This window comes from Cyprinus carpio, chromosome B11 (genome assembly GCF_018340385.1).
Source record: "Cyprinus carpio isolate SPL01 chromosome B11, ASM1834038v1, whole genome shotgun sequence".
Lineage (NCBI taxonomy): Eukaryota > Metazoa > Chordata > Actinopteri > Cypriniformes > Cyprinidae > Cyprinus > Cyprinus carpio.
This window is the reverse complement of record NC_056607.1, coordinates 5,797,684-5,910,183: the sequence shown is the minus strand read 5'-3', so window position 1 is coordinate 5,910,183 and position 112,500 is coordinate 5,797,684. Positions and strand designations below refer to the sequence as shown.

At 40.4% G+C, this 112,500-nt stretch overlaps 4 protein-coding genes, 2 long non-coding RNA genes and 2 pseudogenes across 6 annotated transcripts; 6 read left to right on the top strand and 2 right to left on the bottom strand.

Moving 5' to 3' along the window:
- The first annotated feature begins 7,339 nt into the window (after nt 1-7,339).
- itih3a.2 (inter-alpha-trypsin inhibitor heavy chain 3a, tandem duplicate 2) lies at nt 7,340-13,758 on the top strand. The gene is given in 25 exon segments (XM_042733425.1): nt 7,340-7,590; nt 10,012-10,163; nt 10,279-10,383; nt 10,501-10,639; nt 10,641-10,664; nt 10,756-10,866; nt 11,568-11,681; nt 11,683-11,697; nt 11,782-11,829; nt 11,831-11,854; nt 11,856-11,899; nt 11,980-12,013; nt 12,015-12,150; nt 12,330-12,382; nt 12,384-12,447; nt 12,813-12,958; nt 12,961-12,993; nt 13,096-13,316; nt 13,378-13,420; nt 13,423-13,479; nt 13,482-13,522; nt 13,599-13,611; nt 13,613-13,669; nt 13,671-13,703; nt 13,705-13,758. Coding segments are annotated over 25 exon segments (1,875 nt in total). The 5' UTR covers nt 7,340-7,476.
- A 7,011-nt stretch (nt 13,759-20,769) lies between these two features.
- On the top strand, nt 20,770-23,632 carry LOC122138861 (inter-alpha-trypsin inhibitor heavy chain H3-like). Its single transcript, XM_042733664.1, has 3 exons — nt 20,770-20,876; nt 23,278-23,432; nt 23,547-23,632. Exons 1-3 carry the CDS (start codon nt 20,781-20,783, stop codon nt 23,611-23,613), a joined length of 318 nt encoding a protein of 105 aa, XP_042589598.1. The 5' UTR covers nt 20,770-20,780; the 3' UTR covers nt 23,614-23,632.
- A 5,426-nt stretch (nt 23,633-29,058) lies between these two features.
- LOC122138865 lies at nt 29,059-29,742 on the bottom strand. Its single transcript, XR_006155847.1, has 3 exons — nt 29,558-29,742; nt 29,333-29,409; nt 29,059-29,183 (listed from the first exon to the last, which is right to left on the bottom strand). It is a non-coding gene; the product is annotated as an uncharacterized LOC122138865 (long non-coding RNA).
- Nucleotides 29,743-31,470: 1,728 nt separating this feature from the next.
- LOC122138862 (inter-alpha-trypsin inhibitor heavy chain H3-like) lies at nt 31,471-47,839 on the top strand. Its single transcript, XM_042733665.1, is given in 24 exon segments — nt 31,471-31,624; nt 32,394-32,426; nt 32,570-32,593; nt 32,963-33,117; nt 33,212-33,226; nt 33,228-33,314; nt 33,406-33,568; nt 34,912-35,022; nt 35,173-35,283; nt 35,285-35,302; nt 35,501-35,617; nt 35,711-35,879; nt 36,207-36,332; nt 36,579-36,760; nt 37,655-37,843; nt 38,312-38,466; nt 38,661-38,821; nt 38,950-38,976; nt 39,468-39,518; nt 39,598-39,711; nt 44,667-44,868; nt 44,998-45,170; nt 47,108-47,219; nt 47,295-47,839. Coding segments are annotated over 24 exon segments (2,730 nt in total). The 5' UTR covers nt 31,471-31,528; the 3' UTR covers nt 47,434-47,839.
- A 14,808-nt stretch (nt 47,840-62,647) lies between these two features.
- On the top strand, nt 62,648-64,489 carry LOC122138863. The gene is made up of 3 exons (XR_006155845.1): nt 62,648-62,789; nt 63,152-63,350; nt 64,409-64,489. It is a non-coding gene; the product is annotated as an uncharacterized LOC122138863 (long non-coding RNA).
- A 2,314-nt stretch (nt 64,490-66,803) lies between these two features.
- Nucleotides 66,804-78,726, bottom strand: LOC122138803 (trypsin-3-like; the record flags this gene model as incomplete). The annotated part of the gene is made up of 6 exons (XM_042733424.1): nt 66,804-67,221; nt 67,319-67,585; nt 74,617-74,928; nt 75,042-75,119; nt 75,163-75,326; nt 78,645-78,726. Coding segments are annotated over 6 exons (1,098 nt in total), but the record flags the coding sequence as incomplete, so codon positions are not given.
- Nucleotides 78,727-89,757: 11,031 nt separating this feature from the next.
- LOC122134386 lies at nt 89,758-101,822 on the top strand (annotated as a pseudogene).
- A 712-nt stretch (nt 101,823-102,534) lies between these two features.
- LOC122138802 overlaps nt 102,535-112,500 on the top strand; it is a 14,591-nt pseudogene continuing 4,625 nt past the window's right edge.

Here is a 112,500-nt window from a genome sequence, read left to right as displayed (position 1 = left end):
GAGCCGAGCCGGAGACCCGGCGGCTCAGCGGTGGTACAGCAACCATGGCGATGGGACGACGAAAATGGGATCCCTACCAAAGCGCCATGGGTGCTGCCCCTTCCAGTGCCCTGTGCGAGCCGCCTGCGCCCCTATTAGGTGTAGGCCGGGGCTCGGAAACAAGAAGCTCCACTCACCATTGTCAAAGCACTACCTCACTGGGTGAGACTGGATAACACTGGGAAAACGTACCCGTTCCACTTGGAACAGGGACGCTGCGGAGGCTCCATCCTTCCCACAGGAGGTCTCGGGAGCAAATACAAATATAGCATCCGTTTAGTTGTATATGGAGAAATTTGAGGTGATTCAACCCCTCCTGGAAAGGCAGAAGTCTGCCGGGGAAACACACGGGCTCTAAGGCTATACCGTGGGACTATCCGCATACGAGTACCGCTTAGGTCTCAATATGGAACCCAGCCTTCCATGGTTCTCACGGATTCATCATGAAGGCCTGGCGCCGGACATTTCGCCGCGTCCAGCTGCCTAGGGTGATGGAGGATCTCAACAGGTTCTACAGTACGGACACTCTGGAGCAGTTTTAGCAAGCCGACACTAACCGGGGCCTCTCTGTGCCACTACCCGTTTGAGGTGAGAACACAGGAGGATATAGAACCCAGCAAACGTGTTAGGGGTCGCCCAGCCCACAGCTCTAAAAATATCTGTCAGCGAGGCACCACGAGCCAGCGCCGAGGAGGATGCAACACTTCTAGTTGAGTGAGCTCGCAACCTTAACGGGCAGGGCACACCCTGTGCCTGATAAGCCAGGGCAATGGCATCCACAATCCAGTGGGCCATCCTCTGCTTAGAGACGACATTCCCCTTCTGCCGGCCTCTGTAACAGACAAAGAGCTGGTCTGAGGTCCTGAAGCTTTGTGTCCGGTCTACGTAGCATCTTAATGCTCGGACGGGACAGAGCAAAGCTAGGGCTGGGTCTGCCTCCTCCAGGGGCAGCGCTTGCAGGTTCACCACTTGGTTTTTGAAGGGTGTAGTGGGAACCTGTGGGCACGTAGCTGGGCCGGGGCCTCAACATTACCTGGGAGTCCGCCGGCCCAAACTCTAGGCACGAATCGTCAACTGAAAATACATGCAGGTCCCCTACCCTCTTGATGGAGGCCAGTGCAAGCAGGAGCAGAGTTTTCAATGAAAGAAACTTTGGCTCGACTGAATGCAAAGGCTCGAATGGGCCCTGCTGTAGTGATTTCAGCACCAGAGTCAGGTCCCAAGACGGTATGGAGGGGGGCCCGGGAAGGATTTAACCTCCTGGCCCCTCTAAGGAACCTGATGACGAGGTCATGCTTACCTAAAGACTTCCCATTCACGGGGTCATGGTACGCAGCAATAGCGGCAACCTGGACTTTGAGGGTGGAGGGAGACAGCCTTCGCTCCAGCCCTTGCTGCAGAAGGAAAGCACAACCGCAATCGGGCATCTTCAGGGGTCTTCTCAGCGAGAAGAACACCACTCAACGAACAGGATCCACTTCAAGGCGTAAGCGTGTCTCGTAGACGGTGCTCTTGCCGAAGTGATGGTGTTTCACTACCTCCTGGGGCAGGTCACCTAGAACCTCCGCGTCCCGTCCAGGGACCAGAGACATGGAGTTTCCAAAGGTCTGGACGCAGGTGCCAAATGGTGCCCCGTCTCTGAGTCAGTAGATCCTCAGAGGAATCGGCCAAAGGAGGGGGCTGTTGCGAGGAGCACTAGTTCGGGGGGGACCCAGGTCCGCGTGGGCCAATACGGCGCCACTAGCAAGACTTGCTCCTCGTCCTCCCGGACTTTGCACCAGTGTCTGTGCAAGAAGGCTCACTGGGGGAAGCGCATACTTGCGTAGGCCCCGCGGCCAGCTGTGTGCCTGTGCGTCCGAGCCGAGAGTTCCCTCGGTCAGGGAGTAGAACAACTGGCAGTGAGCGGTCTCTGGAGAAGCAAACAGGTCTACCTGAGCGGCTCCGAAACCGTCTCCAAATCAGCTGGACCGTCAGGGGATGGAGTCGCCATTCTCCCGGGGAGCATTGCTCGAGACAGCTCGTCGGCTGTACGGTTTGAGCAGGCCTGGAAACGTGAACAGCACGAAGAGACCTCAGAACCTTCCGACTCCAAAGGAGGAGGTGGCGGGGGCGAGTTGTGACATGCGACGGGAGTGCAGACCACCTTGTCGGTTGATGTATGCTACAGTCGCCGTGTTGTCCGTTCGGACCAGCACATGCTTGCCTCGTAAGTGACCTTTGAGACGGTTCAAGCCAAGGTGCACTGCTAACAACTCTAGGCAATTGATGTGCCACTGCAGCTGCGGGCCCGTCCAAACCCCTGAAGACTGCATGCCCGTTGTACGTGGCCCCCCCAGCCCGTGGTGGAGGGCATCCGTGTAAACCACAGCATGCCTGAAGATCTGCTGTAGGGGCACCCCTGCCCTGAGAAATGCAAGATCTGACCACAGGGTGAAGGTTTGGCGACAGGCCGGTGTAACTTGGACCCGGTGAGTGCAGCGCTTCCACGGCCACCTTGGGACTCGGCCATAAAGCCAGTGCTGGAGCGGTCTCATATGTAACAGGCCGCGCGGTTGTAAGTGACGCTGGGGGCCGCCATATGCCCCAGGAGCCTCTGAAAGAGTTTCAGTGGGACCGCTGTCCTGCTCTTGAATGTATTCAAGGCAGGCTAGCACCGACCGCGGCACGTTCCTCTGTGAGGCGTGCTGTCTGTTCGACCGAATCCAACTCCATACCGAGAAAAGAGATCCTCTGCGTTGGCAAAAAGAGTTTGCTCTTTTTCCCAGTTGACCCGAAGGCCCAACAGGCTGAGGTGCCGGAGCACCAGGTCCCTGTGTGCTCGCACAACTGATCCCGAGATGGTGCTAGTATCAGCCAATTGTCTAGATAGTTGAGAATACGAACACCCTGCTCTCTGAGGGGAACAAGAGCCCCCTCCGTGACTTTCGTGAAGACACAGGGAGACAGGGACAGCCCGAAGGGCAGGACCTTGTACTGATATGCCCGTCCTTCGAACGCAAACCGCAGAAAAGGTCTGTGGCACGGAAGGATCAACACATGGAAGTACGCGTCCTTCAGGTCAATTGCTGCAAACCAATCTCGGGGACGGACGCACTCGAAGATGCATTTCTGCGTCAACATCTTGAACGGTAGCCGATGAAGGGCCCGGTTCAAAACTCGCAGATCCAAGATCGGTGTCCGTACCCCCACCGCCTTTCTTGGGTACAATGAAGTAGGGGCTGTAAAACCCCGTTCTCATATCGGCTGGAGGGACCGGCTCTATCGCGTATTTCGCCAGTAAGACTGCGATCTCTTCCCGCAGAACAGGGGCATCGGACGCTTTTCACTGTAGTGAAGCGGATACCGCTGAACTTCGGGGGGACGCCGGGCGAACTGAATCGTATAGCCGAGGCTGATGGTTCCGCAGGAGCCAGCGAGACGGGCTGGGTAGCGCTGACCAGGGCGCTTAGAAAACCGTACAAAAGCGGGACCAGCGGAACCACAGCGTACCGGCAGTGGGGCAGCGAGGTGGAACACAGGGACCCATCTCGGGCGGCTTTGTGAGCAGGCCTGAGTGTGGTGAAGAAGGAGGATGAGTGAGGTCCGGTGTTTGTCCGTCCACAACTCTCCGTGCCCTCCTGGGACCCAGAGACAAAGAAAACCCGCTCTCTCGTCGAGATTTCCAGATTCTCCCCTGGCCCTCCTCCAGGGGAGGGAGAGGTGCTTTCACCATCCCCCAGAAAGCGGGCTACCTCTCTCTGGGCCACCCGTCCCGGGGCCTCTTGCTCTTCCGCTCACCGCCAGGTTTGACGGGGGCCCAGGACGGGTGGGACAGGCAGCAGCTGCCCGCCGGGCAGAAAGGTTGGACGCCTCAGTCTGCTCCGTGCAGCCAAGAACTTGCTGGGCCAGGTTTCTCGACCAGCTTGACTCAGCCAGAGATGGCGCTCCTGGACCACAAGCGTGGACATTCACATCCACTGGGGGGAATCACCGAAATACCCCTTCGCTGCACTGCCATCGAGGGGTGGTGAGGGAGGAGGAGCCCACCACCAGTTTCTGGCAGTAAAGGTGCCATCCCACGACCATGGTGAGTATCTCGTCATGCCCTTCCGGGAAAGAAAGGCACCAGGGTGGGGCGCTGATGAAAACCAGCGCGCCACCTTGAGAAACCAATCATCCCTGCCTCGAGGGCTCGGGATGCGGTGGAGATTTCCACTGAAGCCCTACCCTCTCGGCGGCCCAGGAAAGCATAGCTGTCATCTCCGGATCCAATTCAGGCTCCGCCACCGTCCCAGAGGGGGCAGCAGCACAGCTGAATCTTCATCTGACAGCTCTCCCTCTGATGCTGAGATCGACATCTGGTCAGGGGCAGGCTCACTGGATACCACTGGTACGCTCTTTGAAGAGGGCCCAGCACGTTCCGTGGGTTACTCCTCTGGATCGGAGATGCAAGAGGAGTGATGGTCCCCAGAGGGTTGGTCCATGCGGGGGTTTGCCACCACTATAATCCTCAAACCGTCCCGTGCTACTGCTGGAAAATGGTTTTCGTCTGTCGGCCGCCAGAACGAGCCCCAAATTGCGGGCAGCGGCAACGGGAACGGGACTCCGCCCCCTTTTTTGAAGGAAGCAGAGCCTGGTTCGCAGCTCTGAGATGGTCATCTTCCCGCAGAGAGAAGATGACTCATCCACAAAAGCTACCTCAGCGTGTTTGCCCAGACACGTGAGGCAGCAATCGTGACCATCACCCGTTGCCAGGTAACGACCGCACACCCAGAAACGCCACGGGTGAAACGGCATCCTTATAAGGACGATCCGTCGCGTCTTTACAAAGAAAGCACCCCATGAAGCTCTTTTTAGAGAAATTTGCTCTTTAGGAAATGCTCTTTTAGTGCTGAGGCGCACATAGGTTAATCCAGAATTAATTGTGCAATCCACTCGACGCTGGAACGACCACCGCTGAAGCGCCGTCTCGCCAACACACGAAGCTTCCGAGAGCGTGCTGAACTCGTAGTTCATAGCAGACACAGTTGAGCAGAACGATACTAACGCTCGGCTCCGAAGTGAATAGCTGGTATGCATTGCACCTGCTGCCTTATTATACTCACGCTGTGATCAGCGGCAGCTGGATGCAATAATTGCATGCCAGTGTGCATTGGCTCGTTTAGTTTACACTCGAAGTAGATTGGTCTATCGAAGCGATATCCCATTTTCGTCGGTCACCGACGTGGCGTCGAGAGTGACCGACTGAAAGGGAACTAGAAGAATAACAAAGTGCAGTAAACAGTAAAATAATTAATTAATTACTAATTAACCAAAATGCCCAGGTGGGGGTGGGGGGGGGTAGTTTTTTCATATTTTTACCCAGTTGCTGGGTTATTATTGTTGTTGTTTTTAACCCAAATGTTGGGTTCAGCTTGTTGGGTCATTTTATTGGGTTGTTTTTATAATTTTTACCCAGGTGCTGGGTCATTTTTAATGCTGGGTTATTTTTTTCTACCCAACCGCTGAGTTGAGCTTGTATCTGAGAAAACAACCCAGCTGCTGAGTTACAGTCAGAGCGCAGGCTTTTTGACTCCACAGGAGAGAGCAGTTCTCATCGCAGTTCCCCCACGAACAGCAGTCCTTCACCGGCTCAGATTTCCTCCACACACCGGCACACAAATTAGCATTTCAATAAAAAGTGATTACAGAGAACGGTTGAATACACTTAAATTAAAATGCTATTTTTAAATGTAACATTTTTTTTTCTAAAATGCTTGTTGAACTAGTTTAAATGTATGTAATACCGTAAACTATGCTGTATTCACCCAAAGAAATCCAGTATGTATTTTTGTCCTTGTGTTCTTGATTGATAATAAATGTTCATCTTTTGATTATTGCTGTTGCCTTTAATAATTACGTTTTATTTTTTTTAATAGTTGACTTTGAATAAAACAACCCATCATGTTGGGTAAAAACATTAACCCAGCATGTGTTCTGTACAATATTTACCCACTGGGTTGCCAAATAACCCAAGTTGGGTTGTTTTTAACCCAGCATTTTTTAGAGTATGTATATATATATATATATATATATATAGGTAGATTCAGTTTTAAAAACTCTGACTTATATCCTGGTTGCTATATGAGAGGAATGAGATGAGAGCTATAGAGGTAGCCCTTGCAATCATTTTGGATCCACAGTGAGGGCATGTTTGCAGCCATCCCTGGGTTGTGTTGCTTCAGAGCTGACTGAATGTTTAACTTTTGAAGAATGACATCATATCTGACTTCAGCCTTGTTACGGAGGGAGTGGTGAGAAAACCAAAACACACGCAAACACTCTATTGCCTTAGCAATGCTAACCAAACATGACACACTGGAGTCCAGAAAACCATGAACAGACTCATTGATACACTTGATAACACTTGGTCTCTCTATTTCTCTCAGCAGCTTGATTGCTTGTCATTTGGCTGCTCTCGGGTACAACTTATGGCACATTAACTCTCTCTCTCAGTACATACAGTACAGAGGAGTTACCTCTGATAAATGAGAGGTTCTGTGTGAGTTATTCAAGTAAACAGAGGGTCTAAAGAGTTTCTCATCACGCCACAAGAAGCATCTGTACTTTCATGAAAAAGAGAGCACTTTAGAGGCAAAGCACATCAGCAGTCCAACATCAGAACTTGCAAAACTCTATGATGGTCAAATGCTTGTTTCAATTATGAAATATATAGTATAGTTGTATAAACTTTTTTTTTTAATGCATTAACAGACATTTTTAATGCTTTACTTTACATTTTTACTTAACACCCAACTGCTGGGAAACTAAAATATACAAAATGTATAAGTTAGAGTTTGAAAAAATCAAAGAATGTGCAGGACCTGGAGGATATTTCTGAAGACCAGTGGGCAGTTTAACTGCTCAGAACAAACAAGGGACTAAGGAAATAACTTAAAAAAAAAAAGAAAAAAGAAAAGTAATGTTGCTATCAATAACAAGTCCACTTAGTTTTTCCACAGCACTGTGAATGTTTAATGGGATGTGTTCTATAAAGAAAATTATAGTTGTTTGTGTGTGTGTTTTTTTTTTTTTTTAGCTTAAGTACATTTTGTTTATCTATACTTGTGATTTTTATGTAGATCAGATGCCATTTTATGACCAATTAACACAGAAAACCAATCAACTCTAATAGGTTCACATACTTTCTCTTGTCACTGTAGACTGACAGACATGAAACAGACAGACAGAGGATATATATACAGATGGACAGACGGATGGATGTCTGTTCTGGGTGGAGTGGGTAGGCAGTGGAGAATGTACTAGTTTATTGGGCACACTCACACACCCCTTTGGCAACCCTTATAGTGCCTGGACAACACACACAGGCATTCATTCATCCATCTCTCTCTCTTCATTTCACTCTCGTTTAAGAACATTTACACCCAGCGTTGAAGTCAAATCGAACCAGGCTTCACCATGTCTGCAGTTAAAGTCATGCTGTGGATATGTGTGTGCATTTGTGTGATTCTTACTGCTAAAGCTCAAGACATTACAACCATCAGAGATCAAAACAATAATTTAGCAAAGCAGGTAAGGTTTTTCAGTTTCTCAAGTCTATATCAAGAGCAGAACACTGGTGAGTGTCATTCGTTTTCTTTAATTCTTCCAATATCTATCTATCTATCTATCTATCTATCTATCTATCTATCTATCTATCTATCTATCTATCTATCTATCTATCTATCGTTACTGTTACTGTTACTGAGAAAAAAAATGTGTGTGTAATTAAATAACAGTTTCTACAAAGGGGGTCACATCTGAATATCTTCTGTAAAAAGCTGTTGAATAAGATTCGTTTGTTGCCTTGCCTGTTTCTAATCTGTAATCTGCACAATGCCTCCTGCCATTTAAAGGCAGTTTAGTAAAGCGATGCTATTGTGATGCTTTTGATTTGTTTGCTTGTTTGAATCTGCAGCGCACCACATCTGCCAGTTACATCAACCGCTTCATGATGTAGGCTACAATCTGTCTGAGAGTTGATTAACTGATTATGAGTTGAAAGCATTAGTTAGAAATTTAGAAAAGTAATCAAAAATGTAATCAAATGCAGTCAATTGCATTGATTTAATAAATTAATTAAAACATTTACACTAGTTATTACATTTTAAATAGAGTATGGAATCGGTAATCCATTGTAATCCATTGAAACAATAAAACAAAAAAATAAAAATAAAAAAAAAAAATATACACACACACACATATATATATATATATATATATATATATATATATATATATATACATACCCTCTGTTGGCTATACTTTACCAAGTTTCCATGGTCCCCAACAACTTTAAATGTTCCCTCATATAAAGTTACCATATAAGTATATTCTGAATATAGTGCACAATTTATTGACTACTTTACCAAGTTTTGATGGTGTTTTTAGAGTTTGATAGCCCGTGGTCCCCATCCACTTTCACTGTAGAGTAAATATAGAATGCCCTGAATGCCAAATTTCTTGGATAGTTTCTCCATTGTTGTTCCATGGAAGTTCCATGTCATTTGAAACACGCTAAAATCATGTGAAATTTCTAACCTGTTCTAACTGTTGATCTATATTGACTAGATAAAGTACTTCACATTAGTGACATTTAGGGTCATTTATCTGTTAAGCAAAATCTGATTAGAAAATTAAACATATCAACAATGTTATCAAAAGTTTTTCCCTCAAAAAAGTGACTGACATACTCCTTTGAACAAGACAACATTCCCAGTTGTCTTGGAACAGCACACTGAGGTCCACAATCGGATACATGTGGAAAAGGTGACCTAAAAAAAAAAGTCCTATTCACACCAATATGAATGCTGTATGAAAGAAAAAAAGGCACACAGGCTGAATGAAAAGGTAAATTCACTCTCTGACAGTAGGTGGCGTTTATCCACCTTATTTTTCAACGCAGAAGTAACAGGCTGTTTTTTGTACAGTTAAAATAACTGAAAGCAGCTGACTCCAGAAGACTTAAGAATGTTAAGAATGTCAAAAGTTAAGAATGGCAAAGTCTGTTTATGCATTAAAAATATGGTGGACAGATGTTTTCAAACAGCCATTCATATTTTTGTATTTGCTATGGTGTTGATCAAGAGTACAGAGACTAGAGAGCTGGTTCCAAATTCTTCCTATTTATCATCCCTTAGCAAAACAGTCTGTTCATGAATTCCACCAATATTAGTTTTATGTAACAGCTGCAGATCTGGGCACATGACAATACGTGTAAATTTTATGGCCAGCTTTTGCAGTGCAATGGAAAAGTACACATGTGAATAAGCATGTAAGCTTGTGAATTTTCATGTCAGTTTAAACAGTCACACCGAACATTCATCTTGGTATAAAAAGGCCTAATTACCTCTTGGTCTTAAATCACCTGCCTCTAGTAGACACTATTTTGAATTATACAAGCAAGAAGTGGCGAGCATAGCTTTGCAAAGTCATAAAAATACTACTACTTGCATTCTAACTGGTTCATTCAAATCAATGTTTCCAGCCAACTGGATTCATGTACTCATTACTGTTTACCTACAGTATATAACCAGGGCGTATTCAATGAATGCTATGTCTGTGCGCAATACATGTCCTCATCTTAGCCTCCTCCTCCCCAGCACCACCTGCCTAAATCTCATATGAGGAACTTCCTTTCTCTAGCAGCAGCAGCATGCTTCCTTTTAATTTTAAGATCCGACCATTTAGCAGAAACAAGTTTACTTGCTGTGCAGCAGCGGTTTAGCAGATATAGTCTGCCAAAACCAAACCTATGCACATTTTATTTACGTTAATAAAGATTTTAAAATCTATCCTGCTGAGAGTTGTTATATTTTTATAACTATATAACTATATAACTATATATATATATATATATATATAATATATATATATATATATATATATATATATGTTCAATATAACTATTACAGTAGATTCTAACTTCTCTTACTATCTATCATTCTCTCTTAGATAGAAGTGCAAAGTATGCGAGTGGACTGCAAAGTCGCATCTCGTTTTGCTCACACTGTCATGACCACCAAAGCCTTTAACACAGCCAATGCCACAGAAGTGTTCTTTGAGGTGGACTTACCCAAAACAGCCTTCATCACCAACTTTAGCATGTAAGTCCTCCTTTCTTTGCACAAGCTATAAATATATATTACACTCACAGTCTTTTTTTAGCATGCCCAAAACCAAACTAGTGCCTCATGAAATATTTTGTGTTTGTTTTTTTAGAGAGATTGAGGGCAGGATATATGTCAGCGAGGTGAAGGAAAAAGAGAAGGCCAGGCACCAGTATGAGAGTGCTGTGTCATCCGGACAAACTGCTGGCCTGGTTAAGTAAGTACAGGTCAATGGCAAAGCTCTGGAATTCTGACAGAGTACACATTTGCTTTTCAGTATTTGCTAATCTCACTTACCAGAAATGAGATTGTTTTTGTTGGTTTTGCTTTTCAGGGCTTCGGGAAGGAACATGGAGAAGTTTTCTGTGTCTGTGAACATCGCACCCCAGAGCCACGTCACATTCACTCTTACTTACGAAGAGCTTCTGCAACGGCGTCTTGGCAGCTATGAGATCATGATAGGTGTCCGACCAAAAGCAGCTGGTTCAGAATTTTGAGGTTCATCATTAGTTTCTCTTTCCAAACTCTTTCATTGCACATATTCAGTTGAAATATTTTATGTTATATCGGTCATGTCTCTCATCCACAGATTGTGGTAGACATCTATGAACCTAAAGGAATTGCGTTTGTGGATGTCAACGGTACATTCATCACCAATGAACTGCTCCCTCTAGTGAAGAAAACTGTCACTGATAAAAAGGTTCAAATGAAAGTTTCCAACAACATACTTTATATCTTGTAACTGTGACTTAATTTCTTGTAATTGCACATTTATATCTCAAACCTGAAACTTAATTTCTTGCAAAAAAGTATAGTTAAATCTCAATTACCCAATAATCCTCTAACACTGGTTAATTGATTAACTAAAAGGCTTGTTTATACCTTAAATACAAAACAAAACAAAAAGCCAATCCAAACTAAATAAAATACATACATACATACATAGATGATTTAAAGAAAAAGGCAGTGGCAACTTCACAATGGACTTTACTGTGACTGACAGTCATGGATTACTTCTCAAATTTTGACTTCATATCTAACCAATTAATTTTTATTTTTATTTTTATTTTTCATAATTGCAACTTTAGGTCACAATTGTAAGTATTTATTATAGCTTTATAACCGTGACTTAATTTATCATAATTTAGAATTTATATCTGAAACTTGAAACTTAAAAAAAAAGTTAGTTTATCTTACAAAAAAGGAAAATTAGTTAGTTTATTTTAAACTTATGTGCAATTAACTGGAAATTAGTTAAGATTCATTTTGATCTAGTGATAAAAGTTTAATCATTAAGTATCTCACTTTACCAATAAAGAGCCTAAAAATACAAATTTTTAACTACTAGAAGAAACACTTCCCGCTATGCTTGTAACATTGATATTTTATGATCCTCCTAAGGCACATGTGTACTTCTCTCCAACATTGGATCAGCAAAAGACATGCTCAGACTGTGAAGAAACATTAATTGACGGAGATTTATTCATCAGATATGATGTGACCCACCCACAGGAGTATAGGCGAAATTCAGGTACAGTATCAACAAAGCCTCTTCTCACAATTAATTTCTTACTAATCATGCCTTATTCGGATGTTCTCGTGTTTCTGTTTTCAGATAATAAATGGCTACTTTGTACACTTTTTTGCCCCAGATGATTTGCCAACAAATGCCTAAAAATGTGGTATTGTGATAGAGACCGAAGTGGCTCCATGGAGGGAGAGAAGATGAAACAGGCGAGTTCAGATGAACACTTTCCTATACTATCCTCCTAGTTTGTACATTTCAATCATCTGCTGATTATCTGTTGGGCAGGACTCGAGAAGCTCTGATGACTATATTAAGTGAAACTGCATGAAGATGATTACTTTGGGCTGGTCACGTTTGATGACATTATAGAGTTGTGGAGACCATTTCTTAGCAAAGCTACACCAGAGAATGTGACAGAAGCGAAAGGATTTGTCAAGACTATTAAAGCGAGACACAGTAAGTATGAAGGGAAATAAAAGGACCCTAAACCCTGCACAAGGTCAAACTCATAGCCTAGCTGTAAGTACTCTGACAGATTGATGACATGTTTCTCAAGTAACCCAGTACAAGAAGTCTTTATTCTGCAGTAAATTACTGATTCTGTATTAAACAAATCTCTCATATTTTTCCATTAGTGACTGATATAAACAAGGGCCTTTTGTCTGCGGTGGACATGCTTACCTCAGAAAAAAAGTCACTCTTTCCCAGACATGTCCATGATCATTTTACTCACTGATGGGCGACCCAGTTCTGGTGTGTATTGGGTTTGCAGAAGAAAACAAACTGTTTACATTATTTTTTTTTTGTTTGTTTTTTTTAATCATTTAATGTTGTCTTCATTGGGGCATTTAATATGCTTTAGAATTCACCTTTGCAAAAGAAATTTATATGATACTTGTGTGATGCAAAATTTCTTTACAATATCATGTTTAGTAACTTTTTTTAAACTGTTTAAGACAATTTATAATTGCCTTTTTTATTTTAAGAAAGGTATCCCTTATAAGGGGAATCATTATACTACAGGTCCATGGCAATAAAAACTTCTGCTTTATAAAATCCATTCCAAACCTTCATTTATACCAATTTAACAATCTGCAATGAATAATGTTGTTTTTAAGGCGAGCTAGATCTATCCAAAATCCAAGGGAAAATGTCCAGAATGCTATTAATTGGAAGCATGAGTCTCTTTGTTTTGGGCTTTGGATATGATGTGGACTACAGCCTTCTTGACACACTGGCCAAGCAGAACGATGGACTCGCTCGAAGAGAGTCTATGAGGCCTCCGATGCTGCCCTTCAAAACTACAGGTATTCTCAGACAATAAAAATATACTGTTATATATTTAATAAATCTAACCTGATCCAGATTGCATCCAGGGGCCTGACGAATGATTTTTTCTATCTACAGGGTTTTTTTAGATGAGGTGGCACTACCCCACTTCTCTTAGAGGTGAATCTCAATTATCCTGGCAACGCTGTGACTGACTTGACACAAAGTCACTTTAGACAGTTTTTCAAAGGCTCTGAGATTGTTGTAGCTGGACGTCTACAAGAACTTGAGACCAACACCTTTCAGACTGAAGTATCAGCAAATGGGGTAAGCAAAGCAATACTATACTGTAAGTTATTAAATAAAAATCAGTTTGATTGTATTGTTTCATTAGTGGCATACACATGATTTCAGTTGGGGAGACCAATTTCTGGTTGAGGGTCTAGTGATTGCTGAAAAGAGTGGGACAGTGTGTTTCCTGATCAGGAGTACATCTTTGGGGATTTCACAGAGCGACCGTGTGGGCATACCTGACCATCCAGCAGCTCTTGGATGAAAGGTCAAACATGCACTCCAATATTTTGAATATTACCAGAGAATGACAAAAATAATAGTTTCCAATAACGTGTTAACAGAGAGAAATGCTCCCGCAGAAGACAAGGAGGACATCACAGCTCAAGCTCTAGACCTTTCTCTAAAATATAACTTTTGTCACGCCGCTTACCTCAATGGTGGTCACCAAAACCAGAGACCGAAGATACAGATGAAAAACTCATTGCCGACAAAGTTGACTGAAGGTTACTTGCAGTTTTCCACATTTTTAAAGAGATGAAAATTCTGTTTACTTTTCATTTACTTAAACCTCATTTTGTCCCCAAACCTGTATGACTTTTTCTTCTGCTTTTTTATGTAAAGATATTAGCCTGATAGAGACTGACAAACCCAGACTGGAAAAATAAAATATACTAAAATGTATTCGAAATACATTTATTTAATGCTAAATCTATTACAAATACATTTACATATTTATGTAGGCTACTTAAAAAATACTTTTGGTATACTAAACTGGGATACTTAAATTCTTCTAAATTTGGAACAACTAATTTTCTGTTTAATCCAGTTTAATTGTGTGGAAGTAGTGCTGAAGTCCAACTAAAGATATACTGAAGTATATTGTGTAAAGTGGAAACTATTGGCAAGTACTTCAGGTACATTTTAAATGTCTTGCATTTAAGGACCGATATTATTCACAAGATCAAACAACTAGAAACTTTTTAAAAGTTCCCCTTTTCCCAGTAGTCCACTGACGGTGCTTCATGTCCTAGGCAAGCCCTTTTTTTTCTAACTCGGTAAATGGAGGTAGGATTCTAAACTTTAGACAAGTAGTGTATATGCAGCTCACAGGTTAGGTAAATAAAAATTTGATGAGGGGGCACAGTAATTTCCCCTGACACCAATCTCACCAACTTCAAACAAATCCAGAAACTAGTTCTTTCTAGAACCTATTCATTGTACCAGCTAGAAAACTAGTAAAAGCCTACATTTGTTTCTTGTAGGGGGCTGATAAAAACCCTTGTTACACCTCCAACTCCCAGAAGTTGAAACTGCGCATCCATTGTATTTTGTATGAAGCCAATGACAATATAATTCAATGTAAAAAGCAATATCAAATTATGAGTTCTTTGGGCTTGAATTTGATAATGATTATGCTGAATGGCCCAAAAAAAGTGACCGAACTGAAGAGTGAAGAGGGGCTCAATGTGAACATTAAAGGGATACTCCACCCCAAAATGATAATTTTGTCATTAATCACTTACCCCAGTGTTTGTTCCAAACCCGTAAAAGCTTTGTTCGTCTTCGGCGGAACACAATTTAAGATATTTTGGATGAAAACCGGGAGATTGTGAACTGTCCCATAGGCTTCCCAATAACTAACAGTGTCAAGGTCCAGAAAAGTATGGAAGCATCATCAGAATACTCCATCTGCCATCAGTTTGATTAACAACCGTAAGGTTAAGAAGTGACGAGAAATACTTGTTGTACATGAAGAAAAAAAAATAATGACTTTATCAACAAATTCCTCCTCTCTGTGTCTCTCCGTATCACTGTAGCGCCATTTTGGAGAATATGAGCGGAATGCAGGCCAGCGTACGCTCTTCTGTGTCAGCCGAGCCACACGGATGCGCTGTTTCTTTTTGCGAATCAAGCATAAAAAATACACGTAGAAAAATGTATGATTGTTGGCGTATCCTTGTGGCGCGCAATAAATACTATACAAAACGTATTTTCTTGTCGCTTCATAACATTATGTTGAATCACTGATGGTGGATGGACTATTCTGAACGATGCTTTTCAGACTTTTCCTGGACCTTGGACAGTGTTTATTTATTTCTGGCAGTTATGTATGGGACAGTCCACAAGTCTCCGATGTGTTCATCCAAAATATCTTAAATTGTGTTCCGAAGACGAACAAAGCTTTTACGGGGGTTTGGAACGACATGGGGGTAAGTGATTAATGACAAAATTTCATTTTGGGGGTGAGTATCCCTTTAAAACTGTTTTTCTTTTGATTCACAGCGTCAGCGAGAGGACACAAACAGAACCTGGTACGAGGAATTTGATGGTACTCATCAACTGTGAACATTAAGAAGTGTCTTAACTTACCTCGTGTTTACAAAATCTCTGGAATGTGAACACTCTATTTTTGCTATCTCACAACTATCTGAAGATATAAGTGCCCTCCATGGTCCAGCTCAAATGGGCTGGCAGTGCTCTCCAGGCCAAGCACTAAAAATCCCAAATTTACTCTCCTCCAATTTTGGGAGAAGAGATGTAATTTTTTTGTAATTGAATACATTTTAAAAATAACTTTTACAGTAAAGAAACAATATCTTACGTTACTACTCTGAGTTTGTCTCTTGTTGTCTTGGGAGTTGATGGAGATCCACACTTCATCATTGAGCTGCCAGATCAAAATGATGCTCTGTGCTTCAACATGGATCACCAAACCTGGTACCATCTTCAACCTGGTTAGAGACCCACTTACAGTGTGATCATTCTGTCAAAAAAACAAGAAAAAAGGTGTAGATGCAGGTAATTGTGACTAGGTTATTCTCTTTCTTCTCATATTTAATCATATTCAGGCATTGTAGTGAATGGCAGATCATTGGAGATAAGAAAGTCATTCCAGGGAGCAAGAATGCACACCTATTTTGGGCACTTGGGGATTGTTTCACGAGAAGTTTGGTAATCAGAGTGAACAGTGAGCACAAAGGAGATCTTAGTGTCTGAAAGGGGAAAAAAACAGGCAAAAATCACCATGGACTAACAACAAGACTTTAGAAGGACTGAAGTAAGTGAATAAATACATTATTTTTTCAACAGTGCTTAGTTTGGCATTTGGTTTAGAAAATAAATTAATGGCAGAATTTTCATCATTCACCTTCTTTGATTAGATTCGATTTTGAGCACATCCTCCTTCCTTTTGCTTTCTCCTAGCATGTGATCTGCACGTTGATCAAGAATCGCAGTTTACCGGTGACACCCTAAGAGCCAAACTCAGTCAAAGTTTCTGTATTATCCTGCCACCAAAATATGGAAGATGCAACCCGTATCATCAAGACTACATCGGTTTGCTACACCTGGAACAGTCACCTCTTTTTCAAGCAATGTCCACGGCCTCTGCCTTGGTAAAATTAGATGTTCTTAGCAGAAAAACAACACCAAAAAAAAAACTGTAATACAGAGACTATGTTATGCTTTTTAAATATCATTTGAATCTTTGATCATCCCCCCATTCAAGTTTTCTCTGTCTTTCCAAACATTTCGTACAAAGAAACCCCTGCTCTCTCGTCGAGATTTCCAGATTTCCCCTGGCCCTCCTCCAGGGGAGGGAGAGGTGATTCACCATACCCCAGAACGCGGCTTTTTTTTTTTGAAAACCCCCCCTCTCTCTGGGCCACCCGTCCGGGGCTCTTGCTCTTCGCTCACCGCCAGGTTGACTGGGGGCCAGGACGGGTGGAGGAAGCAGCTGCCCGCCTGGCAGAAGGTTGGACCGCCTCAGGTCTGCTCCCGGCAGCCAGAACTGCTGGGCCGGTTCTCGACCTGACTCAGCCAGAGATGGCCGCTCCTGGACCACAAAGCGTGGACCATCAATCACTGGGGGATGGGGGAATCACCGAATACCCCTTCGCTGCACTGCATCGAGGGTGGTGCGGGGGAGGACTCCCACAAGCCAGTTTCTGGCAGTAAAGTGGCCACGACCTGGTGAGCCGTCATGCACTCCGGGAAGAAAGGGCACCCAGGTGGGGCGACTGAAAACAGCGCGCCACCTTGAGAAACAATAATCCGCCTCGAGGGCTCGGGATGCGGTGGAGATTCCACTCCGAGCCCCTACCCTCTCGGCGGCCAGGAAAGCATAGCTGTCATCTCGGAATCCAATTGAGGCTCCGCCACCGTCCCAGAGGTGCGCGCCAGCTGAATCTTATCCTGGACAGCTCTCCCTTGATGCTGAGATCGACATCTGGTCAGGGGCAGGCTCACTGGATACCAATGGTACGCTCTTTGAAGAGGGCCCAGCACGTTCCGTGGGTTATCTCTGGATCGGGAAGATGCAAGAGGAGTGGATGGTCCCCAGAGGGTTGGTTCCCTGCGGGGTTTCCAACTAAATCCTCAAAAGTGGCAGTGTGCTCCTGCTGGAAATGGTTATTAGTCTTGTCGGCCGCCAGAACGAGCCCAAATCGCGTGCCGCGGCAACAGGGAAGGGGACTCCGCCCCTGTTGGAAGGAAGCAGCGCCTGGTTCGCAGCTCTGAGATGGTCATCTTCCCGCAGAGAGAAGAGACTCATCCCCCACAGCTACCTCAGCGGGTTTGCCCAGACGCGTGATGGCAGCATCGTGCCCATCACCTGCAGGTAACGACCGCCACCCAGAAACCGCACGGGTGAAACGGCATCCTTATAAGGAGAAATCCGTCGTCTTACAAAGAAGAACCCATGAAGCTCTTTAGAGAAAATTTGCTCTTTAGGAAATGCTCGTTTTAGTGGCTGAGGCGCACAGGGGGTAGTGCAGCCTTAAGTGTGCCATCCACTCTGCGCATGGACCGACCACCGCTGAAGCGCGCCGTCTCGCCCACACAACGAAGCTTCCGAACGCTGCTGAACTCTTCGTAGTCATATCGCAGACACAGTTGAGCAGCAACGATACTAACCTCTACTGCTCCGAAGTGAATCAGCTGGTATGCCTTGCACACCTTCGTTCCTTATTATTACTCACGCTGTGATCAGCGTCAGCTCTTCGCTATCAATAATTTCATCGCAGTCGTTGCATGTGGTCTCGTTTAGTGTTTACGCTCGCATATGTAGAGTGGTCTATCGGAAGCGGATATCCCATTTTCGTCGGTCACCGACGTGTGCTCCGAGAGTGTACCGAACCTGAAAAAGGGATACATAGAAGAAGAAATAACAAAGTGCAGTAAACCAGTAATATAAGTAATTAATTACTAAATTAACCCAAAATGCCCAGTGTGGGGTGGGGGGGGTATTTTTTCATATTTTTACCCAGTTGATGGAGTTATTATTGTTGTAGTTTTTAAAAAAACCCCCAAGTTGGGTTCAGCGTGTTGGGTCTTTATTTTTAATTGGGTTAGTTTTTAATTTTTTTTTTTGACCCAGATGCTGGTCATTTTTTAATGCTGGGGTTATTTTTTTTTTTTCTTTTTTTCGGTATTTTTTTCTACCAACCGGCGGAGTTGAGCTGTGTACTGAGGCAAACAACCCAGCCTGCTGAGTTTACGTCATAGCGTCAGCCTTTTTGAGTACCTCCACAGGAGAGAGCAGTTCTATAGCAGTTCCCCACCACGAACAGCAGTCCTTCACCGGCTCAGATTTTCCTCCCACCCAACCGGACACAAATTAGCATTTTCAATAAAAAAGTGATTACAGAGAACTTGAAATACACGTTAACTTAAAATGCTACTTTAAAAAATGTAACTTTTTTTTTTGCTAAAATGCTTGTTTGAACTAGTTTAAATGGTTGTAATACCGGAAACTATGCTGTATTTCACCCAAAGAAAATCCAGTATGTATTTTTGTCCCTGGTGTTTCTTTGATTGCTAATAAATGTTCATCTTTGATTATTGCTTGTATGCCTTTTAAGTTACGGTTATGTTTTTTTTAATAGTTGACTTTGAATAAAACAACCCATCAGTTGGGTGAAAACGTACCCAGCAGGTGTTCTGTACAATATTTACCCACTGGGTGGCCCAAAGACCCCAAGGTGGGTTTTTTTTTAACCCAGCATTTTATTAGAGTATGTATCTTATATATATAGTATATATATCAGGTAGTTCAGTTTAAAAAAACTCTGACGTACTATTCCTGGTTGCTATATGAGAGGAATGAGATGAAGAGAATAGCTATAGAGGTAGTCCGTTGCAACTCATTTTGGATCCACAGTGAGGGCATGTTTCAGCCATCCCGGGTTGTGGTTGGTGTTGCTTCAGCTGCTGACTGAATGTTTAACTTTTTAAGAAACTGACATCATATCTGACTTCAGCCCTTGTTAAGGAGGGAGTGGCTGAGGAAAACCAAAACACACGCAAACACTCTATTGCCTTAGCGATGCTAACAAAACATGACACACGGAGTCCAGAAAAACCAGGAACAGATCCCATTGACACACACACCTTGATCAGACTCATTGGATCACACTTGGGCTCTCTATTTCTCTCAGCAGCTTGATTGCTTGTCATTTGGCTGCTCTCAGGGTACAAACTTAATGGACACATTAACTCTCCCTCTCTCAGTACATACAGTACAGAGGAGTTACCTCTGATAAATTGCGAGGTTCTGTGTGAGTTATTCAAGTAAAACAGAGGGTCTAAAGAGTTTCTCATCACGCCACAAGAAGCATCTGTACTTTCATGAAAAAAGAGAGCACTTTAGAGCGCAATGCACATCAGCAGTCCAACATCAGACTTGCAAACCTCTCTGATGGTCAAAATGCTTGTTTCAATTATGAAATATATAGTATAAGTTGTATAAACTATTTTTTTTTAATGCATTTTTTTTTTTAATGCAATTAACAGACATTTGTTAATGCTTTACTTTACATTTTACTTAAACCCAACTGCTGGGAACTAAAATTATACAAATGTGTATAGTTTAGAGTTTGAAAAAATCAAAGAATGTGCAGGACCTGGAGGATATTTCTGAAGACCAGTGGGCAGTTTAACTGCTCAGAACAAACAAGGACTCAGGAAATAACTTTAAAAAAAAAGAAAAAAAGAAAAGTAATGTTGCTATCAATAACAAGTCCACTTAGGTTTTTCCACAGCACTGTGAATGTTTAATGGGATGTGTTCTATAAAGAAAAAATTATAGTTGTTTGTGTGTGTTTTTTTTTTTTTTTTAGCTTAAGTACATTTTGTTTATCTATACTTGTGATTTTTTATGTAGATCAGATGCCATTTTATGACCAATTAACACAGAAAAACCAATCAACTCTAATAGGTTCACATACTTTCTCTTGTCACTGTAGACTGACAGACATGTGAAACAGACAGACAGAGTATATATATACAGATGGACAGACGGATGGATGTCTGTTCTGGGTGGAGTGGGTTAGGCAGTGGAGAATGTACTAGATTATTGGGCACACTCACACACCCCTTTGGCAACCCTTATAGTGCCTGGACAAACACACACAGGCATTCATTCATCCATCTCTCTCTCTTCATTTCACTCTCGTTTAAGAACATTTACCCCCAGCGTTGAAGTCAAATCGAACCAGGCTTCACCATTGTCTGCAGTTAAAGTCATGCTGTGGATATGTGTGTGCATTTGTGTGATTCTTACTGCTAAAGCTCAAGACATTACAACCATCAGAGATCAAAACAATAATTTAGCAAAGCAGGTAAGGTTTTTCAGTTTCTCAAGTCTATATCAAGAGCAGAACACTGGTGAGTGTCATTCGTTTTCTTAATTCTTCCAATATCTATCTATCTATCTATCTATCTATCTATCTATCTATCTATCTATCTATCTATCTATCTATCTATCTATCTATCTATCGTTACTGTTACTGAGAAAAAAAATGTGTGTGTAATTAAATAACAGTTTCTTCTGAAAATGTGAATGATTACAAAGGGGGTCACATCTGAATATCTTCTGTAAAAAGCTGTTGAATAAGATTCGTTTGTTGCCTTGCCTGTTTCTAATCTGTAATCTGCACAATGCCTCCTGCCATTTAAAGGCAGTTTAGTAAAGCGATGCTATTGTGATGCTTTTGATTTGTTTGCTTGTTTGAATCTTGCAGCGCACCCACATCTGCCAGTTACATCAACCGCTTCATGATGTAGGCTACAATCTGTCTGAGAGTTGATTAACTGATTATGAGTTGCAAAGCATTAGTTAGAAATTTAGAAAAGTAATCAAAAATGTAATCAAATGCAGTCAATTGCATTGATTTAATAAATTAATTAAAACATTTACACTAGTTATTACATTTTAAATAGAGTATGGAATCGGTAATCCATTGTAATCCATTGAATCTGTAATCCACAGATGTGACAAGTAAATAACAGAATATACACACACACACATATATATATATATATATATATATATATATATTCTGTTATTTACTTGTCACATCTGTCATATAAAGTTACCATATAAGTATATTCTGAATATAGTGCACAATTTATTGGCTATACTTTACCAAGTTTTGATGGTGTTTTAGAGTTTGATAGCCCGTGGTCCCCATCCACTTTCACTGTAGAGTAAATATAGAATGCCTTGAATGCCCAAATTTCTTGGATCAGTTTTCTCCATTGTTGTTCCATGGAAGTTCCATGTCATTTGAAACACGCTAAAATCATGTGAAACTTTCTAACCTGTTCCTAACCTCTGTTGATCTATATTGACTAGATAAAGTACTTCACTCAGTGACATTTAGGGTCATTTATACTGTTAAGCAAAATCTGATTAGAAAATTAAACATATCAACAATTGTTGATCAAAACTTTTTCCCTCAAAAAAGTGACTGACATACTCCTTTGAACAAGACAAACATTCCCAGTTGTCTTGGAACAGCACACTGAGGATCCACATCGGATACATGTTGGAAAAGGTGACCTAAAAAAAAAAGTCCTATTCACACCAATATGAATGCTGTATGAAAGAAAAAAAGGCACACAGGCTGAATGAAAAGGTAAATTCACTCTCTGACAGTAGGTGGCGTTATCCACCTTATTTTCAACGCAGAACTAACAGGCTGTTTTTTGTACAGTTAAAATAACTGAAAGCAGCTGACTCCAGAAGACTTAAGAATGTTAAGAATGTCAAAAGTTAAGAATGGCAAAGTCTGTTTATGCATTAAAAATATGGTGGACAGATGTTTTCAAACAGCCATTCATATTTGTTGTATTGCTATGGTGTTGATCAGGGTTGTCAGAGACTAGAGAGCTGGTTTCCGAATTCTTCCTATTTATCATCGCTTAGCAAAACAGTCTGTTCATGAATTCCACCAATATTAGTTTTATGTAACAGCTGCAGATCTGGGCACATGACAATACGTGTAAATTTTATGGCCGCTTTTGCAGTGCAATGGAAAGTACACACATGTGAATAGCATGTAAGCTTGTGAATTTTCATGTCAGTTTAAACAGTCACACCGAACATTCATCTTGGTATAAAAAGGCCTAATTACCTCTTGGTCTTAAATCACATGCCTCTAGTAGACACTATTTTGAATTATACAAGCAAGAAGTGGCGAGCATAGCTTTGCAAAGTCATAAAAATACTACTACTTGCATTCTAACTGGTTCATTCAAATCAATGTTTCCAGCCAACTGGATTACCTACAGTATATAACCAGGGCGTATTCAATGAATGCTATGTCTGTGCGCAATACATGTCCTCATCTTAGCCTCCTCCTCCCCAGCACCACCTGCCTAAATCTCATATGAGAGGAAATTCCTTTCTCTAGCAGCAGCAGCATGGCTTCCTTTTAATTTTAAGATCCGACCATGTTAGCAGAAACAAGTTTACTTGCTGTGCAGCAGCGGTTTAGCAGATATAGTCTGCCAAAACCAAACCTATGCACATTTTATTTACGTTAATAAAGATTTTAAAATCTATCCTGCTGAGAGTTGTTATATTTTTATAACTATATAACTATATAACTATATATATATAGATATATATATATATATATATATAATATTTATATATATATATATATATATTATATGTTCAATATAACTATTACAGTACATTCTAACTTTCTCTTACTATCTATCATTCTCTCTTAGATAGAAGTGCAAAGTATGCGAGTGGACTGCAAAGTCGCATCTCGTTTTGCTCACACTGTCATGACCACCAAAGCCTTTAACACAGCCAATGCATCACAGGAAGTGTTCTTTGAGGTGGACTTACCCAAAACAGCCTTCATCACCAACTTTAGCATGTAAGTCCTCCTTTCTTTGCACAAGCTATAAATATATATTACACTCACAGTCTTTTTTTAGCATGCCCAAAACCAACTAGTGCCTCATGAAATATTTTGTGTTTGTTTTTTTAGAGAGATTGAGGGCAGGATAGATGTCAGCGAGGTGAAAGGAAAAAGAGAAGGCCAGGCACCAGTATGAGAGTGCTGTGTCCATCCGGACAAACTGCTGGGCCTGGTTAAGTAAGTATACAGGTCAATGGCAAAGCTCTGGAATTCTGACAGAGTACACATTTGCTTTTCAGTATTTGCTAATCTCACTTACCAGAAATGAGATTGTTTTTGTTGGTTTTGCTTTTTCAGGGCTTCGGGAAGGGAACATGGAGAAGTTTTCTGTGTCTTGTACAATCGCACCCCAGAGCCACGTCACATTCACTCTTACTTACGAAGAGCTTCTGCAACGGCGTCTTGGCAGCTATGAGATCATGATAGGTGTCCGACCAAAACAGCTGGTTCAGAATTTTGAGGTTCATCATTAGTTTCTCTTTCAAACTCTTTCATTGCACATATTCAGTTGAAATATTTTATGTTATATCGGTCATGTCTCTCATCCACAGATTGTGGTAGACATCTATGAACCTAAAGGAATTGCGTTTGTGGATGTCAACGGTACATTCATCACCAATGAACTGCTCCCTCTAGTGAAGAAAACTGTCACTGATAAAAAGGTTCAAATGAAAGTTTCCAACAACATACTTTATATCTTGTAACTATGACTTAATTTCTTGTAATTGCACATTTATATCTCAAACCTGAAACTTAATTTCTTGCAAAAAAGTATAGTTAAATCTCAATTACCCAATAATCCTCTAACACTGGTTAATTGATTAACTAAAGGCTTGTTTATACCTTAATAAAACAAAACAAAAAGCCAATCCAAACTAAATAAAATACATACATACATACATAGATGATTTAAAGAAAAAGGCAGTGGCAACTTCACAATGGACTTTACTGTGACTGACAGTCATGGATTACTTCTCAAATTTTGACTTCATATCTAACCAATTAATTTTTTTTTTTTTTTTTATTTTTCATAATTGCAACTTTAGGTCACAATTGTAAGTATTTATTATAGCTTTATAACCGTGACTTAATTTATCATAATTTAGAATTTATATCTGAAACTTGAAACTTAATTTCTTACAAAAAAGTATAGTTTATTTTAAACTATTGCAATTACCTGGAAATTAGTTAAGATTCATTGACTAGCTCCACCTTACACTGTGTTTCCTAACCAGGCAACAGTTTCCAGAAGTATTTTGATCTAGTGATAAAAGATCCTCCTAAGGCACACTTTACCAATAAAGACACTAAAAATAAAAAATTTTAACTACTAGAAGAAACACTTCCCACTGCGCTTGTAACATTGATATTTTATGATCCTCCTAGCACATGTGTACTTCTCTCCTACACTGGATCAGCAAAAGACATGCTCAGACTGTGAAGAAACATTAATTGACGGAGATTTATTCATCAGATATGATGTGACCCACCCACAGGATATAGGCGAAATTCAGGTACAGTATCAACAAAGCCTCTTCTCACAATTAATTTCTTACTAATCATGCCTTATTCGGATGTTCTCGTGTTTCTGTTTCAGATAATAAATGGCTACTTTGTACACTTTTTTGCCCCAGATGATTTGCCACAAATGCCTAAAAATGTGGTATTTGTGATAGACCGAAGTGGCTCCATGGAGGGAGAGAAGATGAAACAGGCGAGTCAGATGAACACTTTCCTATACTATCCTCCTAGTTTGTACATTTCAGTCATCTGCTGATTATCTGTTGGCAGACTCGAGAAGCTCTGATGACTATATTAAGTGAACTGCATGAAGATGATTACTTTGGGCTGGTCACGTTTGATGACATTATAGAGTTGTTGAGACCATTTCTTAGCAAAGCTACACCAGAGAATGTGACAGAAGCGAAAGGATTTGTCAAGACTATTAAAGCGAGACACAGTAAGTATGAAGGGAAATAAAAGGACCCTAAACCCTGCACAAGGTCAAACTCATAGCCTAGCTGTAAGTACTCTGACAGATTGATGACATGTTTCTCAAGTAACCCAGTACAAGAAGTCTTTATTCTGCAGTAAATTACTGATTCTGTATTAAACAATCTCTCATATTTTTCCATTAGTGACTGATATAAACAAGGGCCTTTTGTCTGCGGTGGACATGCTTACCTCAGAAAAAAGTCACTCTTTCCCAGACATGTCCATGATCATTTTACTCACTGATGGGCGACCCAGTTCTGGTGTGTATTGGGTTTGCAGAAAACAAAACTGTTTACATTATTTTTTTTTTGTTTGTTTTTTTTAATCATTTAATGTTGTCTTCATTGGGCATTTAATATGCTTTAGAATTCACCTTTGCAAAAGAAATTTATATGATACTTGTGTGATGCAAATTTCTTTACAATATCATGTTTAGTAACTTTTTTAAACCGTTTAAGACAATTTATAATTGCCTTTTTTATTTTAAGAAAGGTATCATTATACTACAGGTCCATGGCAATAAAAACTTCTGCTTTATAAAATCCATTCCAAACCTTCATTTATACCAATTTAACAATCTGCAATGAATAATGTGTTTTTAGGCGAGCTAGATCTATCCAAAATCCAAGAAAATGTCCAGAATGCTATTAATGGAAGCATGAGTCTCTTTTGTTTGGGCTTTGGATATGATGTGGACTACAGCCTTCTTGACACACTGGCCAAGCAGAACGATGGACTCGCTCGAAGAGTCTATGAGGCCTCCGATGCTGCCCTTCAACTACAGGTATTCTCAGACAATAAAATATACTGTTATATATTTAATAAATCTAACCTGATCCAGATTGCATCCAGGGCCTGAATGATTTTCTATCTACAGGGTTTTTATGATGAGGTGGCTACCCCACTTCTCTTAGAGGTGAATCTCAATTATCCTGGCAACGCTGTGACTGACTTGACACAAAGTCACTTTAGACAGTTTTTCAAAGGCTCTGAGATTGTTGTAGCTGGACGTCTACAAGAACTTGAGACCAACACCTTTCAGACTGAAGTATCAGCAAATGGGGTAAGCAAAGCATACTATACTGTAAGTTATTAAATAAAAATCAGTTTTGATTGTATTGTTTTCATTTAGTGGCATACACCTGATTTCAGTTGGGAGACCAATTTCTGGTTGAGGGTCTAGTGATTGCTGAAGAGTGGGACAGTGTGTTTCCTGATCAGGAGTACATCTTTGGGGATTTCACAGAGCGACTGTGGGCATACCTGACCATCCAGCAGCTCTTGGATGAAAGGTCAAACATGCACTCCAATATTTTGAATATTACCAGAGAATGACAAAAATAATAGTTTCCAATAACGTGTTAACAGAGAGAAATGCTCCGCAGAAGACAAGGAGGACATCACAGCTCAAGCTCTAGACCTTTCTCTAAAATATAACTTTGTCACGCCGCTTACCTCAATGGTGGTCACCAAACCAGAGACCGAAGATACAGATGAAAAACTCATTGCCGACAAGTTGACTGAAGGTACTTGCAGTTTTCACATTTTAAAGAGATGAAAATTCTGTTTACTTTTCATTTACTTAACCTCATTTTGTCCCAAACCTGTATGACTTTTTCTTCTGCTTTTTTATGTAAAGATATTAGCCTGATAAGACTGACAAACCCAGACTGGAAAAATAAATATACTAAAATGTATTCGAAATACATTTATTTTTAATGCTAAATCTATTACAAATACATTTACATATTTTATGTAGGCTACTTAAAAAATACTTTTGGTATACTAAACTGGGATACTTAGATTCTTCTAAATTTGGAACAACTAATTTTCTGTTTAATCCAGTTTAATTGTGTGGAAGTAGTGCTGAAGTCCAACTAAAGATATACTGAAGTATATTGTGTAAAGTGGAACTATTGCAAGTACTTCAGGTACATTTTAAATGTCTTGCATTTAAAGACCGATATTATTCAAAGATCAACAACTAGAACTTTTTAAAAGTCCCTTTTCCAGTAGTCCACTGACGGTGCTTCATGTCCTAGGCAAGCCTTTTTTTTCTAACTCGGTAAATGGAGGTATTCTAAACTTTAGACAAGTAGTGTATATGCAGCTCACAGGTAGGTAAATAAAAATTTGATGACACAGTAATTTCCCCTTGACAAATCTCACCAACTTCAACAAATCCAGAAACTAGTTCTTTCCTAGAACCTATTCATTGTACCAGCCTAGAACCTAGTAAACCTACATTTGTTTCCTTGTAGGGCTGATAAAAAAACCTGTACACCTCCAACTCCCAGAAGTTGAACTGCGCATCCATTGTATTTTGTAGAAGCCAATGACAATATAATTCAATGTAAAAAGCAATATTCAAATTATGAGTTCTTTGGGCTTGAATTTTATAATGATTATGCTGATGGCCCAAAAATGTGACCGACTGAAGAGGGGCTAATGTGACACATTAAAGGGATACTCCACCCCAAAATGATAATTTTGTCATTAATCACTTACCCCCATGTCGTTCCAAACCCGTAAAAGCTTTGTTCGTCTTCGGAACACAATTTAAGATATTTTGGATGAAAACCAGGAGGCTTGAGACTGTCCCATAGGCTTCCAAATAAATAACAGTGTCAAGGTCCAGAAAAGTATGGAAAGCATCATCAGAATACTCCATCTGCCATCAGTGATTCAACTGTAAGGTTAAGAAGTGACGAGAATACTTGTTGTACATGAAGAAAACAAAATAATGACTTTATTCAACAATTCCTCTCCTCTGTGTCTCTCCGTATCACTGTAGCGCCATTTTGGAGAATATGAGCTGAATGCAGGCAGCGTACGCTCTTCTGTGTCAGCCGAGCCACACGGATGCGCTGTTTTCTTTCGAATCAAGCATAAAAATACACGTAGAAAATGTATGCTTGTGGCGTATCCTTGTGGCGCAATAAATACTATACAAAAAGTATTCTTGTCGCTTCATAACATTATGGTTGAATCACTGATGGCGGATGGACTATTCTGACGATGCTTTTCATACTTTCCTGGACCTTGACAGTGTTATTTATTTGGCAGTCTATGTATGGGACAGTCACAAGTCTCCCGATTTTCATCCAAAATATCTTAAATTGTGTTCCGAAGACGAACAAAGCTTTTACGGGTTTGGAACGACATGGGGGTAAGTGATTAATGACAAAATTTCATTTTGGGGTGGAGTATCCCTTTAAAACTGTTTTCTTTTGATTCACAGATCAGCGAGAGGACACAACAGAACCTGGTAAGAGGAATTTGACTGGTACATCATCACTGTGAACATTAAGAAGTGTCTTAACTTACTTGTGTTACAAAATCTCTGGAATGAACACTCTATTTTGCTATCTCACAACTATCTGAGATATAAGTGCCCTCCATGGTCCAGCTCAAATGGCTGGCAGTGCTCTCCAAGGCCAAGCACTAAAAATCCAAAATTTACTCTCCTCCAATTTTGGTGAGAAGAGATGTCATTTTTTGTAATTTGAATACATTTTAAAAATAACTTTTACAGTAAAGAAAAATATCTTACGTTACTCATGAGTTTGTCTCTTGTTGTCTTGGAGTTGATGGAGATCCACACTTCATCATTGAGCTGCCAGATCAGAATGATGCTCTGTGCTTCAACATTGATCACAAACCTGGTACCATCTTCAACCTGGTTAGAGACCCACTTACAGGTGATTCATTCTGTCAAAAAAACAAGAAAAAAGTGTAGATGCAGGTAATTGTGACTAGGTTTATTCTCTTTCTTCTCATATTTAATCATATTCAGGCATTGTAGTGAATGGCCAGATCATTGGAGATAAGAAAGTCATTCCAGGGAGCAAGATGCACACCTATTTTGGGCACTTTGGGATTGTTCACGAGAAGTTTGGTATCAGATTGAACGTGAGCACAAAGGAGATCTTAGTGTCTGAAAGGGGAAAACAGGCAAAATTCACATGGACTAACAACAAGACTTTAGAAGGACTGAAGTAAGTGAAATAAATACATTTATTTTAAACAGTGCTTAGTTTGGCATTTGGGTTTAGAAAATAAATTATGGCAGAATTTTCATTCACCTTCTTTGATTAGATTCGATTTTGAGCACAATCCTCCATCTTTTGCTTTCTCCAGCATGGATCTGCAGGTGATCAAAGATCGCAGTTTAACGGTGACCCTAAGGAACTCAGTCAAGTTTCTTATTATCCTGCACAAAATATGGAAGATGCACCCGTATCATCAAGACTACCTCGGTTTCTACACCTTGGACAGTCACCTCTTTTCAAGCAATGTCCACGGCCTGCTTGGTAAAATTAGATGTTCTTAGCAGAAAAACTGTACAGAGACTATGTTATGACTTTTTAAATTATCATTTGAATCTTTGATCATCCCCACATTCAAGTTTTCTTGTCTTTCCAAACATTTCACGACTCTTTAGTTGTGTGACAAATGATGTACTATACACTGTGCACTATACAAACCTGTTCCTGGAGAGCGACTGTACCATCCGGCAGATTTCAGACACAACCGAATCAGTTCATTGAGGTTTTCAGGGTTACTTTATTATTACAGGCAGTTTGTTGAAGCAGGGTTGGAACTGAAGTTTGCTGGACAGTAACTTTCCAGGTCTAGGCAATGAATTAATAAGGTTTATTTTGACATCCAGCATCAGAGTTTGAAAGCCTCTTCCCTTTGGTAAGTAACGTTTGCAAGTAAAGCTGCTACAGTGCATTAAGAGTACAACACTCCACACTTTTATTTATTTATTTCCAGTTAATTAAGTGCATTATCCATGCAAAAAAATAAAAAAATAAAAAAGAAATATAAGTGACCTATATCTTTGATGGCCTGAGGGTAATCAAATGAACAGCAATTTTTATCTTTGGGTGAACTATCTCTTTAACAAAAGCTTTCTTTAGACACTTTTTTTTTTTTTTTTTTACTGCAGGTCAGTTCTACCATGGCGTGAACTTTGAGGTCAGTGACTTGTTTCCAGGAAAGGACCCTGATAAACAAGATGCCAACATGTTTGTGAAAGGAAACAAGCTCACGGTTACCAGGTGAATGAAGATGAACATAAAATGCATTGTTGAATTCGCATCTCAGGAGAGACTGAAAATTAATTCAGATTTTCATTCAATCCCACACAACTCCAGGGGCTGGAAGAGAGATTTCAGACAAGACGTGAGGAATGGAGAAAATGTGCCCTGCTGGTTCATTCACAATAACGGCACCGGGCTCCTCGATGGAGTTCACACAGACTACATCGTCTCTGGTCTCTTCAAAACAACATAGACAACATCTGTCACTCAACTGACCTTTGCACTGGACACAAAGTACATGTTAGCTTTCATTTAGTCTGAAGTATATAAGATGTAATGGGTTTATTTGGAAAAAATGCGAAATCTGACAAAGCTGGTTTAAAAAGCTGTTAATGATAGTATTATTATTATTTTTATTTTTTTTTACATATATATACTGGCATTCTGTGACTACAAAATAAACTGCCTGTCCAAACATGTCTTGTGTTTCCATCCTCCATCTTTACCTCCAAAGACTGCATGAACAGAAATTCATTGATTAAAAAATAAATAAATAAATAAATTACTTGAGCAAGAACAATATACACTGTTAAAAATAAAGGTGCTTCGCGATGCCATAGAAGAACCTTTTAGTCTAAATGGTTCCATAAAGAACCTTTAACATCTGAAGAACCTTTCTGTTTCACAAAAGGTTCTTTGTGGTGAAATAAGGTTCTTCAAATTATAAAAAGGTAAGAAAGAGTTGGTCTTTAAAGAACCTTTGGCTGAATGGTTCTTTGTGGGACCAAAAATGGTTCATCTATGGCATCGCTTAAAGAACCTTTTGAAGCACCTTTATTTTTAAGAGTGAAATACCATGTTGCATATGATCAGTACTAGTCATTAATTTAGGAACAAAGATCACAAATCCCTACTCCCACTCAAATAAATATTTGCTCTGGTACAAAGTGTATACTGTGGTTTTAAAGTGTTCAAAAGTCCTGAATGTGATAGAGTAGACGGTGCATCATGTCTGCAGGGTGGATATTCTGCGTATTTGTGTGCATAAGTTTCTCTTCAGGGTCTTTTGAGACCCTGGTCATCTCAAAGGGAAATGAACAATGGGTAGGTCTGGTTTTGTTGTCATTCACTCATGTTTTGTAGCTTATAGGCATTAACTCTGTGATCAGTAACATTCTGAGCTACAGTATGTCTTCATTATCAATATGGGAAAATATCATAATTTAATCATCATACATGTTCAAGAACACCATCAAGAGGAGACTGCTTTGTTTGCAACTATTTTATTTGATAAAATAGAGCAAGAATAGTCAAGATTGACAATTTATTGAAATGGTCAGTTAATATAATAAACCTATTATTTATTTGAACTGTAGAAAAAAGTGATATCACATTTGCAATCCTGCTGATATTTGTTCACTCTCAGAAATAAAGGTACAGCAGCTGTCACTGGGGCAGTACTTTTTCAAAAGGTACTTATTTGTACCTAAAGGGTCCATTTTGGTACCTTAAAGGTACATATTGGTACAGTGTACATATTAGAACCTAATTGGTACAAAAGTGTACCTTTTGAAAAGGTACCACCCCAGAGACAGCTGTTGTACCTTTATTTCTGAGTGTTGTTGTTGTTGTTTGCTTAATGGAAGGCTATTACCTGATCTTGTATAGTCATGAAGAATCAGATTATACTTGAGTTGGGTCAAACACACCATAGTTGATAATTTATGCCTCGGGCCAAATTAAATTACAATCTAAAATATAAAATAAATAAATATCTTACAAAAAGGTCACTTATCCAGGCCAGAAGCACCACTTTTGGGTGTATCTGTGCATGTGTACATGTGCAGTAATGCATCCTCTTATCTCCCTCCAGGTCAGTGATACAAGCATGACCAGAATCTTAAAGGTATTGCAACAATGTTGATAAAAGTCTGCTATGCCAACAAAGCAGTGGTTCTCAATCAAGGAGGCCTAGCTTTAAATATACACAATCTTTTTACATCTAAATCTTGTCGCCATTTAAAAAATGTTTTAATTGTCTCCTCACAGAAGCGAAGCGTGAGCAGTGGTGAGGTGGGAACTCTAGTTACATTTCACTCAAGTTTGTCTGTCAAGACTTTGTGATTTAAATGCTTATTAGAAATGAATATGGGCAATTCTTGGGTTATTTCTACCTGATCTGATCCTTAAAACACTTGGCTAATGATTTAGTTAATTTAAATATATATATATATATATTTATTTAATTAAACACTAAGCCAAACCCTAATCCTAAACATATAGTATGTGTAGTTAATTAATATGAATTAGTACTTAAATGCATAATTACACTGTTACAAGGACACCTTAATGTAAAGTGTAACCACATTTGTATATATCGTTTAGACAGAAAATTACACTTTTTGTTTGCCTCTGTACGTTTATATTCTCCCTGTCTTTCAGATTGCGGTGCAGGGCGTGAAGGTGGAATGCAAGGTGACATCACGTTTTGCCCATACAGTCATGACCACTAAAGCTCTCAATAAGGCCAACATCTCACAGGAAGTGTCCTTTGAGGTGGAGTTACCCAAGACCTCCTTCATCACCAACTTCAGCATGTCAGTCCTTTTCCATCTGATTGCGTTTAAAATAAGAGGGACTCAGAAATGATTGCAGCATGTTGTGACCCCCTTTTTTTTTTTGGATTTTCAGGGAGATTGATGGCAAGACATACAGGTGTGGTGAAAGAAAAAGAGAAGGCAAAGCAGCAGTATCAGAAGGCCGTGTCATCTGGCCAGACTGCTGGTTTAGTCAAGTGAGAAGAAAAAAATAAACAAGAAGTCTAGTGAACTTTAAACTGTTTGTGGTAAATGTACTACTAACTAACTGGTGTTCTGGTGTTCCAGAGCTTCGGGCAGAAAAATGGAGAAGTTTTCTGTTACTGTGAATGTCGCCGCAGAAAGCAGTGTCACATTTATTCTCACCCATGAGGAACTTCTTCAGCGACATTTTGGCAAATATGAGCTCATGATCAGAGTCAAACCCAAACAGCTGGTCCAGCACTTTGAGGTTCATTATTAACCACAGCAGATTTTATAACATCATAATTGAGACCCCACATTTAATTTAAAAAAAAAAATAATTAATTTGTCAATTTGTCAATAAGTGAAAAAGGTGAAAAACTAATAGTGGTATTTTAATTTGGCAGCGGCTATTTGCACTAAGTGTAAATAGCATATTTTCTTAGCGATAGATGCTATTAAGGGCAAATAGCAATAGATTCTATTTACACTATGTTAAAATGTTACTACTTATTGCAAATAATGGCAATTATCTGCACCTCAGAATTGTAGTACATTGTAAAACAGTATACAATATTAACTTATTGAGTGTAAATTGTAATTTTAATTCAAATGATTAAATGAATGCCACCTTATAGGTACAATAAAGCACTCCCTACACCAATCCTAACCCTACCCGATACTTTATTTTCAACTTTTTGATTATATTCTTCATTTTCATTGAAAATAATGCTTTTCTGATGCAATTTGAAATTTGAAAAGGGAGAAAAAAAGTTGAATACATCATACATTTTACATCTGCTCCACTAAAGCTGATGTCTGTTAGTTGTCTTTTGCAGCGTTGCCTAGCCGAATCACACGTTGGTGGCTGGAGTTAGTGTAAATAGCTTCTGCCAACTTAGCGTAAATAGACACTCCATTTTAATTTTTCAATTAACCTTTCAACCTTTCAATCTTTATGGTAAAACAATAGTTCACCCAAAACTATTTACTCTCCGTCAGGCCATCCAAGATGTAGAGGAGTTTGTTTCGTCATTGGAAAAATTCAGCATTACATCACTTGCTCAACAGTGGATCCTCTGCAGTGAATGGGTGCCATCAGAATGAGAGTCCAAACAGCTGATACACTTGAGAAAGCAATATTATGAACAGAATTTTAGCCCTAAGCAATGGTCCCTAAGCAAAATCTCTTGATGGATTTATTAATGTATTGGAAACATGCAGCTTTTGTCCTTACAATACATAAATTGATGGACTGGATTGGTGTGGATTACTTGTGGATTATTGTGGTGTTTGGACTCTCATTCTGACAGCACCCATCCACTGCAGAAGATCTATTGGAAAGCAAGTGATGCAATGCTGATTTTCCAAATCTGTTCTGATGAAGAAACAAACTCATCTACATCTTGGATGGTCTAAGGGTAGGAATTTTCAGCAAATTTTCATTTTTGAGTGAACTACTCCTTTCAAAATGTAAACATTCATTTACGTGATCTGTCAACAACCCGCCTATCTATATGATTATATACTGTAGCTCTATAATGCACGTCATTGTTAAAACATCTTTCTACAATAAAAATATATATATTCTGGCTTGTCTCCCACCCACAGATTATAGCAGACATTTATGAACCTCAGGGAATTGCATTTGTGGACGCCTATGGTACATTCATCACCAATGAACTGCTCCCCCTAGTGGAGAAAACTGTCACTGACAAGAAGGTGAGGATTCAAATATCTTTGCATGGACGGATATCACTTATACCAGTATAAAGCACTATTAGTATGCTAAATAATGCTAGTAACTAAGAAGGATCTCCGTTAGAGAATAATAATGGTGATGATAATGATAACAATTTGATCTTTGTTCAGGCCCATGTGTCCTTCTCTCCAACGTTGGATCAACAGAGGAAATGCACTGAGTGTGACGGGACACTCATCGATGGAGATTTCTTCATTAAGTATGATGTCAACCGTGCTCATTGACATCGGCGATATCCAGGTCAAATGTCAATAGGATGATAAAGACATGCCTGATAAAGACTTGACAATTGAACAAATGAAAATAATGCTTTTCTGTGGCCTGCTAGTTAACATGCTATATGTTAAAGTTTAAATTTGTTCAACCATTCTACAAAATACTGTATTTATTGGAAAAGCACAAAGAGAAAGACGTAAATAATATTTTTATCATCTACAGATTGTAAACGGATACTTTGTGCATTTTTTCGCACCGGCCAATCTTCAAAGAGTACCAAAAATGGTTGTTTTTGTGATAGACAACAGCTTATCTATGAAGGGAAATAAAATGTCACAGGTGAGTTATGATGTCTGTTAAATGAGAAAAGACTTTTTCAATTTCATATTCTCAGCACTTTAGACTTTGGTCTGTGTTTGTTGTCGAAATGAGACTAAAGAGGCTCTGGGGACCATTCTGGGTGAACTCCCAGAGGAGGACTACTTTGGCATCATTGTATTTTCAACCACCTTTGTTGTATGGCGGCCACATTTAAGCAAAGCAACACCGGAAAATGTGAACGCAGCCCAGGAATATGTCAAAACAATTGAAGTTATTGGTGGTAAGTATGAATATGAAATATACAAGGAAGAGAATTTCTCATTAAACAAATTATAAATGATTAATTGTATGCAATCCACAAGGAAACATTATTTAAAGCAAAACAGTACAATGCACAGTGTTGAAGCACATGAATTCCTTCTTTGAAAATTGGTAAAAGAATCTCCAAAGCTCCTATGCAATGAGCACAGCAAAAGTCACTCAGTGTAGTTTACATTAAGCAGACATAACGTGTTTACCAGCAATTATGATAAAATAACTTTTTTTTATTTATTTATCAATAATCAAATACCAAAGTGTCACATGAGCACTTTTGTTTTTGCCTCAGGTACTGAATTGCATGATGCTGTCATGCATGGTGTGAAGATGTTGTATGAAGATCAGCGTAATGATACAGCCTTAAAGAACATGGTACTGATGATCATTTTGCTGACTGATGGGGAACCAAACACTTGTATGTATATGCATGTACCAACAACCTTATACTTTGCATGATATTCCTTAAGGATCATAGAAGTATCCCTAAAGATACATACAGGAAACAGCCCTAGTGTCCATTTCCATTATCTTATTAAAGAACACCGATGAGAACGAGAAAGATTTAGCTCAAGAGCAGACTTAATTAATCTATCAGTTGTTCATGGCTGTTGTACTTTTTGTTGTTGTCTGTGATGGAATCATAAATCTTGTTCATTTTTAGATCCGAGAACTCTTCCTGAGATCCAAGAGAGCATTCGTCACGCCATTGATGGGAATATCACTCTGTTCAGTTTGGCTTTTGGTAAAGATGCAAATTATGGATTTTTGGACACTTTGAGCAAGCAGAACAATGGCATAGTTCGCAGGATTTATGAGGACTCGGATGCCCCACTTCAGCTAAAGGTAGCGAAACTGAGGTCTTTGCAAAATATTCATTCCTTTAAATTCCTTGTAATTTTCACTATCTTCATTCAAGTAATCTCAACATCGGTTTTTCAAAAATTTGAAGATTTCACTTATCAGTACTTTCTGATACAAAATAGGTTAATGTATTACCACCATTATTTATTTATTTATTTGTTTAAAATGTACAATATTGTTTATTACATTTAAGAAATGTAATTTTCTATTTTGGAAATCTTGGTTATTGTATCTGCTAAATAAATAGCCTTTGAACTGTATAGTTTAGACCCTGTTGTTAATTTAGTTTCTAATTTTATTAATTTATTTATTTTGAACTAATTAATGTATGTTAAATTAATGTCAATTAATAAAATATATTAACGTTGTATTATTTTGTAACATACCAAGTTAGAGGTTTCCTGAATAATTTACAGAATAGCTGACAGAGAATTTCAAAAAACAAAATGGACATTATAAATTAAATATAGAAGCCTGTTTCAGCTGTGGGATTTAAAAAAAAGCACAATGAATAAATAGAGTAACTGTGACTTTTTTCCCTCACTATTCTGAGAAAAAAATAGTTGTAAACCTGCAACTGCAAGTTAACATAGTACATAGTTAACTCTGCTTTTTCCCTCACAATTGCAAGAAAGAAAAAACTGGATAAGTCCCATGGTGAAAACAAGCTTCCATAGAAATATAACCACATGCAATAATTAAATTTAATGATTAAATCAACTCAAAAACTTGTGAATTGGAATTAAATTGGGAAATTTGCATCCATAACCAACCCTGGTAATGATCTAGTGAATTTGTGATTATACTTTAAATAATATGTTTTTGTGTTCTTTCAAGAAAATACTGCTAATGGTTTGCTAATGATTTGTTACCAAGGGATTTTATGAAGAAGTGTCAAGTCCACTCCTCTCAGAAGTGCGTTTTCAATATCCGGACAACGTAGTTAACTCACTGACAAAAAGCCATTTTAAACAGCTATTCAATGGCTCTGAGATCATGGTCGCTGGCCGACTTAATGACTTAAATGAAATAGACAACTTCGCAATTGAAGTGTTCGCACAAGGGGTGAGTAAATACTTTGTCATGTCACACATATACATAGTTCATAGCTCCAGTATTGATAAGCAATTTGGACATTGGTGGTATGATGTATGTGAGCATAAAATCATAATATCTCCTTGTCAGTTTGAAAAAATAAATAAATAAATAAAAATACAAATGCCTTTAAGATTACAAATAATTTAGCGTAATTTCTGTGCCTCTAGCCATTGGTTGGTCAAACAGATAGCTCTGCCCCAAACTCACACCATTGGTTGAGCCAGTGTTGCAATATCAGCCTTACTTCCGGTTGTTGCTGCGTATTAAGCTGGATAGGAGAGAGTATTTCAACAATAGAAAAATTACATCACCAGTGAATCCATAGACTGTAGCCTCATTAATAATGTTTAGTTGTGTAAAATCATTCTTAGTGAATTTACATCATTGGTTTTGGGGACTTGCAAATCTAGTCCAACTTTCTTTGTTTCGAAACAGTTCGAAAATAACTTTGAGCTGAAAGGTCAAGCAAATACTCAGAAGTGGGAAACCATATTTCCTGATGAAGAGTATATCTTTGGGGACTTTACTGAGCGTCTCTGGGCATATCTGACCATCCAGGAGCTACTTGGATAAGAAGTCTGTTTGAAAAAGCTTTATCTAAAACTTTCAAGGATAAATAGTCCTCTACATAGTTTTACTTTAATGTGAAAATGACTAGTATAAATATAATTTGCCTGAATTTTTACTGATTTTACTTATTTTAATTGGGTCTGAAATCATTCATATTCTTTTAACCAAAGGATTTATATCAAATCCAATTATAATGCAAAATATTTTCTGACAGAGACAAGGGTACACCGGAGGAGAAAGGAAATGCCACTGATGAAGCTCTGCGCCTTTCGTTAAAGTACAACTTTGTTACACCACCGCTTACCTCCATGGTCGTCACAAAACCTGAAGATGAGACCAAAACTGACACATTTATTGCTGACAAGCTGACTGAAGGTGTGACTAAACAAAAATGGAAAATCAAAAGAAAAATTGTGACATTGTGTTTTCCATGAATTTACCATGTAAGTTTACGTTTAACCGGTAATATGACACCCACTCTTTTTATCAACATTGATTCACAGAGGAACGAGGAAAAGTCCAAAGATATGGTAAGCCATAACACACTGGCACGTGTTAATCTGGTTATAAAAGTGTGAAGTTACGGGTCCCAGTTATTGCTCCTAAAATCCAAAAGCAAACAATAAATGTGCTAATTCATGAACACGCCGCTGTACTATTATCAAAACGTATGATCCCAATCTTTATCTTCATAACAAAATCTTAGTTGGCCAGACAGTGATTATCTTGTTATAAATTGTTAAAATAGTAGTGTCCTTGATGCCGTGACCCAGGGAGACCGTAGTGGACATCGTCATTTTTTAATAGCTTAGCTTTAAGGTGCACTATAAATCAAGTGCTCATGAAAGGCTGTTTAGGTAGTATACTTGAGATTTGGACCTGGGAACAGTATTTGATATGTCACGACTTAACAATGTAATGTGAATGAGAGTTTCATTTACTTTTTTCATATTTGACATTGTCAAACTAAATGAGCTATTCCGTTGCCTTCATTTTAGTTCAATCATTGTCTTATTTGCAGGTTACACCGTAGCGGCCAGCTACCCCAAGTACTCTGCACCCACATATTTTGGTAAATATAAAACTCTATGCACTAGCAATGTGAAAGGTAGGTACAGCTTCAAAGTTCTAATAATTTGCCAATGTAACAGTTGATGGAGATCCACACTTCATCATTGAGCTGCCAGATCAGAATGATGCTCTGTGCTTCAACATTGATGACAAACCTGGTACCATCTTCAACCTTGTTAGAGACCCACTTACAGGTGAGAACAACTTGCTATTTCATCAGAGAAGTCCAGTGGTATTCAGCAAGGCATAGCTTCACAAGAACATAGGGTGACGTGAAAACAAACATAAAAATAAAGGTTGTCCCTACTGACATAGCAGATTCATTCAATCCAAAACGATGATAGATTTAACAAGATGAGTAAAGTTTGTAAACAAACTTTGATGTTGGCTTGACAAAGCCTTGTTTAAAAGTTTGAAATGACTTTGAAATGAACCCTGAAAATTAGCACATTGCTAGAATGTTTTAAAAGGTTGCTAACACATTTTAGCATGTTGCTAGTATGATTTAACACGTCAGCATGTTTGAACATGTTTTGACATTTTTTATAATATCATTAGTATGATTTAACGTTTTACTATTTTGTCAGCATGATTTATCACATTACTACCATGTTTTAGCGTACTTTACCATGTATGATTTATCACGTTGCTAACCATTTTTTAACATGTTTTATCATGCAAGCATGATTAGGCTTTTTTTTTACCATGTTGTTGGTATGATTTATCACATTGCTACCATGTTTTAACATGTTTTACCATATTGTTAGCATGATTTAGCATGTTGCCACCATGTTATAACATAATTATTTATCACATTGCTTCCCTGTTTAAACATGTTTTAGCATGTTGTTAAGCATGATTTAGCACATTGTTAGCATGTTTTAACATATTGTGAACATTTTTGAACATGATTTAGCATGTTGCTAACATTTGTTTATTTGTATCCCCATTAGCCACTACCTAGTGGCTACTCTTTTTGGGGTCCCAACAAGTAAAAAGTACAAAACTACATTATTCAACAACAATAAAAGTCGAGTAAATCAAACATACAAACCCAAAATGTATTCAAAATATCCAAATCAACAATCTACTATATTTTTTTCCATTAAATATTTTTTCAAAGATTTTTTAAAACTAATTTTATTTCTTAAAAAATATGTAATATCCGATGTCAAATCATTCCATATTTTCATTCCTTTTTACATTACAGTTCATTGCTTTGCAGGAAACTGGAAGTAAAAAAACATCCTTTTGATGCATGCCTGGTGTTAAAATTATGAGTATTAGTAATATACAGAATTTGACAGTACAGGACATCAGGAACTCTAATGAAATATTTATTATAAAGCAAATCAGGGAGATAATCATTCTATCCTTCACCAGTAAAGTTTTGTGCATTCTTCTTATGATATTAGCCCTTCTATTACAGTTGAGTGTGAGTGAAAACCATAGGTCAAATCAGTTAGAAAAGATACAGCAACCCGAGTCAGACCGGTCTGCAGGTCTGATCCACGTTTGGTGGTTATAGCTTGAAAACTCTAGGAAGAAATCGTACTCGGTTACGAACGTAACCTCGGTTCCCTGAGATACGGAACGAGTACTGCGTATGGGGAAAAGCTCCTTTTTCCTCGATACTGAAGCCTTTTTTCAATAACGCAGTGCAACTGCACTGCCATTGGTTTAATATGTAAACTTTTTTAAACCAATGACAGCGCTACGTAGCTGCGCGAGCCCGTGGCGATGCAGCGCGCCAAAGCCCGCCAAAATGGGCGGGGCGAATGGCTATATAAGCAGGCAAATCGGCAGAGGAAATCAGGTCATACGACTGAAGCGACGACACTGAAGTGGCACGGCATATAACGCAGTACTCGTTCCGTATCTCAGGGAACCGAGGTAACGTTCGTAACCGAGTACGTTCCCTTTCGATACTTCACTCATACTGCGTATGGGGAATGAATTCAACCGCGCCGTGCCACGGTAGGGAACGACAAGACTTATCTTGAACACCCTGGGGTCCAGAGGATAAGTGAGAGGGCCGGAGCCGTCGAACCCTTGACGCTACACTGCTAAGAGGGAGCTAGCTCCCTGGAGGTGGTATGATGACGGATTCTGATAGAGGACGTCGTATCAAACCGAAAGAACCCGAGCGTGCAAGGTCGGGATGTCCAAGTTATAGAATCTGACAAAAGTGGACGGCGAGGACCAGCCAGCCGCCTCACAGATGTCCTTGATAGAGACACCACTAGACCAGGCCCATGAAGAGGCCATCCCTCTAGTAGAGTGGGCTCTTACTCCTATGGGGCACTCAAGGCCCATAGAGGAGTAACATAGAGCGATAGCTTCGACTATCCAACGTGAGAGGCGTTGCTTTGAGACCGAAGACCCCTTGGTGCGGCCACCAAAGCAGACAAAAAGCTGGTCAGATTGCCTGAACGGCTGTGACAGATGACCTGATTTTACCTTCGAGTCATTGGGCCCAAACTCAAGGCATGCAGGGCTCACCGAGAGGGCCTGCAAATCGCCATCACGCTTGACCGATGCTAGAGCAAGTAGCAGAGCGGTTTTGAGCGTTAGGGGCCGAAGGTCAGCTGACCGCAACGGTTCAAAGGGAGGTCCTTTGAGTGCTCCAAGGACCGTGTGAAGGTCCCAAGTGGGAACGGTGAGAGGACGTGGGGGCTTCAACCACCTAGAACCTCTCAGGAAACGCACAATGAGGCTGTTTCGACCCACTGATTGGCCAGCAATAGGAGCATGAAATGCTGCAATGGCTGCTACATAAACCTTGAGCGTGGAAGGGGTGAGACCCTTGTCTAGACGCTCTTTGAGAAATGACAGTATCGGAGATACGTCACACTCAACAGGGTCTTTTCGTGCTTAGCACTAGTCAACGAAGACTGACAATTTCTGGGCGTAGAGGCGTCTTGTAGACGGGGCTCTTGCCTGAGCAATGGTGTGTAGCACGTCCCCGGGGAGGCTCAGAGACTCCCATCGAGGGAACATACATGCAGAGCCCAGAGTTCTGGCTGTGGATGCCAGATTGTCCTGTTCGCCTGAGAGAGGGGGATCGGCCATGGGGCTTTCATGGAAAGCCTGAATAGCTCCGAGGACCAAACTTGGCTCCTCCAGAGTGGGGCCACCAGGAGGACTCTGTGCCTGTCTTCCCTGACTCGTCTGATGACCTGAGGGATCAGAGCGATCGGGGGAAAAGCATAAAGAAGGAGGCTTGGCCAGTCGTGGGCCAGCGCATCTGTGTCCTTTGAAAAATAAGTTGGCCAATGAGAGTTGTTTTCTGAGGTGAAGAGGTCGACCTCTGCCTTCCCGAAAACCTACCATAATCCAATAACCCACTGGCCACATACAAACCACTCCAAACAGTAAAACTTGCTACGCGAAAGCATGTCTGCTCCCAGATTCATCTTGCCAGGTATGTGCTTCGCCTTGAGTGATCACAACCTGGGTAATTCCCATTCCAAGAGGCGCTTTGCCAGTGCGCAGAGGCGGCTGGGCGAAAGGCCGCTTTGGTGATTTATGTAGGACACCACTGTCATGCTGTCCGACTGGACTAGGACGTGACGCCCTTCCAGGATCGCCTGAAAGGATTGAAGGGCTCGTTCTACTGCCAGCATCTCAAGGCAGTTGATATGGAGATGGCTTTCCTCGTGCGACCACGAGCCGAAGGCTGGTCTGCCCTCGCACAGAGCACCCCAACCCAGGTTGGACGCATCTGTTGAGAGCACCGTCCTTCTGGAAACCGCCTGTAGGGGTACTCCACGACTGAACCAAAAAGGGTTCATCCAAGGCTCCAGGGCTGCTAGACAGGCCTGGTTGACCCTGATGCGAAGCGGCCGTGCCGCCAAGCATAAGGTGGGACCCGGAGTTTCAGCCAGTATTGCAGGGGCCGCATTCGTAGGAGGCCGAGCTGTAAAACTGGGTAGGCGGAAGCCATCAGCCCTAGCATCCTCTGAAAGAACTTCAGAGGGAAACAGGCTTTGTTCCTGACGGAGGCCGTGAGCTGCTGAAGTGCCATGGTGCAGTGGTGATATGACCGCCCTCATATTGGCTGAAGCCGCGAGTGACATGGAGTCGTCAAGCGGCTCGTCCTCCAATCCAAAGAAAGCGATCCGCGAGCGCGCTTCAGCCGAGGGACGCTGCTCGGGCTCAGGGGACGGCTTCTCATTGGAGAGGGTGAACGCGGGTGCTGAGCGGCGTGAGCTCACCCAAATCCGGGCGCTGAGCCCCTCTTCCCCGCTGTCTTTTCCTGGCCGGCTCGCGGGAGGAAAAAGACGGGGGGGCACGAGGGGCGGGATCGCTTTCATTAAAGAAAGCGATCCGCGAGCGCAGAGAGGCGAGACTCATGCTCTCACAAAAGCTGCATGAGGTCTCAGTGAGTGCAGCCTCATCGTGGGGTTTACCCAGGCAGAAAAAACACTCACCATGGCCGTCATCATCATGCAGAGGGGCTCTGCATGTGCCACAGCTGTGGCGCGGCATGGCCGCCGGCGTTAAAACGGCGTTAGAAATGCTCTTTTAGAGTGGTGAAACCCGCTGGAAAAAGCTCTTTTGTAATTGCCGGATGGCGGCAGGAGATCGCTGAGAAGCGGCTGGAAGCGGGAAGCGGGCGGCCCGAGAACGGCGCTAAAAGCGGCTGTCTGCGAGAACGCCGGTGCTGCAGGCGGTCGGCGGTCTCAGCTGGTCCGCTGCGGTGCCTCTTCCACGGTGAGAGCTCGTTCCAGGCGAAGGCGTTCAGCAGAGATCCAACGAAGTAAAGTCGTCGCTGAAGGAGTAAGATCTGATTTCCTCTGGCGATTTGCCTGCTTATATAGCCATTCGCCCCACCCATTTTGAGGAGCTTTTCCCCATACGCAGTATGAGTGAAGTATCGAAAGGGAACCAAATTTAGCCTCAGAAGAAAAAGAAGAAGCTTAAGTAGTAGATCAGTTTGCTGGCTTTGTAAGTTGTTTATATATATATATATATTTTTTTTTTTTTTTTCACATTTCAATTGTAATTAAGAATCCCATTTCTACTGAAACAATAAGTTGTGAATTTAGATTTCAGAGAAACCAACTTATAATTAGCTTATAAATGGCTTATAATGACTTGTATTTGTAATTGTATTTGTAATCACATAAATGGTGGTGTTCCACAGGTATTGTGGTCAATGGCCAAACCATTGGAGATAAGAAAGTCATCCCAGGAAACAAGATGCAGACCTATTTTGGCCGTTTTGGGATTGTTCATGAGAAGTTTGGTATCAGACTGATGGTGAGCACAAAGGAGATCTTAGTCTCTGAAAAGGGAAAACAGGCAAAATTCTTCTGGACTGATACTGCAAAAGTTAAAGGGCCCAAGTAAGATGCAGGATATCATTGTTCCACTTTATTTCAATTATGTAATTATGAGCTAACTGAAATAGCCCTTTCAAAAGGGAACAGGGAAAGACTCATCATCCTGACAGAACGTTGTCCTTCTTTCTCCAGCATGGATCTGCAGGTGGTCAAAGATCGCAGTTTAACAGTGACCCTAAGGGACTCAGTCAAGTTCCTTATTATCCTGCACAAAGTCTGGCAGAAACACCCGTATCATCAAGACTACCTCGGGTTCTACACCTTGGACAGTCACCTCTTTTCAAGCAATGTCCACGGCCTGCTTGGTAAAATGTCTAAAGAACTTACCACACTTTATACAGTATGTCATGTTAACCCTCTAGGCCTCTACATTTTTTTTTGGGTCACACTTGGTACCTTTGCCTTGAAATCTCTTTTTTTGGTTATTATTTAGAATTTTTGAGGGGATTTTATGATACTATGCAATATTTACACTACCAGTCAAAATTTTTTGCACAGTAAGATTAAGATGTTTTTTAAAGAAGTCTCTTCTGCTCACCAAGCCTACATTTATTTGATGCAAAGTACAGCAAAAACAGTAAAAATGTGAAATATTTTTACTATTTAAAATAGCTGTTTTCTATTTGAATATGCTTTAAAATGTTATTTATTCATGTGATTTCGTAGCTGAATTTTTAGCATCATTACTCCAGTCACATGATCCTTTAGAAACCATTCTAAAATTCTGACTTGCTGGTCAAAAACATTTATTATAATTATTATTATGTTGAAAACAGCTGGTAAGATTTTTTTTAGTTATCTTTGATGAATAGAAAGTTCAGAAGAACAGCATTTATCTGAAATAGAAATCTTTTGTAATATTATAAATGTCTTTATCATAATTTTCAATCAGTTTAAAGAATCCTTGCTAAATAAAAGTATTAAACCCCCCCTAATCCCCCCCCCCCCCCCCCCCCAAAAAAAAAAAACAAAAAAAAAAAACTATACTGACTTTAAGCTTTTGTATGGTCTAGTGCATAATGTTACAAAAGCTTTTTATTTCAGATAAATGCTAATCTTTGGATCTTTCTTTTCATCAAAGAATCCTGAAAAATAAAATGTACTCAACTGTTTTAAATATTGATAATAATAATAATAATAATAAATGTTTCTTGAACAGCAAATCAGCATATCAGAATGATTTCTGAAAATAATGTGACATTGAAGGCTAGAGTAATGATGCTGAAAATTTGGCTTTGATCACAGGAATAAAATAAATTTTAAAATATATTCAAATAAAAAGCAGTAATTTTATATAGTAAAAATATTTCACAATATTACTGCTTCTGCTATATTATGGATCAAATAAATGCAGGCTTGATGAGCAGAAGAGAATTCTTAAAAAAAAAATTAAAAACTTAAAAATCTTACTGTTCATGAACTTTTGACTGGTAGTGTGTTTAATTTTTATGAGCTTTTTTTTTCCATTGGCATTTTTGACCGTGAAGGTACCAAATGTTACTTTTTTTCTGACCCTTCAGCATATCCAAATCATGTCCATGTTTTTTTTTTTTTTTTTTTTTTTTTTTTTTTTGGCACATAGCTAATGTGACAAAAAAAAAAAAAAAAAAAACACCAAGCATCATCCCACCAAGCATCATCCCATTCCGATAAAGTAAAAAAAAAAAATTCATAACAATTATTTTTCAGTCAGGTCCGACCAAAGAGGCCCAGAGGAATATTCCAGGTTCAGCGCAGATTAAGTTCTACCTATTCTGGTATAATGTTAAAAAACACAAAAATAATTTCAGCACATTCCTTCTTTTCTTTAAAAACAAAAATCAAGATTTAAAAATCACATATATGAAGCTTATAATTTTTTAAAAGCATTTTTTAGAACCTTGTTTGTTCTGTTAAAGCAGGTTTATTATTTGAGTTCTAATGTTGTTTAACTGGTTTCACAGTTGTTTTAGGCTTTATGGTATTGTAGGGTTTGGTTCTCATGGCAACAAATCTATAAAACTGGATATAACTTGAAGTATTTTTTTTTTCACACTAAAATCATGTTAACAGTTTTTACATCAGAAACTGCGTATTTTAACGTTTACAAATTGGTCAGTGTGTCTCCCACTGTAACCCAAAGAATGGAAGTGGAAACATTTTTGTGGTAATCAATATTAAGCCACAAATGCTGCCAATGTTTTATAGTGCGTTATTATTAAGCAGCAGCGTCTGTGATAGCTGTGCTCTGAACTCTCTGTAGGTCAGTTCTACCATGGATTGGAGTTTGAAGTAAGTGAACCGTTTCCAGGAAAGGATCCAAACAAACCAGATGCCATCATGTTTGTGAAGGAACAAGAGCTTGTAGTTACCAGGTGAATTTAAGACACTTCACAGTTTGCACATGAAAGGTCGATGTTACCTTAAACTGCGTTCTTCTGTGTCAACAGGGGTTGGCAGAAAGATTTCAGACAGGATGTGAAGAACGGAGAAAAAGTGCCCTGCTGGTTTATTCACAATAACGGCACCGGGCTCCTCGATGGAGTTCACACAGACTACATTGTCTCCGGTCTCTTCAAAACAATCTAACAATGAGCCTGAAAGCCAGACAAAACAATGGCTGTAATGACTAATACAGTTTTAATCAAACAGTTAATAAAAGAAAGAATATGAACGTCATCATCCAAATGATCAGGCCATTAGTCTTTACATAGAACTAGAGTTGTCAAAATATTGATTTTAAATACTCAGTGCATAAATACAGTGTCTTAGAGCAGCTCGGTTCACAGTAAATGCAGGATACTCAATTTCTGAATGTGCAGTGAGTTTAACAAGCATTTTCAATGTGTGCCACTAATGCTTTGTCACATTCGCATCATTTCCAACAATTTGTGAAGCAATTATTACAGCATTGCACTATAGATTTGTAATGAGAAGCATCTGTAAACCTGTTGTCACAAAAACTTTCCACCAAAATAAAACCTTGAGGCTCAAATCTTTCAAGTGAAGGTAATTATTACATATAAGTATTGTATATTTAATACAGAGTGTAAAGCAAAATGATAAGTACAGTGAATACATAACACTACTTGTTTTATTACTTAGGGCTGTCAAATGATTAATCACGGGCGTATATATATATATATATATATATATATATATATATATATATATATATATATATATATGAAATATTTTTGTTATTATATAATTTACCTCAGAGCAGACATAAGGATATATGAGAAGCAGATATAATTGCAGATATACATTTAAATATGAAACTAAAAATGATTAAATTAGCAAACAAAACATTGAAATATAAATAATATAAATGACCCTGTACTGGGTACTTTTGTAATTTCTTAAAAGAATTTGGAAGTAGAACATTAATGTTAATACAGGGTTAAGATCTGGCTGATACTGATAATAATATTCAGGTTATGGCTAATATAAAAAAAATTATACTAACATAAAATTATAAAAAAAATCTATACTATTCTAAATCAATTAAAACTAAAATATTAAAAACTATCAGCAATAGTGAAAGGAAAACATGTACAATGCTTTATATTGCTGGTGCTAGTCCTCATCAACAATCCGCACAATTTTTATAATAAAAATACATTTGGCTCATTTTGTATGACTGCAGTTGACACAGATTTTTCCAGGGAGGATCACATAACTCAGAGCTTAGGAAGCCCTTAAAGGTAGCATTAAAAAAAAAAAAAACCTTTACCACAAATAAATATGATACCTTACAAAGACACCTGACATTCACACACACAGAACTAACATAAACACACACACACACACACACACACACACACACAAAAAAAAAAAACACTGGAGAGAACACCAATCTAGCCACTAACTCAAACTAAAATGATGACTAAATTGTGGCAAATGATTCAAAGGAAACTAAGTCTGAATGGTTTATAAGAAACACTCCTTTCACAAACGTCAGATCTCATCCAGTAAACATTTTCTTGGCCAAATTAAGAAGCAGATGTTCTTGTAAGTGAGTACTTGATCTGTGTGTCGTAAGTGAAGCAGATCATTCTCTCAGCTTTACAAACTTGAAGTCAGTGGCTCCCTGTGCTCAGTGACCACAGCTTCTCATTAGATACAGTCAGAAAAGCAACCAGCCCATGTACAGCCATTTAAACATTAGTCTAAAGAGCTCATAACATGAACAGTTGGACACCTTATTGTCTTTATGATTTCATTTTACATAATTCTGTGATGTGGTAACTAAGTAAATATAGTCATTAGAGTTATTAAGTGTGTCTGTGGGGATGTATTCTTTGTATTATATTAAAATATTATAATTATAATATTCATTTAAATCCTAATTTAATTGGACCGCTATACATCCAGCAATGTCTTGAAACTTGACAAATATGGTTCCAAAATATCATTAGGGTATATAAAGATGATCTTCAAGTGTTTTAGAGACCACAGATTTCTTTGTAAACTGAATAAACTTTGGGAAACTAAAACAAGGAATTCCTAAATGCAGATTTATTCTATTAATAAATCTACTGAACCATTTACATAGATTTTAATCTTTGACACAAAATTATTTCCTATCCAACATTATTATTACACTTTCATCTATACTGATATAAATTGCTGATTTTTTTTAGAAACTGCTGTTGCCCGATGAGCATCAGAAGTTTCCCCAGAATGGCTTGTTGTCCATGTGTACTCATTTTTGTGATGTTTGGACTTTGTACAAGTATATTTTTCACAATGGGCCATACACAGCAAATATATTGGAATGTATCTGCTAAATGATTTGGCTAAATGAGGAATTTCATTTAGATTTACTTTTCAAAACATTGTTTTGATTATATTGAGAGTCTCCTAGCACCCTAACACCCTAGGTCAATGCTCCCCGGTGACTTTATTCCAGCAGAAATGCATTAAAACATCCTTAAAAGCTCTTAGAAGTACACAACAGCACCACTTGTGGCAGGTTGAAACAAGCAAATGTATAAATGTGTGTGTTACTCTGAGGTGCATAAAGCTGACTCTGGTAATTGTTATATTCATTCTCTGCCAATTTCCAACAAACCTTAAAATGTAAGTCCATTTCTCTGCCCTGATAGCCATCGATAGTATCTACTTCCACCCTAAAACACATTTTCACATGTTATTTAACAGTACATACACAAAAACGTATATACACACTACCAGTCAAATTTTTTTTAATAATTACAATTTTGTAATGATTTTAAAAAAGTCTCTTCTGCTCACCAAGGCTGCATTTATTTGATGAAAACATACAATAAAAACAGTAATGTGAAATTGTATTACAATTTAAAAAAAACTGTCATGTAATTGTATTGAAAAATGTAATTTTTTACTGTGATTCAAAGCTGAATTTCCAGCAGCCGTTACTCCAGTCTTCAGTGTCACATGATCTTATGTGTTGTTTTGAAGCATGGTTGCTGGTTACAGTTGGTTTAAGTTGGTTCTTAGCTGGTCATGAGCTGGTTTAAGCTGATCATGTGCTGGTCCAAACAACCAGCTTCTGCTCAGGACCAGTTTAGGACCAGCACATGACCAGCTAAGAACCAGCTTAAACCAGCAGCCATGCTTCAAAACATACCTAACCAGCATATGCAGTTTTTTTTTTCTTTTTTTTTTTTTTTTTTTTTTTTTTTTTAACAGGGTTTAAGCACTTACTGTGCAGAATATGGTGCTGTGGTTCCTAATGCTGACTCTTAATTAACACTGACCACAACACTAATTTTTATTTATGTCATATTTATTATCTATTATACAGGAGGCTGCACATTTCTCCTGGGAAAGTGTGCATTTAAAGTGCCAGGCAAAAACATTTTTTAAGATAAAATGCAGTCCACAAGTCTAAGAACATGTTAAGAGTTTCTGGTTTGCTTAATCCTTAAATAAATAAATAAATAATACAATAAAATTAGAAATTCTATAATCAGTATAACAAGTTAAACTGAAAAATTAACATAAATTCCTGAATTTAATTTTATATTCTACTAGTAAACATTATTCATTGTGAAAGCTGATAATACTGTTATCCCTCATGTATTCTTGTCAGCAATCTGAAACAAAAACGTCTCGGTTACATATTGTAACCCTCATTCCCTGAAGGAGGGAACGGAGACGTCACATCGGATGACTGATGAATTGGAATCTCGCTTAGACCAATCCACTTCAAGTGTAAACTAAATGAGCCAATGCACATTGGCATGCGATTATTGTATCCAGCTGCCGCTGATCACAGTGTGAGTATAAGTAGGCAGCAGGTGCAGTGAATATTCAGGTTTTTGCTGAGGAGCCAAGCTGGTGACCCAGCCGCTCAGCGGTGGTACAGAAGTACGGGACGGGATGTGACGTCCCATTCCCTCCTTCAGGGAATGAGGGTTACGATACGTAACCGAGACGTTCCCTTTCAGTCGGTCACTCTCAACGTCATGTTGGATGACGGACTAATTGGGACTTTAAACATATGGGATCCACTTGGGTTTCTACATATTGAACCCAGCCCTCTACCAGTTCTCACGGATTCAACGACACTCCACCATGTCTGGCTGCCGAAGGGACAGAGGAGCTTGACAGGGTCTACAATATGGACTCTCTGGAGTGGTTTTAGCAAGCCGACCTGAAGGTGGGGCCTCTCAGTGCTTCTACCCGTTTGAGGTGAGAACACAGGAGGATACCGGCTCTAGAATCTAGCAAACGTGTTGGGGGTCGCTCAGCCCGCAGCTCTACAAATATCTGTCAGCGAGGTGCCACGAGCCAGCACCCAGGAGGATGCAACACTTCTAGTAGAGTGAGCTCACAACCTGAACGGGCAGGGCACACCCTGTGCCTGATAAGCCAGGGTGATGGCATCCACTATCCAGTGGGCCATCCTCTGCTTAAAGATGGCATTCCCCTTCTGCCGGCCACCGTGACAGACAAAGAGCTGGTCTGAGTCCAGAAGCTTTGTGTCTGGTCTACGTAGCATCTCAAGGCTCGAACGGGACAAAGCAAAGCTAGGGCTGGGTCTGCCACCTCTGGTGGCAATGCTTGCAGGTCCACCACCTGATCCCTGAAGGGAGCAGTGGGAACCTTGGGCACATGGCCGGGCCTCAGGATTACCTGGGAGCCCGAACTCTAGCCACGAATGTTTGACCGAAAAATGCGTGCAGGTCCCCTATCCTCTTGATGGAGGCCAATACAAGCAGGAGCAGAGTTTTCATTGACAGAAACTTAAGCTCACTGTCTGCAAAGGCTCAGATGGGTCCTGCTGTAGTGCTCTGAGCACTAGAGACAGGTCGCAAGAAGGTATGGGGGGCCATGGAGGATTTAGCCTTCTCGCCCCCCTAAGGAACCTGATGATCAGGTCATGCTTCCCCACGGACTTCCCTTCCATGGGGTCTTGGTTGGCAGCAATCGCAGCCACGTAGACTTTAAGGGTGGAGGGAAACAGCCTTCGCTCCAACCCCTGCTGCAGAAAGAACAGCTTGATTTTTATCTGACATTTCCGGGGATCTTCTCAGTGAGAAGAACACCACTCAACGAACAGGTTCCACTTCAAGACGTAAACGTGTCTCATAGACAGTGTTCTCGCCGAAGTGATGGTGTCAGCTACCTCTTGGGGTAGGTCACCTAGAACCTCCATGTCCCGTCCAGGAACAAGACATGAAGTTTCCAGAGGTCTGGACGTGGGTGCCACAGGGTGCCCCATCTCTGAGTCAGTAGATCCTTCCTCAAAGGAATCTGCCAAGGAGGGGCTGTCAAAAAATGTCTCCAAATCAGCTGGACCATCTGAGGATGGAGTCGCCACTCTACAGGGAACATAGCTCGAGACAGCTTGTCGTCCGTATGGTTGAGCAGGCCCAGAATGTGAATGGCACGAAGCGATCTCTGATGCTCCTGACTCCAGAGGAGGAGGTGGCGGGCGAGTTTCGACATATGACAGGAGTGTAGACCACCTTATCAGTTGATGTATGCAACGGTCGACGGTCGCAGTGTTTGTCCATGCGGACCAGTACTTGGTTGCCTCGTAAGCGCCCTTTAAGACAGATCAAGGCAAGGCACACTGCCAGCAACTCTAGGCAATTGATGTGCCAGTGCAGTTGGGGGCCCATCCAAACCCCCGACATTGCAAGCCCGTCGAACGTGGCCCCCCAGCCGGTGGTAGAGGCATCCGTGTGAACCACAGCATGCCTGGAGACCTGTTCCAGGGGCACTCCTGCCCTGAGAAACCCAAGGTCTGACTACGGGGTGAAGGTTTGGCAGCAGGCCACTGTGACTTGGACCTGGTGAGTGCCGCGTAGCCACGCCCACCTCAGGTCTCAGTCATGGAGCAAATGTAAAAGCGGTCTCATATGAGTCAGCCCCAGTGGTGTGACTGCCGCTGCAGCTGCCATATTCAGCCTCTGAAACTGTTTCAGTGGGACCGCCGTTCTTCCCTTGAAAATATTTAGGCAGTTCAACACTGACTGAGCACATCCTTGCATGAGGCATGCTCGACCAAATACAACACCATACTGAGAAAAGAGATCCTCTCCAAGGAGAGTTTCCACTTTTCCCAGTTGACCCGAAGGCCCATCTGGCTGAAGTGCGAGAGCACCAAGTCCCTGTGTTCGCACAACTGATCCTGAGACAGAGCTAGTATGAGCCAGTCAATGAGGTAGTTTAGAATGCAAATGCCCTGTTCTCTCAGGGGAACAAGGGCTGCCTCCGCAACTTTCGTGAAGACACAGGGCGACATGGACAGCCCGGAAGGCAGGACCTTGTACTGATATGCTTGTCCTTCGGATGCAAACCGCAGCAATGGTCTGTGGTGCGGAAGGATCGACACATGAAAGTACACGTCCTTCAGGTCGATCGCTGCAAACCAATCTCAGGGACGGATGCACCCGAAGATGCGTTCCTGCGTCACCATCTTGAACGGTGACCAGTGAAGGGCCCGGTTCAAGACACACAGGTCCAAGATTGGTCGTAACCCACTGCCTTTTTTGGGTACAATGAAGTAGGGGCTGTAAACCCCATCTCCATATCGGCTGGAGGGACCAGCTCTATCGCATCCTTCACCAGCAGGACTGCGATCTCCGCATGCAAGACAGGAGCATCAGCCACCTACACTGATGTGAAGCGGATGCCGCTGAACTTGGGTGGACGCTGGGTGAACTGAATCGCATAGCCGAGTCTGATGGTCTGCAGGAACCAGCGAGACGGTATGGGTAGCCAGGTACACAGACACCACACAAGTTGGACCAGCAGGACCATCGACGTATCCATGGTGGGGCAGTGCGGTGGAACGCAGGGACCTTAAGAGGAGTCTGAGTGTGCAGTGCAACACTTACCTTGTTCCACGGTTCCATGGCGTGAGTAGGGCCTTTGACAACACTCTCGAACCGCCCGCTGCTGCCCGCTGGCAAGAGAGGAGGATGAGAGTTGGTCCATCTGCGATTCTCCATGCCCTTTTGGGACCCAGAGAAAACCACTCTCTCGTCGAGATTTTCGAGATTCTTGACCCGGCCCCCTCCGGGGGGAGGGAGAGGTGGATTCACCATCCCCCAAAGAGCAGTTCCCTCTCTCTCTGGGTCATCCGTGCCGATGCCGGGGCGGCCTGCCTATGTGACGCTCCTGAACCACAGGTGTGGACATCGCACGACCCAGAGAACTTGCTGTGGCCTTCGTCGCTCGGAGCACAAGATCAGGTGCAGTTTGTAGCTCTTTTAGAACTTCTGGATTGTGACCACCCTCGTGTAGGTCCCTCAGTGCTTTAGCCTGAAGAACCTGCAGTAACGCCATAGCATGTAAGGTGGATGCAGCTTCTCCACAGGCCGTATAAGCATCGCCGGACAGACCAGATGAGTACCTACAGACCCAGGAGGGCAGGCACGGTTCGCCCTGCTGGGTGGAGGAGGTATTAGGACACAAATGCATTGCAACCGATTGCTCTACTGGAGTGACCCCCGTATACCCCCTAGCTGCACCACTGGCAACAGTGGTGAGGGAGGAGGAGTTAGCAGGTCAGTTTCCAGCAGAAAAAGGTGCCATCCACAACCTGGTAAACCCCTCATGCACCTCCAGGAAGAATGGCACCAGGGCAGGGCGCTGAGATCCAGCACGGACCACCCCAAATAACCAATTGTCCAACCTTGAGGGCTCGGGACATGGTGGAGGTCTCCACTCGAGCCCTACCCTCACAGCGACCCGGGAAACCATAGCCGTTATTTCCAGATCTGATTCAGGCATTGCTACAGTCCCAGAGACATCAACACACCCAAATCTTCCTCTCCAGAAAGCTCCTGCTCACCCTCCGATGCAGAGATCGACATCCGGTCGTCGGGGAGGAAGCACCAAAGCATACTGCTGGTATGCTCCTTGTAGAGGGCCCAGCACATTCCATTGGCAGGTCAACTGGTTGCTGAATGCAAGAGGAGCGATGGTCCCCCGAGGGTTGGTTCCCTGAAGGGTTTGCCATCACTTTAACCCTCAGACCATCCATGCTGAACTCGTTCAGTCTTCTTCTCTCAGTAGAGTAGTAAGGAGCAGAAAGTTGTAATCGCTCGGCTCCTAAGCGAAAAGCTGAATATGTGCTGCACCGACTGCCAACTTATACTCATGCTGTGATCAGTGGCAGCTGGATGCAATAATCGCATGCCAATGTGCATTGGCGCGTTTAGTTTACACTCTAAGTGGATTGGTCTCACTAAGCAAGATCCCAATTCATCGGTCATCCGACGTAACGTCGAGAGTGACCGACTAAAAGGGAACAGAAATTAGGTTTTGTCACGATTGCTACTGTGGGGAGTGAAGGAATGCAGAGATGCAGGAGATTCACGAACAACAGTCTTTAATTATCCAAAACCAGGGGTACACAGGGAAGACAGGAACACACATGTAGCACATTGCATGGACGACACCGGACAAAGGAATCATGGGACAGACTACACTAATAAATACTAGACTTAATGAGGGAAAAACTAGACACACCTGAACCAAATAACTAATTAGACAAGAGCGAAACTAGGTCACAGGGAGCACATGGAGAGAAAGACACACAAAACAGGTCCATAATCCTGACAGGTTTACTGTTTACATTTACATTTTATCCAAAGTGACTTACAAATGAGGACAATGGATGCAAGCAATGGAAAAAATCAACAAAAGAGCATTGATATACAAGTCCTATAAAAAGTCTCAGTTAGCTTAAAGCAGTACACATAGCACTTTTTTAAAATAATATAATAAATAAAAAGAAAACTGACAGAAAAGAAAAAGAATAGAGCAAGCTAGTGTTAGAGGCCTTTTTTTCTTTTTGTTAACTGTATAATAAATAAAAAGCAAACAGATAAAATAAAAAAAGAATAGAGAAGCTAGTGTTAGTTTTTTTTTTTAAGAAAACAATAGTCTTCAGCCGCCTACTCTTGCCTACATTTCAGGCGAGGCGAGGCGCATCCCAAACAATAAAACAATCCTAGTCATGAGACTTTTTGCCGAGATCTCACGAGAGGTCACAGAAACCTTTCCAATGTAAGTTAAATATTAATATAATAATTTAAAATAGAAAAACTGTGTTTTTACATTTTATTGGTGCAAAGATGAGTAGTGGTGATATTTATTTTGTACAACATTTGCAACTGCTTTTTATCACTTAATTAAAAGCACCATAAATTAAAATTAGCCTATGTCATGTTATAGGGACTACTGAACAGATATTTAGAAGTTGATTTTAAAATGTAAATTAAATTAAAAGTAAAATAAATCTATGTAAACACTTACATTTTTACAACACTATAAGTGTGTCCCATCAGGTAATGAAAAGTTCTACACACACTCGCGGTGCGTTCCAAACAGAATATATCACCCTCCGAAGAGCACTTTGGAGTGAAAACAATCATGGCCGCCATATTGAAGGGTCATTCCAAACCAAAGTGCTCAAAACTGCCCACTTCAAAGGGCCCTTCGGAATGAAGGATTTCAAAGGGTACAACTGATGGACACTTCAGTCTCCCATGATCCTTTGCGCAGATTGTTTGCATGATGATGGCGCCTCCGTGTGGGCACGTTATGATGACGCAGAAGGGTACTTCAAGAAACAGTTGTTTGGTCCCCTACACCCTTCAACCCTTAGAAGCTCTCACTCCGAAGGGTAAACCCATAGGGATGAGCCCTTCCGAATGAAACATAGGGTAAGTCTTCATCCTCACTTGAACACTTGGGCCAAATACAGGAAATACATTTCAAGTGGTCAAGTGCAAAGATTGTGTGGGTATTTGGACAAGGCACCTGAATGAATCAGCTGTTTGAACCAAGTGTGCCACACTAGTCCTCAAAAGTGAAGCCATCGTGATTCAATCGCCCCCAGGGGGCTGGTCCCAGTATAGGTCATAAACCCTGCCCTCTACATGTAATCTAATGGGACATGAGACAAACTAAATAATTAAATTTCACTTCAAATATTTTGTTTTGAAACCTGATTTTTGTCATTTTGGTGTGGAGTTTTACGCTGATGTAAGTTAGGGTGTTAATTTTTTTATAATAAGTTTGGTTTTAGTTAGTTATGTGATACTATAAAATTGTGAGTGTGACGTCATGTTTGACAGCTGAGACTGACATCTTCTCTGAGCGAACTGAGGTGACAACGGACTTTTTCAGGATTTTCAGGAAGAGATTGGAGTTGTATTTACCCTATTTTAACAGTAGCCTTTTATACCGCAATCAGCAGACAAAACTTGGATCAGTCAGGCTAATTTAAAAAAGGGTCAGGGGCGTGTGTTTTTCAGCTTGACTATGCGGGAGTGTGGGCGGGACGCGGCTCCACTTCGCTCTCTACTGCGCAAACTCTGTTCCCGAGTTCGCTACTGCGCAGACTCTGGTCCCTAATCAGCGCAATATGGCCGCGTCCTATCGGGACAATGGTGGCGTTACTTTTCTTCAATGTAAGTGAATGAAGGTGCATCGCCCATCTTTTTTTACAGTCTATGGTTTGAACGAATTGACTCATAAACACATTTAACCCCACCTGCTGGTAGTTTTAGTTTCTTCGTTAGAGTATAATTTTGTTTATTTAAAAAAAATAATAATAAAAGAAAAAAATGTAAAAAATTTAAAAAATTAAAGGGATAGTTCACCAAAAATAAATAAATAAATTCTGTCATCATTTACTCACCCTTGTGTTGTTTCAAACCTGACTAACTCACTTTCTTATGCACAACATAAAAGAAGGTATTTTGAATAGCCTACTGTTGGTAACTAAGCTGTTTTGATCAGTAGTGACTTTGAGCAGAACGAACGCGGATCTCTGCGCCGTAGAAAACAGGGTGTTTGCATCATTGCATGAACAAAAAATACTGAGATGTTTCTCAAATCATCTTCTTTTATGTTCCATACTTTGTTAGGCCATTGTAGCCAAAAATTTGTTTACATGATAATAGTTTAAAATTATCTTTTGTGAAATGGGCTGCTGGTTGATGGGGCTATCTGATCGTAATCAAATCATATTTCATTATGGAATTATATATATAAAATATATATAAAATTCCATAATGAAATATGATTTGATTAAGATCAGAAATTATACTAAATAAGCGATTTTGGATCAAATCCGTCGGACTTTTATCATAGAAAGTGTTTATGTTACCGGCCTCAGACCTAGGGGATATCTGGGCTGGCAACAAAGGACACACAGGCAGTGAAGCACTGTGTATCTGTGAAAACACTGTGAATAAATAAAGAGACAGACAAAATGAGTGTCGTTCCTTTGGTGCTTCAGTTTACTTCTGAGATCTTAAAACTTTAGTAATTGTAAACACTTCTTTAGTTACATACAAAAATAACTTCATCTGCACATTAACTTATGGTGTACACATAAGATATATGAATACATACACACCTGCATTCCATAGCCTGTTTCACATAAGGGCAATATATAATTAACATATTATGTGGAAAGAAGAGTGTGTACAAAATAAATCAATAAAGATTCACATAAATGTCACTCATTACTAGAAAGATGACAAATGTGTCACTTAAACACACAGAATGTATAAACTAAAATCCAACACCATTTTACATACACCACTTCTCCCAGATTGACTCGTGTCATTCATTAAGCTTGTGCGCAAAGCACTCAAAATGGTGATTGAATTGTTAATGCAACAGATATACTCAACTACTCAATTAAAACACAAAAAAATAACACACACCCTTGCACTGCCAATGCACTCCAACATCACCACAATGCTGTATAACAATACTTTTGAATGCATTTACTAAACAATAAATCGTTTGCATCTAAGACCCTTGAGTTAATTCAATTTGCATAAAACACATTAGAGCATGACAAAGTTACTCAAAACACTTCACAATTACGTTCCTAAACCTTCCTATAGTCATGTGAACAATCAGAAGAATGTTTAAAGTGCATATTATTTTACCTGTGAATAAATAAAGAGACAGACAAAATGAGTGTCGTTCCTTTGGTGCGTCAGTTTACTTCTGAGATCGCACCCGGGAAAAAACTAGTCTCTATAGTGTGCTTCACAGGAGCGCTCAAGCGCCATCCGCTGGCGTGGCGGTTAACTGATTCTGAACTATTGGTGTTCACATAAAAAAAATAGGGAGGTATCAGTTTTCAATTAATTATTGAATAAACATTTTAACACCCTTTACACTCTCCCCTGCTTTAAGAGATGCCTCCGGGCATCCAGAAACTAACCCCAACAGAATAGAAGAACATTTTTTTTTTTTTGAATGTCAACAGTCCTGCCTCATTTGTCCTTTCTTAAGTCTAATATGCCCACACAAGTGGAGAAGGATAGTGAGAGGCATCAGGTATGACAGGGTAAGTATGAATAGGGTACAGTACACAGGTGTGCATTGCATTCGCTCCTGGTCTCCAAGGTAGGTATGTGGGTTGTCCCATCTGATTATATGTGAACACCTCCTTTGGCTTTACTGCCCATGCTGACCTCCGCAGGGTGATGTCTTCCCCATTCAATGGCTGTGCGACCGGCTCCACTCCCAGGTCAGTATCCTCACTACTTCTTCCAGCTATTTAGTCATCTACTTGTTCCTGAGTTTCCAGAGATGGCAACAGGTCAGCCAGTACTTGCTCTGATTCTGGTGTCACAAACCGGAGTGGTTGCTCATATGTTTTAGGGTTATCTGGCTCAGCTCTATGGTGTTTCCGGATGAAACTCTGGTGCCGCTACTCGTAGATCACTACCTGGCTCATGATGGGACTGTTTGAGAGTGGCTTTTCCCCTTTCATATACTGGGACTGGTCTGGGATTACAAGCATATTCTTCCTCGTCCCCTGAATCACCGGAGTCGTGCTCTAAGGTATCAGACCTGTGATGTCGGCTGTTCTTGTGATGTTGCCTCTGCCTTTGTTGTTTCGGTGTTCGATTGTCCTCTCCATTATGTTCAATGGGCAGATCATTCACAGGCAAAAGAAGATTACGGTGCAAGACACGTAGAGTGCGATCACCAGTTTTTCGGCTTGAATTCGATACACAGGACCAACTCCCATCCTCTCAACAACACGGTGAACCTTGTTCTCCCAGTAAGGACGGAGTTTGCCGGGCCCGCCCCTCTCTGATAGGTTGCGTACAAGCACACGATCACCTGGCTGAAGCACACTTCCTCTGACACCACGATCATAGTATTTTTTCCCTTTTGCAGAGCTCTTTTTACTATGTTCAGAGGCGATCTTGTATGCCTCCTGCATCCGGGAAGCCCACTTCTGTGCAAATTCCTGACGGGTTTCAGTCTGTGGCTCAGGATCCAGGTTAAAAATCAAATCAATGGGCAACTCCTCTGGGACCCTTCCAGAGGAGAAAGAATGGTGAATACCCTGTGGCTTCATGTCTCGAACAATTGTATGCATGCACTACGTGTGGTAAGTGGTCTTTCCATTCAGATTTCTTTTCCTCTGACAGTGTCCGTAGCATCTGAAGCAGTGTTCTATTCAAGCGCTCAACGGGGTTCCCTTGTGGATGATAGGGTGTCGTTCGAGAATGGGTAATGCCAGCCAGTTGCTGAAGCCACTGGAATAAGTTATTCTCAAATTCGCGACCCTGATCATGGTGAAGCTTTTGTGGATACCCAAAGCTTGGTATAAAGTCAAAAAAAAAAATTTCAGGAGCCATTTTTCCAGATTTGTTCCGTGTTGGGTAGGCCTGGGCGAAACGAGTAAAGTGATCTACAAGAACCAAGATATACTCATAGCCACCCTTACTCGGTTCAAGATGCAGATAATCAACAGACAGTAGCTCAAATGGTACACTCGTTGTAATTGAGACCATTGGTGCCTTTTCAGGAACAGCAGGCCGCTTTTGTTTAATACATGGGCACTGGCGGATGACATAATCTTCTATGTCACGCTGCATGAAAGGCCAATAAAATCTTTGCCTTGACAGGTGGGTAACTTTGTCAGCGCCGACATGCCCCATGTCATCATGAAGGTGTTTGAGCACAAGAGATTCAGAGAATCAGGGAGAACCAGCTGTCTGTGTTGTCCGGTTTGTCTGTATAAAATTCCCTGTTCAAGTCGAAGTTTATTCCATTCGTGTAGGAGTCGTCGTGTGGTGGGTCCCATTTGTCTCTTGTCTTTGTCATTGGGGTTCCATCCTTTCTCTTTCAATGCAATCACGTCAACGATGGAAGCATCTCCTTTTTGGGCAGCTCGAATGTCTTCTGGAGGAAACAAGGGTATACTGGCCGGAAGCATATTATCATCAGTGGAGCCCAGCTGAAGAGCCGCAACCCACGGTACTTCTCTTTCTCTCTGGGCTTTATCTCCCTGCCATATGGCAGACACAACATCTGGAGGTAAAACCTCAGAGTACTCTCTGATGTGGTCCTGGAGCTTCACTGGGAACCGTGATAGGGTGTCAGCGTCAGTTTTGTCTTGCCTGGTCTATATTTTATGGTAAAATGAAAGTCGGCCAATTCACCCACCCAACGATCCCCAACAGCACTCAACTTGGCGGTACTCAGGATATAGGTAAGGGGATTATTATCTGTGAATACGGTGAACGTGGGTGCGTAGTAAAGGTAATCCCCGGAATTTATCGCAAATGGCCCACTTTAAGGCAAGGAACTCAAGCTTGTTAGAATGGAGGTGATAATTCTTCTTAGCGGGTATAGAGTGTCCTCGAGCCATAGGCGATAACGTGTAGTTTACCCCTTGTTCCTGATAGAGTACCGCCCCCAGACCTTCATTGGATGCGTCGGTGTGAAGGACAAAAGGTAAATTAAAGTCTGGGTATGCCAAGATAGGAAAGGTGGTCAAACATGTCGACAAGGGAAGCAACCACAGCACGGTGTTCAGGGGTCCACTGGACTGGTGTCTTGGATGGCAGCTGACCCTTTTTTATACTTTGCTTAGTTGTCCTAGTTTCGACAGATTTCACTCCAGACGCCTCGGGACTCTCTTGAAGCTTAAACAGTGGTCGGGCTATTCGGGAAAAATCCTGAATGAAGGACCGATAGTAGCCCAAAAATCCCAAAAGAGCTCTTACTTCTCCAACATTCTTTGGTTCCCGCTCCTTCCATTGCATCACTGCTTCCAAGTCCTTGGGATCGACTTGAATGCCTTCACTTGTAACTAGGCGCCCAACATACCGCACTTGCCGTTTAAATAATTCACACTTCTTTGGTCGTAATTTTACACCATGCTCCCGTAAGCGGCAAAAGACTCTCTTCAAATTTTTGACGTGGTCCTGAAAGGATTTGGAAAAGCAGAGGACATCGTCTAAGTAGGGAAAACAGCATTCATCCCTCAGACCACTCAACACACCTTCCATACATTTTTTACACTTACCCACAATCCCTCACTACCGGAAGTACTGGACAAGGGAAGGCCGGGGAAACGGTCCACCCATTACTATCGGGAGAACATGGATTGCTGCTAAATTAAAGATATATACGATTACAGCAAGAGTCGTGCCTAGGTATTACAATCATTGCGGATTCTTGTGTTTATTGAGGTGTTTGCATTAATGTATTAAAGCGTCGTCTTCTGTAGGGCGTGCAGCTCGCGCTTCTGTTCAGTGATGTTGAAATCAATAAATCGGGCAATGTTTTCTCGGCATATCTCTGTTATCAGACGCTGACAGTGATTTTGTCTGCTGTGAATAGTCGCCGTAATAGCTGATCTGATGCTGATTTACTTGCCTGATCGCTTCGGTGTGCTGGTTCCCATAGAAACGCTTCAGATGAAATGCATTGCTATCACTCATCTATAATAGTCTATAATAATCTGTAGTGGTGTAAAATGTGTGACAACTAGCCCCAGTCTCCTCTGTTTGTGTAGCCGCTCAGTCCATATACCACAAGATGGGAGGCTGGAGTGTGTTTGTGACCTGCTGTGTTTGGGCGATTCTTCTCCTGGCTCTGTTTGGAGATTCACTGGCATCTGCGCCTGAGTTTGATCCCTACAAAGTTCTCGGAGTGTCCAGACATGCCAGCCAGGCCGAAATCAAGAAAGTCTACAAGAGGCTCATGAGAGAATGGTGAGCGGGGTTTCAAAAAGTGTGGAAAAATATTTGTATTTCCAGACTTCTGCCCCTGTTTAGTTATTTATAGTAGTACATTAAGAATTTATTGAAAATAAATTTGTCATAAAAGAAGTGAGTTTTCATGGCAGCTGTTTAGTGATTCTTTAGTGATTGTCAAATACACTGAACTTTTTCATTATGCAAAATTCAGATTATAAGCATTTTTGGTTTCTTCTTACTATATACTTACCACTGTATTACAGCCTCAAGAACATTTGCAAAAATAAAAAATTATACAGACTTTTATGTGCACACAAGAAACCATTAAACTTAGCACCTATTGCGCCCTCAGCCCCTTTCACAGTGGTTTCTTGGCGACCGCAGAATATGCGTTAAAGAGACATAAGGCCTTAAAATATGGCATACTGCCCTAATGAAAGTCTAATTTTGAACACGTTTACAGTGCCAGTCTTTTTTTTTTTTTTTTTTAGACCCCTGAACTTGGCAAATTTTATGCCATCAGCCTATTTTGGGTGTCATGGTTTCTCCTCGGCCACAGAGGATGTGTTAAATTGGACATCAGGCCTTGATATTAGAGGTACTATGAGAAAAGCCAAAATCTGAGCTATTATATCTGTTAATTCATGTGCATTCATGCTCTCGTTTTATTCATAGTAAGAAGGCAGTGATGCGCAAAGGAAATAGGTTATATAAAACTAGAAAAATGTATGCGCATGTGAATAGTTTCTCGAGGGCACAAAAAAAAGTTTGTTGTGTGCATGTAAAAGTCTGTATTTTCTATTTTTGGGGCTCTGTATGTTGTCACTTTGAGAAAATCAATAGAAAAAAACCCTGAGAGAATAAAAATATTTACAGATGGCTGTACTGTAAATATAAAGCTGAAAATAATGCGCTATGAACCATTTATGTTAAAAATGGCCTTAAAATCTACTGAGAGGTTTGGAAATTAGACTCTGGAAAAGTATGGAATTTTGAAATGGAAAATGAGTAGAAACCCTGCTTCTCTTTAATACAGTGTAATAATTGTGTAACTCTCTCACAATTATCCATAGGCATCCAGACAAAAACAAAAGTCCAGGGGCAGAGGACATGTTTATCAAGATCACTAAATCATATGAGTAAATTACTTAGTTACTTTTTATGGAAAGTAATGCATTCCATAACATTTGCAGTACTTTTTCTCATCTAGACTGGGCTTGCTTGTTTGATTTTATATTAAAAAATATATATTTTTGGCAAATGTAAACATCCTTTCACACAAAAAGTGTAATGAATAATCCTCAGTTTTAGTTTAGAAGTACAGTAACGACTATGCACTTACGATTTCTCTCGACTTTGGGACAGGAGAGCTGTCAGTCAATACATAGGAAAACAAAATAACTGCCATTACTTATTTAAAAATGTAACTCAGATATTTTCACGTAAAAGCGATGTGTTGCATATTTAGTTAAAAAAGTAATCTGATTATGCAAAAGTTATCTTATTATGTTGTGTAATGCGTTACCCCCAACACTGCTGGTCAAATATGGCAGCCCTACAAAAAAGTCAGGTAAGGAACAGAGAATAGAGGGTTAAAGGTTTAGCATTTATCATTTAGTGTTGTTTCTCCCTGTTCTTTTAGAACAAAAGTGCGACCTTTTTCCACCAATTGTAAACTTCACTAACCACATAAAGATCTTAAATAACTAAATACAAACAAATATACAAAATATTTTATGGTACAGATAATAAAATGAATCTGGGTCAGCTTATTTACATCAAGTTCTACTTGTCCTGGTACGTAAAATTAGCACTGTTCTTTAGTATGTACTTATTTTTGTGTGGCATGTTCATTCACAATGGCTTTCCCTGTGGGAACATTCTGTTCAGCGATTTATTTCCCATGAAACTCTATTCAGAGATCCATCAGATTACTCTGTTACAGCCAAACATGTTATCAGCCCTCCTCAAAAACATATGACCTGTATTGTTGGTCGGTTTAACCTTTATGCTTAATTGTTGTTATTGTTTTTAATTATGTAAGTAATGAATGATTCCCCAGATACAAAAAAGTTGTTCTTATCAAACTGAGCTTTTGGGATGCATTCATATCATACATGCATAAACTGCTGCGAATCATTGTGTGTAGTTCATGCGGCGATCATCTTACATGTGGTGTCATGTGCAGGCAGTGAAACCAACAGCTCCTGGAACTGATGCCACCTTCAGAGAAGAGTAATTGCTGACACACCCAGTCCTATTTGATGCGCAAACATCCATTGTTGCAAGAATGGTACAACGTCAAAGGCGGGAACCGACGAACATTCAAATAAATCTTTAATGACAAAATAAATACAAAACAGCGCGACAGCCCCTCACGGGCGACTGCCGCGCATAAACAAAACCCAAACACAAAATAAAACCCAGGCCTGGTCCTCTCTCGTCCTTCACTATCGTCGATCCTCTTTTGTATCCTCCCGATCTCCTCCGTGGGACTCGAGACCGGTGAGTGGAGCAGGTGTCGCTCATTTCCCAATCACTCCACCGGCCTCGCTCCGTTCCCACGGCTCTCGGCCCCGCCCCACTCGTCACATACCCCCATCGCCCCTCGCAGGCCGGGGGGTACACCCGAGACCGCGCTCTACCCCCCCCCCCTCCCTCCGGGGGGGACCGCTCACGGTGACCTGCGGGAACCTGGGGGTAAGGACAAACGAGGCAAGAGAAAAGGAGATATGAGGAGCGACGGGAGATGGAAGGATGAGGAGCGACGGGAGACGAGAGAGGGGTGCCAGAGCGGCGGCAGGATGGCAAAAAACTCCTCCGCCGCTGTGGGACGGCAGCAGGCTCCGGCAGCCGGCAGGAGTCCCCCGTTCCCTGCTCCTCCTCGGCGAATGGCGGCGAATGCGGCGACTCCTCCGCTCCCTCACGGACGGCAGCCGCCCCTCCACATCACGGGCGGCCGGCAGCGAGTTCGTCCGTCCCCGGCAACTCACTCCACCGCCACCGCCGTCCACGGCGCCAGACTGCTAGCGTCCGGCGACTTCGGCAGCGCAGACTCCCGGGTACGCAAACTAACAACAAACCAAAAAAAAGAAAAAAGAAAAATTAAGACAATTGAACCGGCGAACATTCAAATAAATCTTTAATGACAAAATAAAATACAAAACAGCGCGACAGCCCCTCACGGGCGACTGCCGCGCATAAACAAAAACCAAACACAAAATAAAACCCAGCCTGGTCCTTCACCCTCTTTTGTAGCGGCTCCTCCGTGGGACTCTTGGAGCAGCGTCGTCCCAATCACTTCCCGGCCCGTTCCCACGGCTGTCGGCACCCCACTCGTCACAGTCATTTTTTAATATGATGAAAACTCCATGATATAGGAAGTATTGTGAGTAAAAAAATTAAGACAATTACTAAATCAAGACAAAATTAACAACAAACCAAAAAAAAGAAAAAAGAAAAATTAAGACAATTACTATTCATGAATTGAGTTTTCTATAGTGTATAATTTCAGCTGTAATTCTGTAGTTATACAAAAGTGTTTAGTGTGCATAAATTATTTTATTAGGAAAATGTGTCAAATATAATATTCTATCACTGTCATTTCAACCACAGATGAACCACATAATAATTTAAGATGTGGTACAAATATTGAATATGAATGCAAGTATTGGAGAAAGCACACAGAAGTTTAGTCTTCCCTGCTGAAAAGACCGGCTGACTTAAGGCATTGTGAATATGGGTTGTATATTGTCTGGTCAATCCACCTGCGGAACCTGGACACAGCCGTATAAACCCCTGGAAACCTAGAATCTCCACAGCCATTTCCCCAAGAGACCAGGCCATAAACACGTCCATCACACACCAGCGGCCCTCCGGAGTCTCCCTGGAACAACAAAACGCCAACATCCTTACAGAGCATTTGAATCATGGGTAACAGAGAATGTCAGCTGGCCATTACCACTAGTGTTTTTCCACTTTACCTTACACGCATCTTTTCCTCCTGTGCTGGACCCAGCGCAGATCATGTTTGTTGTGATGTTTCCACTAAAGGAGTTACTGCTGTTGCACTTGGAGGTGGAGACAATGGGGAGTTTGACTGTACGCAGGGTGAGGGGCATCAAACCTCCGCTGTGGCTGATGGAGCCCCATCCAGACACCTGGCACACCCTGCCCGCCAGCAGCCCTGCGTTCTGTTTGGGGAGTGGGGCGAGGGACACGTACCTGTTCAGCTCTATGGGCGCACTAAGCTGAAAGAACCCACATCCAGAAACAGGCATACAGATCAGAGTCGATATAAAAGCACAGCTTACATCATATCGAACTCAGTAGTAACTTACATTGTATAACGAGTAAATAAAAGATTATTGGAGTACATTTAGAAAGAAAATACTATTTCAGTCTTTATACTTTGTTTAATACAATGTGTTACTTGCTGTTTCATTGTAAACAGTGTTTTAGTGACTAATTTCAGACAGAAACTGTAAATTTGAACAAATGTGTTGAATGAATGATTCAATGAGTAGGTCCTTCTTTTGAATAAGCACTTCAAAAGTGTGTTCTGTATAGTAGAAGTGTGCATTGTTGAATGCAATCCTGATGTAAAGTGCCCTCCACTGATATTAGCACCCTTGGTAAATATGAGCAAAGGTGGCTGTGAAAATAAATGTGTATTTTTTATTGTATCCTTCTGATCTTTCATTCAAAAAAAAAAAAAAACCAACAAAATTCTAACCTTTCATTGAAGTAAATCAATGGAAAGTGAGGGGGAAATCTCATGATGAAATAAATGTTTTCTCTAGTTCACATTGGCCACAATTACTGGGACCCAATTTTTCCAATGTCCTTTTTCCATGACAACAGCTCAGAGTTTCTCCTATAATGTCTGAAGAGTTTGGAGAACACCTGACAAGAGAACAGAGAACATTCCTTCATCTAGAATCTCTCCGGATCCTTCAGATTCACAGCTTGATGTTGATGCTTCTTCTCTTCAGTTCACCCCGCTCATTTTCTAAAGGGTTCAGGTCAGAGGACTGGGACAGCCATGGCAGAAGCTTCATTTTGTGCTCATTGACACATTTTTGTGTTTGTTTTGGATTATTGTTCTGATGGAAGATCCAACTACGGCCCATTATAAGATTTCTAACAGAGGCAGTCAGGTTTAGATTTTTTAGCTGTTGGTATTTGATAGAATCCATGATGCCATGCATCTGAACACTTGACGTCACTTCCTGTTTGTTGCTGTCGTATGCCTCTAGTTTGAGCTCCGTCACGTTATTCTCTATCTTCTATTTTTTATTGTTGAAATCTATTTTATACACCATCATTTTCGTTTCTATAACGTGTGAATATATCCTCTATCGTATTCTACAACAAAAACAATCAGAGCGCCTTGTTATCACTAGTTTTATTTTGATTTCCCGAGTCCGCTAGTAGCTTATAGCCCATTAGCATCACCAGTGTGGTTGTCGCTAAACCCGAGTGCATCGCTAATACTCTATTCACACACATTACAATTGCTTTACTCACTGTTACTTGCTTTAATGGCGGATGTTTGTCTACCTTTGAGTGCAGGTGACGACACGTTCGAGCTGCATTCGGTGCAGCTCGAGCTGGAGGCCGTGGAGAAGCAGATTCGGGTCCTGGAGCAGAGGCAGTCCCAGCTGAGAGAGCGGAGAGCCGCGCTGGAAACCTCCCGGGCTGACGCTCACAAGTCCAGGGTAAGTATACAGCGCGCTGCTAACAGTCCCACCACCTCCACCCCGTGTGTTTCTCTGCACAGGCCCGGTGCACCCAGGACGCGATCTGCCCAGATGTCCTTCACGCCGGCGCCGGGACACCACGGACCCTGGGTGCATCCGCCAGCGGAGGACGCGAGCCAGGCCCCGGGCGACGACTTCTCCCCCTCCGGTCTTCGAGATCTCCACACGGAACCGCTTCTCTCCCCTCCGCGAGACGGAACGCGACGCTGTGATCGTCGGAGACTCCATCGTCCGACACGTCCGTGCTACGTTAGCCGAAGGTAAAGTGCACACTCACTGTCTCCCTGGTGCTCGTGTTCTCGATGTTTCTGCGCAGATACCCGCGATCCTGAAGGCCGACGAGAGCCCCAGAGCGGTTGTGCTTCACGCCGGGGTTAACGACACCACGCAGCGGCAGACGGAGACGCTGAAGAGGGACTTCAGGAGCCTGATCGAGACGGTTCGCAGCACGACGCCCGAGGCGACGATCATCGTGTCAGGACCGCTGCCCACGTATCTACGAGGACACGAAAGGTTCAGTAGACTTTTGCTTTAAATGAATGGTTATTGTCATGGTGTAAAGAACAGAAACTGCTCTTTGTTAATAATTGGAATCTTTTCTGGGAGCGACCTAGGCTTTTTTGCGCTGATGGCCTGCACCCCAGCAGAGTCGGAGCAGGACTGCTGTCGGACAACATCTCCAGGACTCTACGCTCCATTTGACTAGTAAGCCAATTCTCAAATAACTGCTATGAATGGCTTTTGTTCTACCCACTTAAATAGAAGTACTTGCGCTGTCCAATCTATTAAGACTGTGTCTGTTCCCCGAATAGTGAGGTCAAAATTTAAATTTAATCTAGGATCTAGAAAAAATCTTATCGTGACTAAACCAGAAAAACGTAAAATAAATGAACAAAAACAATTTTTAAAGTTTGGGCTCATAAACATTAGATCACACACACCCAAAGCAGTTATTGTAAATGAAATGATCACAGATAATAGTTTTAATGTACTCTGCTTGATTGAAACCTGGCTAAAACCAAATTATTATATTGGTCTAAATGAGTCTACTCCATCAAACTACTGTTATAAACATGAGCCCCGTCAGACTGGTCGTGGGGGAGGTGTTGCAACCATATATAGTGATATTCTTAGTGTTACCCAGAAAACAGGATACAGGTTTAAATCATTTGAAATACTTATGCTTAATGTTACACTGTCAGATATGCAAAAGAAATCTATCGTATCCCTTTCTCTGGCTACTGTGTATAGACCACCAGGGCCATATACAGAATTCCTAAAAGAATTTGGAGATTTCCTCTCAGACCTGTTGGTTACCGCTGATAAAGTGCTAATTTTCGGAGATTTTAACATTCATATTGATAATACAAATGATGCATTAGGACTTGCGTTTACTAACTTATTAAACTGTTTTGGAGTAAAGCAAAATGTCACCGGGCCCACTCATCGTTTTAATCATACGCTAGACTTAATTATATCGCATGGAATCGATATTACTGACATAGATATCGTACCTCAAAGTGATGATGTTACTGACCATTTCCTTGTATCGTGCATTCTGCGTATTAATAATAACAACTATATAGCTTTGCGTTATCGTCCGGGCAGAACTATTGTTCCAGCCACCAAAGACAGATTCGCAAATAACCTGCCTGATTTATCTCAACTGCTCTGTGTACCCATAAATACACATGAACTAGACAAAATGACTGGCAATATGGGCACTATCTTCTCTAATACATTAGAAGCTGTTGCCCCCATCAAATTGAAAAAGGTTAGAGAAAAAACGTACTGTGCCATGGTACAACAGTAATACCCACGCTCTCAAGAAAGAAACTCGTAGTCTTGAGCGCAAATGGAGAAAAACTAACTTGGAAGTTTTTAGAATTGCGTGGAAAAACAGTATGTCCAGCTATAGACAGGCTCTAAAAACTGCCAGGGCCGAGCATATCCACAAACTCATAGAAAACAACCAAAAACAATCCAAGGTTTTTATTTAGCACAGTGGCTAGATTAACAAATAACCAGACGCCACCCGATCTAAATATTCCCTCACAGTTAAATAGTAATGACTTTATGAATTTCTTCACTGATAAAATAGATAACATCAGAAATACAATAACAAATGTAGATTCTACAGCGTCTAATACTTTAGGTTTATCTATCGCACCCAAACATAAACTGCAGTGCTTTACACATATAGGACAGGAAGGGATAAATAAACTTATCACTGCATCTAAACCAACAACATGTTTATTAGATCCTGTACCCATTAAATTACTGAAAGAGTTGTTACCCTGTAGCAGAAAAAAAACGCTTCTCAATGTTATTAACTCATCGTTATCTTTAGGTCACGTCCCAAAACCATTCAAGCTGGCGGTTATTAAGCCTCTTATTAAGAAACCACAACTAGATCCTTGTGAACTGGCAAAAATTACAGACCCATTTCAAATCTTCCATTTATGTCTACAATTTTAGAAAAAGTTGTGTCTGCTCAATTGTGCTCCTACCTGCAAAAAAAATTATCTCTATGAAGAATTTCAGTCGGGTTTCAGGCCCCATCATAGCACAGAAACTGCACTTGTTAAAATTACAAATGACTTGCTTCTTGCATCAGACCAAGGCTGCATCTCATTGCTAGTTTTACTTGATCTTAGTGCTGCTTTTGACACCATAGATCACGACATACTCATAGATAGATTACAAAACTATACAGGTATCCAAGGGCAGGCTTTAAGATGGTTTAGATCCTACCTGTCCGATCGCTACCACTTTGTTTATCTAAATGGGGAGTCATCTCATTTATCACCAGTAAAATATGGAGTGCCACAAGGATCTGTCCTAGGTCCTCTGCTATTTTCAATATACATGTTGCCCCTTGGTAATATCATTAGAAAATACGGGATTAGTTTCCACTGTTATGCTGATGATACTCAACTATATATCTCAACAAGACCAGGTGAAACTTCTAAATTATCTAAGCTAACAGAGTGTGTGAAAAATGTAAAAGATTGGATGACCAATAATTTTCTCCTATTAAATTCAGATAAGACAGAGATATTACTTATTGGACCAGAAAACATTACACAGAATCTCGTAGATTACAATTTGCAACTAGACGGATGTACTGTTACTTCCTCTACTGTAAAAAATCTGGGTGTTATATTAAACAGTAACTTGTCTTTTGAAAATCATATTTCCCATGTTACAAAAACAGCATTCTTCCATCTTAGAAACATTGCCAAGCTACGAAACATGTTACCTGTTCCTGATGCAGAAAAGCTAGTTCATGCATTCATGACCTCTAGACTGGACTATTGTAATGCACTGCTAGGTGGTTGTCCTGCATCCTCAATAAACAAGCTACAGGTAGTCCAAAATGCAGCGGCTAGAGTCCTTACCAGGTCAAGAAAATATGATCATATTACCCCAATACTACAGTCTCTGCACTGGCTACCTATTAAGTTCCGTATCAGTTACAAAATATTATTACTTACTTATAAGGCCCTTAATGGCTTAGCTCCTGCGTACCTAACTAGTCTTCTACCACGCTACAACCCATCACGCTCCCTAAGGTCACAAAACGCTGGACTTTTGATAGTACCTAGGATAGCAAAGTCCACTAAAGGAGGTAGAGCTTTTTCGCATTTGGCTCCCAAACTCTGGAATAGCCTTCCTGATAATGTTCGGGGCTCAGACACACTCTCTCTGTTTAAATCTAGATTAAAAAACACACCTCTTTGGCCAAGCATTCAAATAATGCATCTCATAATTTTGGACTGTAGTTATATCTGATCAAATGTGCATTATTATTCTTTAGCTTGGGTTAAACGAATTAAATTTTACTTGGCTGGAACAGCAGCTACGCTAATTATGTCTCTATTTGTTTCTCTGCTTTGCCACGGGATTTACATCCCGTGGTAACTAGGATTTACACAAGCTCCAGTCTGGATCCAGAACACCTGAGAAGAGATGATGCCAGCCCCTCAGAGGACCTCAGATGATGCTAACCCAGAGACAACATACAGAACTACCACATTTTGCTATAAGTTTGATTGCATAATTGCTGTTAATAGTGTTAATCGTCTGTTTGTTTACGTCTTTTTATTGATTTTTCTGAACATTTCTGCTATATGCACATGAAATGACAGCCACCACTGATAAGCTATTACTAAATATTGTAGAAACTTAATTTTCTGTAAAGTTGCTTTGCAATGATTTGTATCGTAAAAAGCGCTATACAAATAAACTTGAATTGAATTGAATTGAATTGAACAAGATGTCCAGGACCTCCGGCACAAAAGACCCACAACATTAAAGATCCAGCAGTATATTTAACCGTGGGCATGGGGTTATTTTATCCCTGTTTGCACCAAACCCATCTGGTGGTAAAAAGCTCTATTTTTAGTTTCATCTGACTATAAAATCCAGTGCCATTTGAAGTTCCAGTCATGTCTGACAACTGAATATGCTGGAGTTTGTTTTTGGATGAGATTTTCTTGAAACTCTCCCGAACAACTTGTGGTGATGTAGGGGCTGTTTAATATTTTTTAGGCTTTCTGACCCCAAGACTCATCTAATCTCTGCAATTCTCCAGCTGTGATACTTGGAGAGGCTTTGGCCTCCTCCTCACCGTGCATTAGGGTGATATAGATCGTGGAAATGGGGATTTTCAATGCTTTATCCCTTTTCTTACAACCACTTTCTATTTTGTGAAGCTCTACAATCTTGTTGTACACATCAGAATCATATTCCTTGGTTTTACACCTTGTGATGGAGGATAAAATCCTGTGGAACAGGAAGTCATGGCTGGACAATTTCATGCTCCTAGTCACCCTGGTGTGTTAAAAATGTAATAGGAATAGAATTCAGAGATATTTTAGTCTTAGGAATTTCTAGGGGTGCCAATAATTGTGGCCAACAAGCATTGGAGAAAACATTTATTTCATCATGAGATTTTCAGTCAGAGACATCCAGTAATTTGTCTTGAACGAATCAGTGATTTTGAACAAATCAGTTGAATGAATGATTAAATTATTCAAGACCCAGGCTGCATCCAAAATCGCATACTTCCCTATTATACAGTAGCTGAAAAACTGTATGCGAGCTGTATGTCCAAATTCATCAGTAAGTGGAATCTACCCAGATGACAACACACCTTAATATCATATAGAATGTAATTTTAATGATCATGAAAAAGTAACTAATTTTTCAAAAGAAGTACCTATTTAGAAAGTATGTGATTTCAGACACAGCCTCAGCTAAATGTTATATAATTTAAATAATTGACTCTGATTGGTTGATCAAAAGGTTCAGAAAAGTCTGTAATGTAAATTCCTACTGGATGATCAGGATGTAAGGTTTTGAAAATATTTTAATGTATTTTTTTATTTTTTATTTTAACGTTTTTAGCTATGTTGTTTCTTTATATTAGATTGTCACAACTGAAGCCATGAATGCCATGATAAGTGACCAGATTGAAGCAGTACTTTCTTATTCACTCACTAGATGTGCCATACCTGTATGAGCAAAATATCTGCATTATTTGTGCTCCTGTTGTACTGAGGGTGCAGGTTAAGCAACAGAGGCTTGGAGTACTGCTCTGTCCCCTCATAAGCACCTAAAGTATAGTCTCCAGCCACCACCATCATCTGATCCATCTTAAAAACAAAGAAGAATACAGTAAAGACCCTCTGAAAAAAATGGGATGATATTCTAACACATACGTAAGCAACAGTGAAGAAACAGATAGTTATGCTTGATATCTGATTTCTTGTTATACACAGTGACTCTTTTGTAGAGGACATGAGTTGAATAACAGTATTTCTTCGCTGTTATAGCAGCCTCATCCGTGCCAAGCTGCAGATAAGCCAGCATTCATTAAGTCCCACATGGTGATGAAGGGTCAAGGTTAGTGTGCGTCCTTAGTGTCTGTCTGCTTTACTCTGGCTTTCGACTCACCCACAGACTTGGCCATCAAGTCTCCTGCCATACTGTACATCCTGTAAGTCTCATTAACAATCTGTTAGGCAGAGAATTTATTTAAAGAAAAGGTGAAAAATCGCACACCCAATATTGCAGTGGGCAGCTGTAAGCACCCAGGACTTATGGACAAGAGATCCGCCACAGAAGTGCTGACCGTTTGAGCTCTGTAATGATACAATGTATTTGATTGAATTTGGCGAGGGGGTATATCCGCCAACAATGCGCCCCTGAACAAAGTCCAGACCTGAAAAACATTATAAAAAACATTAAAAACATCTCAGAACTCAAGGTGACAGTGAAAGGACAATGATACATAGCCTGATATTCAATAAAGGCTTCTTATTGGTTACAAAGGAGTTTGTTAATGGTAGTATGCAGCAGTGGTTACTGATTTATGATATTTATGAACATTAAGAATGTTCACGATAAAGAAAAGGAAAAAAAAAGTATAAAATTCTAGTCGTGTACTCTAATGATTAATGAGTTTAAATGTAATGACTCTAATAATGTTATTGGTATTACTAATAAGTAAAAACTATGAACATATTTCCTTAATATATGTGACTGATACATTAAATTTCCCTAATTACAAAAAAGTTTTTAAATATAGTTAAGATTTAAATATGACTGTACATCAAATTTTCCCTAATTTAAAAAATGTTTTAAATATATTTACATATGTACCTTCAGATATCATGAGGCTCATGATTATATATATATATATATATTCTCCACCATAGCCAGTCCCAAGCCCAGTTGAGAAAGAAAGAGGGTTGGGAATAGGGTTAACAACCTCACCCAGCAAAAACCTTTTTGCTACGGAACCCCAGCAAAGAAAAAAACTTCACCCGGCATAGGGAGGTGTGCAACTGGACTAATGAAGGATGAGGGTCAAAGCCGAAAGGACGTCCTCAGCCTGGTAGCTGACCTCCTGACGCCAAAACGCCACGTGCGAGTTGGAAACTGGAATGTACGAACATTGCACCAAGCCGGCAGGTTAGCACAGACCGTAAGCAAGTTAAACAGATACAATCTGAGCCTACTTGGAATCACGGAGGCAAGATGGATAAAAATGGGGAAACAAAAGCTGAGCAGTGGGGAAGTGATCATCTGGTCAGGTAGACAGGACGATGTTCACCAAGAAGGAGTGGCCTTACTCATCAACAAGAAGTACACCAATACTTTGCTGGAGTGGAACCCCATTAACGAACGCCTGTTGCTGAACTCAAAGTACGCAAAGGACCAGATCTACAGCACATTACAGACAGCACCTCCAACTGGGAGACCTCAATACAAAGGTTGGCAGCAAAAACACAGGCAGAGAGAAGGTTATGGGTCAGCATGGAGTTGGAGATTGCACTGACAACGGGAAAAGGCTCATTGACTTCTGTGAACAGAACGATCTAGTCATCGGTGAAACACCCTTTAGCATAAAACCATTCACAAGCTAACTTGGACTTGTACAGGAGATGCCACAGATCCTTCAGTGCATCCTACAGGACATTTGGGAGAAAGAGACAGGTAGGACCTGCAAACAGCCAAAACCTGGATGTTTTAGGCAATATTAAAATCCTGGCCGGGACGTGTCCCGTATGAACGGCGCATATGGTCACCCTAGAGACAGGGGATCTTGAGGACTGCAAAAATTGGTGAGGCATTACCCTACTCTCTCTCACCAGCAAGATCTTCAGCCGTATCATACTGCAGCGCATCATAGCAGTGGTGGATTACATCCTTCGGCAAGAACAGGCTTGCTTCAGGAAAGGACGGTCATGCATTGACCGCATCTTCATTCTACACCAGATCCTAGAACAGTCCCATGAATGGAACAGGCCATTATACCTCATGCTCATCGTTTTTTAAACATCACTCTGGAAGAGTCTACAACATTATGGCATTCAGAAGAAACTGGTCAACGTTATCCAGTCACTATACGAGAGCTTTGAGTGTTGTGTCATCCACAACAGTGAGCTGACAGAACCTTTTCCGGTGGAAACCGGAGTGAGGAAAGGCTGCATCCTGTCTCCAATCCTATTCTCCCTGGCCATTGACTGGCTGTTGCGTAGTGTCACCCAAGGAAAACATCAAGACATCCAGTGGAGCCTGATCTTGCTTCTGGAGGACTTGGATTACACCGACGACCTTGGTCTGCTAGCTCACAAGCATCAGGACATTCAGCAGAAGATAGAAAAACTCAGCAAAATAGCCAGTACCATCGGGCTAAAGGTCAACAGCAAGAAGACATGAGGAAAAATGCCACGGTTAATACTCCTGGCAACATAGATGGAACACCCTTGGGGGACATGCAGGAGTTTGTCTACCTGGGCAGTAAAATGACAGCAGATGGTGACTGCGATGTTGAAGTGAATGCCAGAATCAGTAAGGCAAACCAGGCATTCGCCATGCTCAAATCAGTCTGGAGATCCACAAACCTGAGCTCTCACAACAAAATCAGGATCTATAAGAGCAATGTCTTGAGTGTTCTTCTCTACAGCTCAGAATACTGGAAGATGACAGTAGCCATCGAGCGAAAGCCGGAGGTCTTTCAGAACAAGTGCCTAAGACGGATTCTCAGAGTCTTCTGGCCGAACAACATCTTCAATGACGACATCAGGGACAAGACTGGAGCGAAGTCAGTGCAAGAGTCAGTCCAGTCATGCGGTGGAGGTGGCTTGGTAATGTCTGCTGCATTCCAGCCAACTCACTACTCAGAATAGCCCTGCAATGGACACCACAAGGAAAAAGAAACCACGGGTGAACGAAAGAAACATGGCGAAGAACAGTTGAGAAAGAGCTGAAAAGAAGAGGGCTTACTCTACAGACGGCCCCCAGGATAGCAATAGACAGAACGAAGTGGAGGACCCTTGCTGTTGCGTCGTGCACCAGATGGCACTATATATATATATATATATATATATATATATATATATATATATATATATATATATACACACACACACACACACACACCAATTGTTTCTGTGATTTGTGGGGACTTTCCATAGACTCCTATTACTTTTATATTGACCAAACAATATTTTTTATCCACTAAACCAAAACCAAACCCTACACCTATCCCTTACAGAAAACCTGTTTGCATTGTTACACTTTCAGATAAACATCATTTACTATTTTTAATATTTTTTGTCCATCATGGGGACTGCAGGTCTGTCCCCACAATGTCAAAGATTTTAGGTTTTACTACCCTTGTGGGGACATTTGGTGGACACACACACACACAAACATACACACACATATATATATATATATATATATAGTATATATATATATATATATATATATATATATATATATATAAATATATATGCTCCCTGTATTAAAATTACATTTAATTAATGCATTTAGAACATGCTCATCATCACAAAGTTCTATTCATTTCAGGGCAAAGATATGCATCATGACATTCATCCATATACTAAGTAAAAGTAAACACTTAATATGCTTAAACACTGTAAAATGCAATACATTGCTTTGTTGCAAAGATAAGGCTGTAGGCAAAAAAACAAGTAGTTCAGCTCCTGATATTATTCAGTGTACTTACAGTTGGCTGGGATGAGTTTCAACAGCACCAGAAACAGCAGCATGACCATGGCTAACGTGAGCGTGAAAAGCAGTACTGAAGGTCAGCTGGGCTATATCTACCAAACCCCTCCACATAGGGTGATGAAATCACATCAACACTGTTCTTCAGGTTTCCATAGTTCTGATTTCAGTATTCAAGGGGTGCAAATGAATCAAACAGTGTTTTGATTTCACTGAACAAGTTGGGCTTTCAGTAGGGTTGTCCTCCCTGACCTTCTCATAACACATAATGTGTTCTCGCTGGATCACTTCAAAGCATGGACATGTATTAAGACAAGTTAAAACATGTCTGGTAAGCCTCCCCAAATCTGCATGTGAAATTAGTCAGTTCCTTGTTAAATGCTAATGTGCTGCTTTTTAATATGAAACCAATCCTGAAGGCCTCGAATAATAATTTTGTAAAGATCTGTTAATACCAAGCATGATCATTTTAAAGACAACTATTACAATAACTATATTAGTGCTTTTCACAATAACTGGCGACAATGTTCTTTTTATTATTTATCATCTGCCACTTTAAATCCTGTTCTTTAAAGTCAGGTGGATTCTGACTGGCCATCGTATTTTATTATTTATCAGCTGGAAAAATATTACTTTGAGTTGTTTGTTAGCATTATAGCTTTTGTTGGGGTGTACATACAGAATTCTGTCCCCTTTCCTCAAGCCTGATCCAAAACATGATATGGTGATATTATGTTCTAACAAATCAAAAGAGCTTTTCTTAACAAGTTAGTGCTATGCTAAGCTAGCAGGCTAAGCTCTAGTCCACTTTGAGTGTAACTAAATGAGCCAATGCACATTGGCATGTGATGATTGCATCCAGCTGCCGCTGATCATGGCGCGAGTTTAATTAGGCAGCAGGTGCAACGCATACCAGCTTTTCGCTTTGGAGCTGAGTGATCACATTGTTTTACTCCTGACTACTCTGCTAAGAGAAGAAGACTGATCAAGCTCTTGGTGTTGGTGGTATGGTGCTTCAGCGGGGGTGGTTTCCCATGTTGAGTGGGTTGCACACATCAGGCTGCACTACCCCCTGTTTTTGTTGCAGGTGGCCATCTCCCCTGTGCGGTTAAACACGCTAAAAGAGCTTTTTCCATAAAAGGGCATTCACAGGTGTGTCTTTGTAAAGACGACTTTGCGCCTTGCTTGTATCAACTGTGCATTTCTGGATGCGGTCATTACCTGGTGTCGGGTGATGGTCACGATTGATGCTTCACGTGTCTGGGCATCAAGCACGCTCATGGATGAGTCATGTTCTAATTGCAGGAAGATGACCATCTTGGAGTTGCGGGCCAAGCTCTGTTACCTCAAAAGCGGCGGAGTTCCGTTGCCTCTGCCTTGATCTAGTTCTGGTCATGGTGGCAGTCAGGTGGGGGTTACTTCAGGCAGTAGCATGGGCGGTCTGAGGATAACAGTGTTGGAAAACCCTCCAGGGAACCAACCCTTGGGGGACCATCACTCCTCTTGCACTCCACAACCAGTAACATGTTGGGCCCTCTACAATACAAGCAGTATCTTTTAGCACTCCTCCCGATGAGTGGATGTCGATCGCTGCATAGGAGGGTGAGCCAGAGCTTTCTGTAGAGGAAGATTTGGCTGCGCTGCTGCCCTCCGTGACTCACAATTCGTCAGTCATGACGTGACTTATAGTGACCGACTGTAAGGGAACATCTCGGTAACATATGTAACCCTCGTTCTCTGAAGTAGGGAACGGAAATGTTACGTCCCATCACCACGGCTGCTGTACCACTGCTGGGTGGCCGGGTCACCAGCTCGGCTCCTCAGCGAAAACCTGGTATGCATTGCACCTGCTGCCTACTTATACTCGCGCCGTGATCAGAGGCAGCTGGATGCAGTCATTGCATACCAATGTGCATTGGCTCGTTTAGTTACACTCAAAGTGGACTAGTCTCTCTAAGCGAGATCCCAATTTGTCAGTCACCGACGTGACGTCTCTATTCCCTCCTTCAGGGAACGAGGGTTACATACATAATCGAGATGTTTTGTGGTTCCTCTTTCACTGTTGGAGAGGGGGAGGAGGACCTCAACATGGCCGCCACTCCAGAGTCTCCAGCCATCATGGCCGCCATGCCAGAGGCTTCAGCTGTCTTGGACGCCACTCCAGTGTTTCCAGCTGTCATGTATGTTGCACCTGAAGCTACCATGGCATTCCTTAGCCATTTGATTTCCAATTTGGTGGACCCACCACTGATGTCGGTACAGGTGGCCGGCATTCCCCGCCCGGCATCCTCTGTGCTTTCAAGCCTGGACACCTCTGCGCTCTCAAGGCCTGGTGATACTCCCTCCTCCTTCTGCTGTGCTGCCTGTGATGGCGGTCGCCATATTATGTGCATGGGCCATAAAAAAGCTCTCCAGCACCTGAGTCTGCACCAGAGCCCTCTCCAGTCCATGAGTCTGCTCCAGATCCCACTCAAAGTACCAGAGCTCAGTCTTGTGTTGTTTGCCAGTCAGTGAACCTTTTGCCTATCCTGTTTCGACCTGCTGAGGGCACCTTTGAGCTCCTGTCTCGGCATGGAGGCCATCTCTAAAACCCTCTGTCTGCCCTGTCACAGCCTCAAAGACCGTCCCTAAATCCTTTGCCAGTCTTGTCATTTCCACAGAAGCCATTGTTTAACCTTTCAATGCTGTCTGTTACAGTTCCGCCTGCCCTGCCATGGTGGCTTACTGCTCCTCTGTGGTGGGACTTCAACTCCATCTGTTCTACTATGGGTATGTATAGCTCCACCAGTCCTGCCATGGTAGCTTCCAACTCTGCCTGCACCACCGTGGAGGTCTCCATCCCCCATCTGGTGTGCTGTTGTGGAGGTCTTCTGCTCCCGAAGTGGGGATCTCTGTTCCTGTCTGCTTCATTGTGAAGATCTTGGGTCCAGTTTGTCCTGCCAGCTTATTCTAGCCACTGATCAGCCAATTTAGCCCTTGTCTCCAGCTTCTGCCTGGTCTTCAGCTTCACACTGACTACCTGATCCATCTGCTCCGTCCTTGTCTCAAGCCCCCGACCAGGCCCGCTTAATCCGCCAGCTCTGCCTGTGACTTTTGTTTTGTGTTTTCTTGTTTTGGAGAATCTAGAAGCCGCTCCTTAGGACGGGGGCTATGTCACAATTCCTGCCTTTGTTTTCTGTGTCTGTGTCTTAGACTCTTAGTTTGTAGTACTGTGTCTTCCTTGTTTTTGTTCACCTCATGTTTCTCTGCTGCCTGTTCCCTTGTTTGTTGCCAAGGACACTCATGGACCACACCCATCTGCTTGTTAGCTCCCTTGGTTACTCATTAATTCAGCTCTGTATATACAGCCCAAGTTTTTCTCTTGTGCTTTATTTTGTCAGTTTGTCTTATGACCTGTAAGCTGTTGTGTTTTCCTTGCCTGTGTTCATTTGTCCATTTTCGCATTCTCTGTTGTTTTCCCATTAAATATGCTGCACCTAGATCCTCACCTCTCCTCATCCTTGCCTGTTTGTGACATTTAGCATCTATAGGGGTTAGAAAAAATCATGATAACACCTGGGAAATAGGCATTTTTTTATATATATTAAGACATTTTACCACCATTTCCCTTTAAAACAGCTTCCAACCTGAAGGCCTTTGATACAGATACTTTTGAATAGTCTCCAGTTGAATGTTGTCTCTCAGAACATCTCCCAGTTACCACGGGATGAAGATTATGAGATGCATTATTTGAATGCTTGACTAAAGAGATGTGTCTTTAATCTAGTTTTAAACAGAGAGTATGTGTCTGACCCCCGAATGTTATCAGGTATCAGGGAGGCTATTCCAGAGTTTGGGAGCCAAATGCGAAAAAACTCTACCTCCTTTTTGGGAGTTGCTATCCTAGATACTAGCAAAAGTCCAGAGTTTTGCGACCTTAGGTAGCGTGATGGATTGTAGCGTGGTAGAAGACTAGTTAGGGACCACAGGAGCTAACCAATAAGGGCCTTATAGGTAAGTAATAATATTTTGTAACTGATACAGAACTTAATAGGTAGCCAGTGCAGAGACTGTAAAATTAGGGTTAATATGATCATATTTTCTTTACCTGGTAAGGACTCTGGCAGCTGCATTTTGGACTTCTGTAGCTTGTTTTAATGAGGATGGCAGGACAACCACCTAGCAGTGCATTACAGTCCAGTCTAGAGGTCATGAATGCATGAACTAGCTTACTTACTACCTACAGTAAATTTGATAATATCATGTCAGGTCATTTGTCTGATCAGGGCATATGTTAAAAGTTCATCTTTGGTGCTCCAACTGTCCAGGTTTTATGATTATGACACCCATCTTTTAGGGATTTTAGCACTGGTGTTCTGTGATTAGATTTAGCAGTTGAAGCTTTTTCACGGATGCTGGCTTTGGTGAAGTTCTCTGTGGTCAGTTTTTGTGGAAAACGGGCCTTTAAAGTGGGATATTGGGATTAGCTGTTACTTTGCTACAGTAGTTCTGTGGACACAATCCTTCTCGGTGTTCAATTCCCTATCATTAACTTTCAGTCTTTTAACCACATTTCCTCTTCTCTTATATAAGTCTTGCCATGCTTTGCGTACAGCGTCATAATCGTAAAAACTGTTGTTCCTAAAAATACCAGTTAAAATAACAGTGGGGGGCTGTTTAAGTTTACAGATGCTCCTGAAGCCTGCACAAATAATACATTAACCCTCATAATTTTGTCCAACACCTGTATCTTTTATATTTATCCTGATTTGAAAATTAATCAAGTTTGTAGATTCATTCATTAATAATTTATTTACTGCTGACTTTTAAGTTCCAGTCGAGAGGTGTGGTTACATTTACTGTTGTACTGTGAATTTTCCAGTCATTTAAATAGGAATCCATACGATCAGGAACTTTGCATAAGAAAGAAACATTTCCCTAAACAGATTTCACTAAGTGATGCGCATCAAAAATCTAAACCATGGTCTCTCCTTCATACATCCAAAACACATCTAAACAAGCGACTTATGTGTGAGACAAAAATTTACCTTTTTCATCCACAAACGTTCACTAATGTGATTGCACCTTATATGTAAACCCTTGTCCTCTCTGTAGGCAACTGCCAAACATTTTCTCCAACTTCGATTTTATATAGGACTGGAGTTACACACATTTGCCTTCCCCTTGTCCCCCACAAGGGTATTTTGTACATTTTTTTGAAATACACACAATATTTCTGTAATTGCCCACGTCAAGGGAAGGATAATCACACAACATTTCTCTGGCTGGACTCCTGAACAGAGTACGAGTTACATACAATAAAGGCAATGGTAGCACCAATATAAGAATTTCATTTTTCATATCTCATTTGATTTTCAAACAATGAGAGGAGAGAAATTGACTTTGTTTTCTTAAACAAATCTCACGAGGTTCTATGAGAATAAAGATTCATTACAATCCAAGATGGGACTTCAGATAAATGGCAAACCTCATCCTTCTAGTGCAGCTCTCCCCAGAGGATATAGACGTGCATTTATACAGTCAAGCAGTTACTAAGGAAAAAGAACTTGTTCGCCGCCTGCGTTGGTTACCACCACGCATATTGCCCTTTCCACCCAATTTCACTTGTCACCCGTTTTCATATTCTTAAACAAACCATTTTGTTTGTACAAATGAAAAGAGTCGATAGGTATTTGATTCTCCTTGGGAGAGCAGCTCACGTTGTTGGTGAATCAAACAGCAAAGGTCTTAGACTTGTAGATTCAAAAAAGAGGAGTTGCGATCACCAGATCTCAGAGCTTTTGGGTCAGCCCAAGTCCTGGCGTGTTATTGTTTTTGTTCCCTGCGAATAGTTAGTGTACAAAAAACAAGACAATTAACACCTAAGGGACAGAATGGGTTGACACTATAAAAGCAAAGACAATATCACAGCCAAGTTACTGGTGGGTTGAAGTAAGTGGAATTTAGCTGCTCAGGATTAAGCTTTCGGTGCTCAGGGTAAGTTTTTATTGCCGTCCATTTATGTTTTGGGTAGAAAAAGTTATATATTACTGTTATCTATATTAAAAATAAATAATAATAATATTTTTGAAGTCTTTTATGCGGTAAGAGGTTTCTTACGATTCCCAAGGCTGTATTTATCTGATCAAAGATAACGTAAAAAACAATAATATTGTAAAATATTATTTCAATTGAAAATATCTGCTTTACATATTGAATATATTTTAACATGCTGTAATTTATTCGCTGTGATGCAAAGCTGAATTTTCAGCCATCATTACTCCAGTCTCTTCGTTCAGTGTCCTACATGATCTTTCAGAAATCATTCTAATATGTTGATTTGTGCTCAAAAGAAAAAATGTTTTTGCAGCTGTTGAAAAAACTCGCACTGCTTCATATTTTTGTGCAAACCTTACTTTCTCTGTGTTGTTATTTGTTTTTTTTTCTTTTTTACATTACATTTTTCAGGATTCTTTGATGACACATTTATTTGATTATAGATAAGTTATATATTATTATATATATATATATATATATATATATATAAGTTATATATATATATATGTACTATAACAATCGACGGTTGTTGGAAACTCACTGATGACATTCACCAATTATTTGACCAATGACCACGTATTATGTAAAATGTGATGTTTTTTTCGTTTACCACAGCTGGTATATTGTTTTCTTGGACTCTAAAACTATCCTCTGTGTTTAGGAAGACCCCTCAACACATGAAGAAATGCCTTGGAAACACCTTGCTCCTCATTCTCTCTTCGCTTCACGTGATAAAGCACTGCATAAACCTGAGTAACTTGCAGCGGGTGCCATCTAAAAATAATGTCAGATGTACCGAAGAAGTTGCTTTCTGTGCATACATTATTAAATGGCTTTGGTGATGCACAAGCGGCTTGTGTTTTATGTTATCTTGCACATATGAAGTCTTGCTTTATCATTCACAGACTCACTGCAGCAGAGAATCATTGGAGGACCAGGAGCGTGAAGCCCTACTCACTCCATAAAGTACAGGCCTCTATCCAGTACAACAACTTCCCCATTACTGCGGAGGAACGCTCATACAACCGGCAGTGGGCTCGTTTACTTTGCCGCCACCACTGCTGGAGACCACCAGAGTATTTCAGTCAGAATTCACCTTTATTGACAAGGAACTGAACACAGGAAGCATGTACTACGTATTGAGGGTAGGCGCAGAGCTTTCACCTCTGACTGTACTGATGTGATAATGTTGAATAATGTAGAATTTTAACTCCTAGATATTCTATTCCAGATCAACACCAAACTGGTATATGGCGCCGTAATCTAAAGTGCCTTTGTTATGATGTTAAATTGCGAAGATCTTAAGAAGTTTTTGTTAAATATAGGCATAATGTCCCTGGACTAGTCATCACAAATTTCGATGATGCGCCATTGGAAAAAGGAAGTTGCTATAACGCAGACCTACAATGTCCAATCTGCCCCAAACTTACACATGTTCTATATAACTCCTGACCTGAAAAAGATTGAACATGCACCCGATATGCAGTTGAGTCATAGCACCGACCTATTGCCAACAGGAAGTGGACTAATTTTACACTGCGATGAACTACTCCTAGAAATTTTAAGACATCAACTTTTTTTTTTGAGTCCAGGTCTTAGTCTAAAGCTTTGCGATAGTGAATTGTGAAGATCTTGTGGTTTTCGTTAAAGCGTGTGTGTTCGTGGCGGCCTGAACAATACGATGAGTTCGCCAAGAAAAAAGGAAGTTGCTATTAACTCGTGACATTCAAGGTCCAATCTGCCCCAAACTTCACATGTTTGGATAAGACCTGGACCTGAACAGATCTACCATGCCCAATATTCAGATCATTATTCATTAGCGCTCACCTGCTGGCAAAAGGAAGTGTCATGTTTTTAACGCTACTAACACACTCTACTCCCTATAAATTTAATACATCAACATTTATTTCGGGCAATCTAATCGAAAGGCCCTTGAGATGGTAAATTGTTAGGAGCTTGAGTGTTTTCGTTTAAAGGGCGTGTCCATGGCGCCGTTTTAAAGGTGATGATCTCTTTCTCGCCATGGGAAATAAAAGTTGTTGTACGCAGTCAATAAAATCTCTGATCTTCCTTAAACTTCATAATGTTTGATAAAGATTCCTGGCCTGAACACACAGCCGAAGGCCAATATCCATTGGTTGTGGCAAAATGGCTCGACAGCGCCCACCTATACACTTTCAAACGGATGTTGCGTATCAAGCTACGTTTCAAGTACATGTAAACACACCAATAGCTACAAAAAAGTCTCTTGGTATGAAATCCCAATCCGAACAGAAGTGAGTTATTTTTGAATTTTCTCTGCAAAATGTGTGTCATTTTTTGCCATTTCTCAAGGGTTGTACTTTAACGAACTCCCTCCTAGAGATTTATTCAGATCAACACCCAAGTTGGTCTGTGTAATGTTAAGGCTTTGCCGCCTTGCGATCGTAAATTGCGAAGATCTTGAGTTTTGTTAAAGGGCGTGTCCATGTGCGACCTGACAAATTTCGATGTTTTCGCCATGCTGAAGGAAATGATGAAACAGCAAGTTGCTAGAACCTCAGAACATACAATGTCCAATCTGCCCCAACTTAACATGTTTGATAAGACTTGCATACCCTGAACAGATCTGACATTCCCATTTTTCAGTTATAGTCATAGCGCCACCTGCTGGCAACAGGAAGTGTCGGTTTTTTACGCTGTGTAACGAACTACTCCAAGAAATTTAATGACATCACATTTTATTTTGGTCAGTCTAATCTAAAGGCCTTTGCAATGTAAAATGTGGGGGATTTGAGTTTTTTGTTTAAGGGCGTTGTCCCATAGCCGTGGTGACAAAAAACTTTGAGTGTCTCGCCATAGCGACGAGAAAGTTGGTGTTTGTAGGCATAAAATGTTCGAGCTTCCCCAAATTTTCACATGTTCGATAAGAGTCCTGGCCTGAACACCATCTGAAGGCCAATATTCCATTATTATGATAGCGCCACCAGCTGGCAACAGAAAGACTGGCACATATAAATTACTTTGAACATATTCCACTTATATTTACAACTTTAAATGCATATTTCTTCGCCTGTTCGCGCCTTTTTTACTAAAGCCGCTCGCTGGCGGTGAGTCCCGGGTGCGAGGGCCCGTTCATCAGCGCTGCTTGCAGCTTTAATTATTTCTATAATTGCACCTTTGTCACAAGTCTGAGTATTACTTTATTCTTGTAAAATGCGACTTAATTTCTTGTAATTGCACATTTATATCTCAAACCTGAAACTTAAAATTCTTGCAAAAAAGTATAGTTAAATCTCAGTTACCCCAACAATTAACACTGGTTAATTGATTAACTTAAAGGCTTGTATGGATAACCTTAATAAAACAAAACAAAAAGCCAACCCAAACTAAATAAAATAAAATACATGATTTAAATAAAAGGCAGTGGCAACTTTTGTGACTTTCTTTTAATTGTAACGATTTCTTGTAACTTGCAAACATTTCTTAAAGATGCATGTTTTATATCTTGTAATAGCGACTTCACAACTGGACTATACTGTGACTGACAGTCATGGATTACTTCTAAAATTTGACTTCATATCATACACCAATTTTTTTTATATTATTTCTCAAATTGCAACTTTAGGTCACAATTGTGAGTATTTCTCTATAGCTTTATAACTGGCTTAATTTATCATAATTTCGAAGTTTTAAACTACTAGAAGAAACACTTCCCGCTATGCTTGTAACATTGATCCTTTATGATCTCCTAAGGCACATGTGTACTTCTCTCCTACACTGGATCAGCAAACAGACATGCTCAGACTGTGAAGAAACATTAATTGACGGAGATTTATTCAATCAGATGTGATGTGACCCACCCACAGGAGTATAGGTGAAATTCAGGTACAGTATCAACAACAAAAAAAGCCTCTTCTCACAATGAATTTCTTACTAATCAGGCCTTATTCAGATGTTCTTGTGTTTCTGTTTCAGATAATAAATGGCTACTTATGTAAACTTTTTTTGCCCCAGATGCTTTGCCACAAATGCCTAAAAATGTGGTAGTTGTGATAGACCGAAGTGGCTCCATGGAGGGAGAGAAGATGAAACAGGCGAGTCAGATGAACATCTTCTTTCCTATACTATCCTCCTAGTTTGTACATTTCAGTTATCTGCGATTATCTGTTGGCAGACTCGAGAAGCCTCTGATTCCTATATTAGTGAACTGCAGTGAAGATGATTATTTGGGCTGGTCACGTTTGATGACATTATAGAGTTGTGGAGACCATTTCTTAGCAAAGCTACACCACGAGAATGTGACAGAAGCGAAAGGATTTTGTCAAGGGATATTAAAGCGAGACACAGTAAGTATGAACGGGAAATAAAGGACCCTAAACCCTGCACAAGGTCAAACTCATAGCCTAGCTGTAAGTACTCTGACATCTTGATGACATGTTTCTCAAGTAACGAGAGTACATGAAGTCTTTATTCTTGCAGTAAAGTTACTGATTCTGTTATTAAAACAATCGTCTTATTTTTTCCATTAGTGACTGGATATAAACAAGGGCCTTTTAGTCTGCGGTAGGACATGCTTACCCTCAGAAAAAGTCACTCTTTCCCCGACCAGTTTCCAGATTCATTCTACGTCACTGATGGGCGACCCAGTTCCTGCGGGGTGTATGGCTTTGCAGAAAACAAAAACTGTTTACATTGTTTTTTTTTTTTGTTTTTTTTTATCATTTAATGTTTGTCTTCATTGAGCATTATGCTTTAGAATTCACCTTTGCCCCCCAAAAGAAATTTATATGATACTTGTGTGATGCAAAATTTCTTTACAATCTCATGTTTTAGTAACTTTTTTAAACGGTTTAAGAAGGGGGGGGGGGGGGGGGCAATTTATGAATTGCCTTTTTCATTTTAAGAACGTTATCCCTTATAGGGGATCATGATACTACAGGTCCATGGCAATAAAAACTTCTGCTTTTATAAATCCATTCCAAACCTTCATTTATTACCGATTTAACAATCTGCAATGACTAATGTGTGTTTAAGGCCAGCTAGATCTATCCAAAATCCCAAGAAAATGTCCAGAAGTGCTATTAATGGAAGGCATGAGTCTCTTTTGTTTGGGCTTTGGATATTGATGTGGACTACAGCCTTCTGAACACCACTGGCCAAGCAGAACACGATGGACTCGCTCGAAGGAGTCTATGAGGCCCTCCGATGCTGCCCTTCAACTACAGGTGATTCTCAGACAATAAAATATTACTGTTATTATTTAATAAATCGTAAACCTGATCCAGATATGCATCCAGGGCCTGAATGATTTCTATACTACAGGGTTTTTTATGATGGGTGGCTAACCCAACTTCTCTTAGAGCTGAATCTCAATTATCCTGGCAACGCTGTGACTGACTTGACACAAGTCCACTTTAGACAGTTTTTCAAAGGCTCTGAGATTGTTGTAGATGGACGTCTACAAGAACTTGAGACCAACACCTTTCAGACTGAAGTTCAGCAAATGGGGTAAGCAAAGCATACTATACTGTAAGTTATTAAATAAAAATCAGTTTTTGATTGTATTGTTTCATTAGTGGCATACACCTGATTTCAGTTGGGAGAACCAATTTCTGGTTTGAGGGTCTAGTGATTGCTGAAGACGTGGGACAGTGTGTTTCCTGATCAGGAGTACATCTTTGGGGATTTCACAGAGCGACTGTGGGCATACCTGACCATCCAGCAGCTCTTGGATGAAAGGTCAAACATGCACTCCAATATTTTGAATATTACCAGAGAATGACAAAAATAATAGTTTCCAATAACGTGTTAACAGAGAGAAATGCTCCGCAGAAGACAAGGAGGACATCACAGCTCAAGCCTAGACCTTTCTCTCTAAAATATAACTTTGTCACGCCGCTTACCTCAATGGTGGTCACCCAACCAGAGACCTAAGATACAGATGAAAAAACTCATTGCCGACAAGTTGACTGAAGGTACTTGTAGTTTCTCACATTTTAAAGAGATGAAAATTCTGTTTACTTTTCATTTACTTAACCTCATTTTGTCCCAACCTGTATGACTTTCTTTCTTCTGCTTTTTTATGTAAAGATATTAGCCTGATAAGACTGACAAACCCAGACTGGAAAAATAAATATACTAAAATGTATTCGAAATACATGTATTTAATGCTAAATCTATTACAAATACATTTACATATTTATGTAGGCTACTTAAAAAAATAACTTTTGGTATACTAAACTGGCATACTTAAATCGTCTAAATTTGGAACACACTAATTTTTTTCTGTTTAATCCAGTTTAATTGTGTGGAGTAGTGCTGAAGTCCAACTAAAAGAGATACTGAAGTATATTGTGTAAAGTGGAACTATTGCAAGTACTTCAGGTACATTTTTAAATGTCTTGCATTTAAAGACCGATATTATTCAAAGATAAACCAACTAGAACTTTTTAAAAGTCCCTTTTCCAGTAGTCCACTGACGGTGCTTCATGTCCTAGGCAAGCCTTTTTTTCTAACTCGGTAAAATGGAGGTATTCTAAACTTTAGACAAAGTAGTGTATATGCAGCTCACAGGTAGGTAAATAAAAACTTTGATGACACAGTAATTTCCCCTTGACAAATCTCACCCAACTTCAACAAAATCCAGAAACTAGTTCTTTCTAGAACCTATTCATTGTACCAGCCTAGAACCTAGTAAACCTACATTTGTTTCCTTGTAGGGCTGATAAAAACCTGTACACCTCCAACTCCCAGAAGTTGAACTGCGCATCCTTGTATTTTGTAGAAGCCAATGACAATATAATTCAATGTAAAAAGCAATATTCAAAAATTATGAGGTTCTTTGGGCTTGAATTTTATAATTATATATGCTGATGGCCCAAAAATGTGACCGACCTGAAGAGGGGCTAATGTGACACATTAAAGGGATACTCCACCCCAAAATGATAATTTTGTCATTAATCACTTACCCCCATGTCGTTCCAAACCGTAAAAACTTTGTTCGTCTTCGGAACACATTTAAGATATTTTGGATGAAAACCGGGAGACTTGTGACTGTCCCAATAGGCTTCCAAATAAATAACACTGTCAAGGTCCAGGAAGTATGGAAAGCATCGTCAGAATACATCTGCCATCAGTGATTCAACCATAATGTTAAGAAGTGACGAGAATACTTTTTGTACATGAAGAAAACAAAAAATGACTTTATTCAACAATTTGTCTCCTCTGTGTCTCTCCGTATCACTGTAGCGCCATTTTGGAGAATATGAGCTGAATGCAGGCAGCGTACGCTCTTCTGTGTCAGCCGAGCCACACGGATGCGCTGTTTTCTTTCGAATCAAGCATAAAAATACACGTAGAAAACGTATCCTTGTGGCGTATCCTTGTGGCGCAATAAATACTATACAAACGTATTCTTGTCGCTTCCATAACATTACGGTTGAATCACTGATGGCAGATGGACTATTCTGACAATGCTTTTCATACTTTCTTGGACCTTGACACTGTTATTTATTTGCAGTCTATGTATGGGACAGTCACAAGTCTCCTGATTTTCATCCAGAATATCTTAAATTGTGTTCCGAAGACGAACAAAGTTTTTATGGGTTTGGAACGACATGGGGGTAAGTGATTAAATGACAAAATTTCATTTTGGGGTGGAGTGTCCCTTTAAAACTGTTTTCTTTGATTCACAGATCAGCGAGAGGACACAACAGAACCTGGTAAGAGGAATTTGACTGGTACATCATCACTGTGAACATTAAGAAGTGTCTTAACTTACTTGTGTTACAAAATCTCTGGAAATGAACACTCTATATTGCTATCTCACAACTATCTGAAGATATAAGTGCCCTCCATGGTCCAGCTCAAATGGCTGGCAGTGCTCTCCACGGCCAAGCACTAAAAATCCAAAATTTACTCTCCTCCAATTTTGGTTGAGAAGGATGTCATTTTTGTAATTTGATCTAAATTTTAAAAAATAACTTTTTACAGTAAAGAAAAATATCTTACGTTACTCATGAGTTTGTCTCTTGTTGTCTTGGAGTTGATGGAGATCCACAATTCATCATGAGCTGCCATGATCAGAATGATGCTCTGGCTCAACATTGATCACAAACCTGGTACCAATCCTTCAACCTGGTTAGAGGACCCCCTTACAGGTGATCGATTCTGTCAAAAAAAACAAGAAAAAAGGTGTAGATGCAGGTAATTGTGACTAGGTTTATTCTCTTTCTTCTCATATTTAATCATATTCAGGCATTGTAGTGAATGGCCAGATCATTGGAGATAAGAAAGTCATTCCAGGGAGCAAGATGCACACCTATTTTGGGCGCTTTGGGATTGTTCACGAGAAGTTTGGTATCAGATTGAACGTGAGCACAAAGGAGATCTTAGTGTCTGAAAGGGGAAAACAGGCAAAATTCACATGGACTAACAACAAGACTTTAGAAGGACTGAGAAGTAAGTGAAATAACTACATTATTTTAAACCAGTGCTTAGTTGGCATTTGGGTTTTAGAAAAGAATTATGGCAGAATTTTCATTCACCTTCTTTGACTAGATTCGATTTGAGCACAATCCTCCTCGACCCTCTGCTTTCTCCAGCATGGATCTGCAGGTGATCAAAGATCGCAGTTTAACGGTGACCCTGAGGGACTCAGTCAAGTTTCTTATTATCCCAAGCCGCAAAATATGGAAGATGCACCCGTATCATCAAGACTACATCGGGTTCTACACCTTGGACAGTCACCTCTTTTCAAGCAATGTCCACGGCCTGCTTGGTAAAATGAGATGTTCTTAGCAGAAAAACTGTACAGAGACTGTAGGGAAGTTTGAACTATTGTGCTGATCAGGAGATTGTGCTCGCCTCAGGGTGTCAGTAAAAACACAGCACAGGATTCAGAACATTCTGACTTTACTGCTGTAAATGTGTGGTCTGAAATAAACAAATAAATAACATATTACAATAATATAATAAACAAACATACATACATAATAATTTACATCTAATGCAATTCCTTAGTTAACTGCAATACTTAAATTGCCCTTTAGATGGCGCATTCAGCATGTATAACAGTGATTTGCAAATTCTCCGTGTCTGTTATAAAGTGCTGAGTAATCATCGTATATGAACGGGATTACGGAGAATATGATAAAAATCAATATCTAAACACTTATTAACTGAGTTATGTTACACCAAAGCGATGATACATAAGGAATAAAGGAATAAAATAACTTTATATGCATAATCTATTATATTTTATGGTAACTACGTCAGCGTGAATTCCGAGAACTCTGAGGAGACAAACAACGCGCTAATTTCCAATAAAATAAAAACTGTAACAGGGCAGGATAACTATATTAAATATCACAAAGAAGTATATAGACTTACATTTTTGCATAAACGCACCACAAATTAGGCAAACTTCAAAGATTAATATCAGGAACTCAGGAAACACGCATTCATTCTTTACTCCGCTCGCTGACAGGAGAGGTCGGGAAGTTTCTAGCTCGCCACCTATCGTCCTTTACCAACGTCATTCATAAAGTGGTCCCTGATTGGTTAGATCTCCTTAACACTGCCGCCCCCAAATATGCGGGACATATTTGTTTCTCAATCTAAGTTAAGAGCCTGTGAGTTTGACGTTGGTGTCATTCTCATCAGCAATCTCTGGTAGGGTAATGAGACGGGTAACAGGCCGTGTATATAGTCGACCCTTAACTTGGACCTCTACAGACCTTACTTGTCCATCTGCTCCAGGGAATGTCCTGACCACTCTCCCGATCAACCAGAGGGCCCGTGGTAGTTGAGGGTCAACCAACATTACGACAGCTCCAACTGCAAGGTTTTTAGTTTCTGTATGCCATTTGTGTCGCAGTTGGAGGTTAGGCAAGTAGTGTCTCACAAAAGCTTGACCAGAAATGATCAGTGAGGACTTGCTCTGTCTCCATCGGGCGTCGTCCTATGAGTTCGTTAGCAGGGTATGTCACTTGAGGTAGAGAGCTGTCTGGCCGCCCCATGAGCAGGAGATTTGGGGTAACCGGGTCCAAATCAGCTACGTTGGAAGAGACATATCCAAGGGGCTTACTATTGAGAATTCCCTCTATCTCAATAAGCACTGTTTGAAGCACTTCTTCTGTCACTGTTTGTGCACCTACTACTGTACGAAGGGCATTTTTTAAGGGATCGGATCTCTCTTTCCCAGATGCCACCAAAGTGAGGAGCATTAGGAGGGTTGAAGAAGAATGTGATTTTCTGTTTGGCGAGACGTTGTTGAAGCTCTTGACTACAATTTTTTAGGGCCTCTCTTAGCTCTCTCTCTCCACCCTTGAAGTTAGTGCCCTGGTCAGACAGCAGTTTTCAGAGGGAGTGCCTCGGCGTGCTATAAATCTTCTCAGAGCCATAAGGAAGGAATCTGTGTCTATAGATGTGAGAAGCTCAATGTGTACACATCGAGTCGTGAGACACTTGAAGATTATACCCAATCTTTTTTCACAGCATCTGCCTATCTTGATTTGGAAGGGCCCAAAACTATCCATACCAGTGCTGTAAAAGGAAGGTTTGTGGAGTCTCAGACGTGTTGGAGGTAAATCAGCCATTTTAGGGAACTGAGGTTTTGCCTTCCACGACATTCTATGCAGTTGTGTTGGGATTTTCGGATTGCCTCACGACCTCTTAGTATCCACACATTTCTCCTCATTTCAGCAAATACCCGTTCCGGTCCGGGGTGACACAACTTACTGTCATAGTCCTGTATGAGTAGTTTGGTTGCCGGATGGTGAGGATCCAGAACTATTGGGTGAATTGTCTGGAGTTCTAGACCTTCAGCCCGACGTAGACGTCCTCCAACCCGTATAAGTTGACTGGATTCGTCAAACTCTGGGGCTAAAGGTGAGTAAGCGGCTTGTAGTGGATACAGGCTTACCAGCTTTTAGTTTGTTCATATTCATCTGGGTAGCTGGTTTGTTGAATATTTTGGAAGATGAGACGTTCTGCGGAGCGTCACATAGTCTTTAGCTGTAGGTGAGCTGGATTGGTTTGAGTCACTTTGGCTGTGCTGGACTGTGGCTTCAACTAGGTCTTTCCATGAACTGTACTCACTGGGTTCTAAGGGATTTGACATTCTTGAGACACCACAGAATACACTTTTTCCTCTTTTCCACTTCATCCTAAGGGGTTTTAAAGGTTGGCATAGTTGGCCACTTGGATTCGGCTTGTAGTAAGAATGGTGGGCCTTGACTCCATCTGTTTGGTGTTGCAAGCTCTATTAGGTGGCGCCCCCTTTGTGAGATCATCTGCAGGGTTTCTAGGAGAGTCTACATATCGCCATTCATGTTGGTCAGTTAGGTCTTGAATTTCTGCTATCCTAGTCCCTACAAAGACTTTAAAGGGTGCAGGATTCAGATTTTATCCATGAAAGAACTGTGGTCGAATCAGACCACAAGACCATCTCGGTTGATATCAATAGTGAGTTCGTTTTCTAGCAACTTGGATAGTTGGGCACCAGTAAGAGCTGCACATAGCTCGAGTCTCGGAACAGTTTGTTTGCGTTTGGGGGCAACTTTGGATCTGGCGATCAGGAATGCAAGCTGAATTTTTACCCTCTTCATCTTCAGTTCTGAGGTATGAAACAGAGCCATAACGCTTGTTCTGAAGCATCACAGAAGATATGAATTTGTCTTGTAACATTGGGTTTGTCCATATCTGCTGAAACATAGCACCCGTGGAAGTGTAATTTCAGAAAGGATGGGGAGCTCATTCTCCCACTCATTCCAGGCTTTCAATAGGTCTGTTGGCAACATGGGGTCGTCCCCAATCTCTTTGTTTGTTCCACAACTGTTGGATCAGAATTTTAGCACGGGAGGTGAAAGGAGAGAATGAATCCCAGAGGGTCGGTTATTGGCTTGCTGTCACCTTATAAATGTGCCGCAGAGTGGGTGTGGTTTTTTGGTACTGGGCGGTGTTTGTAACCGAGGATGTCCTGCGTCATAATTCCATCTCAAGCCAAGAGTGGATTCATGTGGTTCGACCTTGTCATGTGATAGCCAAAGCTCAATGCTGTCTGAACGACCCTCTCTAGGAAGGTGATCAATTACATTTGGTATGTTGCAGGCCCACTGACGAATCTCAAACCCCCCACTGCTAAGAAGGCCACGTAAAACCATCCACCAACTGTTTGGCATCATCCGGGAACCTTACACTCTTGAGGCAGTTGTCTATGTAAAAGTTCCGTTCAACTATTGATCTGAGGGTGTCATCTTTTTGCGTGTTCTCCAAGCATGGCGCTGTACAGCATAAATGGCACAGCAGGGGCTGCAGGTTTTGCCAAAGGGTAGTACTTGCCACTCATAAATGCTGGGAGGGTTACTGGGTTCAAGATCATGCCAGACAAAGCAGAGGAGATGTTTGTCGTCAGGCAGTAGGTGGACCTGATGAAACATATCCTTTATATCTCCACTTACTGCAAAAGTACGCTCCCTGAAATGCAACAGTACTCCCAAAAAGGAAGGGCCAAGTGCAGGTCAGGAAAGGAGGTAGTGGTTTCAGGTTTTGACCCCTTGTGTTCAAAGGAGCAGTTGAACACCACACGGTTTTTTTTCCATTATGTTGAACCATGTGGTGGGGAATAAACCACGATTCTCCTCCAGTGGTCACAGAGTCCATGGTGAGCTTAACTACATAGCCAGAATTCTCCAGTTTCTTGATCTCTTCATTGTACGTAGCTGCCTTCACAGGATCCTTTGCCAGTCGTCGCTCTGTGCTTCTCAGGTTGGGCATGACGGAGTCCTTCGTGGCATGAAGGTGAGGCATATTAGCTTTCCTTAGCAACGGTGTTGCATAGCGGTTTACTCCATCTACCATGACTCTGGTGGTTCTGGCTTGTAACAAGTCCATTGCCATCTGATCTTGTTTTGATCGTACAGCCAATCTCTCGTTCTTATGTGGGATGACATCACCTTGCCAAAGTCTCTCCACATTCCGGAAAAGTTCTTCCATTTGAGGGTTGACAGAGATATGTAAACATTGCTGAGGTGGGGAGCTGTTGCTCTAGAAAGCGTGTTGGGCCTTGTAATGTCCAACCTAGTCTGGTTCTGATTGCTGCTGGACCTCCAGGGGGCCCGAGAAGTACAGGCTCAATGGGTGTAATCAGGTGGGGATGATCTGCTCCTATTAGAAGAAGGGGACATGCTCTGTGGATGGGCTGCAATGGAATCCTTTTCAGGTGTTGATATTTCTGCTGGAGCATTGAGATGGGGTAGGAGTGCTCAGCCAGACTTAAGTGCTCAGAGGTAAAGGCATTCTGGATTTGGTAGCTCCGTTGAGGCTGTGATATTGAGCGCACCCTAAAGGAAACTGAGGCTCCAATGAGTTTCTTGACATCTTGTCGAATTGTTCTTAATGCTTAGGTCCTCTGTCTGTCCCTTAAGTCCTAGTTTCTGAACTGCTGCTGGAAGTAACATGGTTCTTTCGGATCCATCATCGAGCACTGCGTAGGTGTTTAGGGTTTTATTCTTGTGTTGTAGCACAACAGGAATCACTTTCAGAAGAACATGCTTGGAACCTTCAGGCCTGTCTAGGTACAGGGTTTTATTTGTGGAGCTCACCAAGCAGGTGCCCTCTGTCTGTGATCGGTCGTTCACCTCATGTAGGATTTGAAAGGTGTTTCCATTACATAAGCGACAGTGCTTTTTCAGGGTGTGCAATTATTTTTCGCTAAGTGTGACCGCCCACATTTCCAGCAACGGTTGTTGTCTTTGATCCATTAAATCATCTCTTCTTTACTGAATTTCTGGAAGGTGGTGCACTGGCTTAGGAAGTGTTCTGTACTGTCACAATATGGGCACAACACCCTACTCTGTTCAAGCCTCTGGCCTGGGTTGGACTGCTTCGAGGGTGACAGTACCTGTGTAGCTGTGTTAGGGGTTTGATCAGCTCCATGAAGAACAGTGGCAAGTCTAGGCTTTACTACTGAGCTTGATTTTGTTTGCACTATTCTACGTCTCTGATCCTTTCTTTGATATAGGGTCATCACAATCTTGGCACCAGGATTCAAACTTGAGCCACTCTGCTAAATCCAGTAGAGTGTAGACTGCACCAGACTGATAGGGCATGTGTCGTCTGAAGGAGGCACGTAAATCTGAGGGAAGTTTAGTGAGCAGGCGGGCTACATGTGAACCACATTGTAATTCCACATTACCTTCAGGACCTAATGTCTTCAGGAGACCCACAAGAGCTTGGATTTGAAGGGCAAACCTATCAAAAACTGGCCAAATCTCCAGGCTGAACATCAGGGGCATCCATGACCGCTGCTATTTTAGTTAAGGCTAACTGGTGAGGTCTTCCAAATCTGTCAGTAAGTGCAGTCATAGTGTCTGTGTATGGCCAAGGGGAATTGAGGAATGAGTCTGCAATTAGACGGGCCTCTTCAAATTTCAGATGATCTAAAAAGGACCTGATACTTGAATAGCTCAGTTGCATCATCAGGAAGCAGATTGTCAAGGGCCAACTTTAGACGAGCGAACTCGCTGGGGTCATGACGGGTGAAATAAATATGGAATCGTTGGTTGTGGGCCCCTGTAGGAAGTCTCTGGACATACAGTGCTCTGAGGCAGCCCCGTGGGAGAAGAATATGGCAGATTATGGGCGGTGGTAGCAGGCTGTGGTCTGGACTTGTAGGCATATGTGTCTGAACCTGGCTTAAATGAACTCTCTCCCTAAGTGGTGCTTGGGGTCTGCGTGGAGTAGGTTGTGGAATGTAGGGCACTGGACTTGGTGCTGTTACCTCAGGTTGTCTATAAATGGTTCTAGGGAATGGCACTGGAATTGCACTGGTCTGCTGCGGTTGAGGTGCTGGTAAGGCTGACTGCTGCTGCAGCCTCAAATTCTGCATATCTTTGTGGAGGGTCTGTAACTGCCGAATTTCCTCTTTAAGAACCATCTGAGCTTCACTTAGCTGCATATTATCCCTTTTCAGGTCTTGAACCTCCAACCTGTGTCTAAACGATATGAATGAAGACTCATCCTCTTGTAGCAAATGCTCCTCCTCTGCATCACTTTCATAGTGCAGTGTGGTAGACCACTGTCTGTCAGGCTGTCTGTCAACACAGGAATCCGGAGTACTCATGGCTCCAGCTACTGCTTCAGTGATGTAAGGTTGTGAACTTGAAAAGGGAAAGTCACTACGATCAGAGAGTGATATTCTAGGCTTGTCTCTCCTTGTACTTTGTTGTGGCTCCTCTACTTGTACATTTGAATGCTGCATGGGGCTGGTTATAACTGGATCAGTTGGTTGCATATGATATTGTACCTCATAGTCCCTGAGATAGGCTGGAGGCTGGGTTCTGTGTCGTGGGCGCACACTATTAAAGGAAGGTTGCTCTGACATCCTGTACCTATGGTAAGCACACATCCGGCTCGAAGGACCACATTGTAGGGAAGTTTGAACTATTGTGCTGATCAGGAGATTGTGCTCGCCTCAGGGTGTCAATAAAAACACGGCACAGGATTCAGAACATTCTGACTTTACTGTTGTAAATGTGTGGTCTGAAATAAACAAATAAATAACATATTACAATAATATAATGACAACATACATACATGATAATTTAGATCTAATGCAATTCTTAGTTAACTGCAATACTTAAATTGCCCTTTAGATGGCGCAATCAGCATGTATAACAGTGATTTGCAAATTCTCCGTGTCTGTTATAAAGTGCTGAGTAATCATCGTATCTGAACGGGGTTACGGGAGAATATGATGAAATCAATATCTAAACACTTATTAACTGAGTTATGTTACACCAAATCGATGATACATAAGGAATAAAGTGAATATAAATAACTTTATATGCATAATCTATTATATTTATGGTAACTACGTCAGCGTGAATTCGGAGAACTCTGAGGAGACAAACAACTCGCTAATTTTCCATAAAATAAAGCTGCAACAGGGCAGGATAACTATATTAAATATCACAAAGAAGTATATAGACTTACATTTTTACATAAACGCACACAAATTAGGCAAACTTCAATGATTAATATCAGGAACTCAGGAACACGCATTCATTCTCTTACTCCGCTCGCTGACAGGAGAGGTCGGGAAGTTTTCTAGCTCGCCACCTATCGTCCTTTACCAACGTCATTCATAAAGTGGTCCCTGATTGGTTAGATCTCCTTAACAGAGACTATGTTATGACTTTTAAAAATTATCATTTGAATCTTTGATCATCCCCACATTCAAGTTTTCTTGTCTTTCCAAACATTTCACGACTCTTTAGTTGTGTGACAAATGACGTACTATATACTGTGCACTATACAAACCTGTTCCTGGAGAGCGACTGTACCATCCGGCAGATTTCAGACACAACCGAATCAGTTCATTGAGGTTTTCAGGGTTACTTGATTATTACAGGCAGTTTGTTGAAGCAGGGTTGGAACTGAAGTTTTGCTGGACAGTAACTTTCCAGGTCTAGGGCATGAATTACTAATGGTTTATTTTGACATCCAGCATCAGAGTTTGAAAGCCCTCTTCCCTTTGGTAAGTAACGTTTGCAAGTAAAGCTGCTACAGTGCATTAAGAGTACAACACTCCACACTTTTATTTTATTTTATTTCCAGTTAATTAAGTGCATTATCCATGCAAAAAAAAAAAAAAATAAATATAAGTGACCTACATCTTTGATGGCCTGAGGGTAATCAAAAGAACAGCAATTTTTATCTTTGGGGTGAACTATCTCTTTAACAAAAGCTTTCTTTAGACACTTTTTTTTTTTTTTTTACTGCAGGTCAGTTCTACCATGGCGTGAACTTTGAGGTCAGTGACTTGTTTCCAGGAAAGGACCCTGATAAACAAGATGCCAACATGTTTGTGAAAGGAAACAAGCTCACGGTTACCAGGTGAATGAAAATGAACATAAAATGCATTGTTGAATTTGCACCTCAAGAGAGACTGAAAATTAATTCAGATTTTCATTCAATCCCACACAACTCCAGGGGATGGAAGAGAGATTTCAGACAAGACGTGAGGAATGGAGAAAATGTGCCCTGCTGGTTCATTCACAATAACGGCACCGGGCTCCTCGATGGAGTTCACACAGACAACATCGTCTCTGGGTCTCTTCAAAACAACATAGACAAACATCTGTCACTCAACTGACCTTTGCACTGGACACAAAGTACATGTTAGCTTTCATTTAGTCTGAAGTATATAAGATGTAATGGGTTTATTTGGAAAAAAATGCGCGAAATCTGACAAACCTGGTTTAAAAAGCTGTTAATGATAGTATTATTATTTATTGTTTTTTTTTTACATATATATACTGGCATTCTGTGACTACAAAATAAACTGCCTGTCCAAACATGTCTTGTGTTTCCATCCTCCATCTTTACCTCCAAAGACTAACATGAACAGAAATTCATTGATTAAAAAATAAATAAATAAATAAATTACTTGAGCAAGAACAATATACACTGTTAAAAATAAAGGTGCTTCGCAATGCCATAGAAGAACCTTTTAGTCTAAATGGTTCCATAAAGAAACTTTAACATCTGAAGAACCTTTCTGTTTCACAAAAGGTTCTTTAGTGGTTAAATAAGGTTCTTCACATTATAAAAAGGTAAGAAAGAGTTGGTCTTTAAAGAACCTTTGGCTGAATGGTTCTTTGTGGGACTAAAAAATGGTTCATCTGTGGCATCGCTTGAAGAACCTTTTGAAAGCACCTTTATTTTTAAGAGTGAAATACCATGTTGCATATGTTCAGTACTGATCAATAATTTAGGAACAAAGATCACAAATCCCTACTCCCACTCAAATAAATATTTGCTCTGGTACAAAGTGTATACTGTGGTTTTAAAAGTGTTTCAAAAGTCCTGAATGTGATAGAGTAGACGGTGCATCATGTCTGCAGGGTGGATATTCTGCGTATTTGTGTGCATAAGTGTCTCTTTCAGGGTCTTTTGAGACCCGGTCATCTCAAAGGGAAATGAACAATGGGTAGGTCTGGTTTTATTGTCATTCACTCATGTTTTGTAGCTTATAGGCATTAACTCAGCAACATTCTGAGCTACAGTATGTCTTCATTATCAATATGGGAAAATATTCATCATAATTTAATCATCATACATGTTCAAGAACACCATCAAGAGGAGACTGCTTTGTTGGAAACTATTTATTTGATAAATAGAGCAGGAATAGTCAAGATTGACAATGTCTAGAAATGGTCAGTTAATATAATAAACCTATTGTTTATTTGAACTGTAGAAAAAAAGTGATATCACATTTGCAATCCTGCTGATATTTGTTCACTCTCAGAAATAAACGGTACAGCAGCTGTCACTGGGGCAGTACCTTTTCAAAAGGTACTTATTTGTACCTAAAGGGTCCATTTTGGTACCTTAAGGTACATACTGGTACTTAAAGTGTACATATTAGAACCTAATTGGTACAAAAGTGTACCTTTTGAAAAGGTACCACCCCAGAGACAGCTGTTGTACCTTTATTTCTGAGTGTTGTTGTTGTTGTTTGCTTAATGGAAGGCTATTACCTGATCTTGTATAGTCTTGAAGAATCAGAATATACATGCAGTTGGGTCAGACACACCATAGTTGATAATTTATGCCACGGGCCAAATTAAATGACAAACTAAAATATAAAATAAATAAATATCTTACAAAAAGGTCACTTATCCAGGCCAGAAGCACCACTTTTGGGTGTATCTGTGCATGTGTACATGTGCAGTAACTGCATCCTCTTATCTCCCTCCAGGTCAGTGATACAAGCATGACCAGAATCTTAAAGGTATTGCAACAATGTTGATAAAAGTCTGCTATGCCAACAAAGCAGTGGTTCTCAATCAAGGGGGCCAAGCTTTAAATATACACAATCTTTTTACATCTAAATCTTGTCGCCATTTAAAAAATGTTTTAATTGTCTCCTCACAGAAGCGAAGCGTGAGCAGTGGTGAGGTGGGAACTCTAGTTACATTTCACTCAAGTTTGTCTGTCAAGGACTTTGTGATTTAAATGTTTATTAGAAATGAATATGGGCAATTCTTGGGTTATTTTTACCTGATCTGATCCTTAAAACACTTGGCTAATGATTTAGTTAATTTAAAAATATATATATATATATTTATTTAATTAAACACTAAGCCAAACCCTAATCCTAAACATATAGTATGTGTAGTTAATTAATATGAATTAGTACTTAAATGCATAATTACACTGTTACAAGGACACCTTAATGTAAAGTGTAAACCACATTTGTATATATCGTTTAGACAGAAAATGACACTCTTTGTTTGCCTCTGTACGTTTATATTCTCTCTGTCTTTCAGATTGCGGTGCAGGGCGTGAAGGTGGAATGCAAGGGACATCACGTTTTGCCCATACGGTCATGACCACTAAAGCTCTCAATAAGGCCAACATCTCACAGGAAGTGGTCCTTTGAGGTGGAGTTACCCAAGACCTCCTTCATCACCAACTTCAGCATGTCAGTCCTTTTCCATCTGATTGCGTTTAAAATAAGAGGGACTCAGTTTCAGAAATGATTGCAGCATGTTGTGACCCCCTTTTTTTTTTTTTTTTTTTTTTGGGGATTTTCAGGGAGATTGATGGCAAGACATACATAGGTGTGGGATGAAAGAAAAAAGAGAAGGCAAAGCAGCAGTATCAGAAGGCCGTGTCATCTGGCCAGACTGCTGGTTTATTCAAGTGAGAAGAAAAAAATAAACAAGAAGTTCTAGTGAACTTTAAACCTGTTTGTGGTAAATGTACTACTAACTAACTGGTGTTCTGGTGTTCCAGGGCTTCGGGTAGAAAAATGGAGAAGTTTTCTGTTACTGTGAATGTTGCCGCAGAAAGCAGTGTCACATTTATTCTCACCCATGAGGAACTTCTTCAGCGACCATTTTTGGCAAATATGAGCTCATGATCAGAGTCAAACCCAAACAGCTGGTCCAGCACTTTGAGGTTCATTATTAACCACAGCAGATTTTATAACATCATAATTGAGACCCCACATTTAATTTAAAAAAAAAAATAATTAATTTGTCAATTTGTCAATAAGTGAAAAAGGTGAAAAACAACTAATAGTGTTATTTTAATTTGGCAGCGGCTATTTGCTATTTAGTGTAAATAGCCTATTTTCTTTAGCGATAGATGCTATTAAGGGCAAATACCAATAGATTCTATTTACACTGTTAAAATGTTACTACTTATTGCAAATAATGGCAATTATCTGCACCTCAGAATTGTAGTACAATAGCAATTGTAAAACAGTATACAATATTAACTTATTGAGTGTAAATTGTAATTTTAAATTCAAATGATTAAATGAATGCCACCTTATTGGGACAATAAAGCCTCCTACACCAATCCTAACCCTACCCGATACTTTATTTTCAACTTTTTGATTATATTCTTCATTTTCATTGAAAATAATGCTTTTCTGATGCAATTTGAAATTTGAAAACATCATACATTTTACACATCTGCTCCACTAAAGCTGATGTCTGTTAGTTGTCTTTTGCAGAGTGCCTAGCCGAATCACACGTTGGGTGGCCGGAGTTAGTGTAAATAGCTTCTGCCAACAAGGCGGGCTATTTGCATTAGCGTAAATAGACACGCCGTTTTAAGTTTTTAATTAACCTTTCAACTTAAAATCTTTATGAGTAAAACAATAGTTCACCCAAAACTATTTAATCTCCGTCAGGCCATCCAAGATGTAGAGGAGTTTGTATTTCGTCATTGGGAAAAATTCAGCATTACCATCACTTGCTCAACAGTGGATCCTCTGCAGTGAATGGGTGCCGTCAGAATGAGAGTCCAAACAGCTGATACACTTGAGAAAGCAATCTTATGAACAGAAATTTTAGCCCTAAGCAAGGGTCCCTACAGGCAAAACTCTCTGAGGTGGATTTATTAATGTATTGGAAACATGCAGCTTTTGTCCTACAATACTTAAATTGATGGACTGGATTGGTGTGGATTACTTATTATTGTGGTGTTTTGGACTCTCATTCTGACGGCACCCATCCACTGCAGACGATCCATTGGAAAGCAAGTGATGCAATGCTGATTTTCCAAATCTGTTCTGATGAAGAAACAAACTCATCTAATCTTGGAAGGTCTAAGGGTAGGAATTTTCAGCAAATTTTCATTTTTGAGTGAACTATTCCTTTCAAAATGTAAACATTATTTACGTGATCTGTCAACAACCCGCCTATCTATATGATTATATACTGTAGCTCTATAATGCACGTCATTGTTAAAACATCTTGGCTTGTCTCCCACCCACAGATTATAGCAGACATTTATGAACCTCAGGGAATTGCATTTGTGGACGCCTATGGTACATTCATCACCAATGAACTGCTCCCCCTAGTGGAGAAAACTGTCACTGACAAGAAGGTGAGGATTCAAATATCTTTGCATGGACGGATATCACTTATACCAGTATAAAGCACTATTGTATACTAAATAATGCTAGTAAACTAAGAAAGGCATCTCCGTTAGAGAATAATAATGGTGATCATAATGATAACAATTTGATCTTTGTTCAGGCCCACTGTGTCCTTCCTCTCCAACGTTGGATCAACAGAGGAAATGCACTGAGTGTGACGGGACACTCATCGATGGAGATTTCTTCATTAAGTATGATGTCAACCGGTGCTCATGACATCGGCGATATCCAGGTCAAATGTCAATAGGATGATAAAGACATGCCTGATAAAGACTTTGACAATTGAAACAAATGAAAATAATGCTTTTCTGTGGGCTGCTAGTTAACATGCTACTGTATATGTTTAAGTTTAACATTTGTTCAACCATTCTACAAAACATTTATTGGAAAAGCACAAAAGAGAAAGACGTAAATAATATTTTATCATCTAACAGATTGTAAACGGATACTTTGTGCATTTTTCGCAACGGCCATCTTCAACGAGTACCAAAAAATGGTTGTTTTTGGGAGAGAAACAGCTACTCTATGGTGGGAAACTATAAAATGTCACAGGTGAGTTATGATTTGTGTTAAATATGAGGAAAAAGACTTTTTCCAATTTCATATTCTCAGCACTTTAGACTTTGGTCTGTGTTTGTGTGCGAAATGAGAATAAAGAGGGGGATCTGGGGACCATTCTGGGTGAACTCCCAGCGAGGACTACTTTGGCAATCATTGTAATTTTCAACCCACCTTTGTTGTATGGCGGCACATTTAAGCAAAGCAACACCGGAAAATGTGGAAAGCAGCCCAGGACTATGTCAAAACAATTGAAGTTATTGGTAGGGTACGTATGAATATGAAATAATACAAGGAAGAGAATTTATCATTTTGAAACAAACTTATAAAATGAGTAATTGTATGCAATCCACAAGGAAACATTATTTAAAGCAAAACAGTACAATGCACAGTTGTTGAAGCACATGAAGTACTTCTTTGAAAATTGGTATAAAAGGAATCTCCAAAGCTCCTATGCAATGAGCACAGCAAAAGTCACTCAGTTGTAGGTTTACATTAAGCAGACATAAAACGTGTGTTACTAGCAATTATGTAAAATAATTTTTTATTGATTTATCAATATCAAATACTCAAAGTGTGCACATGAGCACTTTTGTTTTTGCCTCAGGTATGAATTGCATAATGCTGTCATGCATGGTGTGAAGATGTTGTATGAAGAGCAGCGTATAATGATACAGCCTTAATAAGAACAATGGTACTGATGATCATTTTGCTGACTGATGGGGAACCAAACAATTGTAGTATATGCATGTACCAACAACCTTATACTTTGCATGATATTACCGTAAGGCTCATAGGAAGTATCCCTAAAGATAAATACAGGAACCCGCCCTAGTGTCATTTCCCTTATCTGATTAAAGAAACACAGGATGAGAACGAGAGCGAATATTAGCGCTCCAGAGACGACTTAATGAATCTACTCAAGCTGTTCATGGCTGTTTAGCGTTTGGTGTTGTCCCTGTGATGGATAATAACTCTTGTTCATTTTATAGATCCGAGAACTCTCGAGATCCAAGAGAGCATTCATCAAGCCAGTGGACGGGAAATCACTCTGTTCAGTTTGGCTTTGGTAAACAATGAATATATGGATTTTTGGAAACTGTTTGAGCCAAACAGAACAATGGCATAGTTAGCAGGATTTATGAGGACTCGGCTGCCCCACTTCAGCTAAAGGTAGCGAAACTGAGGTCTTTGCAAAATATTGATTCCTTTAAATTCCTTGTAATTTTCACTATCTTCATTCACAGTCATCTCAAACATCGGTTTTTCAAAAATTTGAAGATTTCACTTATTAGTACTTTCTGATACAAAATAGGTTAATGTATTACCACCATTATTTATTTATTTATTTGTTTAAAATGTACAATATTGTTTTATTACATTTAAGAAATGTAATTTTCTACTTTGGAAATCTTGGTTATTGTATCTGCTAAATAAATAGCCTTTGAACTGTATAGTTTAGACCCTGTTGTTAATTTAGTTTCTAATTTATTAATTTATTTATTTTGAAGACTAATTAATGTATGTTAAATTAATGTCAATTAATAAAATATATTAACGTTGTATTATTTTGTAACATACCAAGTTAGAGGTTTCCTGAATAATTTACAGAATAGCTGACAGAGAATTTCAAAAAAACAAAATGGATAGAGTAACTGTGACTTTTTTTCCCTCACTATTCTGAGAAAAAAAATAGTTGTTAACCTGCAACTGCAAGTTAACATAGTACATAGTTAACTCTGCTTTTTTCCTCACAATTGCAAGAAAAAAAAACTGGATAAATCCCATGGTGAAAACAAGCTTCCATAGAAATATACCCACGTGCAACGATTAAATTAAATGATTAAATCAACTCAAAACCTTGTGAATTGGAATTAAATTGGGAAATTTGCATCCATAACCAACCCTGGTAATGATCTAGTGTATTGTGTGATTATACTTTAAATAATATGTTTTTGGTGTTCTTTCAAGAAAATACTGCTAATGGTTTGCTAATGATTTGTTACCAAGGGATTTTATGAAGAAAGTGTCAAGTCCACTCCTCTCAGAAGTGCGTTTTTCAATATCCGGACAACGTAGTTAACTGCACTGACAAAAAGCCATTTCAAACAGCTATTCAACGGCTGCTGGAGATCATGGTCGCTGGCCGACTTAATGACTTAAAATGAACATAGACAACTTCGCAATTGAAGTGTTCGCACAAGGGGTGAGTAAATACTTTGGTCATGTCACACATATACCTAGTTCATCGTTCCAGTACGAATAAAGATAAGCAATTGGGACATTGGTGGTTATGATGTATGTGAGCATAAAATCATAATTTCTCCTTGTCAGTTTGAAAAAATAACACAAATAAATAAAAATAGCAAAATGCCTTTAAGATTACAAATAATTTAGCGCGTAATTTCTGTGGCCTCTAGCCATTGGTTGGTCCAACAGATAGCTCTGCCCCAAACTCACACACACATGGTTGAGCCAGTGTTGCAATCTCAGCCTTACTTCCGGTTGTTGCTGGGCGTATTAAGCTGGATAGGAGAGAGTATTTCAACATAGGAAAAATGCTACATCCCCATGGGATCCAATAGACTTGTAGCCTCCTTTAAAATGTTTAGTTGTGTAAACTAATCTTACTGAATTCCATCATTGGTTTTGGAGACGTTGCACAATCTAATCCAACTTCTGTTTGTTTCGAAACACAGTTCGAAAACTAAACTTTGGAGCTGTGAGCTGAACGGTTCAAGCCATACTAAGAAGTGGGAAACCATATTTACTGCTGACGAGTAATAATCTTTGGGGACTTTACTGAGCGTATTTGGGCAATATCTGACCATCCAGGAGCTACTGGATAAGAAGGTACGGTTTGAAAAAAGCTTTATCTAAAACTTTCAAGCATTAAATAGTCTTACATTAGCGTTTTACTTCAATTGTGGAAAATGGACTAGTATAAATATAATTTGCCTGAATTTTAACTGATTTTACGTATTTTAATGGTGTCTGAAATCCATTCCATATGCTTTTAACCAAAGGATTATTATCACATCCCGTTATAATACAAAAATAGTTTTTGGCCAGAGACAAGGGTACACCGGAGGCTGACGGAGAAGGAAATGCCACTGATGAAGCTCTGCGGCCTTTCGTAAAGTACCAACTTCTGTTACACAGCGGTTACCTCATTATGGTAGTTCACCCATAACCTTGAAGTTAGATGAGACCAATAACCTGAAACATTTATTGCTGACCAGCTGAATTTGAATGGGGAACCGTAAACAAAAATGGAAAATCAAAAGAAAAAATTGTGACATGGTGTTTTTCATGGCATTTACCCATGTAAGTTTACGTTTAACCGGTTACATAATAGCACCCACTCTTTTTACAAACATTGATTCACAGTAGGAACGAGGAAAAACAGCCAAAGATATGGTAAGCCAGAAACACACTGGGCCCGTGTTAATCTGGTTTAAAAAGTGTGTGAAAGTTACGGTTCCCCGTAATTGCTCCCTAAAATTCCTAATAGGCAAACAATTAAATGTGCTAATTCATGTAACATGACGCTACTAGTATAATTATTACATTATGGTCCCATGTTGTATCTTCAGACACAAAATCGTGGTTGGCAAGACAGTGATTAAACTGTTTCTAAATTGTTAAAATAGTAGTGTCCTTGATGCCGTGACCCAGGGAGACCGTTATGGGGACATCGTCATTTTAGCTTAGCTTCAAGGCTTGCAATATAAAATGAAGTGTGCTCATGAAGGTGGTTTATGTTTTTGGTAGGTATACTTGAGATTTGGACCTGGATAACAGTATTTGCTAGTGTCCCGACCCTGAACGACATTTGTTAATGTAAATAGAGAGTTTCATTTTACTTTTTCATAGTTGACAATTGTAAAACAAAATGGAGGCTATTCCGTTGCCTTCATTTTAGTTTACAATCATTGTCTTCTTTGCAGGTACCACCGTAGCGGCAAGCTATCACAATTTATATCTTTCCACCCACATATTTTGGTGGTAAATATTTACGCTCTATTGCACTAGCATTGTGAATAGGGATGGCAAGCGTCCAATTTCTAACAATTTGCAAATGTAACAGTGGGATGGAGATCCACACTTCATTATTGGAGCTGCCAGATAAGAATGCTGCTCTGTGCTTCCAAATATGCTGACACACCTGGTACAATCTTCAACCTTGTATAGAGACCCAATTTACATGTGGAGAAAATACTTTGCTATTTCATTCGCCGAAAGAGTCCAGGGGTATCAAGCAAGGCCTAGCTTCACCAGAACATAGGGTGAGTGAAACAAACATAAAAATACGGTTGTCCATATGACATAGCAGATTCATTCCATCCAAAGGGATGAGAGATTCACAAGATGAGTAAAGTTGTAACAAAACTTGATGTTTTGGGCTTGACAAAGCCTGTTTAACAAGTTTGAAATAACTTTGAACATGTTGAACCCTGAAAATTAGCACATGCTAGAATGTTTTTCAAACGGTTTTGCTAACACATTTTAGCATGTTGCTAGTATGATTAACCGTCGCATGTTTGAACAGCTTTTCCCATGTTGTAGCATGATTTTATAATATCATTAGTTTTATGATTTAACGTTTTACTATTTTGTCAGCATGATTTATCACATTACTACCCTGTTTTTTTTAGCGTGTTTTACCATGTATGATTTATCACGTTGCTAACCATTTTTTACATGTTTTTATTTTATCATGCTAAGCATGATTAGGCATTTTGTTTTTTACCATGTGGTTAGTATGATTTATCACATTGCTACCATGTTTTAACATGGTTTTACCATATTGTTAGCAGGATCTTTTAGCATGTTTGCACCCCACCATGTTTATAACATAATTTATTTATCCACTGCTTCCCCTGTTTAAATATGTTTTAGCATGTTGTTAGCATGATTTAGCACAAATTACTTTCCTCGTTAGCATGTTTTAAAAACATTATTTGTGAACATGATTTGAAACCTGATTTTAGCATTGTTGCTAACATTTGTTTATTTGTATCCCCATTAGCCAACTACCTGTAGTAGCTTTTATACTCTTTTTTGGGGTCTCCCAACAAGTAAAAAGTAGGAAAACTACGTTATTTCAACAACAATAAAAGTCAAAAGTAAAATCAAGAATACATACAAACCCCAGAATGTATTCAGGGGACATAAATCCAAAAAAATCAAAAACAATCTAATACTATATTTTTTTGCCATTAACTTATTTTTTTTCAAAATTTTTTTAAAACTAATTTATTTGTTAAAATAAAATTGTGTACATTAATCCGATGGCAAAATCTCATTCCCACTATTTTCATTCCCTTTAACATTACAGTTTCATTGCTTTGCAGGAACACAGGAAGTAAAACAGGGGGAAGTGATGCAAAAAACGTGTTCCTTTTTTGAGTATTGCCGCCCACCCCCAATGTGACAGTCAGGACCTCAGGAACTCTAATGTTCTGTTTATTATTGATGCACATCTAGGGAGTATTTTCATCTAGCATGTACCAGTAAAGTTTTGTGCATTCTTGCTTGTGACCTCAGACATTATAATTTCAGTGGAGGTAGTTCGCCGCCTCACTTCTCACCGCTATAGTCCGTGTACCCGTTACCAGGGGTTGGACAGCGTATGCAGGTCTGAACAACGTTTGGTCTCATAATGCAAATGAAATCCATTTTTAATTAAAAGCAAAAAATTGTTAGGGGGAGATTTAATTCATTTGCTATTCCTGTCACCAGTAAAAGGTTTTGTTTGCCATTCCGTCTTATGATATTTAAAGGCCCTTCTTTTTAAACACAGTTGAGTGTG

Coding starts and splice junctions, on each gene's coding strand:
- LOC122138861 (XM_042733664.1), top strand. CDS start 20,781: ATGCTGTGGATATGTGTGTGCATTTGTGTGATTCTTACTGCTAAAGCT. Junction 20,877..23,277: donor ACAATAATTTAGCAAAGCAG/GTAAGGTTTTTC, acceptor ATTCTCTCTTAG/ATAGAAGTGCAAAGTATGCG. Junction 23,433..23,546: donor TTCATCACCAACTTTAGCAT/GTAAGTCCTCCT, acceptor TTGTTTTTTTAG/AGAGATTGAGGGCAGGATAG.